General features: G+C 42.2%; 1 long non-coding RNA gene across 1 annotated transcript; it reads right to left on the reverse strand.

Moving 5' to 3' along the window:
• Positions 1 to 16,021: 16,021 nt before the first annotated feature.
• On the reverse strand, positions 16,022 to 69,658 carry LOC133422402 (uncharacterized). Its single transcript, XR_009770740.1, has 4 exons — positions 69,071 to 69,658; positions 35,026 to 35,090; positions 18,530 to 18,594; positions 16,022 to 16,646 (listed from the first exon to the last, which is right to left on the reverse strand). It is a non-coding gene; the product is annotated as an uncharacterized LOC133422402 (long non-coding RNA).
• Between the last annotated feature and the right edge of the window lie 74,521 nt (positions 69,659 to 144,179).

Consider the following 144,179-nt stretch of genomic DNA (forward strand, 5'->3'; position numbering starts at 1 on the left):
GCAGAGGACCACCTGGCAGTCCATCCGGCGGCTGCAGCCGCGGCGGGACCCGCAGCGCGTCCCATCCCTGCGCCGCGTCGGAGGTTCGCCGCGGCAGGGGGTCCCGCGACAACCACAAATAATGCTTCTCCTTTTTCTCCTCCCCAGAGCTCGCACCCGGTTCCACCCGCGCCAGCTGACTCGGCGGGGGCCCCTCAAACGCCTGGGCAGGGCTGCTGGCGGTGCGGCCAGCCCGGACACATCAGGCGGGAGTGCCCGCTGATGGAGGTGGGCCAGGTGATCCGGGTGGCCGGTCCGCCAGCATCCTCCCCAGACTCGGGAGGGACATACCGGGTTCCGGTAAGGATCCGTGGGGGTATACACTCGGCCTTGGTGGATTCTGGCTGCATGCAGTCGGTAATTCACCAAAGCCTGGTGCGACCCGAGGCTTTGATGAATGTGTCGTCCTGGGTTGAGGTGGTGTGTGTTCACGGTGATGTGCATAAGTACCCCGTGGTACCAGTGGAAATTAGACACAAGGGGAAAAAGCATAGAATAAAGGCCGCGGTTAGCTCCCGCCTTTTGCATCCTCTGATTCTAGGACTCGATTGGCCGGGGTTTGGAAATTTGGTGAGTCAGTGTGTGGGGATGCAATCACGGCAGACAGGGACATGCGGTATGTGCGCTGTGCTCAGTGGTGACGCGAGGTTGTCCGACGCTGCAGACGGAGAGGGAGAGGGACCCGCGGAGGCTCCGGCGGAGGCTCCGGTGGAGGCTCGGCGGGACCCGCTGCACTCTATGGAAGATTTTCCACTCGAGCAGTCTCGTGATGATACTCTACGCTCAGCCTTCGACCAAGTGATACAAATTGATGGTCACAAGGTGCGCCCTGATGCAGCGCTCACGTATCCGCACTTTGCATTGAATAGGGACAGGTTATATCGAGTGAGCCGTGACACTAAATCTGGCCGGATTATTACCCAGTTGTTGGTACCAAAGAACCGCCGGGAAATGGTTTTCCAGGCGGCTCATTATAACCCGATGGCTGGTCACATGGGGTGCGACAAAACACTGGCACGCATAATGGACCGATTTTATTGGCCGGGCATTTGGGGGGAGGTGCGCCGCTGGTGCGCCTCCTGTCCCGAATGCCAGCTAGTTAACTCCCCGGCTGTGCCAAAAGCACCTTTGCAGCCGTTGCCATTAATGGAGGTTCCATTTGAGCGGGTCGCCATGGACCTCATCGGTCCATTTCAGCGGAGCGCACGGGGATATCGTTTTGTACTAGTCCTGACGGATTATGCAACACGTTATCCAGAGGCAGTGCCGCTGCGTACCATCTCGGCAACGAGTGTGGCGCGGGCGCTGCTTCAGGTCATCTCCCGCGTCGGGATCCCGAAAGAGATTCTGACGGACCAGGGCACGCAGTTCATGTCACGAACACTGAGGGAACTTTACGGATTACTGGGCATTACGTCGGTTAGGACCTCCGTTTATCATCCCCAGACGGATGGTTTATGTGAGCGTTTTAACCGGACGCTTAAGTCCATGATCCGTAAGTTCATTCACGAGGACGCTCGGAATTGGGATAGGTGGCTTGATCCTCTGCTGTTTGCAGTGCGTGAGGTTCCCCAGGCCTCGACAGGGTTTTCCCCCTTTGAGCTGCTGTTTGGCAGAACACCGCGTGGGGTTTTGGACCTGGTTAAAGAAAACTGGGAGGATGGTCCAAGCCCCAGTAAAAATGAGGTTCAGCACGTCTTGGAGCTGAGAGCAAAACTCCATACACTGGGGAGGTTATCACGGGAGAATTTGCTCTCAGCCCAGGAGCGGCAACAACGGCTGTACAACAGAGGAGCCAGGCTGAGAAATTTCACTCCGGGAGACAAAGTACTTGTATTGCTGCCCACTTCTAGCTCCAAATTACTCGCCAAGTGGCAAGGGCCCTTCGTGGTCACACGGCGAGTGGGGGACGTGGACTATGAGGTGGTGCGTCCTGACAGGGGTGGAGCGACACAGATGTATCACGTCAACCTCCTTAAAGCCTGGAGGGAGGCGGTGCCGGTCGCTCTGGTGACGCAGGTAAGAGAGAGAGATGAGTTGGGGCCTGAGGTGCCAAACTCGGCGAATCCAGCCTCGCTCGCTTGTGGGGACCAGCTCTCCGTGTCCCAGAGGGCCGACCTGGCCTCGTTGCAACAGCGGTTTGCTGATGTGTTCTCTCCCTTACCAGGACGCACAAACCTCATAGAGCACCAGATTGTGACACGCCCGGGGGTGACGGTGCGCTCACGTCCCTACCGGCTGCCGGAACACAAACGCAAAGTGGTGAAGGCCGAATTGGACGCCATGCTGGCAATGGGGGTAATAGAAGAGTCCCACAGTGGCTGGTCTAGTCCCATCGTTCTGGTGCGGAAGAAAGATGGGTCTATACGCTTCTGTGTGGACTATCGCAAGGTGAATGAGGTGTCACGTTTTGACGCGTACCCGATGCCTCGGGTCGACGAGCTCCTGGATCGGCTGGGCACAGCTCGCTTTTTCACGACACTGGATTTGACCAAGGGCTACTGGCAGATTCCCATGTCTCCAGAGTCTAAGGAGATCACGGCTTTCTCCACTCCGTACGGTTTGTACCAATTTCGCACACTTCCGTTCGGCTTGTTCGGAGCCCCTGCCACGTTTCAGCGTCTCATGGACAGAGTACTGCGCCCGCATGCTGCGTATGCTGCCGCCTATCTAGATGACGTCATCATCTATAGTGACAGCTGGGCGGAGCATGTGCGGCAGGTGGGTGCGGTGCTCGGTTCACTGAGACAGGCGGGGCTCACGGCCAACCCGAAGAAGTGTGTGGTTGGACGGAGGGAGGTACGGTATCTGGGGTACCACTTGGGAGGCGGGCAGGTGCGTCCCCAGGTAGACAAGACAGCTGCGATTGCGGCCTGCCCAAGACCCAAGACCAAAAAGGAGGTTAGGCAGTTCTTGGGGCTGGCGGGGTATTACCGGCGGTTCATTCCGGACTTTGCCGATCTGTCCAGCCCCCTGACTGACCTGACCCGAAAGGGTGCCTCAGATCCGGTCCAGTGGACGGAGCAGTGCCAGCAGGTGTTTGAGAGGGTGAAACAGGCCCTCTGCGGGGAGCCGCTCCTTTATACTCCTGACTTTTCTCTCCCTTTTGTTCTGCAGACTGACGCCTCGAACAGAGGGCTGGGGGCCGTTTTGTCCCAGCAGGTGGAGGGGACGGACCGCCCCGTGCTATACATCAGCCGCAAGCTGTCGGAGAGGGAGGGGCGGTATAGCACGGTGGAGAAGGAGTGCCTCGCCATTCGGTGGGCGGTCGGGTCCCTGCGCTACTACCTCCTGGGGCGCCCATTCACCCTCTGGTCGGATCATGCTCCCCTCCAGTGGCTCCATCGCATGAAGGATACCAATGGGCGGATCACACGTTGGTATTTGGCTTTACAGCCCTTTAATTTCAGAGTGGTTCACAGGCCGGGGGCTCGGATGGCGGTCCCTGACTTCCTCTCCCGCTCCGGGGGGGGGGGAGTTGGCTAGGCCGGACGGTCCCCGGCCTGAGTCGGGCGATGGGGGTATGTGGCAGGGTGCAGGATTGGGGCGTGGTCTGCAGGGGAGAGAGGGAGTGCGGGGGAGTGGCGCACAGGTGACGCGGCTGGAACAGCTGACGGTACACAGGTGAATCTAATCATTCTCTGTGTATTTCAGTAGGGTGTGGGCTCTGGAGACGAGAGAAGGACGGAAGCAGACCAGAGGCGAGCAGCTCGGCTGACGAGGCCTCTGAACAGTTTGTGCCCGAAATTGTAAATAAAAGTCATTACAAAGATCCCGGTGTCCGCTGTCTCTGTGACCCCCGTAGCATCCAACCTGCTACATATATATATATATATATATATATATATATATATATATATATATATATATATATATATATATATATATATATATATATATATATATATATATATATACAGAAATGCATACATACATACACACACACACACAGTGTATATACACATACCGGTACTTAACACATTGAAAAAGGTTGCATAACTGCAGCAGTTTTTTTTTACTCATGATAATTATTCTGCTTTCTCACAGGATGGGAAAGCAGAAGAAGAAAAGCATTAAGTACATCTTCATACTCATGGCAGACGGTTTTTGCATTAAAGCCCGTGAGAAACAGGGCATAAGGTTACAAGTGCCAGATTACACTAACCTGCAAAGAACAATGTCATTCAGGGCTTTCTCAGGAGATTGAAGATGGGACTATTTGTTAGTGGTCCTTCTCAGGAGGATTCAACATGGGAATGCACTTAATGCACTAGTGAGAACAACAAAACAAAACAGAACGAGTTGATTAATGCCATGCAAGAAAGTATGTTATAACACACCTGACAGAAGCACACAAACAAAGCCTTGAATGCACATTTAGACGCTTCTGTTTTTCCTCAAGTTGAGCAATACACAGAATGACAGTCACAGTAAGAGGCATTTTGAACCAAAAGTCTTGTTATAGAGGTTCAGAGTGGGGAGTGGAAGACAGCTCCGAACCTTAACTGATGGGAACATTTTTTTTTGTTTTCCAACTAAATAATGCTCCATTGATTTCACAGTTGTACCATAATACGCTGAAAGTAAACACCAGGGAGTAGCCCTGCTCACTCAACATGTTTTGAAAAGTCGACTTGCTGAATAATGTCTTGAAATCTTTAACTCAGCGATTTCTGTATCTTTATATATTTATAGAGAGAGAGGGAGAGAGAGAGAGAGAGAGAGAGAGAGAGAGAGAGAGAGAGAGAGAGAGAGAGAGAGAGAGAGAGAGAGAGAGAAATAATTTTACACTTACTGTTATACTTGTAAATAGTTGTGTTTACTGTTTTTACATGTAGCTGTCCTGCTTCACATGTATGCACCGAAATATGATCTTAACGAACTGTGATGACTTGGAAACATTGTTTTGTTCTGAAAAAAAAAGTAGCAAATTATTGCTAATTGCTAATTATCGGCTGTGCTACTCATTTTGTTCATGGACATGATGATAAAAGCTGAATTAATGGTTCTGCTATCAGTGCTTTCGAAGAAGTAGGAAGCGTTTTAAATTTCTGGCACGGAAAGGGACATTCTGGGGCTTTCTGATAAGATCATGCAACATCAACTTTCTGGGCTTCATTTCAAGCAGGAGGAACGGGAAGACAAAGCTGCCTTTGAAATACAAACGCGAGGGAACAAAAAGCCCGAGTCTGCAGGATTTTGATCATCTTCTGTTTCAAGATAAAAGCAGGCTCAAATCTGTGTCAGTCTTCTGATTTCTATGCACAGGATACGAGATGAATTAACAAGCCATTTTCTTGTATTATTATCCACCATCAGGCAAATGAATCTGACATCTTATTAGAGCCATTATATCACTGTAGATTATTTCATTTTACATGTTGATTAGAAAGAGTGCATAATGGTCCTTCAATGAGAGCAGGAAAGGAATAGTTTGTTGATACATTTTTCTTTAAGTTTTGTTTTGTTTTGTTTTTTATTTTGGATCCCCATTAGCGGACGCAAATTATTATTATATATATTAAACATATATATTAAACATTTTTTATGTCTGTACCCAAAAGGAACCTTTTTTGTTGCTTTTTAAAACTGTCTCTGCTTGTTGCTTTAGTAATGGCACATGGCAACCTGTTCCACTGTGAGACGGCCCTGTACACAGAAGTTCTTTTCATTGCATTTGATCTTGGTAAAGGAATTGAAACATGGCCTTGTCTTGTCCTGTGCACATGTCTGTCTTGGGAAAAGGTTATTTTTGAGTACAGGCAGTTTGGTTGTTTAGACACAGTTATATTCCTGAATAATGTTAGTAAATTATGTGTTAATCTGTCCTCTACTTTCATCCAGGCAAAATCACAATGCATTTGGTCAACACCCTTTCTCATTCTCAAGTCTTACTCTCTGGTATTATCCATACCTGTGCAGATGGTACACATTCATACAAGTTTATCCCCCTATGATCTGAATTCTTCCAACAATGTGGTATATGGATTATACGAATTTCCGGATGTGCATAAATCTGTTAAATCTGAACAGAGATTGAAATTCTTGATTTTGGCCCAAATAGTCAGTGACAGGAAGCTTGCTTGCACCTCATATCACTGTGCATGAAACATAATACTGTAAGGAAGGAAGAAGCTTTGACCTTATTTTACCACAGTATTTAGCGTATTGGGATCATACTACCACTGTCACCAGGACAGTACCCTACCAAATATATACTGTATTGAAGGTTAGAAAACAACCTTGAGAAACGGGTATGTGCATTTACATTACTGTTATGCATTGTTGATGAAACTGTGAAAACAATAGTACAAAAATACAGTCCCTGCACATCTGATCGTTAACTTTCGGTATAGCAATCAGATCGTTACAAGTCTTTAAGTGCAGAACATAATGATCTGCTAGCATTCATTTTTTAACCCCACATGGCAACAGTACATAGTAGCACAGCAGAAACAGCAGTGAGTCAAAACTGGGTAGGAAGGGCTCAACGTTCATAACTAAGTCCGGGATGTTCAACCGGTCTCTAAATTTCAAATCTGATGGGCATCTGTGGGAAGCAAGGCCAAGCCACAGAAAACCAAATCCCACAAACCACAAAGGATTTATTGTCAACGTTCTGGTATGAGACACTTCAGGAAACGCTTAGATGTTGTTTGCACACACCCTGACTGGTCAACGCTGCTTTGGTAGATAAAAGGAGGACCTACTTCAGTATTTTTCAGAAGCTTGTTACATTATGGCTGATTAGAGTCTTTAGACATTGAAACTACATGAAATTAAATGTGGCTTAAAAACAACATTCCTATCAGAATTGTTAATTAAGTGATATCCTTTGCTATATGCATATACAGCTGCCCAGCAGTTACGCCGGTGCAGATGCAGCTACAATGGGATTAAACAGTGGATTCAGAGTGTGTTAGTACTGAGCGCCTGACTGGCTGTGTAAACACAAGCTCACTACCCTCAGAGCTGATGACTATCGACCAGCCCAGATACAGGAATGACAGGTCTTATCTGGCCAAACGACTGGCTATCTGTGATACATGCCGATTCAAGAGAGGGAGTGTGCGTAATATGGACTATGTGTTTGGATCTAATGCAATAAGATGCACGTTGCACATGTGCCGCTACACGAGTGACTCAAAAGACACGTCTCGTTTGTACTCTGATTGTGATAGATGGCCGTGTGAGTTCATGCTGTTCCTCACCCCTCTGCCAGCTTTACACGTCAGGAAACGAAATTCAAGTGCTGCATGTAAAAGTGGACTTTGTGTGTGTATATGTCAAGAGGTCACTGCTTTCCCCAAGGGCGAAACTTTAGTTTCAGAGGTGGGGGGGACACAAGTAGGATGGGTAAATTTGTGCGTGTAGCTGTAGCGTGGATGTGCAGTGTGGCTTTTATTTGTAAGACTATGTGTGGGTGTGTGGGTGTGTGTGTGTGTGAATGCGAATGATCAAACGATTTTAATATGCATTAACTTTTTTTGGCACTTTTTAACTTTTTTTTTGCCCGTTTTGGGAAAATGCTGGATCTGCATTCTTGGCCAGGCTTGATTTTTCATTTTCAAAAGCTTGGGCACAGAAAAAACATAGGATTCCATTGACTCCTCCTTGTTTATAATGGAGCCAAGGAAATTCACAGTACCACTTCTCTTGATCTTAAGGTTTTGTTGCTGAGATGCTGTTCTACAATCACTTTTGGGCTAACATGGTTGGGTTCCTGCCTGCCTGCACCTCTTCACTTGCGCCTGTCTCCACATATTTCTCCTATGAAATATGAAAATAAATCATGTTCATTCCTTCCTTTCCTTATAAACAAACCAAAATCACCTAACCATTTACAACATATTAACCTACCTGCACTACAGTGCTACTGGTTTCCCCTGCCAGTTAGTGAAGTAACAGCAGAGAGAAAATATGCTTTCCATACTCTATACAACACATAACCAGAGGTGGGTAGTACTCAGTTACATTTGCTTGAGTAAGGTTTAAGTTTACACTTCTTCCTACTCCTTTTTTGTCACATGTAAATCAATTTATCAAGTTTTGAAGGATGAAATTCCTTGTTTTGTTTTGTTTTCTTAAACTTCTCATGAAGTGTTGTTTCTTTTTTACATGTACAAAAATAAAATACATCAAATCAAATCAAGGTTTTGGATAAATTGTAAGTAAGCTGCTTTGTTGTCCCGCTGCAAAAATGGATTTTAAACTGAGCTGCCGGCTCCTCTTCATTTCTGCGCCGCGTCCTGGCTGTCTGTCTGTGAAGGCTGATTTATGGTCCCGCGTTAAATCGACGCAGAACCTACGCGCACTGTACGTTGCGCGTCGCCGCGTACCCTATGCCGTATGCCTGCGTCGATTTAACGCGGAACCATAAATCAGCCTTGAGCAGCACTGCTGGGAGAGGGGAGGGGAGGAGGGAGGAAGGAGAGCGGGGCTGCCGTGCCGTCAGTACCTTCGCACATGGTGTCTTGATGATTTGCAATTACAGGCTGAGCCTACCGTTAGTTTTTATACTGTAAAAAGTGGGGGGGACAAAAACCTGATTTTGAAAAGTGGGGGGGACATGTCCCCCCTGTCCCCAGTGGAAATTGCGCCCATGGCTTTCCCTGACCAACGGATTCCTGCAGGGTGGGAGAAAGCATGGTGTCAATCTGGTAAAAGTAAAATAATACTATTATGACAGACTTTGTAATTGCTTCTTAGAAGGGGAAAAAATGAAATACAGTTACTGGATTTTTTTTTTTTTATGATTCATTTCACAAGAAATCCTCCACAAACATGGGAAATAACCCAAATAATTTGAGACTTCAGCTAATAATAATCTGGAGACACTTCTGGCTGTTAACATTGTGGCGAACCAGTACTGCCCCCTTTCTGCAACAATTAATGTCAGTTAGCGTGGTCATTTATAGTCATTTATAGTCAATAACCAACAACTGTCATTAACTAACAACTGACAATGAATAATTAATGATTCAAACAGTTTGTGTTTCTGTAATTGTGTTGGGTACAACATCAATGTTCGTATAGCTGATTCTTTCTGTCTGTGCAAATAGATGAGCGAATCTGTGTTCATATATTTATTTGACTGAGCGGCCTAAGATGCTTGTAAAACAGATTGTGATCTAAGGAATCTTATTTTCTTCATTAAATCACCAAAATAACAATAATAATAACAACAATAAATGTAAATTAAAATGAATAACTCATTTTTTTATTATCACAGTACATATTACACATGTCTAAAAAAAAACAAATCAAAGAAAACACAAAACACAAGATGATTTGACCTGATTTTCAGTCACGGCCAGCGAATGTGTTCAGTGGTTTTGATTTCAAAACGTATTTTCCCTGGTTGGACATCTGGAGATAGTTTATGAACAAAAGGTTTGTAAAGTAATAAACAGTTCTGAACATGCAGGCTGTAAGCATGTTGAGGAAATGTGACTTTATCACATCTGAATCGTGTACTCTGAATGTCTAAAATTCAAACAAAGACGTGGAGCATGTGCGGAGTGCTGTAGTGATCGTGAAATCTCAGGTACTTTTACTTTGTTCAAGCTTCTTCATTTCTTTGATTCAGCTGTACTTTAGAGGCAGCTACAATCCCCTTGTTATTCATTATGGTATTTCTAAGCATTTTTTTTTTGTCAGTTTTACTGACAAATGACTGTTGAGGAATTAAGGAGAAATTAATTAAACGATAAATCCAGAATTAAAAAACAGATTAATTTTCACTTAAATACACAAATGTTCAAGATGGCTTCAGCTTCTTCCAGTTACAGTTTATTTTCATCAAACAGTTTATGAAGCAATTTGTTTTTACCCTTATTAAAGAGATTCCAAAATTAAACGCAGAAGATGATATGATTAGAAATATGTATTTAAGGTTTTTTGTAAACTAACAGTGCACTACAAAAGGGAACTTGTTGCTATCCTTCATTCTGTCAGCTTCACTTTAAGACATCACTCATCCCTGCTGTTGACAAGTTGACACCTTCTTTCTAAATTCACCAAAGACATAATGAGAGTTCCTCATATGTGTTTCCCGAGGAAAAATCCAGAATATCACCAGGCTTTCTAGCGAAGAGGACAAGTGCTGACCTGACCTTTGGCTTGACCTTTTTATGTACATAGAGAAACAAAAAATGAGCATCACTGCCGGAGAAAACACTTGCATAGAAGTTTTACTCCACCATAAAATACAATTGTTCCTCTTTGACAATCATCAAAAGGTCAAACCATAAAAGCTGATGTGGTGAATGTCCCTCTGCTGGAAAGTTTCTGATTTTCAAGTGAAGAAAAGGGGAGTGATTATACATCATTTGTCATAATTTCCCCAGTCGGACAGTTTTGGCTCTCTTACTTGGCCAAAGTTCAAAATTTGGTGCTCAGAGGGATGGAAGTGACGTTCTCACCAAACGTGGACAACACAGAATGTTTAAATTGGTCTTTTAGCCTGAATTTTGAATCCAGGAGTGAAATGGCCTGTCAGGGTGATGTATGATGTAGAAGAGGGAGGGGGCTGGCACTCTGGACTTAAGAACGTCTATCATCCCACTTCATTTCTCACAGGAAGGAAATAAGAAGAAGGAATCCTCTTTACTCTCACACTTTTATGAAAATCTTTTCGGTGTGAGAGCAAATCAATATAATTCATTTAACTACAGTAAGTAGAAGGTTTGACAGTGGAAAAAGTAAACAGCACTGTAAGAAAGTGAAATTCAGTGAAGTGACCTTAACCATACTAACCGTATGACAAATGACGAGATCGAAAGTAAAACGTTCAGCTTTATAGTTAATGTTCAGAGGTCTATAAATATATACTTTCTGGTAATCAGTTCTCCAGAGACCACATACAGAGAAAAGGGAAATGCAGCTCTGAATCCAAAATATGCTTGCTCATAAGGTCAAGCTCACATCACTGTTGACATTAATAATCAGAGGTAAACCCACATAACTCTCTACATCGCCACCTCTTTCACTTTCACTCTCACTACCACCTATTGGTTCCTTTGGTATATCATTATTTCCTTCTTTGGCAGACCCTCCCCCAGCCCCCTTTATTATGCCTAACCCCACCCCCAAAACTCTCCCACACCCCCTTGCCTTGCCACTGCCTCTCTGCATTGATGCTGATAATTGCCACTGAATGGATCTGCAGATTCCCATGGATGTCAGTGGAGCCTTTGGCCTGTTGTGTGGCTCCCCTCCTCCTCATCCTCGCCTGCTTCCCCAGCCTCCCCTTATTCCTCTCAATGAGGATTAAGTGAGAGTAACAGGGGTGAGGGATGGAGAGGGTGAGAGTAAGAGATGCTTTGCCATGTAACTTCATCTATGTCAACTTGCCAATCAAGGCTGTCACCATTAACATATTTGGGAAGTACAAAACCTTAATTTCCCAATCAATTGACAGGTGACACATTGCTTAAGTTCAGTTAAAGTCAAGTTAATGTAAATCCTATGACATATCAGGAAGTGAGGCCGTGTAGATTTATGAACTGTCTTCATAAACAAGTGTGTAAAGTCCACAGAGGAAGCAAAGTAGCAGTTTTTTCATAATTTATTCTGTAGAAGCAGAGCTGAGTGCATTAAAATATGGGAACTCGAGCATCCTCAACATTCCAAAGTCGACCAATATCTGGTTGACCCTGAACAAAGTTAAAAAAGCCACTAAAACTATGCTCCCATCCCTCTAAAGATGGGCCTATACCCACAACACCAGTTAGTGGATCACACAAGATGGAGCAACGATGAAAACTGAAGGGGAGCCCTTTCAATGAGTCTGAGGCTCGCTTTGATGGAGAACGGAGAGACGAAAAAACAATGGCAAGATATCTTACATTATAACAATGCACTTTTTATACCAGCACAAACACTACCATCAATAAAGCGTAACTTTTAAGATGCAATAAACGACAAGTATGGACCTTCCCCCTAACCAAGTGGTAATTCTGTCATTTTTCTCTTTGCTTAAAGTTCCTTTTTGAGGAAATGGTTTGGACCGTGCTCAAAGCTGTCCAAGGCTGCAGGAGTGTTTGGAACCAACAAGGTTTGGCTCTGGTGTGCATGTCAACCTCACTTCAAATTACACTCATTAATGACAATTCCAAGGGGAAGTGGTCATTTGTATGTGTGTGATACTCTGGTGCACGCAGCCTGTAATGGTTCTGGCTGCACACCAGGACAAAAAGTGGCATTTATTAGTCAGGGTCACAGGTTGTGCTGGGGTAGGTGGCCTGTGGCAGCTCTTCTGGCTCGGAGAGTGTGGGAGAACCTGAGATTTGTTGCTTGATGGCGTCATCCCATGAAATAAAGAACACTCCAATTAATTACCATTTTTCAAATTAACACACGCACACACACAAAGGGCAGGGTTATATTGTGATTTATTTTCTTTCTTATATGACATTTGGAAAATCACAATAACGCCTTACTTTCTAAATTGACAGGAAACAGTAATATACGACAAAAATATGAAGTATTAAAATAAAACACCACTTCAACAGGAATGTACCATCATTAAAAGCCCTATCCTCCTGCAAATGCACTCTCAGCCTTGAGCTTCAGGAAAGTGAAACACAATAAAACCTGTTCCAACTCACAAGGAAGCTTCAAAGAAATTGCTCATTGGCTGGCGCAAAAGTAATGGTTGACGTTGGCAGTTTATGACTTGACACTTCTTATTGGAATAATTATTCCCACTTGAAGAAAAATACATCCATCCAGAGCAGATGGAATAAAAAGGATCCTATCTTTATATCTTTATATCCAAGACAGTGGTCCACCTCCCTCCCGTCCCTCCCATCCTTCTGTATTATTTCAACAAGACTGTTTACCACAAACACAAGAGCAACGCTGCCTGAGATCATTATGGACAGCCAAGCTGGGACATGCTGCCAAGTCCTGCCCCACCGTCCGGGTCTAGCTCTGTTGTCTTGACAACCCAGCATCCAAGAACAGAGGAGTGAGGGGGGTGGGGGGTGCTTGTGTCCTGGAGCTGGTGGTGGTGGTGTTAATGTGTTGCGGCGGGGGCTGAATGATGTCATCTTGTGGCATGGAGGGGGCCAATCAAACCCTGAGAAAATTATGTCACCTTTTGTTGAGCCGGTCCATTCAAGGCTATAGAAGTGCAGTGAATTGAGAACTGCGGAGAGGTCATTTTTTTCCCCCAGAGTTGTGTATATGTGTATGTGTGTGAGAAAAAAAAGGGGAGGGTTTTAAAAAAAAATAAAAAAAAATAAGGGGAGGCAGACAAGCAAAGAACTGCATTGTGGACATGCTAATGTTGTTGACCATAAGCAGAACCATAAAGATGTCACAAAACTCAACTTCCAAAACATTAGTACAGGGGCTTTCACTCCCTTATACATCTTTCATTCGGCCCTGACCTTGTCCCCCTCACATCAGATGTGTAATATAATCCCTGTGATGCTTTGTAACATGTCAGGACACCATCAGGCACAAGAATAAAAGCCTGAACAAACTGCAGCGAAGCCCGGCCCACTGTGCTTTGTTTTATCATTGAGAGAAAGACAACAATGTGCAACCCCTCAAGAAATAATTGCACCCTAGCAACTTCACTATTGCACACTTTCGCACCCATGTCCCATCCCCCACAGAGCTCCCACCCAACCCAGACTGAAATTGACAGTGGAAAGGCTTTGAATAGGAAGTCATTGCTGATTTAGTGATTTCATTCAGACTAATTGAGAACAATAATGCCGTTCTAATATCCACTGGAACCGCTCTTTCCAGATTACAAGGGCACTGCGGGGATTTTTATCATCAAAAAGATTGAAAATTCCCTGCAGCTTGACTCATGTTGACCTAGACTGTGACATTCAACACTTCTCTGTCAACATCATACATGCAGACTATATAGAAACCAACTCCAGGGAGTCATTTTCTGGTTTCTTTAAAGCCCCCACAACAAAAATAATAAAAAAAAAATAATAATAATGTCCATGTTGGTCTATTTTGACTTTTAACTTCCCATTATCTGAAAGAAAATGGTCAGAAATGAAAGACAATGAGTGCTTCCAATAAAACAAAGAAAACAACAAAAGATTAAGTAATTTTTATTAGTAGGTTACAATGTCTTCTGATATGGTATTTATGATACCAAAATAATAATTCTGAATTTCAATATAAAATTTGATTTAAAAAAAAAAATAAAATATCCTGGTAATTTTAAGAACTTTTCTTTAATTCCACCCATCAGAATAGGGCCACATCTGGCATCAAAAGTACAAGATGGCAATAAAAAAATAAAGCAGTACTCGAGATTTCAAAACAGATTTCTCATCCCGATCTTTTGTTTCAAGTGTCACCCCAATGTGTTGATGAAATGTCTGGAACGTGCTTCTCTATTCAAAACAGCACAACACTTGACTTCACTCACCTCTTCTAAGGGGGGCGCCTCGGACCTTCCCATCACAGCATGATGTGAAGATTGGTGTACATACAGATGGAGAGACGGGATAATTCCACTCTCATCTAAGGCTGGGATGCTGTAGCACGCCAATAACTTCAGTCACTCACTGAATGAGAGATTTCCAGACCTATAGGCCGCTCCACATAAAGTGACAGCGTTGTGTTAGGCAGAAACTAGTTACCTTAAGCCAGTGTTTCTCAATTCCATTCCCCGGGCCTCCCTGTCCCGCATGTTTTAGGTGCGACCCGCTTCAGCACACCGTGATACAAGTAGCTGTGCGTCATCAACAGAGTTGTGCAGATTGATGACAAGCTAATATGGACCATTAATTAGAATCATGTGTGTTGATGCAAGGCGACATCTACTGTAAAACGTGCAGGACAGGGGGGCCCGAAGACCGGAATTGAGAAACACTGCTTTAAGCCCACAAGACAGTTTTCATAAACTGGCCCATTTAACATTGAGATTTGCACAGAGTCTAAAACCACACAGTACAAAAATGTTGTGTGGGTGTGTTCACAAGAATATATGTTTGTGTTATCAGATCAGCACATTACATTTGTCATAATACTGTCACTTAGAGATATATTATTTTTCTTTTTTTTAATTGACAATTAATGCAGAAAACTAGTAAAGCTGTTCCACTGTAATATACAGTATAATCCATCAATGTGTGAAGTATTCCAACTTCCTCCTATTCAGGATCGAGGTCTGCGGGAGTCCATTCCAGTTGTCTTTGGGCAAAATGCAACTTGGACAGGCCGCCAAACCCTCGCAGGGCCACACACAGACCAACAAACCACACACACATTCCCACTCACTCAGATTGTCAAGTCAGAGTTACCAGTCAGCCTAACATTCATGGTTTTGGACCCTGGGGGGAAAATGCATTCAAGGAACACATAGTTATTGAACCAGTATAAAATTGTTTTTTTAATATTGAATTTAAGTAAAAGATCTTTCAAAATGTTGGCCAGTACAGGGTTTGAACCCAGGACAGCTGCAACCTGAAGAGTAATACCATCAGCTTTGCATTACTACCTCCTTATATGAACTATCCTGTATGTAAGAAGTGGCAAACAAAACGTGTGACACTCAATGACAAACAGGCATATTATGACTTTTGAAGGGAAAGGTGTGCAAGCAACCATTTTCCACTGTGAAATTGCACTGTTTTTCACTGTGAATAAATGTAGTTCACAGTGGAACTGTGTTATTTCTATATTATGTATGGCTGTGAGTCACTTACCTAACTAGTATTGACGCCAGCCTCATAAACAATAGAAACAAATATTAAACATACACGTGTCATCATGACATGATCTTGCTGGTTATACGCATAAATCTGCAACTACAATGACGAGACAAACAACAAATAGACTTTTTCCCCTCAAATTTCCACCAAAATGATTTCACAGACACAAACATTTTTTTGAGTAATAAATTGTAATTAGTGTGCAAAACTTGACAGGGTTATTAACCTACATTAACACAATCGGCCAATGCGTCAAGAAAAAGAAAGTGGCTTGGAATACAGTTTTGATTACAATTATGACTGCATTTTGAAAGTCAAGGCTGTATTTGAACTGCATGAATGATCCTCCTGCAGAATCTAGATTTAAAAACAGTCTTTTTGCAGTTTTCTTCACCCGACAGATTAAACTTATATATTGGTGCGCAGGTGAGGAACTGTGTTCAATTTGCAAAAATAAACCTAGGTGTGAAAACATCATCTGAGGATTTTCCATTAATACTGCTAGCACTTGCAATACTGTATACAACCATAATGCACAAGCATAGGATGAATAAAGACAGGAAATTAAGAGCAGATGTATACGAAGGAAAGTATTAACCCACATTCAACTCAGCAACAAAGTCAAACAATATGTAGATGGTGGTGGAGAATACGATAAACGTGCATTCATCATGTTGACCGAGCACTTCTCCAGACGTTGATGGATGTGTCCCACAATGTCTGAGCAGCAAAATGCGCCCCATTGTTCCGCTGAGTTCATGTCACGACTTTTCCAAGTTCGAGCTCCTGCCTGGATCCTGAGAGCTAGATTGTCAGTGATGGAGCTCATGCTGTCAGCAGACATGCCAGGAGCAAACATCCGCTGAATGAGATGCTGGTCCACAGTCCAAACCAGGATTTAATGTGATCCTAGAAACATAATACACAAACTAATGATTAAATGGAGCCAAAGGAAAGCACTCTAGAGCATCCACACGTTTCCCCTTACATTTACATCATCTCCTCTGGCAACATCTTTTTTTCTTTGGGTGTAGGTAAAAAAAAAAATATATTAAGTGACTATTGAAAAGAAAAAAAAAGATTTTCTTTAAACACCACAGTAAAAAAAAGCAAAAAAAAAAAAAAAACCCCTGTATGCCTCTACTCTAAAAATCTATTTTCTTGAGCAGGATTTAGTTTCCACAAAAAGAAGATTTGAGGCCTTCAAACTGGGATAGGTTGCCTCATCTGGGACTGAAATGATAGGTCTGAATGTTGACAAAATTATGATTGTGTGTGTTGTGCTTTGATTAAAACCTTGAGGGCACAAAAGGTGTGTTGAGGTGTTAAGTTCAATACCAGCAAAAAGATGATTAAAGAAAAAAAAATCAGATTTAAAGTATTCTTATTTTCTAGATTCATACCAAATATATACATCTTTATCCAAACAATGACATTAAAACAGCTGAAGAAGAGGATGGTCTAGGTTTTATTTGTCTCTGACTTCTTCGTTTGATTGTCAGCACGTCCCAAGGTGAGGTAATGCAGGTAGGTGGCCTCTTGACAACACAGACGCCGCTGTACCTGGGCCTGCTCATGCAGCCTTCAACAAAATGACATTACGTTGTCCACCCCCGCACACCAACCACTCAACCCTGCAGATGCCATGGCAGCAAAGTGGTGGGACCGGCCTGTCTCGCCTGTTCCTCGCCCGGGGAAAGAACAAATGTGTCAGAGGATAAGTAGTCATCCATCACTATTTTTTCATCTTCTTTCTGCTTGTCTGCACCTCTGAGTTGGTTTACCTGCGAGGAGTCACGTTCCACTGGTGCACAGGATATGTCTCATACTTCTTTTTTTTTTTCTTCTGGTGCCCCTCCTTCTGTACCTTTTAGTTTCTTCATAAGTTGCTTCCACCAATATAAACTACAACCCTTCTGTGCTTTCCGTTAATACTCTTTGCCATGATCCGCCCACCCTTTCTACCTCGCCTCCGAACAATATTATTTCACCTTATTCCCTGGATCTCTCCTTTTGGCCCGCATTCTGCTTTTTTCTCTTCCCACGTTTCTTTCCTCTGGAGCCCAGCCAGAGGAGCAGCATCAGCGCACAGAACCAGGTCCCAACCTGCCTCGGAGTCTCAGCCTGCCCATGTGAGTCTTTCTCTGCCTGAGGCCAGCCCCTATCGCCCTCCCCCATCAGCACATCCACCGTACCTGTCTGCTGGCATCCTGCCATCCACACAACAGTTCCCCTTCATTTAGTGAGAGAGCCAGGTAGATGAGAGGAGACGAAGATAATGTGAGTCAGAATCCATAGAAAATGACTACTCTTGCTGGGGTCAAGCATGTTTGACCTCCGCTAGGAACACCCACGACCACCCTAAGAGGCACCCATGTACAGTACCTCTCATTCAGACTACTGGCTGCCCTGCACCATGCCATCAACAGCTTCCTTTGAAGGCCACCGACTCTGTGGTGGGCCATCAAAGCATATCTTCATTCGGTTCCACTGAACGGATCTGAGACTCCTGAGAGAAGTTGTTTGAAGTGATATCTCGCTGCCACAGCATTCTTTACCATGCTGTCATGACTTAAGTTACACAATTAAAAGGAAAAACAAGAATATGGGCATACTTCCAACCCCACCTCCTTGATTGTATCTCCTGTACGTGTGAGCTAACACCTATGTTTGATCAGTAAAAGTAACATGCTGTGGTTTGTTTACAGAAACTATCAGCGTTCATCATAAAACGTCAACGTGTGCGATCACACAGTCAAGAGTGATCAAAAAGAGGCCAAAGTCATCCTTACCTGTTAAACCTGTTGAGGTCATCTTTCCATTACTCATTCGCTTCCTGGTGTTCACCTGAGATCATCTGAAAGAAAGATACAAGACAAGGGGGGAAACGATGATTCAGAGAGAAGCTCATTCACAGGTGAACATGAAAGTCAAAAAGAGGAGGAATCAAATATGATCCTGGCTAGCGGTGCCCAAACTTAAAGTGAAATGTAATGTTAGTTGAAAGCAGAAAAGTAAAAAAAAAATCAAGCCAAATTACAAAAATCAGAGCTCTCTCAGACATACTGCTATGGTGCGTTTTACATTCATCCATTCATTTTATTCTTCTCCTACTGTAGCTGCTTAACCTTCCCCAAGGCTGAAGTAGCACAAAAACAAACAGAGGCACCCAGGCGTAAATACGATCAGAAACTTCCCCCAGATTCTCCTGAAAGATCTTCAGCTGCTGTAAGGCCAGCTGAGGATATCTGGGTCAGCCTCAGAGCCTCCGCCAGCCGTCTCCACGTTAAAAACCATCACATCCAGGTATCTGATGACATTGAATGACGCATTAACCATTGAAGGTTTATAGTAAAAGTTCAGAACATCCCATGACAGTACATGGTGTAAACTGATCTAATTTCCAAAACAGGAAGATTCACATCAATGTTCCTTATTTGGGCAAAACATCTCTGCAAGAGTTTTTTCACTTAACTTTATAAGTGAAGAAAACTGGTTTACAAGAAAATCTAAGGAAATTAACTTACGACCCTCCTCTCGTCTATTGGCTCCCATCCTGCAGTTAAAGCATTAAATGGGTACTAATAAGATCCAATAAACAATTGGTACAATTACCTCAAAACGATATGGACAGAAATATATGCTGGTCATTGTAAAACTGATTGTACTATTCGTACTAATTTAATTTAAAATTGGCTCACTCACGGAGTTTCCTAGTTTAATAAACCAAAGATATGTTGATTGAGATGATAGGTTGATTGCATCAATGAAGGGGAGTAAAAGCACATTTCTCCCTCTGCATGTCTTACTTTCTGGACCGTTACTGAAATGTGGAAATGTGCAATATTCACTGCAAGACATCAACTGGAATAACTTTATTCAAGGACATCAGGCTAGAACATATTTTTTTATGTGTAACAAAGAAAATTTGAATGGTTCATAGTTTTGATGTCTGATCTACAACCTCGAAAGCACTTGAACCGATATTTTTAAACTTGAACAGAGTTTGTAAGCGACATCCCGCCTTTGTATGCAAAGAAAACTGTAAAAAATGGCGATGAAAAAGATTTGGTTGAAAAAAAGAAACACAAAGTAATGCGGAGATGAGTTTACTTCTTTCAGACTTGAGAAACAAGAGTCAGAGGTACAGATATTTTGATGCTGATTGCCATAACATTCAAGTAAAGCCTATCTATTATCATTTCTATTATTATTACAAGCCCAGGCTCCTTCCCCACCAGAGGTAATATTCCATGTCCAGGAGGATTGGATCGCCAGGGTAACCACCTTTAGCCACTACCCAGCTTACACTGCACCTGACCCCTATGGCCCCACCCACAGGTGGTGAGCCCATGCAAACGGGGACCGACGTTGCCTATTCAGGCTGTGCCCGGTCGGGCAACATTACTTTAATTTTCATTCTTGCAGATGACTTCTGTTGGCTTCACCAGGTCAAGTCCTTCAACTCTTGCTGGGACAGTTCGCAGCTGAATATGAAGCAGCTGGGATGAGAATAAGCAGCTCTAAATCTGAGACCATGGTCCTCAGTCGGAAAAGGGTGGAGTCCTGATAATTATATGCATGCTTTATGGTTTTGGCTGGAGGTATGTGAAGATTTATCCACATGGCTCAATTGCAGAATTCCCGCGAGCCCCACACTATGCATACTAGGTCACCTGGGTGACATCCACATTAAACCTAACTTAGCTCACTTGATTCACACTGCCTTAAGTATCGCAAAGAAAACCTTGAACTGTAATGAACTGGAAACAAAAGTCTAATCTATGTATTAATCAATTTAGGAATATTTTTTCCGATCATATCAGTAGTGAGATAATGTCTGCTTCCACTAAACATCATTCGGCAGAGCTGCATTCTCTCTGGTCCCAGTTTATGGGGTTCATCACCTAGTGGGGTCGGGTGGGTGGGGATCCTGTAACTCATGGAATTGGGGGTTGACTTGGGGTGCTGGGATACAGGCCGGGTTGAGGGGGCGGGTTGAGGGGGCGGGTCTCCCCCGGCGGGGGGGTACTCGGATGGCCGCGGCAGCTGGGGGACTTATTCTCAGGTTTATATGTTCTCTGTCGTGGGTGTGAATGGTGGACTGTTTGTATCATGTCCCAATCCACACTGGGGACTCTGACAGTGGCAGGGGACCACTCCTGGGGGTGCGGCGTGGCCCTGACCGGGTTTGATGGAACGGGCCCCCCCCACCCTGGAGTGGCCTGTGGGGAAGTTTCGTGCCTATCAGGGCCAGTACTGCTGGCCCTGCCTCCTGGCTTCGGGCTCTTCTCCTCCTCCTGCTCCCCTACATGACTAACGCAACGGGTTTGGGGGTCCGGGGCATGGGGGACGCTGTTTTACATACCCCATGTCTGCCTGCTCCTCAGTTTTTAAATAACATCTTAGACATCTCTATACTCAACAGAGGTACACCTGACAAGGACACTTGCACATAGGGGTCTTTGGAGGATGGGAGACACTGCTTAATGTGGTTACTGGCATAGCCACATGGTGCCATGACCTCCCCCTCCCTGTCTTAACCGCAGTAGTCACACACACTCATCACCAGGGGCCAGGAGTGAGGTCTTCCCCCAACCATGTTTCCCGCATTCGGCATGGGCCGGGGGGACCATTGGGAGGGATGGATAGCCGGACCCGGGGAGTGGGGAGTCACCCACAGTGATGTGGACTCTGCAACTATCTGTCTTGGTGGAGAAGGAACTGAGACAAAAGGCCAACCTCTCGATTTACCAGTCGGTCATTTTCCACCGCCTATCGGTCACTTGGGCAGCAGCCTTAACCTCCCTCACCCCAGACACTTCCTCCAGCTCTTCCTCCAGCTCTTCCGAGGGGAATCCGAGATGTTCCCCAGGCCAACCGAGAGACATAGTCTCTCCAGCGTGTCCTGGGTCTTCCCCGGGGTCTCCTCCCGGTGGGACATGCCTGGAACACCTCCCTAGGGAGGCGTCCAGGAGGCATCCGATAGAGATGCCCAAGCCACCTCAGCTGACTCCTCTTAATGTGAAGGAGCAGCGGCTCGACTCCGAGCTCCTCCCGGGTGACCAAACTCCTCACCCTATCTCTAAGGGAGCCTCCAGCCACCCTGCGGAGGAAACTCATCTCGGCCGCTTGTATCCGCGATTTTGTCCTTTCGGTCACTACCCAGTTCATGACCATAGGTGAGGGTAGGTGTGTAGATTGACTGGTAAATCGAGAACTTCTCCTTTCAACTCAGCTCTTTCTTCACCACGAAGGTCCGGTACACCGACCACATAACTGCGGACGCTGAACCAATCCGCCTGTCAATCTCACGCTCCATCTTTCCCTTGCTTGTGAACAAGAGCCCAAGATACTTGAACTTCTCCACCTGAGTCAGGACTTCTCCACCCACCTGGAGAAGGCACGCCACCCTTTCCCATGGGGGACCATGGCCTCGGTTTTGGAGGTTACCTAAATCATTGAACACTAATTAATTATTTCCAAATACAGCTAATCTCATGACAATTCCTGTAATTCAATTATGCAGCATATTGCGTAGGACAAGGAAATATTGAAATGTTAATTTTCAGGCCGGCACTGTTTTAAAACTTTGCTAAATGAGTTTCCATACAGACATGTTGAGTGTGACATGTTTAGTTCTAAATCACACTCATATAGACTCATATAGAAACGTGCATGCTTACAGGCTTACATCAATGCCATTAGAGACACAATGCCATCGTATTAGATCATAATTAAATGGAGCTCGTCCGATTACAATCTTCTGTCACAAGTCATATGTCTGCTGTCTGCTGTCTGCCCCTGGCATGACGACAGAGATGAGGAAGAACGCTTTCAGGCCTTCAGCTCTTACCACTTTCGGTTTCCTTGAATTAATTGAATAATTTATTTAAATAATTTATAAAACTAAAGAATCCAATGTCCCACACTAAATTAAAGGTCACTATATTTGATGGTTCATTTTGAAAATCCCAATTTTTCACTGGGCATTCATACGTTCCCACTTGGTTAATAACATAGCTATCTCTATGTTTGTAGACTACTACATGTTTTCTTGCAAGGACCTAGTCAAAATACCATACTACTACCGTACTACTGTTCTCTTTATCAGCTTTTCTGTGAGATCTGTCTAGTTTGAGTTTAGTTGAACAGTATTTCAATTTTAACACACATTCAAACTCTGTAACCAGTGAAACGTGCTACACCATATGAAAGAAGTATACAGTAGGCTACCAAGTCTAAGAGCTCACAAAGCTAACTAAATGAGAAAAAAAAAATGTATTCTCTTTTTCATTCTTGAATACTTAAATTACCCCTGTCTGTCATTCAGCCACCGACAGTTGGAAATCATCTCTCTTTTATGCACAATAATGCTGCAAATCCAGACCGAAACGCTTAAGAAATGCAACAGTCATATGCTTTTTGATGCTGCATTCAATGACAAAGCAGAACTCTGATATTTTACCCTCTAAATGAGAAAAAAATGTTGCACACAACAACAAAAAGTAGTATGTTAACTTAGTGAATAACCGATGTAAGGCTTACCAACTACAATTCTCAAATTTTAAGTCCTCCTTCAAAAATACAAAAAATAACGTGAGTAAATGTAAAATATTTCATTTTGGAAGCCTATTCTTGATCTAAAAACAACAATAGAAAAAGTACAGGTGAAACATTAATAGCTTTAAGTGACTTGGTAGAGTGAACATAAATGAAAGGACATAATGAAAATCTGCTGTTAACAGAACAAAACAAAAGCAAGAGTACGGTTTGCCGTTTCCAAGGTACAGTGAATGCAGCATTATGTGAGGCCGTGAGTGGGATACATCTACTTTTAGCTGGAACTGTGTTGTAACATTAACAACAAATACAAGAATCTTTCTAAATGACATATTTTCAGAACTAAACAAGGAGCCACGATGGTGTTCGTGTGCTGGTAATCACCTCAGACATCGAAATATAGCAATTATGGCACTTTTCCCCCCACAATTTGTCCCCTTTAAGGCTCTTGCTCAACCAGAGGTGATTTTATAATGCCTTTACAACTCAAGCCTTCGCCAGTACCTTCATGGAACATTAAAAAAGTCAAATCTGGATTAGCAAATTAACTCAACCGACTCTGTTTTATGTAAATCAGTTTTCAGCAGAGCTGTGCAAAAGCTTGGCAGCTCAGTGGAGCCAAGGCAGAAAAAGGGCCTTTTCCATTATAGCACTTATAATTCATATGGTGTGCTGGCTTATTCTCCGAGTTCAACAGGTTCAGGTAGATACTGGATCACGAAACCTGTTGGTCACTTTACTAGCTGCAAACTCGTTTAGGACTAAAGGTGTTCTCTCCGGACTGGCGGCAGTTCGGGTCCCTCTTCATCCACTCGGAGACAAAGGTGCTCCCTGCCTCTGAGTTTCTCTGTCCCAGACCTGTAACCCTGGCAACAAGTGCACTGTTTCCGAGTGACACAAAGGCTGAACTTTAAAAAAAAAAAAAAATCCTTTCAGGTTGAAGGCTCCAACCAACACTAGAGGGGAAAACAGCAATAACAGGACGGTGGGGAGAGAAACTGAATACTGGGAAATTGCTTCACAGAGTTTCTGGAGGACATGGTAAAATGATTCTTTCTTTCCTCTCCCTTTTAAAATACCTTTCCCTGGCACCAGGCACCATAGGTAGCCGCATGCTGGTCTCACTTCTTTTATATCCTTTCTTATATTTCCATTTTTTTTTTAACCATCATGCTGCGCTAAGTGAGTTATCATGTACAGCAGAAAGCTGGGGTTGCATATGGCTAAGCTAAGCCTCCAGATGAGGTCATGTTTAGAGAGTTGGTGAGCCAGGAGAAGAGTTGGTCAGGTCTTGATTAGCTCAGGGGTAGGGGCTCCCTCCAATATTGGACACCCCTTTGTGTGGCGAGATTACAACCTTATGAAAAACTGCCCCTGCTGACACGCCTGATGGGATCAGAGCTTCCTGCTCGCTGCATCGCCCTGCTTATGAGCCCTCCACAGAAACAAGAGAAAACACACAAACACCAAGTGTACGGACTAGAAAATTCAGACTGGAAAAGCAAGAAAACAGAGAGATCAGGACACGCACACACACACACGCGCGCACGCACGCGCGCGCGCACACACACACACACACACACACACACACACACACACACACACACACACACACACACACACACACACACACACACACACACACACACAGCTTAACTCCTCCTGCTGGGTCACCAATGAAAATCATATGATGCACCACATCCACCTCAGACAGAGGGAAAGAGAAAGGGAATATCTCAATCAGCAAAAACATCACCAAACAATGAGAGGATGCAGAAACAAATATTTAAAGAGATTGGATTGGTAGTGCTCCTACGATGAATTTAAATGATTTGATATCATTTCTGATGGTCCATTAGTTCAAAATAAAGTGGTGATTATAAGCGAAGGGTAATCAGAAAGCTGTAAACAAAACCTGCATTAGAGTCCGAAGCAGATCTTTACTTTTTTCCAGATGTGTAATTGACTGTTAATTAGTGGTGGCTGTACTTCACGTAGATTTCCTCAAACAAATCTTATTTAACCAAGAACAAGAGAATAAACGAGGCACTCTGGTTTTCTCAACCGCACCGCAAACTTCAACACCTCTCCATTTCTACTGTGTGGGAGCCTGTACCAACAAACACTCATATTTCTGCAGAGTGCTTTGCGAAAGCAAATAAATGGTGTATAGACACAAGCATGCGAGCACAAATGCATATAAACACACACACAAGCCAGTCGGGGACACTGGCACAACCTTGCGCCAGCGGTCCTTTAAACCAGTCATGTGAGACGACCCATTCCCTTCTGCAAATCAGATTACATCTCCGAGCTGAGCTGAGGTTTGCAAGTAAACACCCACATTTAAAGCTCGGGTCACACACACGCGTGCACGCGCACACACACGCACACACAGCTTAATCAGATTTTGCCATTTTCTTGTGAGTGCACACAAACTGGATCTGCGAGGAAAGGAAATACTAGCTCCAAAAAAAAGAAAATCCAGAAAATGTCAGAGGATTGAACAAATGTAAAGCATAAAGCGTCCGTCAGCCTAAACAAATGTAGGTAAGGCCTCAGACTCCTTTGAAAAGCAAAACAATTCCTTTGTCAGGGAAAATCATAGAGCTTCCTTTCAGCAGCGTTCGACTGCTGTTTGGCAGCTCGGCCGTGGAATGAGCACATGTGGGAACATGTTTATAGTGCTTTTCGTAGGAATGCAAATGATAGATGATTCACAAATGATTCAAATCCTATTCAGGTTACCCAGCGCTGATATATTAAAAACACGAAAATCGCACTGGTTTATTCTGCTTAAATTAGCGTCAAATTTGCCTCGGTCAGTGATTTAATGTTAAACAGGCCTAATCATTCCACTGAGTGATTGTGTTAGCAGATAAATAAGTGCATGGATGGTTGAGCGATTAAATGTAGTGAGCATGCAAATGCTTCACGTATAAAGCGCTTTTGTGGCGCTCATTTTACCTGAATCTCAGCAGTTTTCTGACTCTGGTCGTTAGTGAACTGGTGAGCTTAATCAAGCCCAGACAGGAAGTAAAATACGCCGCTATAAACCCATCGACTACATCAGCTTGTCCCTGTGGGCCAAGCAGCTAAGAAAATCTCATTTCGTCATTACCTTTTTTCTCAAAGACTTGAAACAAGGCAACGAGACTGGCATCCGTAGTTTCTCAGCCGTCTGGATGGACGGGTAAATGTCTTCAAAAACAAAAGAACAACATATAAAACTAGAAACTTGAATAATTTCTCTATAGACTACTTAAAAAAAATCACCATACTGTCAATTCCATTTCTATTAACTAAAATCTGTATGCCTAAAGTGCTGTGCAACTCATTGTTTGTGCCGCCTTCGCCCTCTGTGCATTAGAGGTCAGAGGGTGGGAATTTGTGGGTGGCTGGAAACTGAGACTGCTGTGCCCACAAAGGGGTGTCAGGACTCTGTCAGTCAGTCCAACTCAAGTTCAGCTCAAGCCGGGTCATTCTCTCTCCACAATGACATCTGAGAAGATCAGGAATGGAGACAGGCAGCATGGAGAATGGAGGCGCAGAGGTACCGCGCCCTGGCTTAGGTTGCACTGGATGCTCAGATAAGGCGACGGGGAAGGGCAGAATTGGGCAGGGCAACATGGGAAGCTACTGTTACCCTCCGGAAGAGTTCACTCAACTCTCAGATCACCTGCCACACCTGGGGAGGGCAGGATCTGATCCAGGCACACAGTACTGCAGTCGGGAGTTGGGAACTGCTCACCGTGCACGTAGGACTTCACATCAGCCGTGTAGCAGATTCTGTACAATGAATTACTGGAGGATATTATACCATATTTAAGCCAAAGAAAAAAAGAAACTCAATAATCAATACGATGTTATAGTCAAAACTTGTATTTAAAAAAGGGACTTCTATAGGATTTATGTCAAAAAAGAACTACAAATCTTGTTTTAGAAGATTATTCAAAACTGATAATACAAAATCATATTCCATTTCTGAGAACTGAGTCCTCTAAATCTAATGCACTAGATATGTAAATATAAATGATAAGTTACAAAATGTCCGATCAAGCTTTGTGGGTGTCGTGAAGAAGCAAAAACCTTTTGAAAAGAAAAAAAAAGAACAATATCATTGGAAAGCAGAGTGAGAAAGTAATTAAATGAAGCACTGGCAGCTAAGAGGAAAAGGAACTGTGTGGAAGGCCAAAGCATGGCTCTGCAGCCAAAGAAAAGCTGAAAGAGTTCAGTTTCTGCATCTTGCATGGGAATAAAGACAAGAAATAATACATGATAGCCATGGCAAAGTGTTAGATTAGCTTTAGCTGCATCTATGTTAGAGAAGGCCTGATGTCAAATACAATGAGAGAATCACTTCAGCCAGGCTTTTTTTTCCTATGTAATGGTTAGAGCATCAGGTCTGTAAATATCTAGCGTTTACAAGAATGTGATTAATACCCACGTGCTTAGTATTCCTTATAATTGGCTGTGTCAAACTATTGTCTTGGATGGTTTATGCCTGATTGCAAACGTTTAAGAGTAACATTTTATTGGCTGAAGCCATCAACAACAGAGCAACATTCAATTATTTCTTTGTTAGAGCCCTGTCTGCACAGAACATGGGACAGAACTACAGTGGCAATAACTGCCACGTCATTTAAAAACAAATATATGCACCCTTTGCAGTTTAACAGAGTTTCCACAAAGGAGTAAAAAGGTACATGATGCAATCTGATATTCTGACCCATTTTTGGACTGAGAATTCAAGAAGGTGCTATTAGCTATTTAATAATACTTAATAATTGGATAACCCCTTCTTCTTCAGTGAAGATCACGTGGAAAAAAAAATTATGCGATTATGATTTGAGAGTTCATTCAGAAGCAACGGTGGTGATGAATCTTGTCTCAGATAAAAATGTCAGCAGAGGATCCTCTATCACCTTTTTAAGCCCAAAAGAAGCAGTGGACAGCACTGGTCAGAGGAGCTGTGAAATGTTAGTTTTAGACCGAAGGTAAACAGCCTCTCCCATGGTGGGCCTGTACCCTACACAGAGTAAGCACATGTTTCCCATTGTGGTTAAAAGGGATGGGGATTAAAGTGTAGCAGAGCCGGAGCCACAGCTATACACCCCATGGTGGGATCAGAGTACTCTCAGGCCTTTGAGCAGCGCTGATGAAGCCTACTTGGAAGTCGCTGGTGTACAGGGAAGAGGCACGGCTAGATCTTTTAGATGGGTCAGTGAGAGTCCTCCAGAGCTCAAACTGGAGGCCTTTCCTTTGGGCCTGATGAGGCAGGCCTGTTACAGTGTTGACAGGACTGCCTGACAAAAGCTGATGGATGCCGTAAAAGAGATGAAGAAGTGTTGAAAAAGGGCGGATTTTGCTTCAAAAGATCCAACAGTGCCAAATAAAAATAGATCAACTTTAAAGCTCATATTAAACCCTGAAAAATGAGTTGGAGGGAAACCAAATGAAGTTTAGACTGAAAGAAGATGACAAATGTCCATTAATTGAGGCCAACGAATATCTGGCTTTCACGCCGGGGCCGCGGGGTCAAATAGGCCACATTCAGGTACCACAGGGGACAGTTAAAGCAGGAGACTGTGACTGCGCAGCCAATTAAAGGCCACTTTAAAAAGGCAAACAATGCCAGGGACACTGAGGAAGCTATGCATAGTGAAGCATATCTTTGCTCACCAAAAACTGCCAATTAACCAACGCCACGTGAAGTTCAGCTGTGAAGGCTGCAGGCGAGAAATGGACATGCACAACGAGTCAAAAGAAGGAGGAAGGGCTGAATATTCTTCTCCTCAATTGCAACGTTACGATCACTGCTGAATAATTTGGGGGATGTAAAGGGATTGAGGGTTTAAGTTAAACTTCAATTGAGCTCATAAAAAAATGACAGATGAAATAATTAATCAAAAATGATTACAAATTAACTAGCTAAATGTAAATAGTATAACAGAAATGGAATCGCTCCAGTTGTTTTTCTTTTGAATCCAATGAGATTTACCTGGGTCTTGAGTCCAAATAGCTTATCTGGACTTAAGCTGTATCTTGCACATCCTGAGAGCTGAGTTATGGCTCCAACGAGTGAAACGGGATTCTCACCCAGACAAGTTTAACTCGAGTATTCCGGAAAATTAAGAACCATCATTCTTAACCTCTTGGCCTCACATAAAATTAGATAATTACATGCTGCACGTCTGTCAGCCTCGCAGCACTGGTGCATCTGCGTGTGTTTGTGGGAGGAACTGGGGAGGCGAGGATCGTGTCAGGGTGTTTGTGCAGATTTGCAGGACTTTCTCAGCCGCAAAAACACCGCTTGGGTAAAAGAGTACGTTAACGAGCATATGCACGGCCGTGTTACGAAACTGGAAACAGATTTACATCGTGATCAGGATCAGCTCGGAAGAAAAAAAAAAAAAAAAAAAAAAAAATGAATGAGTTCACCGGACCCTGTAAACTCTGCTCACACTGTGATCCAGGTGACTCAGAGCTAATGGTGCGTCGGCACAAAGAGCAGGCACAGAAGTACCACTAAAAGGCCACTTTCTTCTCCTCCATGACATCAGTTGTTTCCGATTCCAGTGACAAATCTCTGACCTTCAGCTCGTCTGATTAATTGGTTCCTACAGGGTTCTTTGGAGCGTCTCCATTTGAAATAATAATAATTATTATTATTTAATAACACTACTGGAGCCCTGATTCGCCAGATACAAACATTCAGTCAGTCTCAAGCACGACCACAAGTCAAAGTAGCCTGGCATGTGATGAGAAAAAGTTTTCCTATTGACCCTGATCTCAGCACTCAACCAGGATGGAGTTATTGGGTACGTCTTGCAGCGCGGACTTAAACTAAAGCACAGAAGCACGCTGCATACGTTTGCGTGTCGTCAACACACACGCAAACAAAAACTTCTCATGAAAATGCAACGGACTGAGTGGAGTGGAAAAAGGTAAGATGAGGAACACATCTAATCTGGCTAATTCTGCCAAGGATTAGGAGCAGGCATATATCGGCAATAATAAACAAATGACTAACATTCCCGGCCTGAGCGGTTGTGAGCCCCAGGGCTCCAGCTCCAACCCAGCACAGTCTGGATCCAATCCCTGCTGTTTATCAGTGCAAGCAGAAGTGACCACTTGTGAAACCTCCACGATAAACACTTGAGGGACAAACCCTAAATGAGTAACAGAAGTGTCTAACCAAATCACCCGTCCCAGTTTGATTTATAGACTTCAAACACCACAGCCTGATATCCCGACCGCAGCATTATTCAGATACTGTCCATCTGATGCTGTTTTCTTGTTAGCCCTTTTCTTTGAAGCTACAATTTGATTTTGCTGTAATTGTCTGTACTGACTGACATTTCCAAATATTCAAGTAGCACAAATGATCATAACAGCAAGGAAATGGACAATGGAAGGTACTACAGAAGTTAACCTTTGTCTGGCGTTAGCTTTCTGTTACCATCTCCGATGTTAACGGGTCGGTTTTGACCCGTGTTTTAAATTATCTTTAAAATACACTAAAAGCAATTATCCATCATCCAATTTGTTTCTCATCTCTTGGTTACATTGTTAGGCTTCCTTATCCATGAAAATATTGGTTTTAATATTTTTGGTATGGGACTCTTGGGCCTTTTTTTGTCAGTATAGCCCTTAATTTCAATTTTAAAAACTGGTAAAATGAGCCTCAAGAGAATCATATGAATAAATAAAAGATTGTTGTGTTACCTGGCTATTACGGAGAGGTATTAGAACACATATCTTAAATAAATTTGTTTCAGTTATTTTTTCATTTTAATATTATTAACTATAGTAACATCTATGGTGTTATGGGTAAATTTCGACCCATTTACTTGGGAAATGGGAAAAAAGTAAAAGGTAAAGATTTCAACCAGAGCATTTTATAATTTAGTGAAAAGAAATGTTGGATATTATTTTGTTGAAATAAAGGTTCCTGATAAAGTCAAAAAGCCTTGATGCAATAAACGCATTTTTGTGGTAGTTTTATGAATTTAAAACCTAAGAACGGGTCGGTGGCGACCCTAACAACAGACGAAGGTTAAAGGGTGTTACAACTCAGCTGGTATCTTTTATTTTTGTACTGTGTGACATCACATGAAATGCTTCATCAGTTCTCAACTTGGTCGGATGTTCGGTGGTCTTAATCTCACTCTGCGAGTGTGTTTAAGGGTTTCCTATCCTTGACTTTACTCCACCTATTTTGTTTTGGTCAACAGTCCGGAGTCGAGGTGGAAAAGTGCCGCGATGGCAGCATTTTGCTTTTCAGCAGGTCTCGACAACAGTGCCTTACCTGCTGAGCCCAGGGACTTACCAGGCTTGAAGGAATCTGCCACTTTAACCCTGTCCTTAAGCAAGTCCCCGGCCAGCACAAAAGCCATCTGGGGTGCGGCTCGGAGCTTAAGCAACAAAATAACTCTTTCAAGCAGCACTCTGCATGGTTCTGACTGCAGGGTGTTGAAGTTGCTACTACCACAACTCTGACTGGACCTCTTCCTCTTCCACCCTTCTAATCCTGGCCTACATGACTGACTCCAAACTGAAAGCCCCACACGCCAGAGGTGGGAGCCAAAACCACTGTCAGAGTCAGAAAAAAAAGGACCACCTGCTCATCAAACTGAATTGCACTCACAGAATGCAATGCCGAATAGAAAGAAGGAAAAAAAGGGGAGCGAGAGAAAAAAAATGAAAGGAAAGGCAAGTCACATTCTCCCTCTGTGATCTTGGCAGACAAAAGAACAAATTGCACTTCTGCGTCATGACTCTGAGGGGGAAAAAAATAAATTGGCATTAGGTCCCACTCAGCACTGTTTGTATGTGAACATGTATATATAGGTTCCATCAGTTCCCACATGAGTGCCAGAGAGGTGCACAGACCCACCTTTCAGCCTTTAATCTTGGTTTCTTTTGTATTCCGCTACACTTGTGTCTCTTGTTTATCTCCTCTATTGGACAGAATTGACTGTTATTATTCCAAACAGCATTATCTTTATTAATGCCACAGGTCTCTGTACTGTGCACTCTCTGTGAGTCGAGTCTGGACAGAACTGCAGCCAATCTCCCCAGATAAAAGCTCAGTGGAGAGCCGTATGCAAGCCAGACAGCTCGGACAAACCTTCATCCTCACTCCTTACTCTCAGACAGAGGCAGAGGCCCCACAAAAGATGAAGATATGACTTTAATCTTGGGACTTTCAATCAGGCTGAAACATGTGAACTGAGAGCAGGTCTCTAGGAGGCGATCAAAGTCACTTTGGGTTAGCCTCTAGTCAGAACAAACAAATTGCGAGCCAAATTGGCAAAACATATTCACAGAAAGCTTTGAAAACCTGGAAATTGGTGTCTGAGAACTACAACTTCTGGTTTATAAGAGTGCATCCCACTTCCACTGTTGCCTTATGTCTTTGCAGGTTGGTATGAACTTGGAGCCGGAGCCATTTCCCAAAGTCAGCCGTGCGTGACAAGTTATTTTAAGGGTGGTGTGGAGAGCTGACGTGTGGCCAGGCCAGGGCAGGACAGCAGCTGGGGTCTCGGCTTAGTGCTTCCAAGCCCCTCGCTCCACTGAGGCACACAGCATCAGCTCTCGGCCAGAGCCCGGACACTGATTTATGGGACAGAGGGATTACGATCAAACCAGCCATGAGGACCACCCAAATGGTTGGCAGAGGACAACAGCTGCACGAAAGCGTACAAACACACATGCATGCAAAGGGAAATGTATTTTTACGTGACAGCAATTAATGTGCATATTTTTACCTGAGTACATAATTAATCAATAACACATTGAATGCAAGAGATTATAAAGGACTTATAGTAAATATTTTAGATTAGTAGATGTGTTCGTGCCATGTAGGTGCTATATGAAAAATTTATGAACTGAAGCTTCATCAATACTCAACTTTGAGCATAAGATTTCATCAGATTAAATTAATGCAGTTTTCATCTGCAATAATCGCACACCTATGATTTATAATTTTCCATCTCAGCTGATGGAGGTCCATTACAAGTGTCGATACAGACGAAACCCAGGGGACATTTCTCGAACTTAATCAAGTTCGATAATTCCCTTTCCTTCCCAAACACAGATTTGGCTCTCACTATCAGTCCAAATGCCATCATTAATTCTCCTTTATCAGTTGCCCTTCTTGTCAAGAACACGTGCAAATACATTGAGCCAAAAAGGAAAAGTCTAAGAAAAGTGCACATTTCTCACTTGCTGGGGCAAAACACAACTAAACCTCAAGGCACCAGCTGGATGAGCTGAACAATAACATCCAATGACAAATCAGACGTGGTGCATTCCTTCAGCAAACACTGATCTCATCAAGTGAGACAGGTAGGCAAACACTCACCTGCCCTAAGCTAATAAGACAGGGAGCATGGGCGCGTGCACACACGCACACACACACACACACACGCGAACACACACACGCGCACACGCACACGCGCACACGCACACACGTGAACAAGTTTAAGCTGAAAATATGCATGAAACTAGATTCAAATTCTTCTCATGGGAGAAATAACCAACCAAAGACAAAGACATTTTTTATGACAATTAAGTGACATCTCTGCAAGTTTGACGAACAATACAGCCTCCTCAACGCCCATTTGTTTTTGCACATATCTGATCATGGGGAGTTTAAAAATGATGGTTATTTGATGGCTAGATTCCTTCTTCTACCAAATAAGTGTCAAACATATTTTCCGAAGGCCGCTTCTGCTCTACAAAGCTCCTCAGAGAGCACAACTCCACTCAGTGGGATGCACCGTCAACATTTCCTGACCATGTGACTCTCCTCAGTCACCATTTGATTGGACAACACAGAGGATGGAGAGAAGAGGAAGCGATGGAGCCAAAGAATGGCAGTGGAGCTAGTTGGCAGCGATAACGGGAAAGAAAAAACAAATAAATAAATTAAACCAGTTCCAACTGGATTGCTATGGAGATGAACCAACGGCAGGCTGAGGGATAGAGATGGCTCGGGGGGCAATGGCTGACCTGCTGTAGTTCAACAATTCATCCGCGTTTCCGGATCCCAAGTGATTGGGCAAACACGGAGGCAAAAGGGCCCCCGAGGGGCCGAGAGGGGAGCGTCCCCCTGGAGTGACACTCTGACACACACTGGTTGGGAGAGGGTGGACCAGCCAAGGCAGGAGTATAAGGGACAGGGGGCTACCGGTTGTGAGGGGGGGGCAAGTAAACAGGGCACCGCAGACTGCAAGTACAGCCACAAAACGGAACAGATGCCTGCGGCCTTGGCAAGCAGAGTAATCAAATGATTTGTGAAAAGATGCCATTTCAAGGACAATAATCTTTTTAGTACGCCACAACAAAAAAAATAAGCCAGTAAATTATGTTCCAGTTCCTCATAAGTGAAATAGTTAACAACATTTGGCTACCATTTGTGCCAACAATAAAAGTTGAAGTTGCGTCAATTTTAAAAGCCCAAACCACAGTAACCCTATACGTCTCTGGCACAAAACGCCTTCTTCGCAGAACTTTTTGCACATCTGGGTGAGACACAAAACACTACCAACTGAATACAAAAGATAAGGCGTAACATCATCCCATGACGTGTGAGGCAACTCATTAAGGATACACACTTTATCACACATACACACACGCTAAAAAACATGTACTGGAACCAATTTTAATGCTCAAGCACTACAACCCTCAGAAGATTAGCAGGAACACATAAACTTACCAGAAAATCTCTGGAAGGCAATTAAAGGCTGACATTTCACTCCCCCCAAAAAGTGGATTCCTTCCCTGTGAAAAAATAAGAATGAAAAAGAAGACAAATGTCACTTTCCACATTGATCATAATGTGTTTCAATGCTGTACCTGTTGACATTTTAACCAGCCGGGTTACTTAAGGTGGAAAAATGTGAGATCTTGTAAAAATAAGAATTAGAAATACTTCAGTCTTTGGGGAAATGGGTTAATTTAAGGCACAGATGATAGCATCATACAGACGAAGAACCAAATGGCTTTAGTCGCCCACTTTGCACTGTGCCAGAGTTTATTACATTTCGTTTCAGTCAGCAGAAGTTCTCTTTGTTGCACAGCTCGGTTTGCTCTCACCAGAATGGTGAAAACCAAATCCCATTTGTCAATTAGCAGGAGGACTCTGAAGGGCTGAAATGCCTCCATTACAGCAGACCGTTCACTGGGCAGAGGTGTACAGAGGGTGTGCTAGCAGAGAGGACATTTTACTGGTTCTCCACTTCCACCCACGTCAGAGCAGAGTGCTTTCATAAACACTGCTGAGGCATGCCCTTCCTTTAGAGGGAGTTGGGATCTTCTCAATAATAATCCACCCATCAAATCTTATAAAAGGAAAAAAAGGGACATTTACAGCGTGTCTGTCAGAAAAATAAAGAGGAGAAAGGAACAAAAATAAAGGGGAAAAGTATGATCATGATAAAAATAGCAGATGTTAAGAGTCACTTCTCGAAAGGTGTGTCATTCAGGGAGTTTGGGACAAACTTTTGGCGGCGCCAGAGCTCTAAATTTAGCCTATTTGCAAAAATAAAAAGTGAGCTCAGTCTCTGGCATTGAACGACTCTCCGTCCAATTTATGACCTCAGTGGTGCAGCGAACGTCACTCGTGACGAAACACTAACCATATAACACGACAAAAAAAGACCTATTTAAATACTCAACACATAAGGAAACAGTCACAGTTTAAGGTTTCCTGAAAATGATCCTGTTGTGGATATCCAAGTCCAAAACAGGAGAAAAATATCCTCCTGCTCCCAGAAATGAGAAGAAAATTACATTTTACATAATAAACAAGGAAAACAAGAGCCCTCTTAGACAATTTCTCTGATGCGACTGTGTGAACCGAAAGGGACTTCAAGATTATACAAGTATAAAGTATACTTGAGGAATCTGTATTCATACATGCCCGGGACGAGGCTGTGTGTGGCAGGCCGGGGAGGATGCCCCTGGGCCAAGCTGAGGATCAAGTCAAGCAGAAGTCCCGTCTAAGCTCAAAAGCATGCAGCAGTCGGGCCTGTAACTAAAACACAAGCATAAACACGGCGATGTCAAGGATTACACACTGCAAAAACTGCCGCAGGAAATCACAGACAGCACAGGTGTAACCATCGCCGCGGACGCATTCTTCCCCGTCTCTGCTCTGCCAGCGGAGGGTCCGACTGACAGCTCATCATCTATGCTTGTTGGTTGTGTGAAACCTGTGTAAACATCTGTATGATGCTGGATGTGAGTGTGTGTGTGTGTTCGGGGGGTCCCTGCAGACCCACAGGTGAGCATGACACATGCACACATACCATGGGATTACAGGAGCTAATGTCACGTCAAAGAAGCCTCGCAGCAAAATCTTCATCTTAGTGACTTGTGATGTCTCACATTTCTTTGATTGCTGTGTGGAAAAGTATCTGCAGTAGCTGATGCACTACTGAATAACAAGAAGCTTTTCATTTTTTATTCAGGACATGTTTAAAACTTTGCATTTAGACAGCTAAAAAGAACCGTACTTAGTGAGAGCGAGAGGGAAGATGAGGTGAGGAGAAGACATTTCTTCAGTAAACAGCACCCTCTAGAGCAATCCAGCCTCATTTTGAATAGACGCATGACATAGACAGATTTATGCTCCATTCTAAGATTCATTTGAACTCATTATTTCATGCAAAATGCCAACAATTCTGCTGAGTTATCAAGTCTTGGAAAACAGGAGAATCACACTGGTTCTTTTTTGCTCACTCTCGCTTTAAAATGCAGCAGATAAGCAGGTTGTCTTCTTCCCTGGCTTCTGCACGAACCGCACAGTGCCAGATTCAGGCTGAAGCACTCTTTTTCTCCAACGTGTAGCTGATAATGAGGCAGGCTGTTATTAAGATGTTTGCTTTAATCGTGTGCGGGGTTATTAGGTGCGGTTTACAGTACACAGGAGAGATTAAGGCAGGCCGTGCATGACGGAAAGAGTTGAGGAGGCTGACGATAAGCCAGCTACCCACCACTGTGTAGCGCGGCTGAGAAATATGAGCGCCCTGTTGTAGGACATGGAACCGGGCAAGACAAACCGTTTTCCCTGACCCTCTTCTGTCTCTGCATTGCTCTCTGTCTCAGTTGCTCTCTGTTCGCCCCAAATCATGTTACACAACCGCAAAGGAATGCCTTGTATATCAGAGACAGATTTAAAACAAGAGGGAAAAAAAGAAGAAAAAAAAGAAGCAGAACAGCAAAGAGAGGATGGCAAAGGGATCTCCAGAAGCCGTGGGTGTTGTTTGGGTCCTGGCTGGGAGCTCAGCAGTGTTGTAAAGGCACACTGCAGTGATATATACACGTCCAGACACATACACAATAACTACTTCACACATACTTATATAAACTCAATCAACCTGGGACGCGCAGCAGCGTGCACACAACCTGGGAGCGCTGCATGTTTCCTCGATATTTTTCCATGCTATTAATAAAAATAGACATTGCAAGGTTTCATTACTTTTTGTTGGAATTAGGGGAGCACTTGAAAATCCATCATTTTACGAGCTTTCACATTTTCCCACAGTATTCCCACCATTTTTTTCCGAGCATTTGACCCATACGCATTAAAGTGGCACCGAATTAGGTCGACATATGGAGCCAAAATGGGGCACTCATATGCTACTAAAAAGAAATGACAAATGGCAGCCACCGCACATGTTTATGGAAGCTGGGCTGTATTAAAAACAATATTTCCTCTTAACCAGAAGACAACGGAAAAATCATTGAAAATGAGAATTTATTTTGACGGACTGTTAAAGTTGTTGAGCTAATTAATGCTGTCACATTGATCCGCAGGTCCATTTTATTCACCCATGAAGTACTATAAAGAAGCTAAAGTTACATCAGCATTACTTTTTTCATTGTTTTGACATTTTATTTAACTGAAATGCAAAATCCATTTTAGATTTCTCACACCCTTTTGCATCACGCCGGTAGAAGGTGTGTGTTTATCCATGTGTGTGTATTGAGTTAACAGAAGGTCAGAGTGGTGAAGCATTAGAGCAGTGTTTGCTCTCTTCCATGTACTCTGGGGGACCAGCCTGTTTGAGAGTTTGAACAGTGACGTGAGAAACCCGTAAAAACAGGACATAGTGCCACTCTGTTTGCTTAAGAACACCCAAAGAATGGGCCGCCATTCCAAAACAAATCTCTCAGCCTGCATTCCTCCTGTCCATCAAACCCTACCTGTTGAACAAGATGTGACACAGAACGGAAAAAGCAATTGTGAAAAGAGCTACTTTCACAGAAAGATGACTTGTAGTTTGTGGAGAGGCTGTCAGGTCTTTGACCCGCGTTTTCTGATGCAGAGGAGACGTGCTTTCACTAGTTTCTCTACACTTCTTTCCAGAAGTGTAAATGTAAACAGTTTATTGACAGTTAAAGTTATTAATAAATAAAATGTGGGGAGTTCCAGCTTTTCTAACATTCCTATTCATGAAACCCTGTTTCTAAAAGACTTGGGATAATGTAAAGTGTCAAAAACAGAATGTAAATACTTTAAATTGATTCAAACTTGTAACTAATAAAAGAAATGGTATTTAAAAAAAAACATATCAATGTATTCACATTTGTACAATGATTCACAAATGTGGAAAATGTAAATAGCAGAGGTAATTTACATTATCTCTATACGGTGGTGATATAGATAATATTTGGGGAATTTCAGTAATTACAGTACAAAAAAAATAAATACATAAATAAATAAATGGGAGAATCTGATGAAATCTGTGTACACAAGGAGCAATGGTTTAAACCGGTACAAGAGGAAAATCACTGAAGAAACTAAAAGTCCTTCACTGCATCCACAAACAAAAGTTCAAACTCCGTCATACTAAAAAATACAGAATACAAGAACTGAAAGTGCTGCTTCCTTCTTTGAGAACGAGCTTATTGACAATGACGCGAGGTGATGTGGAAAACTGCCCCATGGTCATATGAATCACCATTTGTAATTCTTTTTGGAAATCATGAAGGCAGTGTCCAGAGAGGAGAAGTACCATTCAGAAGATTACCAGCATTCGGTTCAAAATTCTGCGTCTATGATGGTAAGAGGGTTCATGAGGGAGCAACCCGCCTCCGCCAAAGCTCCATTAATCCTTAATGATGTAGGAACATACGCTGCCATTCGGATGATGCCTCTTTTGGTGAAAACTGCTTCTTAAAGAAGTCTTTAAACACAATGTCAAACCGTAAAACAACGACTGCCTTCAGACCAGTCACTCATTAAAAAACAATTAGAACAATACTGACAGAACAATACTGCGACGGATATGCCAAAGTACCAGCTAAGGTTGGAAAAACATTTCATTTTCATATCTCAAGCAACAACTACAGGGTTTGAATAAGGATGGTAAGTATGCCTCTGACTTATATTTCCTTTAAGTTCATTATTCAGTCCCAGCATTTTACCGTTCACTAAGTTTCTAATTCACCGTCACCTCTTTTCATTTTACCCATCACCCCAACCCCCCTGGTTTCCTTGAAACTGGGCAAAATTGGAAGCAACAATGCCATGCCAAGTTCTGAGAGATTTTCTACCTGTAACCACACCTTTCAGTCTCCTACACCTAAGCAAACATAACATTAAATCGTCAAACTTTTGTTCTATTTCTCATTTCTGAAACCATATATTTTCTGCAGGGTAGCCACACATGATAGATCAAGATCAGATAGTAAAGACGATGCGATGTGGAGCGGAAATGCACCGACTGCTGCCCAAAAAGAGGAGAGAGGCACATAGAGATTCCATCCCCTTTCCCTTCCCTCCCAGCTTCTTCGTATCAGAGGAGCCACTGGGAGAACTGGATGTGATTTGTATGTGTGTTTTTGAAGAGGGGTTCTCATAAATTGCCATGAAAGGGGCCCTTCTATTGAGCCAGCTAACCGAGATGCGCTTCACTGGGCCAGCCTTTTGTTTTCCCCTGTTCACAAAAACTTAAGCACAGAAAAAAAAGGGGTTGATTCTCTGGATGTGTGCAGGCCTAAATGATGCCATTAGATTGGTGCCCGCTTTGGATTATAAAGGCCTCAGTAGCGCTTGAAGTGATTTAAAAGATGCAGGAGAGAGCTGCCCACAAATCCTGTCTGAGAATAACCTCGGAGAAGAATGAGGAGGCAAGATGCCAAGCCAGTGATCATTCTATAGTATGCAAAATTGCTCTCAACTCCATGAGTGCCGTGGATGTTAAAACAAAAGATGAGGGGCATTCCTCTATCACGTGACAGGGGACAATGTGCTGTGGCGGTGCGTGGGGTCAGGAAGTTCACCAAACTTCCCACGCTGCAGGCAGCACTCCATAAGACCACAGTCTGTAACACTTCAGCATCGGTTGGGAAATTTTGGTTTAAAAAAAAAAAAGGGCCAGTATCTCAGCTACCACAGGGTAGAGCTGGCAGAAAGAAGAAAAAAAAAACAACTACTTCCTCCTCATCAGCAGGACAAGGCTAACACATCAATTGTGCAACAAGAAGGACTAACTGAGAAAAACGATTTTTCCCATAAATTCCTGTGAAAATGTGCCACATGGGTGGGAGATAACAGTCACTGCAGTGATAAAAATCACTCAACACTACAAGTATGTCACCCTGATCTTGATGTGTCAACAACTGTTCCAATTAAGCCAACAGCGTATAAAATGAGAGTGAAACTGTATCAACTGATGGCACTGACTAGAACGTTTTCGTTACCGCTCATCAACAGCAACAGGCTGGAAACAAGGAGACGGTGCCAAACTAACCCATCTGATCAGACAGCATCTGGATCCAGAAAACCCTCCTTTGTCTCTGACATCTTACCTATGAGGAAGATGTTGCACATGTGTTTTTCTTGCACAAACACTGAGCTAATTTTGGCATCTGCCCACACCTATGCTCACATGACCATATCCATGTCGGAATTCTCAACACTGTCAACATCTATGGTGTTTCCAAGTAACAGCACTGGGTTTGAGCCAGCTCTGACTTGCACTTTCCCACAAGTCAAATTTATCTCATTTTTGACACTAGCCAATCAAAATGTTTCTAAAATTATGAATAAATAGTACATTTACAATATACCTCAGCAACCTTTTGGGAGCAGTATTTACCATCCTCTGTGGGGTAAATCATGCCATGCCAGCTGATTTATTCAGTTTAACTGTTCATCAAAATTAATAACAAAAAGACAGTTTTGCATAAACGACATTGTTTTAAATTCCTTTTACACATAGCTATGCATTACATTTCTCAATCACGTTTATATAAATTAATTAAAGGCTGATTTGAAGTTCAAAAAATGAATACACAGGCAAGTTTGGTGACAGATATTGGGTGTAGTTAAAAACTACACAATTATAGCATGTAGTAGAATCTAAAGCAGTTTTTTCTTCTGGCTGTTTTAACCCAACATTGCAGGTCACTCATCATTACTTTTTAAAAGCAACATGTGGATAGATAAAGTGTCTGGATAAATTACTTTTATTGCATTCATTGGATGGCAGTTCCTCACAAAATTACTTGAAGTTTTAACATCTGTGCATATTTTGTATAGAAACACCGGTGGAAGTCATTGTTTAAAATTTTTAATTTCTAAAAATGATTTTAAAGCATGCATTAGATAAAACACCAGGTGAGCTGACATGGACTCCTGATGGATATTTCCCCGCTTAGTATATGTATCTGCTGTCTGTCAAATGTGCTAAATATACCACTGACCATCCATATTAGATAAGAAAGGCAGTTTGAAAAAATTCAGAAAACATTGTCTACAAATCAATGTTTGCAAGGGAAGACTGAGAAAGAAACAAAACATATGTCTGTCCTAACAGTGAGAAATGATAAAGTTGGATCCAACTTCATTTCTGACAGCCACAATATACCATCGCCGGGCTTGAAATGCTGGAATTCATTTAAGGCATCACTGATTGCAAGCAGCACACAGGTGGACCTTTTAATATACGTTTTTAGATTTGTAATGATTGCTTGTAAAGCCAGGCTTTATGTTACCAATAATCAAAACCAATGTGGACCCAGAGGGCCATGATGTCAGAGGAAGTCTTTTCCAGGATGCCTGATATAGGTACTAGGGGTTTGGGGTGATAAGATTGAGGAGCAGGCCATCAGGAGACCCCGAGCGAACGACCCGTTAACGAACAATGGCGCCTCAGTCTAAGCTATCAGGCCATCTCAGAGCACCGCATGTGGGCAAAGCACTCACAGGAGGGACTACGATTGGATACAGCTCAACTCCTAACACTGGACAAAACTTTTTTTCAAATGCATTGCGCCACATCCAGAACTGTCAAGTAAACATTTTCATTTTCACTACTCTTAGGTGACCTCCCTTGCATAAGTGCTGCTGGAGACTCTCTGTCGAACCGGTTGGTGGCGAAATCGTTGTTCATTGTAATGCCAGTTGCCATGGAAACAACCAGGTGTTGCTTGTGAGCCAAAGCACTCACAAATCCCTCCCCATACCACACTGTGTCAATAATCAGGAATGCACTGTCTAAACTAAAGCACTGTTTTACTGCCAAAATAAATAAATAAATCGAGTCACAAATAAGAACAGATACTGCCTCCAGGCACTGCCCTCTTAGGAATGGTGAAAAGGGGAAAAAAGAAGTCATGAGAAATAACAAAAGTTAAGAATGGAGAGAGGATGCCTTGGTATCTCTCCAAAAGACTTGATGTTGTTTAGAACATAAAGCCTCCGACTTGAAGGCATGGAGGAGGTGTACTGATGTGCTGTTGGGGATTGACTAAAGCTGGAGCTTCTGTAAGACAAAGTCGGAGCTCCTGAGAAGGCCAGCTGCTGTCAACAGTTGGATTTCTTTGAACTAGCACTAAGCTCTGAGACAGCAGGAGATATCCTCTTGACGTCTTTGATCCTAGCCCATTAGAGACTTATTCAAAGTAGAAAATCTAATAGAAAAATAATCTTGCATGGACCTGTAAATAGCATCTGATCTTTGTGGACAAAAGCTTCAAAACCAAATTTTTGGTTTCCCACAGTTTGTCTGTTACTGAATATGATTTTTATTACTTTCCCAGTGAGTGCGGCATGTGGCCAGCTTCCATTATAAGGATGACCGGGGCCGTCTCAAGAGAAGAATGCATCGTTGTATGTTTCTTTACCTTTATAAGTCTCATTTTTAACGGATAGCCGTCACGTTAAAAGAGTCGTCTTGACGTAAAGCACATGAAGCTCAACTGTCTCGTACCACAAATTGAAATTTGGACATGCAGGCATGAGTACTTCTGAAGACACTATGTGAGGCACAACAATAGCTGGCCTGTTGTCTCTCTTCCTCCCCTGTTTTCCTTCTTCAGACAGATGCAGATCGGGGCAAACGGATGCGGCAAGAGCGGTAAGACCACTGTGGAATTCAGTGGTGCTGAAGAAGGTCCTCCTGAGAGCTTTATTGTGTGGGGTGATGAGCCACAGCCGGATCTACTTCCCTGAGATACAAGGCTTTGCTGCAAACCACAACAATGAGCATCTTTGTCAAGCAGGAATATTACTATTACACATTACTGTAAATGACAGCAGAGTGTACTGTAAACACCGCATTTAATGAGCTCCAGGTATGTGCTTATCAGGAAACCAAAAGCCAATTTAAAAAAATCTGCAGATCAGCGCTTGTGTTTGCTTCAACGTTAAAGAAACTGAATGAACTCCATGAGTTGCTGCAACAGTTAATTGTTTTTTCAAAGAGGTTTTAAAATTTAAAACATTTTTGAAGGTTTATGTAACCTTACGTAGCTCGAAAAATTGCCTTCATTTCACCATGTAATGGGAATTAAGCAATGTCCTTCTCTTGGTTGTGAAAGACTTCGCCGAGTGCAAAACAACTTTAAAGGCATGAAATAAATATATATTATAAAGTTGGTTAACCGGATAAGATGACATTGCTTTACTTTCTTTCCATGCATGTATCTGCATTGTTCCTTTTCACTTTTGGATACAATCCCTGCAGCTTTTAATTGCTTAAAATTTAAATAATTTACGCAGATAACTCAAAACGGTCTTAATGTCAATGCTTTGGGATTATTTTCTTTAACCTGTAAAGCCAATCTGACTGGAAAGCACCTCAAGGTCACAGAGGAATATATAGTCCCTCTTTTCAACCTTATTGCACATGAACATGTACATAAAAAGATACATGAAAACTCCAGAAAACACCTCAATTTGGTGAAAATGTTTACCGAATGACTAAAAATGTGTATAAGTGAACGGGGCAGACAGAGACTAGGCTCTTTTCTCTTTCCACCAAATTACACCTCAACCTGCACTTGACCTCCCTGTCACCTGACTTGAGTGCCTCCATTTGTCACAGAACTGGTTGCTTGAGGATTATCTGACCCCAACTTGTAGACCTGGGTCCTCCTCACTTGGCAAGTACTCACTCGTCCGGATGTCATGTGTCTAATTGCTTGCACTGCGTGGGCTGTGAGTGTCGATACAGTATACATTGTTAACTGTGTGTGTGTGTGTGTGTGAACGTGTGTGTGTGTGTGTGTGTGTGTGTGTGTCTGTGTCTGTGTACGTGTATTGCATCGGGAACCAAGCTAACACTTGCCCCCACCAACACACATGCACTCCGTGTCTTCATGTCTTCACCCGCCACAACCTATCATTACCACTGTCACGTAGCCGCCTCCGCAGCAGGCCTCACATGCCCCGACAACCACCGACACACACACCTGGAGGGCCAAACACTTAGTTCCCAGCGCTGTGCTTCGTAAACACAGCTTTTTAGCAGACACACATATATAAACAGACACATACACCTATTCATATCCTGCAGCCTCAGCTTCTACCTGGCACCTCCCATTCTCTGTAAAAGTATGTCTCGCCTCTCCATCTTCCAGACCGCAGATGCTTTAGTGCCATTTAATTTATCTCCTTTGTTATCATTTCCACACAAGCTATGTGAAGCAGGGCACACGCTGCAGAGCCAGTGTGTCTATGGGCGTCCAGACTGCTCCCATGGCTAGATCAAGAGGCCACAGTACAGACAAATGGGATCTGATCAGTTGAAAGGAACTAAACAAAGAAATGTGGCTTTCTAATACAGGTCCAAGGCTGATTATTATTCTAGGAACTGGGTAATTAACCGTGATTTACTCCCGTTTTCATATTTCTTCATCCATGTTCGCTTCAACCACAGCTGCTTGAGCGTGTGCATAGTCAAAACCACTAAGTAAACGTTGACGATAATTCATACCTTACCCTGCTCACCTGCCTCGCGCACACGGCTTTTGCAACGGGTGTCAGTGTGACAAATCTGACAGGAGGAAGACTTTTGACAGCCTGCTGGTTGAAAGGGGGCTCAGTGCAAACACCCTTCAGTCAGGGTTAATCAAAGGAACAATGGAAGACCTCAGGAACGTGCTACCCCAACAGAGACATGAACCGCAGTGATGTTTGCCCTCATTTGTCCTTTGTCATGTTACAAGGGTTGTCTTCTGCCTATGCTTGCTCTGCAACATGTTCTATTCAGTGATGGCTTAGTGTGTAAAACCTGAAATGCATAAGCTTTAAGGACACAATATTGAAATGTCACTGTTAACACAGGAAAAGATAACATTGACTCCTTTTGCAAAAACAGACTTTTCTTAAAACAGCTGACAGCCTTTAGTAATGATGTATAACAGAGCTGAAATTATTCTTATGTAAATTATTAGCATCAGGGCTTTCTTTAATTCATTTGACTATCTTCTCATTGGTCACTGCTTTAGACCCAGATGATTATTGGTGTCACAAAATGCTTTTATATGGTGCAGCTGTGCCACAGAGAAAAGAAGACACAGCAGGGATGAGCTTGATGAGACAAGCCAAATAAAACACATTAGCGTGTTTGCTGTCAATCCTTAAGTTTGATAAGAGCGTATGTACTGCTTTCTCCTCTGTGCAGTACTTGAGCTTTGATTAAATAAATACCTTTATTTGAATAAATGTATTAAATTAGCACAATAATTGATTGTTGCAGCACAAAAGTGCAATATGTGTTTGCATATAAATTAAAAAGCAGCAAAGCAAAATTTGCAGAGCCCAATAAAAGGTAACACTGTTTTTGCTTGCTATGGGACTTCTCTTTTGAAAAACTATTTCACAGATTTCTTAAAACGGAACATTGATATGATACATCCAAATGTGTTTGTGGCTCTTAGGAAGACAGAATATTAATATAGAAAAATTAACTTCTGTAAAGATAGCCCACATTAGCTCCAATTACCCATGGATATTTTCTCCAGGCTACTGTTTCTCCTAATATTGGTGAATAACAACTCCTCGGCACATAATTAGGGACGATGACCTAATTATTAATTACTAATCCTTAATTACCTTGCTTTCCAAAGCTTTCTTTCTGGATCATATGGAGGCCTATGACTGTGCATCCATGCGCTGCCTATGTCCATGCCTAAAGTGTGTCCTATGAATTACCTCACAAACCCTGAAGCACACAGCAGAAGGGTCTGGGCAACATCAGGTCCGAATTTTGCTGCGGAGCCTCAACAGTGTCTCCTTTCGTCATTTACATACAACAATATACAAGTCCACAGCCCACTCACAAAAACACTTAAACAATTCATGGCATGCTAAACTCAATCTATGTACGACAGCATCAGTGCAGAGATTTAAGTGAAAGCAACAGCTCAATGGTTTTGATGCTTTTAGATTTTGTGCTCACTGGGGTATTCCACTTCGCTGATGGGACAGTCCCACTAGTGACTGCAGAGAGAAGTATGCAGCGCCGTCTCTAGTCAAGAAACGGGAAAGATCCAGCCTCAGGATATGTGTGTGTCTGTGTGTGTGTGTGTGTGTGTGTTGTGTGTACAGAGGGCTCAGGCATGATCAAACAAAGCACACCCAGGTACAGTTTGCCATCTGTACTCCCCCCGTGTGCCCAAAAATGTACTCTCTCCCGCCCTCTCCATCTACATGAGCTTTGCACTATATGGAGTATCAGAATGAAAGAGGCCTTGTCTAAGAGGCTAATCCTTGGGTGATTAGTCAACGCGTCTCGATTAAAAGCCTGCAATGCTGCCACGCCCCCATCCCTCAACCCTCTCTCCAACCTCAATGGAACTGGCAGCCCACAGGTGTCCCCACAATGCATGTCTCATTGGGAAAAAATGGGTTATGGAAGTTGGGTTGGAGCTGATTTTCACAGAGCGAGACAGACAGAGGAGAGGAGTGAGGTTTGAGTAATCTCTCAGCGTAAGCTTGATAGGAGCAGCAGGCATGCCAACACTGCATTATACGTAGCTTTATTTAATTTTTTTTTTCTTTTTTCGTTAATAGTCAGTTCCCCATGCAGGTCTAACTGGGCTTTTTCTTCCTTTAAAATGTAAGAGCAAGAGAACTCTGTAAGAAGGAGAATGAGTGAGCCAAAGAAAGACATACTGTATTCTTATGACAGATTATCCCTTCATCAGTGAGTATCTTCTGTAAACAGCTATTTTGAATTAAAAGGATTGAGAGAAGAGAGGTATTTTACCTAATCAGCTTCATACACCCTCACTTTCCATCGGCATAAATACCTCATCCCGAGGGTATTCCCAAGCCTGAGCATGTCACATCTGACTAAGATATTGTGACTGATGACAAAGCACACAAATTTAATGCTTAGAAGAAGCTCCATGTAGATCCAGTGACCAGAAAAGACTTAATTCAAGGAGATGAGACTTTTAAACTATTTAAAAGGATGACTCGACTGTTGAAGGTTCACTTTCTCAAATGTAGAAAAAAAATGTTGGCATCATTAAAAAAAGTTATATTTTTCCTACCCCAATAATGGCAATGAAAGCGATCAGTTTAAGTAATTACTATTGAGCCATAAGTAATTAACAGTGACATATTCCTCCATTGTCATTATGGGTTTAAGCCATTTTTCTTAATCTGCTCCTAGTTAACCCATGGCAGCAGGAAATGACCTGTGGGCCTGGGGACAGACTACTGTACTTCCCCAATCACATCCATCGTGTGCCTAACCTTGACTGAAAGCTTGAAAAGGGAGGAGGTCTACCTCTGGAGTCCGGACACAGAGAGCAGAGAGAGGAATCACTTACCACTCCCCCCAAGAGACCCCAGTGGAGTTAGAGAGGGGGGATTCAAACAACAATGACAGGAGGGAGGGGCTGAATGTTTCCTGAGATCACATGTTGTTAGGAAGACCACTTCACTTGCCAACCAGGCAGCCAGGCCGGCTGTGTGCTGAGGTCCACGGGGTGAGAACACACATGGTTTCAGTTTGGCTCCATGTAGGACTTGGAGGAAAGAAGGGGCCTAGTAGCAGGAACCCTCCAATTCTCACTTCCTGCTTCTGCTAGAAACGTGATCCATTTGCCTGCCATCACCATCAACACAGGGTGCAGTGTTCAAACCGGCAGCCGAGGGGATGGCATGTCAATGCGCAGGACAACACATCACACGGAATCAGCCTGTCAGCACCCTGAAATCCAGGACGGTGTTTCCCTAATGAGATGGTGGGGACATGGCAGAGACAAACCCATGCAAACAGCCTGCCAATCCTCACGTGCAGTGGCGGCAGGTTACGTGACATTTCTTTATTCCTACAGGAAGCACTTTTCAAACAGAGTGGCTGATAATTAAATGACATCAGGCAAAAGAGACCAGACAAGAGGTAGGGAGTGACTTCCTCACTTTTTCCACTTTGAAATTTGGTACCATTATGCGAGACTGGATATACATTAGTGACACATAGGAGAGTGGCCATAATTATAGGCTTTGTGCAACTCTCTTAATTGCCTATACCTGTTTAAGACAAGATCGTTGTTGCTTAAGTCACTCCTGCAAGAAAGAACTCTTGATGACCTCCCCATCCCTCATTGACAGTGGAAGATTACTCACCTCAAAAAACCACAGGTTACATTTTGACAAAGTAAACACAACACATATATTGAACAACGAGAAAGGGCCTACATCGATGCACCATTGACCCTAGATTGACCTTAGAATGATTTGCAGGTTCTATTTGGGGGAACTGGAACACAACAGCACCAACTGAATACCTTGTAAAATGTTAAAAAAAAAGATGCACCAGTAAGTGTCTGGTGTGTCCCATTATAATAAGGAAACATGTTTGTGATCAGAGGGTCAGTGAAGATGAGAATCTTAAGCATCTCATGACATAAATTGTTTGCTCTACGTAATGGGAACATTCTGATTTTCTTACAGTTATTATCATATTGAATTTCTGAAAAAATGATCCTCTTACTTGTTGCACGCAGACTAAAAGATTGAGTAAATAAGACACACTGCAGGGCACTGCTGCACAGTTTGCAAGATATAAACCTCTTTTTAGTAATGACAATAGATCTGCAGAGCTCTGTGTGCGTTTATGTATGTGTGCGCGAGAGCCATGTGTGTTGCCAAGGCTCCATTGTTTATGCTCTGCTGTGTCTGAGCCAGCAGGACCCTTGACTGAATTCTTGCCCCAGCATGCAGAAGGTTTTAACAGTGTTGTTGCAAGAGGAGGAATGATTACATTATAAAAGTACAGCACACCATATGTCCTAGTGAGAGGCTAAACCACACAATGACACAAAGTAAAATCCAACAGGCCTTCAGCCGGGCTTCTGCTCCCCACAAGCTGACACAGCTTCACTGTGGCTTTGGGCAGTCTGCTCACCTGAAGTCATTTTCCCCTTGCTGGTCAAAAAATAGGTTAAAAAAAAAAAATCACAAGGGAGAATCAGTGTTAGGTCATCCTGTGTGATCTACAATCTACAAGTCCAACCAATGATGCTAGCTGCTAATTTTATGTATGTGCCACTTCTCTTTCGAACCTTCCTTGTTTTAAAGACGTGTCAAACAGTGATGACACCATCCATCAATCGATTATCTATATTTGTTTCTTCCTATTCAGGGTCACAGGGATCCCTGGCGCCATTCCCAGCTCTTTTTTGTGTGTGAAAGGCAGGGGTGAGCCCTGGACAGGTTGCCAGTCCATCGCAGGGCGTGATGACACTATTCAACTACAAAGTGAAGCACTGTGGGAAAGGTGCTGGCAGACAAATCTGGCTCTTGGCACCGCGGGTACATAAAAACACAGAACAACCAACTCACAGATGCCTTCCAAGTTTTAGCACATTCATTTGCCCCATCTGTGTGAACCCTCCCACTAAAGTTCCTTCTGGTGGAGCCAGTCGATTACCTCGATCAGAACCTCAAACCCTTTCCTCCCCATATCCATTTCGCTCTCTCTGTACTCTCCTTGTGTCTTGTAACAAGACGGAGCATGCTCACTGTAAACCTCTTTGGGGGGGAAGCAGGGGTGAAAGGGATTGGGAGATTAAATTTATTTTGAATTCCTTCACCTTAATGTGCCAATTACCCCCGCCCTCCCCTCTCCTTCACCTCTTCTTTCCTCCCTGAGCAGCACAGTGTGGAGTCTGTTCCAAAGCACATCTCGTTTATGTTTTGTACACAGAACGCATTTCTTTTACCCCCAGCTCAATCTTAACCCTCGCAGCAGAAACGGACTACCGCTCATTTGTCTTAAAGTGGATTAGATGAACATGTACAGCTGAAGCATGTGCACAAAGTATGAATTCCCAGATTTAGGTAGGATAAGAAAAATATCAGGCCAATTGCACTGTTGCTAGCTAAGCTAAGGGTTAGTGTTAAACGCCTGCTTGACATAAGGAAGTCATGTGACTTCTCAAAAACTTGTTATAACTGTTGTAGGGCTGAAACGATTCCTTGAATAATTCAAGTAATTCGATTACAAAAAATGATCGAGGAATTTTCTCTGCCTCGAGGAATCGTTTAATTTTGCCAGCTCAAAGCAGGGTGTTTCGCCCGGACTACGTTTAATGCGGCACAAAGCGCTGACGCCACGCACGTAAAGGTAGAAGAAAGAGGCGGTGGATATGTTTGGTTTTTGTAACATGCCATGCTCAGGCAGTCTGCAATGGCCCAGACGGGAGACACATGTAGCTCAGTGCTTAACTTTTATTTTTAATCCACTCTATATACTTCTGGTCCGTTCTCCTATATGTTCCCCCTCTAACCCGGTACATACATAGGTTCCTCTAAACATCTGTTCCCGCTACAGTTTTAACTAAAAGAAAACGTGATCCAATACAGCAGGTCTCATAATTTTATTTTGAACACTGCCAAAACTCAAAATCTTTGACTTTAACTTAAAACTTAACTAGAACTTAAAATTTGCTTGACACAAATGAAAGTTCAATTGAAACACGTGGGAAAAACACCTAATCTTTTAAGTGATGTGTGTTATCAGGTGTAATGGCATTTTTAGGTTAGAAATAAGAACATTTCTTGGTAAGATCCTTAGTTTTTTGAGTGAAGGCAGTGAATTTGGTCAACTGGTGTAAGTTCAGGGTTTTTAAATGCACAACCATGAACCTACTGTATTATATAATTTAGTCGTAGTAATGTCAATTAACAACTAACATCTTATGTATATTTATAATTGCTCTTTAACTAAACAAAAACATGTTTTATCCGATTACTCGATTAATCGATGGAATTTTCAGTACAATACTCAATTACTAAAATATTCGATAGCTGCAGCCCTAAACTGTTGCACTAACTGACAGGGTGTTTGGTGTGGAGCTTGCTCCGCCAACAACTTGACTTAATCACAGGTCAGGTCTGATCTGAGCAGAATGGTGTGGGATGGAGAGATCTGGGTGAGATTTATTGATAACAAGATGAGGAGGTTCCCAAGTGTCTCACCTTCAGAGCCGAGGATGCCAAAAAACGGGCATTTCAGTAACCATAATATGGAACTTCTAAAAGGACCACGGCTTTCCAAGAAACAAAACCCAGGTTGTTAGCAAATTGAAGAGCTCTAAAAATATGTTCTATATGGTCAAAGACCACAACAGCAGGAGTGGCAGAGGAAGACTGGACTTGTCATATTTCAATTTGTGCCACACGATTCAGGGGGTGGAGGGCACTCCACAAATCCTGTTATTTCCTTATTATCCTCGTTATTTCGCATGGATCTAGCACCCACTCCATCGCCTGCTCCCAGCTTTGCAGGGAGGCCAACCAAACAGAAAGCGTAACCGTCATTACGCAGTACCACTCAATAGCACCTCCTGACTCCTCTTCCCTCCCCTCAACTCAGCCTCAGGCACTGAGGAGGCAATAACACGCCTTGCACCGTCACTGCCCAGGACATATTTTACACAAGTTCTTCCTCCAAGGAAAGTAATGGGGTCTAATCTAAAAATGCTATTGGGCTCAATTGCTGCATCCCACAAAATGGCAACAAACAAGAAGGTACACATTTGAAGCTAACTTGGAACATGGATCTTCAGGCTTATGTTGAGGATCATGAATTAGGCTGTGCTTGTTGTCACACTTCAATTACATTATACGTTGAACACAGGTGCTTGAACTCAAAATATTGCAATTTAAGTAGTAGCTAATAAACCACACAGTGTGGTTACATGCACATCTAAATCAAGCTATTGACAACAATCTAACTAAGGATTTAAACTCAAGTTTCAGAGAAATCGGAGTATACATGCGCGAGAGGATTATCGAATTATTGAGTGAGGTGCATTCGACTCCACGATGCCAGGTGGCGCCACACGCACTTTCGCGTTGGCATTCTTCCAGTACAATTAGTAAAGCGTGAATAAGGACAACAACATGCAAAACAATATGGACGCTAACGATGCAGCAGCTCTGTACATTTCGTACATACTAAGCCTGATCCTGTTGGAGGTAAGATGCACACAAAATCTCTGTCTTCTTTTTCTGTTACCGTGTTGTTGTAATGCCGTGACTGTTATTATTCCCACTCCCGCGGCTCGTCACTTCCCGAAGGGCGAGTCTCGGGGCAGTCAGTAGCTCGGCTAAGTGTGGGTTACATATACATGCCGAAATAACCCGGATTAGGATCACAGTATCTGGCACTAATAGCGCGATCTCAAGAGTTTCAGTTCGGTTCGACTACAACCTGGCTAAGGTGTATACATGGGTTTTTCCGGTCGGATTAAGGCAACAATTTGACTTTCTGTAAACGTACTGACAGTTAAGTTAGCCCCATGCTAACTGATGCTATACTGGTACAATAGCACTAGCTTTCAATGTCCTTTTTTAAGCTCTGTATGCTTATAGTGAAACAAAACAGAATAATAAAAACTTTGGACAGACTTACAAATGTAAAAAACTCAATTTTCCTTTGAAAGAGAGGGTGGCTTGTTTGTTGAGGCACACATACATCTCTATTTAGATGTAGAAGCTCACAGTCGATAAATAAATAAAAAAGGTCCTTTAGTTCAATTAGTCTTGTGAAACACACTTCCCGGAATTGGATAAAAGTAAATAGCTTCAAGCATTATAATCATAATGCCAAGGATTATTATACCAGAGCATTTTGCAGAGTCATAATCCTGGTCATTTGTGACTAATCTTAGTAAGCTGATCAGAAACTGTCTGTGTACTTGCAAGTTTGTTGTGTAGGACATTGCAATGCTTTTTTGTTTAGTTTTTTTTTTGTCCCCTGCCCCCTCCAGCATCAACAACAAAGTTCAGAAATAAGGTCAAAGCAATGTTACAGTTACAAAAGTGTGATCATGACGTCAATTATCCTGATCTTAACCACTTGCGTAACAAAGCAAGCAGAGGATGTGAAATTTATCTGCTCAGTTTTCCCTGGGCTATTCAAAGATCTGTATCCAACCCCTCAGAGGTGACAAAGACTGTACTTTAGGAAATGAATCCCTCCGCAAAGCTCAATTCCCCCTCTGCCATTGCTTGAAGGGCCGGTCCCAGCCCCCTTTTCACTTCATTTTCACACATTCCATGCATGTAAAACGGTCTCGTTTTCTATCAGCTAAGCCTCTTAATTGACCGCTCTATGCAAGGAGGGATTAGCTGATAAGAGGGGGTAAAGAAAGCGAGGGAAAGCTAAACACAAAGAGGAAGTAAACGGTCAGTCGGGGGTGGCAAGACACCAAAGGATTACCCCTGTCATCTGTTCTGTGATAAAAATACATCTTCAGATGTGCGGCGAGAAGGAGGAAAGACTTTGTGAGACGTCCAAGAAAAATGTGCCCAATCAGGGACTTCGGAGGCACCCTCTTTCCAGAAGAGGACAGAGGAAGGTCCCTGCAGTGAGCATTCAGTATTTCCACAGCCAGTTGTGAAAAAAACTCTAGAGGAACGAAACCTCTTTCCACTCGTCTTAAATGTTCTCCCACAATTCTTGGCCTACTACATCTCTCGTGCTCACCGTTTCTTTATATTACACAGCTGTCTGGGGCCCATTCAAGTGCTAAATATTTTGTCATGACATTGTGCTGTAATGTACTAATCTGTTCCCTCCATTATTTGCCGAGTTGGTAGTGAGGGTTATGATTTTCAGTAAAACCAAGGAAAGTAAGGTTGTAAAAGGTTTCATGCTGTTGTGGGATCTCCTGAGAGCGAAGCCGAATAGTGACTGAGTACAGCAGGGACTGGTATACTGTAGTCTACAGCCTGTTAGCACACACACACACACACACACACACACACACACACACACACACACACACACACACACACACACACACACACACACACACACACACACACACACACACACACACACACACACACACACACACACACACACACACACACACACACACACACACACACACACACACACACACACACACACACACACACACACAGTCACAGGATGCCAGCTGCACCGCTGATGTAGGTGGAGTCCAGATATCAAGCCAACACAGGCCTTTATAATCATGCTAGGTTTATAGGTGTGGTGCCTTGAGTTCTATATTTAATTACAGATTTTTACAATGATAGGATGTTAAATGAAATGTAATACAAGAGCGTTAGAACCAGTGCTGTGACCCAGACATAGCAGCACATGAAGACCTAGCTTTTAATTTTGCCATATAAGGTTTCAGCAGAGAAGGCAGATCTGCTCCCTGCTCACGGCTGCACAGGTAATGTCGCTGACACGAAAGCAGACAGGAGAGATTCTCTGTCCTCTCACTCAGTCTCAATCTCTCGTCTCACTACCTTGTTCTGAAAAGGTGGGCATCTGTTTAATCTTGTATTTGACAAACAAAGGAGCCCTTTAGTGGCATGTCCTCTTTGCATTATTTAATTAGGTTAAAACAGAATGAAATAGCCGGCTCTCACTCCAGGGAAATTCCACCTGGGGAGGACAGGGCCTGCAGCTCTGTGGAGGGAGTTGGGCGCGGGCCATGTACGCTAGAAGGAGGGGGATGAAAGTCAAGCTCCGTCTCATCTTGGCACAGTGGTATAGACAGGTGAAACTTTACACGCTGTGTTTATTTGACCATGCTTTCTGTATGCACATATCTTACATATATAAAGAAAAGAGAAAGAAATACAAGCGTCAAGAGAGGAGTCAGAAGAAAGGATTCTGTCCTCAAACTAATCGTGCAGCACAACGAGAAGGAAGAAATGCACACTTTCAGGTATTGCAGATCAGCTGTGATTCCTGTGTGAAGGGTAAACATGTAAAAGCACAAGGGCATGTGGAAGCACACCCTCAAGCACATCTGTCAGTTATCGCTGTAATCTTAAATCTGACAGCTGGCAATCAAGAACCAATTATAAAGCCATCAAGCCAGCAAGTATTGATGGTGTTGAAATCGGCAGAAAAATGCCACGAGATGAAACTGATGGCAGATTTGCACAGAGAACAGAAACTGAGCATTTATACTAAAATACGAACTTGCTAAATAAATAATTGCAATGTATAAAACAGACCTGGTGATATACTGGCATTTATCTCACATTTGCAAAGTGGAAGTCGTGATCAGAGCATCAGGAAGTCAATGATTCCTCTCAAGAGAAGGAGGAGAGAAGGAGTAAAATGTTTTCCCCAACAATGAAAGCATGTGGCCTCTTGAATGAATTGCGATGCGATGAATTATGCAAAAAATGATGCAAGGACACGGGACTAGACGCAGTAAAAAAGCTGGGTTCTGTCCAAGATGGTTAGTGAAGAAAAGTGAAGCCCACCCGCGTTTGGGCACATAAAAACTCTGCCGGTCCAATCACATATCACGGATCAGGCTATTTATGGGACTACCTGTAAAGACCAGAGGCAAACGCTCAGCCACATGTTTTACTGCTCTGTTTGAATAATCAGGTACAAGTAAAACAAACAGCTACAGAAGGAATGTTTAGCGAAAGAGCTCAGGATCCAACTCGGGGTAATAAGTGTTCATTAGTTTTAATAGCCTGGCTCCTGGACCAAATGAAATGAAGACCAAGAGGACTACATCTAGCTAATGTAAATAAACCAAAAATCTCCTCTTCTGTCCATCCTGACAAATCTCTCTCACGTTCTTAAACAGCATGCACCGAGCAAAGCAGGAACTGGAGGATTAAGCCAACCTGACTGAGAAGTACAGTTTGTGCTGTGGTGTAATAATTAATGAAAATATGTTTAGAGACGACGTGCATCTTAAAGAAAAAAGGAAGGAAAACATGACACAACTAAGAAAATCTATTCATGCACTCTGGGATACAGATATAAAACATCAAACACTCTAGAAGAACAACATCTGGATCATTTTCCCTTTGTTTTACCACACTGCAGTGTCTTAAAACAATGTGTCTCAAGCTTACATTAGTCTGTAAGGGAGTTGTTAGTAGCACATCTTGATTCCACCTGAGCTCAAGGGGAAGGTGGCTCGGCAGTTCCAGTGGTCCACATACACCCCTTCCCCCCCTCCTGAAACACTGGCCTGAATATAAACATGGCTTTGGTTTGGTTGAGGAAGGAGAGCCCCTGTTTATTTATGGACATGTCTGGGTCTGGGACACAATTATAAAAAGATAGATAGAGGAGATGAAGGACAAAGGAACAGGGGGGCAGAGTAGCTGTGTGTCAAACTTGTGGATGGCTCCCAGTACGGCCCACCTACAAAGGGATTGAACACCAGTGGGAGTCCGCATGCAAGCGTGTGCGAGGTTAAAAGTGCATATTCCCACAGACCGCTCTTCCTTATCTGCAGATTCGGTCCAATGTACAAAACTATAAAGCAAAATGTCTTTTTGTAAACTGGAATAGGAAAAGTAACAACTTACTCATTTGAAGAGAACTAATTGAACCCCGTGACGTCAAACGTGCTGCAAAACAAGCCCGTGTAGCCAGAAGGATTGGCTGCCAGGCAGCAAAAGTGGAGTGAGGGTGTGAGGCCGGGGAATTCAAAGAATTTTCCTGTGTGCTTACCGGTAAAAACCAAGCCCACTGTAGGATTATGAAAGTATGGCTGAGCGAGGAGGTTCTTTTCATCTTCGCTGCACTCTCCTCCACTATATCGGTTCAATCGCAGTTTTTACAATAGGTTTATGGCTTAATGACTTGGCTACAGAAACCCAGACATTGTGAGGTGTTTTTATTGCTCCTGTAGCTTCTTTATAACCTGGCCGAATGTCATTGCTTCACTGTACAGCCGAGGGGTGGGCAGTTCTTGAGAAAATCAGCGGGGCAGTTATGTTAGTGTCATAATCAGAGCAGGATGCTCAACATGCAGGACTGAGGACAGGATGGCAAAACCTTAGGAACGTCATTGCATGAACACAGCACACACTCACTCACTGTATGAGAAATATTACACAATCACGGCAAACATCTGAGCATGTTCGGCTAATTAAAACCACACTGCTTTTTAATGCCTGTTTATACATGACTCCTTAATGGATGCTGACCCTTGAGCTCTGTACAAACAAACCGTGTTAAAAGCAAGAGGGCAGATGAGGTGAATTTTGCCCCGCAGTGCTCCATGCTAATAGTTTTATGTATTAAAAACAAGCTTGAAGCGAATCACTGTGGTTATTACTGTCCCCAAACTGTATATGATTAACAGACATTTTAGACATGAAGCTAATCAAACCCTCTGGCCTGGTCCAGTTGCTTTGATCCTCCTGATTTGGTGAATGAGTGAAAGGGATGTTTAATAGCTCTCAATCAGAACCATGTGGAGCTTTATTGGTGTGCCGCTGCTGTGCCTGTTGCATGAAGGACACAGAGACCCAGGGGGCAGAGGCACTGGCCATCGCTCTCACATCATTAAAGTTGATAAGCTGGCAGGAGGAAGGCTTGCCATCTGCAGCCACCAGGTCCCAGACCACCTCGCTCACTTTTTCCAAAATGCTTTCGCAATCTGCTCCCCGCCTCTCCTCCCTGGCTCATGCAGACTCCGGAGCTCAGGCCAGTCGGTCTGTCGCACGGCGCCACAGTAGCAGGAGGCCTGGAAAAGTCCAGACTCATGCGAGTGTCTTGTCAACAAGGCCACCTGGGCCTCTGTCAGCCTCACGGTAACAGTTAGCATTAACATCAACTTCGAAACTCGATGCCCACATCTCCCCCGGCTTCAGTGGACATGCAGAGCACATTTCATGGAATTCATGCAAAAAAAATACTGTATATATACCGGTATATCAAACCTTGGACTACTAACTCATGCAAACCTGGGCATAAACTAAGAATGGGCATGTGTTCCACGGAGGGAATGAGGCATATCTGAAAGATGGCCTATCAGAGTTTACAGCAGAGCGGGGCTGGATGTGAAAACAAGTAGAGGAACACACAGAAACACGTGTGACCACATTTGACACAAACACCTCTCCTTGCACCGCAACGAAAACCAATCCATTCTTTGCGGTTGTAGGTTGGTGGGCTGTGTATATGTGCACAAATATCTACTGAAAGCACGTTGAGATTCATGCACCAGACTCCCTCTCCACAGCTGTTCGTGCACCGACACATATGCACCACATTTAGGCTGCTGATTGAGAGCCGCCACACCAGTTAAGGCCAGCAGCAGATGTGCAAGATGTATTTCCATTGCACTATGGGTTTCTCCTGGTTTTTAATTGGAGCATTGCCTACGTTAGCCAGTTGCTGTGAAGGTGACCTGGTGGAAAGATGAAAAAGTGAACTGCATACACCAAGAACGGCCTGTAAAAGAGCTGCTGCCGCTTACAACACCCTGTTAATATCAACTGCAGGGAACAAAGACGCAGAGCAATAATAAATAGTTTTTAGAGAAAAGGCTTCACCATGAAATGCTTTATTGAACAGCTGCAGAATGCGGTTAATGAAAGAGCCAGAATTCAGAGGTTTAAAATGTTAAAAATGCAGCTAATGACTAAATACATTGCTGAAGTGTTGCCTACCTGAAAAGTACAGAAAGGGCAGTGAAGTCTAGCATTAATGATTAACCTTAGCAGACAGAGGGTTACTCAGACCATGACGAGACAGATATGCACTTAAAATATATGGCAGACTTCCTCCTCTGTATCTCTATCAAAAACTCCACCAGAACTAGCCTCCACATATTGTTTGCAATAAACAGCTCGAGGGAAAACGTGGCTCTCTTTTGTGAGCTGTTACAGTGCCCGCCCGTCTGCTCCGAACACGCCTGGTCAGGTTTGCTGCTCAACGAAACCTGCAGTAGCTGTTATCAAAAGCTGCTGAAGGATTTCAATGATCGATTGTTATGAAAAGATGAGTAATTCTGAAAAGCTTGAGAGAGATGGAAAAAAAGATAAAGCAGCTTGGGAGGAGTGTGGCAATCACTCACTTGTGTTGTATATTAGTAACTGTTTGGGTTTTTTTTGTTTTATTTTCTGAAACTGATGGAATCTGGATGCGGTTAATGGAGACCTCTGCAGAGACCCAGAAGTAAACCCTGGGCTGTGCTGCCTTCTTTCAACCGAGTGCACATAAGAAGTAAAAGAATAATGGAAAAGGAGCAGATAATAGCAACCAACAGGTCTGATGAGCCTGCATGTTGGAATTCCATCATGGTTTTGTTAAGAAGATACCAAAGAAGATAGGAGTAACGTGGAGGAGCTGGTGTTTCGGTGTGCACAACTTTGTAGCACTTGTAGCTCACGTCCCATGGTAGACAATGCCAGATTAGGAAATTGGCACACATTTATGCATTCAAATCTCTCTGCACAGGTGCACATTTTAACTGAACGCTCCGAGACTGCATGTGCCAAAAGTTACAGACTGACTCAGCCATGATTGCAATACTTCTCATGAAGCTTTTTCTTTTCCCATAATCTCCACTAGACACAAACCCGAACAACAACATACTCTCAAATTTGATTTGCTGAAAGCAAAACATTTCAGCAACGTCATTTCCACAGTGATAATGACAAACGTTCCCAAGAGCTAAATCGGGGGGGGGGGGGAATTAAACTGTCATATTTCAACATTGATTGTGCTGAGATACATTTGCGATGATCCAACGCGGTTCTGACACAAATACGACGTGTTATACCTCCTGAACTGGCAATGCGAGATGGACATGTGACTGAAGCGGTACTGGCACAAATATACAGGACACCTGTGGGAATTGAAATTCGTTGAGAGGCCTGACATTGTGCTCAGAAGCTGCCACACCCATTCCCCAACCAAGTCACCTGAAGTTGTTTCAGAGATTTAGAAGCTCACCGAAGCAGAACAAATTAAACTCAACAACCGCTACCTCAAATGCATTAAGATTTCTTACCAGTTGCCTTATCAGTGTTAAAGTTCAGAAAGCCAACCACTAAACACTTTTGACTGCTGTTCGACAATCTATTCTATGTAACTGAGCCCAACTATCCAGACATTAAAAGTCATATCCTCAATTTTCCTGCAATTATTCAGTTCTTTTGATTTATACGGATCAGTGGCTTAAACATGCAGAGCACTTGACTTTGCTGCTTCTTCGTGTTCCCACATATTCGTCTAGAAAAGGGTAGAGACAGACAGATGTACAAATTCAGCAGTTGGCTTTATTGACGTCCACAGGGATGTTATCGGTGTCGGTACACATAGAGGCACACGGCTACTTTGATCTTCAAAGGGAGATGAGCTAGAATGAGGGGCAATAAGAAGATAATAAGGCCAATCTACACCCATTAGTCCACAGATCACAGGGATACTGTAAGAATCAAAGTCGCTCTCAAATTCAAGACGGGACCCCATCTTTCATGTCACCACATTGCCATCTAGTGGCCAAATTAAAGACTAATCTTGGTGTGTAGTAATTATGTGCAACAAACTTCATGGCAGACATTCTGGTCACATTAGGGCTGGGCGATATGGACCAAAAGTCATATCTCAATATTTTCTAGCTAAATGGCGATACTCGATATATATCAATATTTTTTCCGTGCCATAATTGGGGTTTCCCCCAAAGCATTATAGCATAGCATCTCTGTTAGCTTCATTTTTTTCTGAGGCAAACCCTTAAAAAAACAGTCCGTTTTAATACAAAGCCTCGTGCCAAATGTCACACAGGTACCTTTGTTAACAGAGGTCTGCACAATATCAAAATGTATAAAACAAATGAAATAAAAATTAACTGCCTGCATATATAGAATAAAAATGCTTCTTGAATAAAATAAAACAAATATCCCTTTCCTGCATAACAATTCAATTAAAATACACTGTGCAATTAATACAATGTAGACAGTAACAGGCAGACTTTTCCACTGAGGTTGACAGTTGTGCAAATAACAAAACATTTGTGCAAATCTCAAATAAAACATTCAAGTCAATTTGTCACAAAATAAGCTATATCAAAATCATAAAAAAAAAAAAATTATTATTATTATTTTTTTTTAAATCGATATAAACGATATTGTCTCGTACCATATCGCGTTTGAAAATATATCGATATATATTAAAATCTCTATATATCGCCCAGCCCTAGGTCACATGTAAATCACCAACCCCTGTGTCCCTCCAGTGTTATTTTAAGTATTAGGTATTTTAGCTGGCCAGCCTGTGGCCAGCTGTGAAACTGTGTGGGGACTAAATCAATGGGTGGGATTTCAGTGTTGGATGAGTGAAAGTAAAAGCCACCTCCTCGGTTTGATTGTTGGTTTTTCCTGTTTGATACGGATTAAATGTCTTTTCGATCCTGAACATTATTGTCCTCAAAATAATCTATGGAGGTTATCTGCTGAGTTTTTGAGCTGAGTGATGCATCTGAAGAGGAAACATGGCTAGAATAGAATGAATCCCAGCATAATAAAATGGATTCATGCATTTTTCCTCAAAAATACCCATGATTTACCAACTATCCACTATCCATCATCTATACCTGCATATTGCTATTCAGGGGTATTGGGGCCAACTCTTATATGCACACTAAAATTCCCTAAAGACAAATATTACAACAGTAATTGGCAGTAGGAGCACTTTTGTTTTGTACGCTGTAAAACATAAGCGGTGTCTGCAGCAAAAACATGTGCAGTGGCCAATACTGCAGCCTCATATCATGGTTTAGATCTCAGAGTGTGTTTGTCTAGACTGCTAATCTGAGTGTGCCACACACTAAAGACAAATCTGGGAAAGGTTCAAGCGTCATGTGTCCCTGAACAGATGCAATGTTTTACATGGATTAAAAGTAACTTGGGACTTTAAGTTTGTCTGTAGAGGGGCGCTGGCTGGCACTGTGGTTAAAGGTACTGAGGCTACAGTCTTCCAGCAGCGGTCGCAGGTTCGAGTCCCGGCCTGCGGCCCCTTGCTGCATGTCGTCCCCATTCTCTCTTTGTACCCCCTTCCTGTCTACACTTTGAATAAAGGCCACTAGAGCCAAAAAAATCTTTAAAAAAAAAGAAGAAATGTGTCTGTAGAAAAAAATACAATACTGACCTCTAGTGGATAATTAAAGAAATTGCAACTACAACAGACTGCTGCTACTACTACCAGTGTCATTTAGCAGACACTTTATCCAGAATGACTTACTGTACATCTGAGAGAACACAAGCAAGAAACATCATAGAGTATATAATATACTATATAGTAGAATAGAGTATATAATATACTTTATAATAGGATATATACAAGGAGTACATATTTTTTCTCACCGGCCCGAAGAGGCTTTACCCTCGTCTCCAAAAATATAATACACTGACATAAAACTCCAGCATTTTTGAAAAAACAAATGACATATAAATTTCCTCAAATTTTTTCTGTACTGTTTTCAGTACAAAACAAAGACCTCTGTCTTTCTAACGATCAATGTGTTGCCTCACAGCATGCTAATATTTTTCAACAATATGATGTTGATTCAGTTAATTTGACAAAATCAAAATAAGAAACATTTTCCCCTCATGACTTGTCCTGGAGTTGATGAGACGCAGATGCCTGAAGCATTTTGACACTTTATTAACAGATACAAGAAACATGAAAAAGGTGGTTTAAGAAAAGGGGGAGAATAAAATCGGCCATTCATGTTATATGGCGAGGTTTATAAACTATGAATAAACATTTAAGTGTAAAGTTAGCTGGTTTCTAGATTTAAAATGTATGTATTGTAGATACATTTACAAGGCAGGGATAATTGGGGAAATGTGGGTACTGTAGTCCCAATTACGCTTTGATAGGTCAGTAAGTTAAGTCTTGCAATATATGTATGTTTTATTATCATAATTATCATAACTGATCCTCAGTCTTGAAGCCTACAGGGGAATGTGGGGCTGGTGAGATAACTGATATGTTGCTTGATTAACACCACATTTAACAAAAATGTGAAGTGATTCTCATAACAATGCAAATACTGTAACGTTGTAAAAATCTGGATAAAATAAAACTGACATTACGTTGTTTTGTTTGCTTTTTCCTTAAACCAATGCAGATTTTTTTATGTTTACATGTCTGACATACCTTAGAAAACTACTTCACTGAAATACACACACACACACACACACACACACACACACACACACACAAGCACGCACACGCACGCGCGCGCGCACACGCACACACACGCGCGCGCTTCAGTGGTCAAAGGGGGAATTGCAGATGAATGGGCACTGGAGGCGTTGCATATAATTTCCACAAGGGCGCAGCAGAGATTAACAAATGCATAGTAGTTTAACAAATACAACAAGGAAAAACAAAATACATAAATCTTAGAAAGTAGCAATATCTTACTGTAATTACTTTAAAGCAGACTAAGGAGTTGGATATTTTCAGCAGTAAGAGGGGTGAAAGACTCTCTCTCCTTCCAACAGCATGTTAAGTGAATAAAGGATTTTCTGATCTCTTCCAGTAATTTAACTTGACACTGCAGTGCTGTATTCTAACTTCCTGCCTTCTCCTTACTGGTGGACAGTAACATTAACAGTCATGTTTAGACTCAGCATTTCTGTAACAGCTTGTCATACACAGAGCTGCTTGGACAGACATAAACATGTAAGCATCTGGTTCCCAGTCACTTACTTCAAAAGTTTAATGTGACATGTTTATTTAGTTGCACCCTCTAAATGTCAGGACAAGCAATGGCCATCAACAATAAACCTCAGCTGTACTCTTTATGTTGGAATAGACTGTGATTTGGCCTCATTAAGTCTCTTTTAAGTAAACCACACAAAAACAGACGGGCAGTAAAAGTAGCATTCAGAAAGGCACGGATTTCCCTCACAAGCAAAGGATTTAACACACACTAACAGTCGTCTGAGGAGCCTGGTGGTCCGCCGTGTCCCAGGGAGGTCGCACAGGCAAATTTCATGCTCCTCTTCACACCGAAAATGTCTCCTTTATCCTCCCTACTGAGAACTAAATAAAAGGGAGGATGAATTAAAGAGGGAGCTGAATGAGGATGGCTTACTCATAGGTGTGACTGGCTGAAATGGAGCGATGCTGCCATGGTGACCCACGCCCGGCGAAGTATTGGTCAAGCGTGGTCACAGGTTTGCTGGAATGTGGCATTTGTGAGAGGAGAACACAAAGGGGAGGAATTTTCCCTCCAAAACAAGAGAGAGGAGAGAACAGGGGAGGTCTAGCTGAGAGAATACCGGAGAAATGTCTGGACTACAAAGCAGTAAGAAATTCTCCATCGCTTTGACTGCATTTCTAATTAAAAGCAGGTCTGCAGCACCTGGTTACGTAAGATGAACATGCTTCAAAACAATGAGGAGGAGTTGCAACAAATGAACCCAAGCATGCACACGCCTCCTGTACTTCCACATACACATCATCATGGTGCATGGTGTTCCCGTTGGGAGGTCGGGGGGTGTGGGTGCAGCCTTCCTCGGGCAGATTCTGAATGGAGTGCTGTCTGCTGGTGTCTGGGCTCACAGAGATGCTCCTGTCCTGCATTGTATGTTTTTCACTGTTTGCAGTCTGAAGACTTGCACCATGTGGGAGTCAAGTGCATGTAAGGGGGAAGGGTCTGACCCACACCCAGTCTTTCCTCATCCTTCTATAGTCTTATGTGGTGGAAAAGGTATGAACCTCAGGTGCACAGCGAAGCTTTATTGAAAAGGGCTTGTTTTAAATGACAAATTCAGAGGAATTTCTCTTAAAAACCCTCACTCATGTTCACAACTTCCTCCGAAAGCTCTCCATTTCACTTCCTTATAACTCCCAAAGCAGGATAACGCCCCTCCTGATCCAAATCTACACACACTCACCCTTCTTAAGTAGTGGTTTCTGAGTAGGAAATCAGCAATCTGCAGCCATTACTCTCCAGCATTTACCCCTCCTCCCTCATTTCCTTCAAAGTCTTCACGCCGAAATTCAAACAAAGCATCTGTCCCTCACAAGCATCACAAGAAAGAGGGCGATTGTTTGTAGAACCAACAGGGAAAAAAGCTTCTCGCTGCTGCAACTGTGGCAACAGGCCAGAGAAATACACAAAATGGCTAATTAGTCTAAAGCAGCGGCCTGCGTGGTGTCATAGCATCAGAGAAGACTGACGCTTTGTGTGGCATCACTGGCATGAGAATCAGCTCATTGATAAAACACTTGGACACCTTTTTCTTTTTAATAACATTTAGACTATGAAAGATGAAACAACTGTGCCAAAATGGCACATATGTTCATATCTTTTCCATGAAATGAGTGCTTAATTCACCGTTAAGCAAAAATAAACTTGTAAACGAAGGGCCGAATGAACAAAGCAGTGAGGGGGAAAAAAGAAACACTTAACACAGCGCTCATGACTTTTCAAAACCTCTCTCCTTCCCCCTTTCACACGCACATAAACATAGGCACAAACACATACACCTCGAAACAAAGGTGCCATTTTACTCAGGAAGGGTCAGCAGTTCTCTCCATCAGACAGGGTCTTGTTCTTGGTCAGAGACTGCTGCCCAATCTCAGGCCACCCTCCCCTGGCTCCACCGGCCCCCTCCGGCCCCCACCACCCCAGAGACAAACTCCCCATTGTTCCTGCACTACTAATAAATGACAGTTCTCCTGTTTAGACAAACTTTAGAGCCCATTCTAAACACAGTAAGGCTGAGTGGAAACCGTCCTCTGGATGCAAGCGCACACACTGGACATGGTTATTTTCAGTCCGATATTTCTCATGGAGGTCATTTACTATCTGACACCAATGATGGAGAGATATTTCCTTGTAACTTGAACTCTCTACCTGAAGATGGGATGAGGTAAAGCCGTGGGCGAAGTTGAAGAGAAAAATAATTACTGCACGTAATTAACGAGGCAAACTTTTTCCCTGCAGTGGTCAAAAATGATCATGACACAGAGCTTTGGTTCACCCCGAGGTCACGCCGCTCGGGCCCCGTTGTCACCCCGAGAGCTCCATCAAAGTCGGAGACCCAAGTTAGGCCTCGGGTTTCGACAAGACAAATCACCACTCAACCTAAGCTCATAAACACACCATTAACACCGCGACCACTGCAATTCTATCCATCTACCCTCAGCACTGTGCTGGGGGACCATTGCTCTCTGGCAAGGTCTGTATTAGCATGTCTGAAAGGGGGGCTGATGCACATGTTTATCACTGGGACCAGCAAGATTGTCTTGGGATTGCTTGTTTTCATTTAAAAAGGTACACTCACCTGCCACTTTCCTGGTAAACCCAATAAAGTGGCTTAATGAGTGCAAATGCAAAGATGATTACAATTAACTGTTCAGTAACAGTCATAAGTCATGTGCAGCTTTGTGCAGCAAAAGTGCGCAAAATAAGATGATTCTATTCTTGACAACAGTAAAATAGATAAGAATAAAAGGCTAAACTCGATTTGAATTGCTAATACTAAAGTCTTAACCACCAGGCGTATATCCATTTCTCTGCTGTGGTTAAGGAAAAGCAAATCAAATGACAACACAGCCAGCATTTCCAGTAAGAAAACAAAACTTCCTCTTATTAAATTTTCAGCCGTGGTTTCAAGCATTAATGCAAATGTAGATATAAAATGAACATTTATGCTGGTGTCCTGGCTGCTTTGACGACCATCAGTGGGTGTGCGAGCATCTCAGTGTTGTTTTTGAGGATCTCACACAATGCAGGAGTGATGCAGGTACCTGCTCCCGCTCCGGCGTTCAAACGACACGAGGAGGAGGAAGAAGAGGAAGCAGAAGTTGTGAGGAGAAGAGTTTTTCCTTTTCTTTTCTTTTTTAAAAAAAACCCTGTGTTTAGTCAAGGCCCGCTTACTGACACAAAGTCTGTCTTTGTCTGCCTCCCAGGGTGCCAGATAAAGGAATTCTTGTGTGTCGGGTGCTCTGACCGAGTTTATTTGACACTTCAGCTCCTTTTGTGAAGCAAGTGTCCCACCGTCAATGCTGGCCATGAGAGTCACTTGGCATTAGACAGAGGGTCCCTCTTCAGCAGAGAAAGGGGGTCTTGTTTGGAGAAGATTTTTTTGATAGAATGGGGGTGGGCATGGGGGGGGGTGATGTGTTTTAACGGGTGCTCGCCCTGTGCTCTTCACTGTATACATTCATATAGTATCTATGCCCTGCCCCAACAATAGATGAAGTTGTTCATTGCTGATGAAGTGTGTGGGATGGAGGAACAACAGCTGAACCACATGAACCAACACACACACTTACACACTCCTCCCTGCACTGCAAAGCTGTGTCACCCAACATCCCCCAAAGAAGATGCCAACTTTCCGAGGTCCAGACACTTATCTCATCCTGACCATTTAAAATGCACCACTTGTGTTACAGCGGGCACCTGCAGGTTCTACTCAAATGAAGCGTCTCAAACACAACGTATCTGAGTGTTAACAGATTGGACTCGTTACACACACCAAGCTGTAGGTTAAAGGCAGCCAGCTGGAATGACAGGCGCCTCACAGGACAGGCCATCCCGAGGGCACAGGAGTTCAAACTGATTTACTGTCAACTGAATGGAACCACTGTATGAGAGGTGGCAGGCCAACATGTTGCTTTTTATGGACACTGTATCCACACTGTGCATTCATTTCTGCCACACATGATCTTTCACAGCCTGTGGCAGGTCTGTGAGTGGGTTGTGTACACCTGGCACTGCAGGTGCACTACTGGCCCTTTATAAGAAAGGTGTGGATTTTAAAATGAAAGAATTGGATTTTGAGGTGGAAGAAGCACTTCTCAACAGACTGTAAAATTACCCCTTGTTCAATAGTTGACCAAATTACTACAATGCATGATTTTTGAGAGTAACAGAGCTGGGTTCTTTCGCACTGAACAGGTGAACCTAGGCTGTTCAGGCCAAATATATAACTCTCCACTAGTATTGAACCGTATTACCCCATGAGTGTCAAACAATTTGATAATAAAGAGCAGTTTGATTGACCAGATGGGTGTGTTGGGGAGATAACAGCAGAACCTTTGGCCAAAACAAACACTCTGACAGCAGGGGATTTCACATTATTCCAGAAAGTCAGAAAGATGCTTCATTCATTTTCAAACACAAACTGCGTTTATAAGTAACATTTCTTGTTATTTAAAAAAAAAAAGAGAAAAAGAAAATAGGAATGCATCTTTACCACATACCTGCTGGTTTAAGAGAGTCTTGCTGACGTTATCCAAAATCCACTGGACATCCACTTGAGCGCAGCGCTCAAATTATATTCCATCATATTCTTGGGGTTTCTTTGTCAAACCTAAACTCCACAACACAGGCTCTGGATTTCCAGAAGTGTAACATAAGTGATCATCCCTGACAATGGCCAGTCTGGATCACGCGTGTATCCCAAGTATCCCAAGAGACTCCGCTGTCCGATAGCGGACTTGTCCAACAAGCAGGATCCATGCAGTCCTGGACATGATAATCCCCTTTTGTACCGTAAAACATCCACAGCTTGAGTCCTGAATCCATCGGTTGATGCCATCAGAGGATCAGGTTTGAGTAAAAAGTTATCCACATGTGCCATCGCTAGAAGCAATTTAATCCCTTCAATTAGAAGAAAATTTTAAAAAAATCCTTTAAAAGATCCTGGCGAACCAAGGCTTTTGCAATATGTGATGGAAGGCTTTTTGTTGTTGTTGTTGTCCTTGAAGTCCAGTGCGATGCCGTCTCCGCAGTAGCTCCAAGCAGCGTCTGCACAGCTGCGGTGTCGCTTCGAGAAGAGCTGCAGCCTCACTGAGCCATAGTTGGAGCCGCGCATTGCTGCCCATGCTGCTCAGGAGACGTAGCCGCGCAAGGCATGACGGGAATTGTAGTCAAATTTTTTTACTGCCAGAATATGTGGAAACGAGTGAGTAAAAATAATTTTACTTATTTAAAAAAAAACGGTTTAAAGTATAAACCCTGTTATAAAAAACATTAAAAAAACAACGTATTTATTTATCAATATATAACTGATTGTTGTTGTTGTTGTTGTCATGTGACAGTGAACAATTTAATATATATATATATATTAATATAACATATTACTTTATAAATATATGAAAATCTATTAAATCTACGTATATCCATCAGCTGTTGGATTGATTTCAGGTTGCGTGTGAGCAGTGTGTGTGAGTAATAATGATCATCTGTCACTGTGCAGAGATACAGAGATGTCGGTGTCTTGAATCACCTTCCCATGAATGCATCTCTTGTCTGTCTTAGTTCACTTTCATGTTCTAACCACCTCCAGGCTTCCTTGTATATCTGAGATCAAAAAAAAGAAAAGAAAAAAAAGGACTGGATTCCCTGAAAGTGGAGGAGATTCATAGAGCCAAAAGTCAGATGCTGCATATAATATGCATTTTATATGCAACTTATCTGCTACTTTAAAGCCTTAAAGATGGCCAAATTGAGTTCAACATTTGCTTATTCAGTGTGAGCCTGAGTAAAAATGCCTATTAATATCTGAATTTCAATGTATGAAAATATATACAAAACATACTGACTGTATAGAACATGTATCATTATGATACAATTATTGATAGTATTCTATATCCTAAGTGAATTCCAAGCTTCCAATTATACATGGCAAAAGAGTGAACCTTGAGCTAAGCAAATAATGTTCATTAGATAAAACATACTGTACATGTTTTCTAAAACCAATTAAATAATAAAGTTTAAACAACATTGTAATATATCCCAGCTGTTACACTACGTCTATACATGAGCAGCTGAAGCTCCGCTCCACCTTTTCCCTCACTCTTGGATTAACTCCAGCACAGTCCAAGAGTACCTGAATCACACTGATTCTGTCAATTGCAGGTACTTGACGGCTTGCTCTTGTGCAGGGGTTTAAAAGTTGCTGGAGGTTTGTGCACAGCATTGCGTGACAAGAGCTAGAAATGAAAACACAAAGACATTGTTTTCGGTGATCAAACCCCCTTTATAGTAACTCGACAGCATTCCTGTCTCACATTCCTCAGCCACCGCTGCTGTGTGAAGGGTTTTCTTTTCCTTTTGGGAAAAAAAAGAAGAAGAAAAAGAAGAAGAAAAGGAGGGTTATACATTTTTGTCTGGTTCAGTGTGCTGACCTCGTTTCTTCCACGAAAGTTCTGACTTTGCTCATTAATCACGAATTAAGACTGAGTTACGGCATTAGAAGAAGCAGTTATCTTATAAGGGTGTTAAGAGGTGGTTATGTTTTATCCAAAAGTATGTGATGAATGCTTTCATGCTTGATAATCAGGCGACATCACAAGAGACCTTAATGGTTATGCAACATTTCTCAAAGTATAGCATGTCTGCAAGTGCGTGTGTGTGCCCACATGCACCCTTAACTCTAAGTAGGTATGTGCTAATGTGCACACAAATGTTTTCCAGATTGGTGTTACCAGGGTAATCATATCCAGAGACCACAAAAGCCTTTCTGAAGGCTGCTAAAACAGATGGGACGTAAAAGAGGAATGCATCGGAGGATCCAGGCGAAACGAGGCAGAAAGACAGCAGAGATGTTCCTGATCATTATAAGCAGCTCTAACAACATTTTTAGAGCAGTCAGCTCTGAAATGTATGCTACATGGAAATGGCAACGAAGCAAATAAAATATTTGCTGAAAGTAAAATACATCTATCTCCACTGTGGCTTTAAACACACAAAATAGGGGACAATTGAATCAGTCATATCTCCAGTGCGCACTCTGAGAGTGATTAAGACTAGAGCGCATTCATTACTGGCCCAACTCAGACAGAGAGGGGCTTCAGAGCAGAGCTCTTGTGTTGGACTGTTTGGATGTCCTATCCCCTTGTATCTCTTTGACTACCTCCAACACAAGGCTCCATTCAACCAGACTGGGAACAAATGTTTCCTTATGTGGCTCTGAGTGCCCAAGCTTCAGTGACAGGATAGAGAACAAGAGCCCATAAGCCCAAAAGACAGAGAGGGTTCTTATTAATGCAGGCCTAGCTGCCACTCTAACTAGCTTATAGTATGATGACGTGAGGGGCAATATGGGCTAGAAATAGAGGGAAGGATGTCAAAAACAGCAACAACAAAAAAGGGTATAATAAGTGTTTCCTATAAACACATGGTGTTTTGCTGGCAAGGCATTCCGTCCAATCTTGCCATCCTACCACACTTTTTTATCCCTCCTATTTTCACACATCTCCCACTTTTCATTAGCGTTATAAGTGCTACATCCGCCCAGGAATTTATTCAGTAAATATCATCCAGGAAGCCTGAGGATAGAGCTCACGTTGGCTGCCGATATCATTTCATGTTCGGCCAAACATGCACAGTTCCGTCTGTTTTTTTGGCCTCGCTGTGGGAACGTGCAAGTAAAGCTAAAAAGGGGTCAAGGAGAGGTTTCAGAGTGGTGTGGGTGAAGATTTCTCATGTGAGAACTGCTCAAAAATAGCCTGTGCCCATTTTACATAGTACAACGTAATTTGCCGTGCACCTCTTTTCTGTAGGGGGCACCCGGGATAAAGAGCTAATCCTCTTGTGCTATGAGACTGATAGGGCTGGACTCCTTCCAGAAACTCAGGGAGTCAGATCTGGGGAAGAGAGATCCTTTTCAAAGAAAACCATGTAATCAATGACACAACCCCCCTGCAACCACTTATTCAAATCATGCTAACCGTAAAGATTTTGGTAAATTAACTTCCTTTCTTCCCAGTCATCTCCCTTTATCTCTCGCTTCCTTCAGGCCTTCCCCAATCATGCTGCATTAAGATGTCAAACTGTAACTGGGTTTTTAATGTTCACTCAAACATGTTTTACCACTTAAGAAGAAATTGCATTAACTTTTGGCTTGGGAGAGCTGCACAGTACCACTGATGTGTAGCCTATGACTCATTCCTTGTTCAATTTATCTGGTCAAACTCACTCTTCCTAGGGTGCTACAAGGGCGTTACCATGACTTTGTTTGTTTCTATGTTTGGCAATGCCTTGTGTATTGAGGTATCCGTGTCAAGGAGCATCAGAATCAACATAAACATCAACAGTTGAACCCCTAGTTATGAACAGAGTGAGTGTTCAGCCCTGAATGTGCTGTTTTATAAAACAATCTACAAGCTGACAATGTTCTTTGTCTCTTCACTCCACCTATATCAATGGTGCTTTCAGGTTTAAACATTCACTTTGGGAAAAGTTGAAATGTAATGAATGTACATATTCAGCAAGTAAGAGTAAGTTGAAAGTCTTCAGACTCTTCAAATTTTCCACTTTGGGTTCTGTTTCGGACACATCAAGCAAAATTAAAACTTCCTTGAAAGCGCAGCAGCCACCATGGAAGAAGTTTGAAGCCACAAAAAGATTTCTCAATCAGGATCATGATCGGAACAGGTACTGAGAAGGCAGTGGTCACAATGAATGACATCCACAGTTCCTTGTGGGCATGTGGACATGGGAAAATCTTACTTAAGACAACCATCATTGCAGAAGAGAAGCAATAAACAGGCATTGATCACCTGCACAGTACCTGTAGTCGAGCTTGGTGACGGGAGCATCATTCCATGGGGATGTTGTTCTGGAAAAGGCCAGAGAAACAAGTCACAATAGACAGAAAGAGGTGTGTAATAAATGTGGACCGTGGGACCTAAGGGTGGGAGTAGACCCGCATTTGGCAAAACTCTAAATATATCACTAAGAAAGTGCAGGAGTTACTGCAGGAAAACTCTCATCCTGCACCGACAGAGCATCTTTGGATAAAATCTACATATGGCAACGTTTGAACAACTGAGGCGGGGAAAACTGGATGTAAGTTTCTTTAAAAATGTGTGCATAGCTAAAAAGGCTTGATGCCACTTTTATCAATGATACTTTTACAAAATATCAATCCAAGGTCTAAACGAAACATTTTTTGCTTTGTAGACGTAGAGTATTTTGTGCAGACTGATGAGGAAAAGGAGGAATCATTTTTCAGTGCACCTTTGTCGAGATAAAGCGTGGAGAATGTGAAACAGAGGGAAAAATGAGTGGGTTAAGCTGTGTGTGTGTGTATGTGAGTGTGTGTATATGTGTGTGATATCTTAGTGGCAAGCAGTGTGTCAGGAGCAGGGAGTGTGGCAGGGCTATGCGTGACTAGGAGAAATACACCTGTCTCTGTGCTCAGGTATGGAGGGGGAGCCGGCACGCAGGGGCCTGCCAGCTGAACAATGCTGCCTATTGTACCTGCGCTCTGACTGCAGACACTCACAGGAGAGGAAGCCCTGATCTCAGTGTGTGTGTGAGTGTGTAGCTCTCTCTCTCTCCCGCTCTGCTCTGCTCACACAATAACACAACTTTAAACAGCCAAATTATTTATAGTACACCTATTGTACTGACCGCAGGCGCCCTGAGATAAATCCCACTAACCCTGCCTTTGACACGCTAGCTGCCAATCAGAGCTGTGACTGACAGACTGAAATCTGCAGGAGCAGAAATATTGTGTTTATTGTAATGCATAATTGTCCTGGGGAAATGTTGCATGATTGCTATTATAAGGTAGTATAAAAATATAAAAACTCTGAATTGTTTAATTAGTAACGTCTTATTTTGGACCGTGTGAAACTGCACCTAAATAGAGGCTCCTTATGAGGGTCATTAACAGAAGGTGCACAACTTGGCTCCTAGTAATATATTATCACTCCCACACAAGGCCAGGTTTTTCCAGGCTCTTTAGTCTCAGTGCAGATTAGGAAACCAAGAGATGGAGAGCCGTGATAGTATAGATGGAAGATTGAGACCCACAAAGAAAGCAAAAGTGCCTGCAGGTAAACTACCCAGACCCTCTGTGATCTCCACAACAAAAGCTGCCTCTCGTTTTCTTTATTCGTAGGCCATTTATGATGAAAAACGAACAGGACAGCCACAGGGAGGGTCTGCGACAAGAGGGAATGCTCAACATCTGCTTTTAAAACGTTTAGTTCTCGGCTGAGCTCGGATGGAGACAAGCACTCCTTCTGTCGAACAGAAATTCCAGCTGTTGTGCAGATGGTGTACATATAGCCACCAAGTAACTGGACTGTCTTTGATCTCATTATGAAGAAGGCACAAAATCTTTTTTTTTACTTCTCTTTTTTACCACAAAAGGAGTCCTATCATTTAGTCATTTATTCCTGGTAAATTCCATGGCGTGTGTATATGCGTGCCCACATGCGATATCTTATGTGAGTGTGCATGTGTGTGTGTGCTCACTGACTAATGCAATACAGTCTTCATAAAGGTAGTATTGTTAAGTTGCGTGCGAAGCTCATGCTTCAGGCTTTGGGTCCCCGCCCACCCCTGTAAACCACTGCCTTTTTTTTCCCTCTCCTTTTCTGCCTTCTACACCTTCCCCTTTCTTTTGGTTACAGGTAAATATTTGATGTCCGCACGCAATCCCCAGAGAGTCTCCTCCCCTTGTTCTCTCCTCACCTCCTTGGCTTCCACTCAGTATTACTCACACTCTCTCACACACTTCACCTCACACACTCTCTCTCTCACGCACAACCTCAAACAGGCAACCCTTCCCTCCCCATTCCTCTGGCATTCCTCCTCTCACTGACTCAGCACCTGCTTGGAAGTTTCTCTGGAGTGACTGCTTGACTGAATGACTGGAAGCAGGAATTCGTCCCTTGTTAGGTTTTACGGGCAGTTTAAACACTTCGATCTTTTTTCCCTGTTACTTTCCTTAATATTATCATTATTATTCATATGATTAGTGATCTTATTTTTGGTCTCTCAGCAGCCAAACTCAAAGAGCCCATTAAGTCTGAAACAGAAGTACGTTTGGAGTAGGCCGGACTATAATTTCACAGGACACGGATAGAAACAGATTATTTATGAGGTAGCTTCTGATAAGACTATTAGACTTCTGTTTGACTGTCATAGTGGAAAGTCAATGATATAGTCAATACATTTATAATAATATGGGAGCTGTTCAAAGAAGTAGGCGCCATAAAGGATCCAGGAAGTTGTGCAACTGGAAACAGCCTCTCTGTACATTTGATTCAATTCAGTTCAATAATACTTTATTAATTCCCAAAGGGCATTAGCATAATGCAGTAACTGTCAGTTATTTAGCCTCTTTACAGAGTCTTTATAGAGCAGCGTTCCTCATTTTCAGTCCTCGAGGGCCACTGCCGTGCATGCTTTAAAATGTTTCCCTGCTAGTGCAGCAGGTTAACTCATTTTTTCAAGACAATACTTCACTTTGGTAAATAAGCATAACATTTGGCACAGATACTCTCCAAGGTCTACTCTTCAGGAAAAAGGCGCGTGCCACTCAAAATTCCAAGATGGCGGCCCCAAAATCTAGGATGTCTGCCCAAAAACGTGCTTTTTCCTTTATAACTTGGAATGCCTTGATTTGATATATATTATATATATATATATATATATATATATATATATATATATATATATATATATATATATATATATATATATATATATATATATATATATATATTTATATATATATTTTATCTTTTTATCTTTTTATCTTTAAACTTTTTAAGAATGTCTGTCCATCTGCTGTGCCTGCGCACTTTTTATGTTTATATGTTTATATGTTTATATGTCTATATGTCTATATGTCTATACGTTTATATGTTTATATGTTTACATTTTCACCGTGGGAGGTGGGAAACGTCCCTCTCGATCTCTGTATGTCTTGACATACAGTATTGACAATAAAGCTACTTTGAAACTTTGAAACTTTGAAACTTGAAACTAAAGTTGAATATAAAGTTGGGTATTGTGGACATTTTGGTACCAAGTACATGTCTGTATCCAATGCATTTCTTGAGATACAGCATATAGAAACTTGTCTATACCCGGAAAAGTGAGATTTTTGAAGATTGATTGTTGTTATAGTACTAGTACAGCAGGTTAGTGAAACGATAATTCACTTTAGTAAAGAAGCAGGAAATTTGGCACAGATACTCTCTAAGGGCTATTCTTTTGAAAAAAGGTGCATGGCACTCAAAATTTCAAGATGGTGGCCTTTTTTTCAACCCTCAACCTGGAGGCCCAGAGCGCTGCTTTGTCTGTCTCCTCCCCTTTGACCTATCCAGCTTAGTTAAACCTGCCAGGGATATAAAGTAAAATCTCCACGGGCACAGCTCTCAGGATCACTGGAGTACTCAAGCCTCTCCACCACGGCAAGGTGTAGCTAACAGAGAGGAAGGGCCACTCGTTTGAAAAATGGCCAGTAAATATTCAAGATGGCGACCATTTTTGAACATGTCTTCCACTCCTGTCCTATATTCATTGTCACAATGCTTAAATAGTGATGCAAGCATATGTGCTACAAATATTCTGTAGGCCACTCTTGAAAAAGTGTATGGCCAGTAAAAAATTCAAGATGCTATCTTTTATAACATTGCAGCCATACGAAGGGCCATTGTTTTCGCAAAATTCAATGACCAGCAAAAATTAAAGATGTTAATGTCCACACTGAATTTGAAAGGTTGTGCATTCGATCCTCTGCCGAGTCATATGAAAGACCATCTAAAATACTACAGTTTTTCCTGCTTGGCACTCAGTATTATGGGTTGCATCAGGGGCATCAAATCAAGGAAGTGGCACTTGTCATCACGGTACTCCATAGGCTCCAGGCCCACCACAAGGTTTTCAGTGTACTTGCTCTATTCACATTTGCAACCGCACAGTGCTGTGCAGTTTGAACCCAACTTGAAACATTTGCACCTTCCACAACACTATGATTTGCAGTTACACTTGGCCAGCTGTTGACAACTTTGAGCAACAGACGCATTTGCTGTCCAGTAGACCTGCCACTGTGCAACGACCTTTGTCCATCCCCAGTCAGCAGGACTCTCTTCTTGTGGCTTACGCTGGGTTGTCTGACTCCATATGCAGCCTGCCTGATAGGCAGCGCATTTAGTGTGTTGAAGCAGAGCTGCTCTTGTGGGAAGAATGGCTTCATATGGCCTCTGTTTTCGGGCAAACATATCAAGCCTAGCCTCATCTACACTAATGGCTGTACTCGATCTATCGTACATGAGGACCACAAACTTCTCCAAGATATCCAGCTCACCATCAATCAGTACAGGAGGGTATTGACTTAGTTTGCTGAAGATGGGAGAGGTCTCAGGGCAAATGTCCCAGGTTTGCCAGGCAGTCTTTTTGCCTTTGTTCCGAAAGGTTGATACAGTATCGCAACCTGTGAAGGTGTGAAAGAAGAGTATGCCTTTGGTCTTAACAGGCCCAATAGCATGGCACAGGTCATGAACACCAATCCACCTTAGGCTCACACCATGCCCAAATGCAACCCACAGTTGCTGCAGACCAAGTTCTTGGAAGGATGGAAAGATGTTTAGTGCAATAACAAGAACATCGGTGTCATTGGCTTTGATCATTATGGTTTTGCTACCCTCCTCAGTGGCATGTTTTGAATGTACAAAGAAACGCCTATCAGCTTCCCCATGGAAACATTTATCCAGACTGTCTAGACAGGTTTCAGAGTTACTCAAGACATCGGTCACACTTGGTTACAACAACTAGGTTTGGCACAGTTATGTCAGCAATTTTGTCAGCCAGAAAGTTGAAGAGGTCTGTTTTGTTATCACTATGTCTGAGGAAATTGCGCCAATTTGATGGAAGTTGTTCTTGTTTGTCACTTGGCGTCGACCTCCCTGACCACGTTTAGATCTTGCTTCCATTTTGAGGCTTGATGGATTGTACACATCAAACACAATATGTGTACTCTTGTACTTAAGGGCAAAAGCATGTATACTGGGTAGAAAATCCAGTGCTGCATAGTCCTCAAATGTCTTCGAGCGTTTTGGTGGTAGTGTATGGACCAAAGCTGAACCATCTATGATGATGACTTCAGTGTCTGGTTCTTTTTCTTGAGGTGTGATGTAGGTCTCAAGGATGGAGGCCAGCTGTGATTTCTGGCAAGCATAACGTTTTCCACTGTCACTCAGTGCAGCGGGGTAGGGTTGATTCTCATGTTGGAAGAACTCCCTCAGGTCACATTCTCTGCTCTGACAGGAGATGAAGAATTTGGAGAAAAGCTGGCAATCCTCCTTCACCAACTTCTGCTTTGATGGCTCTACACTAGCAGCATCTTGGTGTAAAAAGTCAACTCTGTTTTTCTTGATTGGTTCATAAAAAGTGTTTGGATTATTTTGGAGTCCTTGTGCAAAGTCCTGGGATTTTGTCTGGCCCTTCTTAAGGTGTGTCTGTAACAGTTCTGCTGTTAGCAATATATCTTGTGTCTATAGAGTACAGATCACGACTCTCTTCTTCAAAAGGATTGCCCAGGTCCTCTTTATCTTTAACTATTAAGACAACCCTCAGGTTGTCTTAATAGTAAGTAAGCCTACTGAAAATATCAGGTTATGAGAGTAACATTTTCATGAATCCATATTCTCGTAACAACAATCAATCTTACAAAATTCTCCCTTTTCCGGGTATATACAAGTTTCTATATGCTGTATCTCAAGAACTGTAATGGATGCAGACATGCACTTGGTACCAGAATGTCCACAATACCCAACGTTATATTCAATTTTAATATATTTATGGAGCTTAAAATCAACACATTTCGAGTTATAAAGGAAAAAGCACGTTTTCGGGCGGACATCTTAAATTTTAGGGGCCGCCCTCTTGGAATTTTGAGTGTCACACACTTATTTCCTAAAGAGTAGACCTTGGAGAGCATCTGTGCCAAATTTTATGCTTCTTTACCAAAGTGAAGTAGTGTTTCACTAATCTGCTGTACTATGCTCCAACACACCTGATTCACATAAATGGGGCATCAACAGCCTTGTGTAGACCTTGAAGGCAGGTTGATTGTGATGCACTCATTTGAATGGGATTTATTGGAGAATAAAGCATAACATGTACGGCAGTGGGCCCTGAAGACCGGCCTTGAGGATCACTGTTACAGAGGGTAATAGCTGTGGACAAGAAGGACCACCTATGGAGGTCTCTAGCAGCGGATCTGAAGAAGTCTCTGACAGCCGATACTCTATTGTTGAATAAGTGTATTGCAAAGAGTAGCTATAGAGTCTCTAGAACAATCACACAGAGCAGAGGAAGCTTTTGTTACCAGTTATTACATTTATTCATTTATTGTTTAACACTTACATACTATTGTTAGCTACAGTCTGAATCACTGACGTCTTCTTGGATCTGCCCAGGTCTAAGTTAACTGTCCTTCGGTGAGGTTGGGCCTTATTATATTAGGCAGCTAATTCAGGATCCAGAGGCAAAAGCTCTGAAAAGCTATTTTCTTTAGGAAGATCTGGTAGTGTAGCTCGGTTTTTTGTTGTTGTTTTTTTCTACCTGAGGATAACAGAGCTCCCTTTTCATATATCATTACCAACCTGGGAAACACTGAGTTAAGTGAAGTCTTACATGAAGGATTTAAACATACAGTATCAGACAGTCCACATCTTGCAGACTCCACTCACATGTAGTCGTGGAAGTAGCATATTACGCCCACTGTCATTAAAAAACAACAACCAAATGATGTGAAAGAACGAGGCAAAGACACCAACAAACACAATGATATCAGGCCAAAAATATCAGTGATTGGAAAAGACTGAAAACACAAACTTAATGACAGCAATCATGGCACATGTACATGGAGAGTAAAGAAAGCAGAATGAGGAAAGTGCCCATTGCATCATGTAAGGTTCTCCAGCAATCACGTTCTGGCTTAGGGTCAACTAAGCCAGCCCTAACTTTAATCGTTACTGAAGAGGAAAGTTTTAAGCCTTATTGAGGAGATATATGATTTTTGAACCCAAACTGGGAGCTTGAACCTCATAGCTTAAGGCTGTGCCTTCAGTTTTACTTTTGGAAAACTTTGGTACCACAAACGACCACCCATGGACCTTTATGGGCATTTTTAATTGCTGCTTGAACATTAAGCAGATAACTTCTCAAATAAATTTGGGAGCTGACTGCTATTAAGGAAATGCAGAAGTTCAGTCTTAAAGTCGTAAACACACAAACTAGATTTTCCACCATAACCATGCTGCAACTCAGAGTTAATAATAGGGTCTATTCTCCAATTAAGTGTTAAAGTTTTAATGGCTTTAACACTTTTGTTACACGACATGTACATTAAACAATATTAAACAACATTTTTACCGACAAATGTCCAACAGAATGAAAATGAATAAGTCAGACAAGAACAAGGCAAAGGAGTCTATCTTTCCTGTGTTACAAAATAACTTAATGACTCATGATTTGCTCATCTTTTATTAACTATATCTATTTGAAAGTAGCTAACCGAAGCCACATGAAGAGAATTGTCTTGCTTGGCATGGCATTTACTAGGAATGTATCTAACCGTGGGGCATAAATACACACGTTTATTAGGGTTTTCCTTAAATGCCATCATGTGCTTTTATGGGAATAAAAAAAAACTAAGAATATGCAACAAACTGAATTGAATCACATTAAATCACAGTGAATGGAACCATCTAACCCTGTTTATTGATAGGTCATACCTGAATTGTATCTACAGTATAAAAATCTCAGATCATCTTAAAGGGTAGACGTACGCTCAGTGAAACGTAACGTTCTCTCTATAAAAGACCCAGAAACTCTAAAAAAATATGTGTTGGAAGGCCCTAGGAAATGTATAGTAATGTTGTAAAAGGAGAACAATTACTCTTTTGTTTGATAAGTGAATGATTAAAAAAGGAAAATCAATCCTTGTAGCAGTGATTTGAAGTTACCAGCTTCTTTCAGCCTTTTTACTTCTTCCAATCATCCAACCACAGACTTTTCCAATCAGTTTAAACTCATGTTTCACATGTTGGTCCTTCATAGTTTACAGCTCATGCGGAGATACAAAAATCTGTGTGAATAACATGCAAAGTATTTATTGCTGCGTGTGAATGATTGTGATCTAACAGATGTTGAACTTTCGGGGAAGGTAATAAAACAAGTCCAAATCTGGTTTGTGGATGCCAGCTCTGTTCCGACTGCCAACCTCAGTCACGCACTTCCTTCGAACTGCACTCCAGCGAAAGCTCAGAAATCCGGGGAGATGTCTGACATGTTCTTACACAGCTTGAGTATCCATCATCTCTGAGCAAAGAAAGACGAACAAAAAAAGCTTCATGCCAGTTTATCCAGCTTCACATGACTTCAGTTGCTGATTTTGAACATATAAGTTTGTTTGTTCAATCAGACAACACCTTCCTTTACATGCACACGCACACACACACACACACACACACACACACACACACACACACACACACACACACAGATGCATGTAAGTATAGATACTGTATGTTCAGAAATGTGGCTGTCCTCTTGTTTATGTTTAAGATTTGTTAAGTAACAGCTACATTCTGTGTTTCAGTTTCTAGTGAGTCCTTTGTGTTCTGGGAAGTCAGCATGTCAGAGAGGAAAGGACAGTCCCACTCAACAACAAAAGAAATTATTTCAATCCCTACATTATTTTCTCCTGTGATAATTGTGCACGCTGCTCTCTTTCAGCAGAGCCTTTTGTCTCCCTCCAACCGGCCCAATTAGCAGCTCTGCTGAGGTGAAGTGTATTATGCAAATACAAACAGTTACTGTACCAGCATGAGCAGCCCCCACGGGGAGCCTACAGCAAGGCTATGTTAAATGAATATTAGATTGTTGTGGCTACAACAAGTTACCTATTGTTGTGCTGGCCTCTCTGCTGCTCTGGAAAAGCCATTCAAACAAGATAATCTGTCTGCGTCTCGTCAATGCGGCGCACTGTTCGGCTGTGCTTGGACGAAACCCTGAGACATAGGGGCCGTTTGATTGGGAATATGAAGCAACCAGTGTGAACGAATAAAGAAAGGCTTCTTATAGTCTTCAGGTTCTGTTGGCACAAACTGTCAGATCCAAACGAAGACAACAAAAATGATTGGTTAATGCAAACTTTTACAATCCTCCAGCGATGCTGTAACACAACCTTTGCTATTTGCCTGTGTCCATTGTTTCCTGCTCAGTTCATCTCGGTCCCTCTGTGCTCCCGTTGGGAACAATTGCCTTTTTCTCTGAAGCCAGTGGATTCCCTGGATTTAAGGTGTGACTGTTGGGTCAGAGCTGTGAAAGAGCAGATTGTCCTTCCTCACACCCCAAGGTGCGCCTGGCGAGGCTTTTTTTTTTTTTAAGTCAGAAAGCATGTCATAATCTTGCCTTATTTGATTTTGTTTTATCATACCACTGGTTTTGCAAATAATTACGTCTATAAATATATGATTTATTATAGTTTTAATGAATTCATGTGGTATTTTCATTTCTTGATTGTGCAGTTCTCCTCATTAACTTAATTTTGAAATGTTTTAAAGTGATTTGACATCAAATTTAGAAAGGTTGAAATGTGACGTAGTGCATAACAGTCATATCACTTTCTCTCCGGTCATGTCAGGCAGCAGTTTGTAAACTGCACTTTCCACAATCCTGTCAGCTAATGACAGGGTTGAGCTGCTGCTGTCTGGCACGCACTAGCAGAAAAAAAGAACACTGTGGACAAAGCAGCTTTGAATTGGCTCAATTCATCAACAAGGACATATATATTTATATATAAATATAAATGCTACTTGCATGCAGCTTTCTTACAATTAAATTCCATGTATTTGCATTATGAAAGAAAGGTGTGGTTCTAAAACACACCTGCAGCCCAGGCCAGCATTTACTTACTTTATTGGGACAAATTATTTTCATAATCAGTTTTGCGTTTGCGATTGCTCAAAACCTTCCCATGCCCATCTGATTTGATATTTGTGTCATATAATTGATATATAAGCATATAAAAGCATAGCATTTTTTAAGCATATAAAAAAACAACCGAAGCTATTATTTTTGACTACCACTACTACTGTCATTTAGCAGACGCTTTTATCCAAAGCAACTTACATCTAAGAGAACAACACAAGCAAGAAATCACATAGGAGGGTCCAGCATGGATACGTGCTGGTCAGACTGCTGTTAGTCCAGTTGGACACAGGTACGTCCATGCTAGTGCTAGGGTTTTTTCCAACACAACAGTCCGTTTATTCAGCACAACTAGGTCTTGAAATTCACCATTATACGATCATCTTGTCATAAGTGCATGCAACTTTAGAAGTGAATTAAATGCAGAAATGCTCTTTGAAGAGCTGAGTCTTTAGCTTGCTTAAAAATCGGTACGGACCCTGCAGATCAGACAGACTTTGGTAGGTCATCCACCATTGGGGAAGAATGGAAGAGAAGAGTCTGGCTGCTGATTTCACGCGACGTTGTGGTAGAAGCACCAGGCGTCTTTCACTGGCTGAGCAGAGCTGTCAATAGGGAGTGGAGCTCTGGATTAAGGAGTGAAGGTAGGCAGGAGCTGTAATTCTTTGGTAAACCAAAAGGCAGTTTACAGGTCAAGCACTATGAGGACTGGGGATAGACCGGCAGATCTGGCAGCCCGTCACTCAGTGACCGACAGAAGAGCAGTTTCAGCTGAGTGGCCCTGCCTAAAGCCGGACTGATGTGGGTCAAACAGGCACCAAAAGTAATGATAAAAAACAAATATATGTCCAACCAAGACGTCTGTTTGTGGTTTTTCTTTATGTAATATCAATACAACAGAGTAGCAATCTGTTAGTGTTTGTATCTACTAAATTCAAACCTTAGTTCTCATGGTAGAGTTGTGTAAAATGTCAAAGGAGCAGCAATGTTTTTTTTTTAACTCCGGGCCATGAGGGAACATTCTTGTGTAACATATCTAACAGTCACTTCAAAGAGCTTTAAACAATCAACAGATTTTCGACTAGTTAATCCAACATAATAACCTTAACTCATTATCTTTTTTTTTCAAGATACCAGGCAACAGAATTACACTTAAAAACATTTTGTCTGCATTTCATCCTCTAAACGGTTCTTTGGAGTCAGCGCATGCCATATTACAGAAGGCACACAAACTTTTGATGTTTCAGAATGGCATTCTGCCGCTGACGCTGACTCACTAAACAACAAGCTTGCGTGACAGCTGAGGCAGGTTAATTCCCCCTCCGGGCAAACGCAGTGAAATATGACCAAATTATTGTTGCTGTTAGCAAAAGGGCAGATAGTTCTGTTTAAACTGTTTAAAGGCTTTCATTTTCAAGTGTTTCAATCTTTAAAAAAAATGATTATGTCTTCTTTTTATAAAAAATATATATACTGATATACTGTGCGTGTGCTGTACTGTGCGTGTGCTCCTCAGTGGACACGTCTTTTCAACGGATAATGACAATAATTCATACAATCTGCTTCGAGCTGCATCATTTAAGTTGCAATTAATTCAATGTGAAATAAGTATTTATACTTCTACTCATATTTCATAAACTATATTTGTGCCAGATGAAACTGCAACTAGCATGATGATTTTGTCTTTCATGCAAGAACACATTGCAACAGATTTGAAAACAGATTTTTTTCTAAATAATACTGAAGGGTACAAGTGATTATTGTTGTACATTTGTAAAAAATAATAACAGAACATTGTTGGACAAATATCTCTCACTGGTTAAATACCCACCTGTGTTATACAATATGTGTGATGTTGCAATGTATCATTAATGAATGATCACTATATCACATCGATAATATGCACACACGTGCTATTATCATTTCGTACAATTTAGACAATTTTTGTACTGTTATAAACAGTTTGTATAAACACTCTCCACCTCCCAGCTCTTTTACAGTAAACATTTCCCAGTGTACAGTGTGTGTGTGCGTGCGTGCGTGCGTGCGTGCGTGCGTGCGTGCGTGCGTGCGTGCGTGCGTGCGTGCGTGCGTGCGTGCGTGCGTGCGTGCGTGCGTGCGTGCGTGCGTGCGTGCGTGCGTGCGTGCGTGCGTGCGTGCGTGCGTGCGTGCGTGCATGCGTTCTGTTCTACTGTAGTCTACACAGATATCAGTGCTGTTCCTCAGATGGTTTTAAAATTAAAAGGGAAAAAAACAACACATTTCCAAAGAAATACTGTCTGAACCCCATAGTACAGTATTTTTACAAGCTAATAATATTGCACTAAATGTAACTTGAATTTTCAAATGAACACCAGAAAGCCATTTCCAGACATTTTTGTCATATACTGCATGTGGTACGTTTACATTACTTTTGCATCCATTATACTCTGTGATGAAGGAAACCCAGGACTGCCCCTTAACCAAGTCAGACGGTACATAAGTAGAGGTTCAATAACAAAAAGTAAATACAAATGACAGCACACCTTCCATAAAAATAAGGAAATGCTCATTTTTCTCATTAGTAAAATATTTGCAGGCTATTAAATGTCTTTGGTTGGTTGAATTCTGACAAGTTTAAAGTATAAAGAAACTATTCATCTTTGAAACAGTTTAAATTAAATAAAAACACATTGAAAAAGCATGTCATGTCCACTTCAAAGATAACTACAGGGCTATAATGTATCTGCAGCTGCTACTTTGCAATGTTTTTCACACAAAGACCAATAGAGTGCATCCATATGCAGAGACTATGTGGGTTTGAGCAAAAAAAAGAAAGAAAAAGAAACCACAAAGCAAGGAATTTTCTGCACTGTGTTTGTTCAAAGCGAGTGTAAAGTTTCTGTTTTTGGATCGCTGAAGATGGGGGATGGGGTGCTTGAAGCGAAGGCTGGTGGTCTGGCTAGACTGAAGTGAAGAAAGTATAAAGGATCTGTGGGTAAGTTAAGTGGTTTCTGGTGGTGGTTTGTCAAGGTTGGACGGTGTGTTGTAAGGGAGTAAAGCATGTGTGTGTTTTGATGTGGTTGATGAGGGTTGAATGGAGCGCTTGTTAGGATGAGATACTGCAATACACCCACTGCTGGTGGCCCCTCATGCCTTTTTATATTGCAGATGACAGTATCTCCTTTAACAGGAGGTAGATGTTTATAACAGGTCGCAATTAAATAACAAAGACAGACCAAGCCCATTTATAACCAAAGGTAACTTCCTGAGTCACACACTTTCACCCACATGAAGACAAACTCAGAGGACTCCAAACAAAAGCTGTTATTTCACGGCTAATTTCCACTCACCTGTCTCTAATGTCCTCTGACATTTATAGCACAACAATGGACTGTAAACCTCTCAGTAAGTCTTTATGATGGTGAAGGCTTTGTGTTTTTATTAGGGGCCAATGTTGAAATGACTAATCATTCCTCTGCTCTGACCTGCTGTGTGCATCACAAAGTCCAGAGTCTGTTTCCAGCACGCAGAAGATGACGTGCTGTAGGGGCTCGGTTCACCTGCTGAACTCTGGGCGGGCAGGTGAAGTCTGATTCACCTGCCTAACTGGTCATCCAGGCCACTAGCAAGACCGAAAAATACCATTTAAAACACACTAAAGTATGTGTTTGTTGAGAAAGACATGCCGGTATTCTACTTCTTCAGTGTTGCTTCCTGTAAACACTGTTATGTTACAAGGTTTATAGTTTGATCATATCACATGCTAGTGTCAACAGTGGTTAACTGACTCATCTACTATTTATTCTCAGAAACTACTGTTGGGTAATGTCTCAGTTGAATGAAACGATGAGTGAAATAAAACACAGCCAATTACAGTAAATCAGTGACAAAATTAGCTGAAATATTGACACAAACCCCTAGATGCGATCATTTCGGAAAAAAAGAATGTCAAAATCACCTTGATAATATGGGGCATGTGTCCAACATGGATATTATGAGGGCAAAAGTGTACTCATTGTGAGATATTTGACCCCATATGTGTAAGTTTGCCCGTATGCATGCGCATGAAAAGGTTTTTACGTGAGAGTATGCATGAACATTAGGTATGATGTGCAGGGGGCGTGGAGAGTTATTCCTTTGTTGTGTGCAGTAGCGTTGCCCTGAGGGTAAGCAACTCTGTGCTCTGGAACTTAAAAAAAAAATCGGCTCTGTTTTTTTGGATTGCTGTCTTGGCTTTGTATGAGAGCTTTCTGGCACGCAGTCAAAATCCTGCCCCTAGAGAGGGAAGATTAATGACAGCTAGTCACGGAAAGGCTGTACAGCTTCAGAGAGCAAAGGAGATGAGGAGAGTGGGAGAGGAAAGAGGGAAGGAGTCAAACAAAAGTAAAGAGCAGCAGTGTTGGAGTTGTAGGTGCGAGTAAAAGGTGTGTGACTCTGTGAGTGTTTGTGTCTGGGTGTGCATCAAACAAGAGTGCAATTCAAGAAGGGATTAAGCAGATTAGTATAATCCACATAAATCTCCATAATAGTTGTAAAAACATAGTGAATGTAGAGACTGGACAAAAGCCCATCTACTCTAATCCAGCTCATGTCAGCTCTGACTCCTGACTGCTGAAACCTCACCCTTATACATCCTTGCCAAATCGTGTGGATGGGGTGGGGGTGGAGGAAGGGGGTAACAAATTTCACAAGTTTTGTTTAGTTAATGTCTAGACATTGCATCTGTTCCCTGCCCTGTAATGCCACTTGAACACAGTGTGGTATGTCCACATTAGCACATTGTTTGGTCATAAAAAAATAATTAAACCATATTTGCTCTCCTGCTGTGCACAATGTTCTTAAACAATTCATGGTGCCTAGGCACAAGCCTAATCTGGACACTCATGAGGTTAGATCCCTCAAGCGGCACTGCATTAAAAGCCAACAGTAATGAAAAGCTCATACAATATTTGTCCAACTATCATGAGATGGTGCGTAGGGACAATCCAAATGTTTCAATTCAATTTTATTTATTGAAACATCTATTACGACAGAAGTTGTCGCGCTTTCCAGAGACCCAGAAGATGATCACCGAGCTATTATTACATAAACATAACATAAACAATGTAGGATAAATACGCCCAAAAAAATCATTAGGGCCAAAAACCAGTCCGAAACAAAAGACTGAATCAAAAAACAGATTGAGCAGGAAAATATCACATGGGGAAACATGGAGATTATCCCCAGTTGCAAGACAAACCAGAATAGCAGGAAAACAATAGACCTGTTTCCATTAGCTTGGTCTAGGCTCTTATGGCATCTAAATCATCTACATTTCTAAATTACCAGGAACTGCTAGGGAATCAACATTTCGAGAACTTCTCCAGGGTCCAAATGCCTCGCTACCATGGGTAAGGTCGTCAGAGTGCAATGTTCTCGTTCATCACCACTGTTGTTTTATGTAAACAACAAACAGAAGAGCAGCAGTCATTTCTAACAAGGACTAAAGTGCTGTGTGACCCCCTGGAAACAGGGATGACCTCATTGGTCCTAACGGGTCTCAATTACAGTGGTGGAGCTGGCAGCACCTACAGTACTTACTTAGGAAACAGCCAATCCATACCACCTGGTGGTGGTGCCAAACCACTTACTGTATGCTGTTTGCCAACTGACAAGACATAGAAAAAATGAAAGGAAAAAAAGAGTAAAAACAAACTAAAGTGACAAGATTTATGTTGACATTACTTTTGTACCCATTGTACTGTTTTCAGTTATCTTCAAACAATAAAGAAAGAAATCTAAACAAACACTTTCCATAAAGATGAGATGGTGCTGTTTTTCACGTTTCTCTTATTAGCCGAATGTTGCAGACTAATATCACAGTATACACCCTATATACAACCGAAAAAGGTTTTTTTCTTAACCCTTACTGTCTTCCTCTTCTGTAAACAGTATAGGTGGTGCAGTATTTCTACAAGGTGGTATGGACTGGCAGTTTGCTAAATCAGTGGGTCCTGCTAGCCCCATCACTGTAAATGCAGACGTGATAGGACTAATGACATCAGGCCTTTGTTCTAGGAGCTCACACAGAAGAACTGTAGCAACATTCAATCGTGGTTATTTCTGAAACACCTTCGTTATAGGAAAGACCTCCAATCTAACTTAGTAATGTGAGCCAAACAAGTAAGCCGCTTCCTTATAAAGAGTTCCACCCCAATTTACAATTTCACTGGCTTGCTCTAGCTGTGTAACTGCATTTTGACTGCCCAATTCTTATGGAAGCAATGATACCACTAATGGAACTGAAACCCAGTATCCAAATCTGTCTTCTGCTAACAGGATACAATAGTCTTCCAGTTTTTATTAAAAATGATCAATGGTGACGTAAACCAGGTAAACAAGTAACGTTTGCTGTATGTGCTGCACTCTGAAGCAACAGAGCTGACATAGCCCCTTTTTATGAACATGTTTACCAATGGTTTCACACGAACTAGGCCACTCTCATGCCTGCCTTACAGGCCTGACTCAGGTGGTCCAAATGTTAGAGCCACAAAAAAAAAATCCTTTATGAAACTGGTTCACATCCTCATGTAGGATACATCTCTTCTTATTGTAGCAGCTGGCAAGATTATTCCCTTGATATAAATACTAATCCATGGACGTAGCCGCCGTTCTCTGAGTATGCATGTAGCTTTTATTAATGTGGAAAGGTCACAAGTGTTTTATCTTGTAAAAAGAAAGTGTTTTTAATGAGAATGTACATGCTGGGAAATGAGAAAACATGGAGCAATGCCACCCTGGCTGATCCTTCTCCCATGTCTCCCAGGCCCAACTCAAAACCCTGAACCAAAGTTCTCAGCTGTGGGGCAGTGACGGGTCATGGTGAACTCACTCTCCTCATTCCCTTTTCATTCCCTGACCACAAAGCTAATGACCTCACTCTTTTTGGAGTCCCCAACAAACTCAGCCTGTGTATCAGATGAAAAGTAGTTGTGAGCAAACTTTTCTGTACGAGACAAAGGTTCCTCAAACTCAGAGAAAACTCATACATTTTCCAATCTCAGGCAACTGTAACCACAAGAAGGAAAGATAATTTCTCCAAATGATTTGTTGAAAGGGTTTTTTTGTTTGTTGGTTGGTTTTTCAGGATTTTAAATATTAAAGCTTGCTTTAGTGTTTGCAGAATTTGGGTATGCTGTTAGACGGAACTCAGAAACCAAGAAATCAATGACACATGACTCACTGAATTCCACTTCTGCACCTGGAGGAAATAAATTTAGCCAAGCAAAACAGTCAACCCCAATGGCACCTTTCAGCACCATTTTATCTGACAGCCTACACACCATCCCCAGCTGTAAAACCTATGAATTAGGCCTCGGAGAGCTCAGGTTATCCTCAGAGGACAAAAGTGTTCTTGTCTGCGACAACCCCCAGAAATGTATCCAATAGTCCTTTAAGCCCAGTCCTGTATATACTCCACAGCTCAGTGTCGTAGTGTTTTAACCCAAACACCTGCCACCCATTCTGCTGACATTACCAGGGAGGGAGCAGAGTAGGCGTTTGGGAAAAAAGGCAAAAAGGGAGGGGTGCTGTTGTTGGCATGCTTCTACAGTTCTGTAGGTTGGAGAATGTGTAGAGGTGGAGAGGGGGATTAAAGGGGGTAAATATAACTCTTTCAGTGCATTACTTTGAATTTGAACTGAACACCAAACTTATACATGTTAAGTTTGGATGAGATCATTTAGGGGGCGATGATGCTATGAAATAAATCCAGAGGTACCAGGAAAGTATAGAAAAATGATCAACAACAATGGAGACCACAAGAATGCGAATTGGGAATTCATTATAATGTCAGGCAGAGTATAATTCTAGTGGAGCAGCGGAGATTTATGATGCTATCAATTATTTCTTATCTTTTTGATGATTTCATCATTTACGATGTACGCAACAGCATCCCAAAGAAATACATATCTCTTACAGTATGTGTTAAAATGTGACATGAAATCTAGTTTACCAGAAATTGTACCCACTCCCATAAGATGGAAAGGACACAACATGCATATTTAATAGAATAATTCGGCTGGTCAACCACTGTCTTTCATTGTTGCTGGTACTCTCTTGTCACACATCACTCCTGACACTTTTCTCCACCCATTCCAACCTGCTAGCACATATTTCTTGATCTCTTTTCCACACTTTCTGTTGCTCTGGACTGTTGACCATAAGCACTTAAAATTCTATACCTTCTTTATTGCTGCTCCCTGTAACCTCACTGTTCCTCTCATGTCCCTCTCATTCACACATATACATATCCTATCTATCTTGCTGCAGCTAACCTTCATCCCTCTTCTTTCCAGTGCATACCTTCACCTCTCTAGATGTTCCTCCACCTGCTCCCTGCTCTCACTACAGATCATAATGTCATCTGCAAACATCATAGTCCATGGAGAATCTTGTCTGACTTAATTTGTCAGTCTGTTCATCACCATAGCGAAGAAGAAAGTGCCCATGTATCATTATGATTATGATTATTTATTTTGTCACGATACACTAGTAACTTTACCAAACCTCATCAATAAAGCAATGACAATCATAGTTACTCAAATGTGTGCATTATATCCCATCCCAACTTGATTACTCATAAAAAAAATTTAATCTTTCTTATCAGTCAGCAATATTACATCAATTTAGGATATGTGCTGCAGGTTTCTAAAGTCACAGTAATTAAACCTTTACTAAAAAAACCTCTCTTGACCCAGACATTTAAGTTAATTATACCAATACCCAAACTCCCATATATCTAACATTTTGGAAAAGGTGGTTGCAAGTCAGTAATGTGACCACTTGCATAGAAATGATTTATTTGACATTTATCAGTCAGGTCCCAGAATACATCATAGTACAGAAAAGTAGTAGTACTACGTCTACAGTAGTAGTACTATTTCTACTGGAACTCAATGCTGCTTTTGATACTGCAGATCAAACCATATTACTGCACAGGTTAGAGCAGGGGTCCCCAAACTACGGCCTGCGGGCCACATCCGGCCCGCCAAAGCAATTGGGGTGGCCCACTTATTATCCCAGGAAAAAAAAAAAAAAAAGTTTTTTTTTTTTGTTTTTTTTTTTATTTTCCTATCATAAGATATCCGTACTTAAATGTTGGCATTCTAATTAAAATTGACCATAGTTATGAGCTATTTATAACTAATAGTGGCTCATCTTCACCCCCTCACACAATGGTATATTCTGACGTGACCGAGTGGTGAGCTGACAGAAAAAGACGACAAAGGGGCACGGTGGCGCAGCTGGTAGTGCAGCCGTCTCACAGCAAGAAGGTCCTGGGTTCGATTCCCGCCGGGGACGCTGTGGGCGGTGAAGTGCGTGTTAGTTCCCCGCAGCACTCCTGGGCTCTACTGCCCCCTCTGGCCAACCGGGGAACAGATGGGGTGGGGAGGATCCGGCCGGAATAACGTGATCCTTCCACGCGCTACGTCCGGCCAGAGAAGCCCCACCCTGTCTGGTGAAAAAATGCGGCCTGCTCACTCCTCAGGTTAAGGAGGAGACCTAAGTTCAGTGCAGGGCCCTCCAGGGGTCGGTAGAGGATGGCAATGCCCAGGACTGTTACTTAGGTAGGAGCATTGGGTGATAAAATGGGGGAAAAAACCGGGATAAAAATATTTAAAAAAGAAGAAGACGACAAAATGCCGAAAGGTTTGGGGAAACGAAAAATAGATTCAGAGTGCAGAGTTTTCAAACAGCAGTGGACATGACTATTTTTTTTTTCAGTGCAAGAAAAAGGCAGTTTGTCTGATCTGCAAAGAAACGGTTGCAGTGTTCAAAGAATTTAACATTCGTCGACATTATGAAACCCGCCATGGAGAGCAGTGTGCTAGCCTGCAGGGCCAAGTGAGGAGAGACAAGGCGACTCAGCTAAAATGTGGACCAACAGAGCACACAACGTGGTGTCCGTCTGGGCCAGCTTCAAGGTAGCTAAACTGATAGCACGCTGTGGAAAGCCGTTCAGTGATGGGGAGTTTATTGAAAAGTGTTGGAGCACTGCTGCGGAGGAGGTGTGTCCGGACAAGAAATATGTCCTAAACGCGGTGAGTCTGTCCGCATCTACAGTCACCAGGCGGGATGAAGAAATGGGGGATAATGTACATTACCACCCAGCTGAAAGCTAAAGATTTTGTGTATTTTTCGTTGTCATTGGATGAGAGCAAAGACATGCAGGACACAGCACAACTGTTCATTTTTATTCGGTGAGTAAATTCCAACTTTGAAGTTACCGAGGAGCTGGCAGCATTACAAAGTCTCACAGATACAACAACAGGGGAGGATATTTTTGGTAAAGTTTGCCAAACAATGGAAGAGTTGGATGTGGACTGGTCTAAGCTGGCCAGCATCACAACGGACGGTGCTCCAAATATGACCGGCGCATCGCTGCCGCTACAAGTCCACTGCTTGATTCACCAGCAAGTACTGTGCTGCAAAGAAAGAAGAATCAGCCCACAGAGATGTGCTTTACACTGAAGTCCGCTGGTTAAGCCGGGGCAGATCATATATATATATATATATATATATATATATATATATATATATATATATATATATATATATTACAAAGTATATATATATATATGTATACATCTTTGAGTTGTTTTGTTTTCTTTCAACCAAGATTTGTTGTTTATACAGCATACATGTTTGTGAGACAACATTTTTTCACTTCTTTAATTTCAAGATCAGGAGCATCCTCTCCCATAGTGAAGCTGAAAATGAATCTACATTTGTCATTTTTTCTAGATTAGTTTACTGTAATGTATTTTTTTGCAGGATGCCCAGGTAATTCTCTGAATAGCCTCTAGCTGATCCAAAATGCTGCAGCTCGAGTGCTGACAAGAATCAGCAAGATCCTATGGAGACACGTTGGGTTTAGTTAATTGCCATGACCACAGTCTCACTCTAACTCCTCTGCTCTTCATTTTCATTTTACTTGTTTACAGGTAGTGGATGGTGAGTTCTAACGTGAGACAAGCTGCACTTCAATAACATTTGCCTTTAAACTCTCTAATTTGGCTCAAGCATTTTTGGTACAGCTTGCTGATATCTTGACATATAGCTTTACTACAAACCGGATTCGGTTGAAGTTGGGAAATTGTGTAAAATGTAAATAAAAACAAAATACAATGATTTTACAATCATTTTCAACCCATATTCAATTGAACACACTACAAAGACAACATATTTAATGCTCAAACTCAAACTTTATTTTATTTTTCAAATAATAATTAACTTAGAATTTCATGGCTGCAACACGTGCAGTAGAAGTTGGGAAAGGTCATGTTTACCACTTCGTTACATCCCCTTTCCTTTTAGTAACACTTTGGAAGAGAGGAGACTAATTATCTTAGCTTCTCATGTGGAATTCTTTCCCATTCTTGCTTGATGAACCATTTCAGTTGTTCAACAGTCCGGGGTCTTCTCTGTCGTATTTTACACTTCATAATGCTTCCTCTTTGTACCGGAGGACACGACGTCCAGTGTTTCCAAAAACAATTTGAAAAGTGGACTCAGACCACAAAACACTTTTCCATTGTGCATCAGTCCATTTTACATGAGCTCGGGCCCAGATAACCCGCCGGCGTTTCTGGATTTTGAGTTTTCCTGAGCCCATATGGTGATATCCTTTACACACTCATGTCGGTTTTTAAGGCAGTGCCGTCTGAGGGATCGAAGGTCACGGTCATTCAGTCTTGGTTTCCGGCCGTGGCGCTTACGTGCAGTGATTTCACCAGATTCTCTGAACCTTTTGATGATATTATGGACCGTAGATGTTGAAATCCCTAAATTCCTTGCAATTTTGCTTTGAGAAATGTTGTTATTAAACTGTTCAACTATTTTCTCACGCAGTTGTGGACAAAGTGGTGACCCTCGCCCCATCCTTGCTTGTGAATGACTGAGCATGTTTGGGGAGGCTCCTTTTATACCCAATCATGGTACCCACCTGTTCCCAATTAGCCTGATCACATGTGTTCCAATTAGTGTGTTTGATGAGCTTTTCTCAGCTTTCTCAATATTTTTGCCACCTTTCCCAACTTCTACTGGACGTGTTGCAGCCATGAAATTCTAAGTTAATTATTATTTGGCAAAAAACAATAAAGTTTATCAGTTTGAACATTAAATATGTTGTCTTTGTAGTGTATTCAATTGAATATAGGTTGAAAAGGATTTTCAAATCGTTGTATTTTGTTTTTATTTACATTTTACGCAATTTCCCAACTTCAACCGAATCCGGTTTGTATATCACATGGTTTCCTTCCTCTATGTTGAGAAGTTGATCAGTCTCTCAGCAAAGCAGCCCTGAAACATGATGCTGCCACCCCTATACTTCACTGTTGGGATAGTTGCCTGAAGCCTATAAGGTTCTCCCTTTTTCCTCCAAATAGAACAATGAACATTATGACAAAACAGTTTTCCAAATCTTTTTTAGTCTCATCAAACCACAGGACAAAAATGCATATCTTTGTCCTTTGTCTGCAAAGTGTAATCTGGCAGAAAGCAGTACCTAATACTGCTGAATATTTCATCCAGTATCTTAAAGCCTTTTGTACTGGTGTTCATTCGCACATCTTACACCAAAGGACGTTTGTCTGTGGTACACGGAAGCTGTGTCCTTCCTGAGCAATATGATGTCTGTGAGCTCCCGTGGTATTTATACTTGCACATTATTGTTTGAACAGATAAATATGGAACCTTCAGGGATCTGAAAATTAAACTTAAGGATTTCCTCATGTCTTAGTTTATATCTTTTAATTTTCCCATGATGTCATGCAATTGCTTTGAGGTCCTGGTCTTTGAAGGTGTACATTAAAATACATCAACATGTGCTTCAGAAGCCTCTTATGCCAAAACATCATCACGTGGAATTCCACTAGCTGTTTCAGTTCACATTCAACTTAGAGAAATAAAGCTTCAGGCTTTTTTTTTTCACCTCATTTTACCTGTCTTTGTTGCAAATACATTTATGAAAGATGGCACAATTGTAGGAAAGTAGGATTCAAATATGTCACATTGAGATTTTTTCAGCTTTAAAGGGGACATATTACGGCATTTAATGTATATTTTAAACAGGCCTTGAATGTCTTAAAAACAATCTAAAGCTTGTTTTTTCTACATAAATCAGAAATCCAGCCTGTGGGCCCTGTCACTAGTTTTACCGCTTGTAACCCCTTTTTCTGTGCCTCATTCTAAGGGAAGGGGGGGGGGGGGGGGGTATGATAATGAGGCTCTGTGCTGATTGGCTCCCTGAATGACGTGTAGCAGGGGAGGAGAATAAACCTCGCTCCGCCAGAGCAGCCCGAGCCTGTAAATAAATCACAACACTGAATTTTCACAAATGGCAACTTTATTGTTAAAAAAAATAAAATATGAGTTGTATATAAATAACATTTATGCACTATTTCAGCCGGATCTGCCCGGCGGATGCTGAACGCTGGCCCCGCAACCCCACGGCGGGCGCCCGGCTCATGGCTCCGGGGCGCATCGCCCGTTACCGGGGATCAAACCGACATATTTCGCTGAAAATCTCGGAGGGTGAAGCTGATCCAGCCTGGGACGTACCCCAGAAATCCCTGCTCCCAAAGCGGCTGGGAACCTGGACAATTTAGTCGGACGGACCGCGCTTTGGGAACCAGGAAGTAGGCTGGAGCAGCGCGCATCACCGCGGCTTTAACCGGGGAATCTGACCAGTTCCGACTGGCCGGGACCGCAGGAACCCGCCTGGACTGGTACCAGGGACTCCCGGGGACCGACCAGCGGAATTTCAGCCGGATCTGCCCGGCGGATGCTGCGCGCTGGCGCCGCAACCCCACGGCGGGCGGCGGGCGCACAGATCGGCTCCGGGGCGCATCCGCGGCGCATCGCCCGTTACCGGGGATCAAACCGACAGATTTGGCTGAAAATCTCGGAGGGTGAAGCTGGTCCGACCTGGGACGGACCCCCGAGGACCCAGCTCCCAAACCACCCGGGAACCTGGATGATTTAACCCGGATCCGCTCCGCCACGGCGCTGCGTCCAACTGGCTGAAGGAAGCACCGCTCCAGCCTGCATAGAGAGCTGGTTGTGGGCGTGGTTTCAGCAGCGGAGGCTGAACCTATGGAAATCTGCTCCCGTCGTGACGTAACGACGGGAGCAGATTGTAATCGGCTAAAAAAAAACCACGTGACACTGGGGGACTCTGTCCGGCGGGGGTCAGAGAGCTTGCAGAAATTCATGGTATTTTGTCTCCCCTGTGCTGGCAGGGTGAGGGGAGACCACTTTATATATGTTAAAACAAGAAAAAACGTGTTTTTCATAATAGGTCCCCTTTAAACAGTATGTTCACCATCAATCATGGCATTATTTACCATCATAACATGAGCATGTCTTGTATTTTGCCCTTGATGGAGGTGAGATTACTGGTATATGGAGGAGTCACAAATATCATGAAACAAGTGGAAAGCGAGAGTGTGTGTAGGAACAGATTTTACCGTTATCTGAATTCACTTGTAAACCTTAAAGATGTTTTCAGAACATATTAACGAACAAACCAGGTTTTTTCATAAATTACTGGAGGAAACATAAGGCAGCCTGGAATTTGTAACTTGAAAGAGTCATGCAACCTCTTGGGAAAATAAACATATAGAAGATCTTCCTATATTTTATTTTATTTTATTTTAATATTATGTTATCTATGGTTGTTTTCACATTGATGCTGGTCTTGCGTCTATGTGCAGTAGAATTTAATGTTTATCAAATGGCAAGACCATGGTGACGCATTGGCAGCTTTGTATTTGCATGTATAGATTAATTTTCGGAAATGATAGTGGTTCATAGATATGCCTGAAGTGGACAATACAAGATGCTATCATAAATGGCTGGGAGGAGAGTGCAAAAACCTTTCTATTTCAAGGCTCTTTGGCTGCATTTTAATCCCAAACGACTGTGCCTCACTAATGCTTGCTCTCAGATCCTAAAATAGCTAATTTGGAAGTATTATGTTACACTTGTGAAGGTTTGAGTTTATGTATCTTGTTTAATCCTTTTTATCTGTTCTTTTTTTGTATATCAGAGGAATTTTAAGATGTCACATTTCGGCATAACAGGATACACACTTGATGTTTCACAATTTGCAACCACACACTAATTTACTCTGCTTAGTAAACCTGACCTTACATTTCCTTACAAGCTTCCTCATTCGTCTCTTCTTCCACTTCTCCTGTCTCTCAGGGAGACATGTGGATGGCCCTTACACACTGTTTTGATTGTAATCAGATGTCATCAAAAGCCTCTCTGTTTCGCTGGCATTGCAGCGTTGCTGCTTTCCACTTTATGCACTGTACTAGCACCTGTGGCACCTGGGCTGAGGAACCGCAGAGACCGCAGGGCCCTGAGGGAGCTACTCCAAACACAGCTAATGCTTAATATCCTCAAACCCCCACCTCTGGGCATACAGCTATTCTACTTCTTAAACCCTCAAGAGGAACGTCTAAAAGCCATAATCACCAAGTTCCTGCCTTGTAAACGGTTGTTTTGACTCAAATGTACACTGATGATGACCTCAGCCTCATGTCACTCTTCCATCGCTCACCACTTGAAGCAAATATTACCTCTTGCACTCACTTCATCCCCTGCAGAGTCTGCGTCCGCTCTTCACTGTTCTAAAGCCATCATGACCTGCCGAACTCTTTCCTGCCTTCTGCTCTCTGTGATTCCCCACCCTCCTGTGCCCTCTCTGGCACCTTTGCCCCACGGCCTGGCCTCATTCATCCAGCCACCCTTCTCCAGCCAGGGAAGCTGAAGGCCCTCTTTGTATGTGCTCCCTGGGAGATATTAACCCCCGTCTCCATGCTCCCACCAAACAAAGGAAGCACTTACTAACCGCTAAAGCCTTAACAAATAGTGCCTTTCAAATGAACCCTGCTCCATGCAGTGCAGAGGGAGGAGAGCACCATGGAGAGAAAAGCTAAAAACTTTCACTTGTTTTTGTAGATTACAGAAAAAAAAACCTGTGGAGTGCTGGATGTGTATCTTTTAAGTTGCTACACCGTGAGGTTCCTGATCCATCCAAACAGTTACCACTGAAATAATTATGGAGCAGGGCAGAAGTCAATGCAAAAGGAGACAGACACTCTTTAGCCCCCTTTGCCACATGGTTTTAAGTTGTTAAATTGCAATACCCACTTGTCTAAATGTATAGTATGCTGTCTGAACAAACACCTCAAATTGCCAATCTTACTACAACTGCATCTTCATTCAGAAAACATTAATAATAAAAGATATGCCAGATACTGTAACAAGTTCAAACTGCATGGCTGTCACTGATACCCCCGGCTATTTCTTTTGGGCAAGCTTCAACATTTACCCAAGTTTGTATTTGAACTGTAATATTTTTAGTGTCAGTTGTCCTCCCAGGGTGTAAAAAACAAACATTTTATCTTGACAGAACCTATGTATCTCACAAGGATATGCACAACCTGCCCTCTGGCATTGGCGTCCTGACAGTGTTGACTATATTAAAAACTGACTGGATTTAGCCACTAGCATCTAGGGGTTTCCTTACATAATTCCTAGGAATAGATCTGAATGAGAGCCCAAAGACAGGTAACACATCCAATAGTTGACTCACCTGCTACTCAAAGCAGCTCTATAATGCACAACTTACAACTTGATCTTAAAACACTAAATGGAAGTATACAAGTACGGTACACAGTTATTCTGTTCACAAAACAGGTTTTCTTTTTCACATGAAAAGTAACACATGAAAACTGTGGATCTACCAAATTAAAGCAATCCACAGACATCAAAAATCACTAGAATAAATTGCAAAGTTCAGTGGGCCTATATTAACCTAAGAATAAGGCAATTCAGGATATGTCTATACATACAGTAGATAGTATGTATATGTGTTTTTTAATGTAATCAATATGTACACAATATGTACATATATCCCCTCCACACCCTCTCCAGCCTAGACACAGCCATTTAAATATACTTACAGGCTTAGATGGATCCCACACACACTCCACACACAAATTATATGAACAGGGAATACTTCTCCCCTTATCTACCTGTCCTTTTCTGTTTGTATATGTCTGTCTGTCCTGTGTTAAAATGTTTATCTTTTTATACTCACACAATTCAATACATATTAATTCCCATACATTACAACACCACATAGTCACCAAGCTGCACCCATTACTGCCCAGTCTTCTCCGTCCTGCTCTTTCATGTCCAGTGTTGGGTGTAACGCATTACTGTAACGAGATTACATTCGCCAGTAACGCAGTAATGTATAGCGTTACAGTTGTAATTTGGGTAATCCTGTTATAGTTACTCTAAGACAAAAAAATACTTTACTTTAGGTACTTTAAGCTTTTCAGCTACATGTAGAACGGGAGAAAAGAAAATCAAACTTGCCTTTCATGCGTCTTCACGCGTTGCGCAACACTTGTCTGACTTAAGGCCGATTTATGGTTCCGCGTTAAATCGACGCAGAGCCTTCGGCGTAGGGTACGCGGCGACGCACAACGTATTTGCGCGTTGCCGCGTACCCTACGCCGTAAGTTCTGCGTTGGTGTAACGCTGAACCATAAATCAGCCTTTAACGTGATCTTACGTGATTTTACGTGATTTTACGGGACTTTACGGGACTTCTGGTGCTGATCTGGGCACTGCAGTAATAAGGTTCCAACTACAGGACTGTCTCAGAAAATTAGAAAATTGTGATAAAGTTCTTTATTTTCTGTAATGCAATTAATATCAGCATTTTGTTGAACTGCAGGTCAACAACCTCTGAACCTGATGAACACATTTGCCAAGTCATGATTTCATACTTTATACATGTAATATTTTGCTAGTGTATCAACGCCATCGATCTGGGGCAGGTCCAGGAAAAAGCTTCATAGCCATTGTTCTCATGTTTAAATGGCAGAATATGACCTTAAATGGACACGAATACGTGCCACGGTGCTACTTTGCATTGCATGAGTCATGCACTCATGAAAGATATGGCTTTGTTTACAACCTGTAAGGAAAAAAAAGGAGAAAAAATATTTTTTGTCTAAATCTTTTGTCTTTCTTTACATCTGTGTTTGAAATATTAGTCATGCTTGTCAAAAGTTTAATCCAAATGCTGTGGCTCACACTGTTAGAACTACAAACAGGTTAAGCTGTCTTCAGTGGGTTGCCTGTCTAAAGGAGTGCCATCATCTTTCCATCCGACAAGGATATGTTTGCATGCCACCAACGTGTGTGGGAAGGATAACCTGAGTTGCCAAGCACAACGTTAGCAAACAAGAGGATGAATAAAGGTTATTGATATCCTGCAAGTGGTGCAAAGCACACACATCTGTTTGGCATGCTAATAGAAGTGAACTCGTGTAAGTACATCAGATAAAATGGACCACTTGTTCCTTGTAAAATGTGTTGTTCATTTTGAATAGCAAATTGTGTTCAGAAAACATTCTAAAAACCAGAGCACATGATTTACATCAGCATGTTCTGATTTTTATGTTTTCACAGAGCACTGTGTAAATGTCCATCTTCTGTCCGAGTCAACATCCTTCAATCCATTGAAATGCGCATGTTACAAGCACCCCTCCTCCACCCCCGACCCCTCCCTCATAGGACAACATGAAACCCAGAAGGAGTGGACAGGCTCAAGTCCAAGTTACAGAAATCATCTTCCCACATCTGAGCTTTTTTGCCAATGAATGAGGCTTTGTCTGCTGAGGAATGAGATCCATATCTCTCATTTGGCATTGCTCATGTCGTCACTAATCAGAAGCAGATGAGCAGACAAGTTACGCTTTGCAGTGACTGTGTGTGAGACGGGCTCTGTGCATGCATGAGTGTGTTGAGCTTAGGTGGACATGACTGAGGTTAAAAACACAGCTCATGTAAAATCAGAGCGTGCAGATGTAAATCAAGCACTGAGGTCTGTATCAGGTTTTGTTAGCACAGTTAACAGTTTAAACATGGGCGATATGATGTTTTCATTATTTCTATTTTGAAGAGCCAAAATGTGACCTTTTATATTTGGAGGAGTGCCCCTCCGCACCTCCCCAAAAAAAATAAAAAATCACTTACGTTCGCTTTAACTCAATTACTACTACTATCTGTGGCGTGGCAGATGCTTTGTGGGTAAAATGGGAATTATGGCACTGTACGTGTGAGTGAGGAAAACCTTTGGAAGCACTTGAGAGAAGTTGGAACCGTTTGCCTTCATGAGCAAATGTTCTCTTGGAGATGTTGGACTCAGCCAGTTCATCCTTAATCAAGGTTAGGAAATCTATAAGTTCTGGCTTCACAAAATTAGAAACAAATGATGGTTTCTCATGCCATCTAGTTAATATAGCCATAAATGAGTTGCTCTGACACATAGTCATCTGCCCCCCATGGGTTTTAGGAGGAATGTTCACATTTTGCCCTGGGATACTGTAGCGTGAGAGTACCAGCTGCAAAATGAATCACCTTTCAGTGTACTGTACAAGCAACACAGTGACAACACAGTAATCCTGTTCATCTTTTTTTAGCTACACCCTAATGTCAATCTAAGCTGAATTCAAAACGAAGACTCATGACATACAGTAAAGGTTATGAAAAGGTATGAGGTATGACATATACAGCTATTAACATGATCAAGTCAAGTAATGTCCATGGAAAGTGTTCCGAGTTGAAGAGGAACTGTTTCTCTTATTGGTCCAATGGTGCACAATCAAAAATATGCATGTGGCTGTGACCCACACTGACCAGAAAGTAACATGCTCAAAATAAAAATCCACTGCTTATCTTAGTGTGCAATGTTTTGTGTTTCTTTCGACACTACAAGAGAGATGCTTGTAAAAACATAGTTTAAACAAAGGCTGTGCTGTTGAGAGAACCATTTCTCTCTCTCTCTCTCTCTCTCTCTCTCTCTCTCTCTCTCTCTCTCTCTCTCTCTCTCTCTCTCTCTCTGATTGCTTAATGGGAGAATTGACAGTAAATGTTGACTTACAAGCATTATTTAAATCACATGTTTTGGTTAAGTTGTCACGCTACCACTATGTAATTGTAGCATGGGTGGACTGTCTTTGTCAGAGGCAATGAATCAGACATAGGGTCGAACTTGAGCTCCAGTGTTGGAATAAGATGGAATGCTGCTCTTGAAGTTGCATGGTTTGTGATGTTTCACAAACCATGCTGCTCCCAAACTTCTCATGGCCACATTCATTCTGTACAAAGGATCTCTGTTCGCTCTGGCCTCTCTCAGTATCCCTTTGTGAACTTAGTCAGCAAGCCCTCAGCATTGGAATGCCTGTTCTCAGGGTTAGGAGGTAAAACGCACACAGAGGGATGCACAAAGATGCATGCATACACTTTCCCACGTAATTCTTAAAGACAGCCATGTTTACGTGTGGCAATAAGCCAAAGTCAGGTGTGCTTGCAAAAACCAAGAATGCGACTTGTCTCATTGAGACCTGCGGCTGTCATAACTTATGATATTGAATTAGTACGTGAACTGAATAGACCTGGATAAAGCGATATTCATTTCAGTGAAGAGACGGCGTGTTTAAGAGGAGAGAAAATACCTTAGAGAGTGATAAGAGATATAGAAGGAATGAGAGGAGGCAGAAAAAACTGAGAGCTTGGGAACTTCAGACACCCTCTTCGCCAGTAGAGACTGTATGAGTGGGATGAATGTAGCCCTTTGTGCTGGGCAGACTGTGGGCTCCAATGTATGTGTGTGCGAAAAAGAAAGAGACCTAGGCGGCCCAGGCTCAGGGCCTACAGATGTCTGGAGCTGCGCCGCTCACCCCCGGCCTCCACAGGCAGCAAGCAGCTGTTGTCAGAGAGAGACAGGCCGCCCTGGAGAGACTGGGAGGGGGCCAATGGGCAGAAAACAAGAAAGAGCCTCTTTCACAGCCTGGTATGTCCTTCTGGATCCCCACACAATGTATCCTTTGAGGACCCAGAAGAATAACATTTAGATTTAAAGTTTTCTCATCCTGGGAAGTTTGGGTCAGCTCGCTCTGTCATCCTGCTCGCTAAATTGTTGAGGGGTTGATGCTGAGGTTAGACTGGGTGCTCGGGCAGCAGATGATCCAGGAACTCTTACAGATAAATTGATGCAGAACTTCAGCCTTTCAAGCATCTTATAAACATTACAAAGAAGAAAATATTAAGCACCATCGAAGAAAATGAAAGAATTGAAACATTAACTGTGTTTTCAAATATTCTATCAGTGTCTTCATCTTGATGTGACCAAAATGGTTTCCAGCCGTCTGCCCGGTCTGTCCTTAGCTCCAACAGTGATGAACGCGTTCCTGTGTTATTCACCCACAGAGTTCAACATACTCTACACTCCCAGCAGGTGTTTATGAAACGAACTCGCAGCACCTGCAGAGTCGAGGGAACTGAACCACTCTGTGTTTCCACTGCTCTGAAGTCAAAGAAGCGCTACACATGACTTACTGTAGTACAGAATGTGCCTTGGCAGATTTAAAAGTGTGTAGAAATGTTTCCCTTGAAGGATTAAGGAGCCAGGAGCTATCCAGTGGGGAAAGGCGTATTTATAGTCCATGTACTGTAAACACATTTTCTGATGAGAACAAATTTACTCCCATGAGGAAAAGAAAAAAAACTACATATATTCTGTGGCTCACATAAGCACGATATATACAAGCAAAAATCACTTTTTTTTAAATCACTGCTTTTCACATATTTCCACATATTTATGTTGCAGTCCTTATAGTGTAGCTAGACCAAATGGAATTTAAACTGGGTGGACGGACAGATGGTCCTGTTTTCAAGTGCTAATTTCACTCACGGGAAACAAGATTCACGCATTTGCATGAATGCACATAAACTGCACATTGCAGTTGTAGCCACTAGGTGGAGGCACAAACTATGATTTGGAACAGACTCACGTGTTTACATGAGAACTATTTTTTACTATTTTATTTTTGCTGCATCTGACGTCATCACCCTCCACCACCGATTGGTCAGGGGGTTGGGAGTCAGACGGACATCAGCGAAAGAGCAACTTGCGGCAGCGCAAAAGTCTGTTTGGTGATCCAAGTCTGAGGCGCAGATGTTCCTAAACCTGGTGGCTGAGGAGAAAATTAAAAAGGGATGTAGACGGGCCGATAAGGAACGACAAGATCTACCAGGAGAGCTGTAACTTCATAGCTGCTGGCTATATATATATATATATATATATATATATATATATATATATATATATATATATATATATATATATATATATATACATCATTTATTCAAGTAGCCTCATAGTTGTATCAACATCTGCATCTGAGTGTTAAATTAAACAAAGTACAATTCAAAAATTCAGTAACATAACATGCGCATTTAATAATGGACGCCAATTATTTGAGAAAATGGAGGGAACGAAAGGCTAAAATTGATGCATTAGCCACAGCTGACACAACAGATGATGGACAGGAGGGATCATTTGGACATGAGGGAACTGATGCATCTGTAAACTTGGGTATTGACACATCTCTAGATGCAGGATCTGCATCGCCTGCACTCGAGGGGTGTTCTACACACTCTTTCTGTCAGACAAATGAGGATTTTGCTACTTGTGTGGGAGATGATGATGATGACTTTGGATATGCTGAGTATCCTGATTCCAGTGACTGAACCAGAGCTTGTTCCTGATGATTCTGATTCGGGAAAAGTTCCCAATTTAGCCAAAGACTTAGCAAGTTGGAGACAAAACAATCACACAGAAATGTTAATGCACTTCTCAGTGTTCTCAGAAAACATGGGTCTCACCTCCCCAAAGATGTCCGGACACTACTTTCCACCCCACACTCAGCAACTTCAATAGAGGAGACATTGAAGTAGTCCTAAATGTTGATGTGTTCCTCTTTTCAAATCGAAAATTGCAATTTTGGCCTATATTGGCAGCTATTCAGAATTCGGAACCGTTCCTGGTTACACTGTTTTATGGAACAGAAAAGCCCAACTCTGCTGAGTACAATGTGCAGGACTTGGTTGAGGAAATAAACACACTCAAGCAAAATGGTTTCCTTCATCAAGGCACTGCGCACAAGGTAAAAATTAAGGCCTTTGACTGTGAAGCACCTGCTAGAGCATTCCTGAAATGCATAGTTGGACACGATGGGCTTCAAGGCTGTGAGCGATGTGTGGCACCTGCTGTTAGTGTTCAGAGAAGGGTCACTTACCCCTCAAAGGAAACTTTTCAGTCCAGGTCAGATGTAGATTTTGAACAGGTCCGTTATGCAGCTCATCATATAAAATAAATCACCCCTCTGCAGTGCTGGAATCCTATGCATTCAACAATTTCTATTCTTAATGACTGCCAGTTTACATTTTGTTGTGCATTTTACATAAGTATTCAGTCTCCTAAATAACTGGAAATAGGACTAGATTTTTTTTTTTTAAGAGCATAACGGCCCGACCGGTGACGTCATAGATAATGAGGGTGGGAGGAGCTTCACTTCATGTCCGTTTGTTTTCTTAAACTCAGCAAGCAGTCACGTGACTGGGTGATTCAGCAAGAGGGCAAAACATTACAGCTTCCGTACTCGAATCTTTTTGTGTAATATTTAAATACTACTAACAAATGGTACATTTGATTACATTTCCTATTCTGGACTTGAAATGTAATGTGTGATGGCGATGCAAATACCACATGTAAGATGCACAATTCTTGGATCGAATTTGTTGTCATGACAGTTAAAATAAACATTTAAAAATGTCTTCAGTTTTTGAGTCTCCATTTATCCCGATATCATCAACAAAAGACATGAAATATGATAGAAAACCATCTGATATAACTGTGATTGGTTGGTAGTTAGAGAAAGAGTGGGATATAGCTGGACATGCATGGCTGACGGTGCGAGATAGGAGAGGGTAGGGTGGCAAAACAGATCTTTTCCAAGATAAACACAAAAGGTGAGCCAGGAAGTAACAAACTTCCATCCATCCATCCATCCATCCATCCATTTTATGCCGCTTATCCGGAATCGGGTTGCGGGGGCAGCAGTCTCAACAGGGATGCCCAGACTTCCTTGACCCCAGACACTTCCTCCAGCTCTTCCGAGGGGCGTCCGAGACGTTCCCAGGCCAGTCGAGAGAAATAGTCTCTCCAGCGTGTCCTGGGTCTTCCCTGGGGTCTCCTCCCAGTGGGACATGCCTGGAACACCTCCCTAGAGAGGCATCCAGGAGGCATCTGGTACAGATGCCCAAGCCACCTCAGCTGACTCCTCTCAATGTGAAGGAGCAGCAGCTCGACTCCGAGCTCCTCCCGGGTGACCGAACTCCTCACCCTATCTCTAAGGGAGCGTCCAGCCACCCTGCGGAGGAAACTCATCTTGGCCGCTTGTGTCCGCGATCTTATCCTTTCGGCTTTCACTACCCAAAGTTCATGACCATAGGTGAGGGTAGGTGCGTAGATTGATCGGTAAATCGAGAGCTTCGCCTTTCGACTCACCTCCTTCTTCACCACACTGACAGACACTGCACCGATCCGTTTGTCAATCTCACGCTCCATTGTTCCCTAACTTGTGAACAAGACCCCGAGATACTTGAACTCCTCCACCTGAGGCAGGACTTCTCCACCCACCCGGAGAAGGCACGCCACCCTTTCCCGGTGGAGAACCATGGCCTCGGTTATGGAGGTGCGGATTCTCATCCCTGCCACGTCGCACTCGGCCTCAAACTGCCCCAGCACATGCTGAAGGTCCCGGTCCGATGAAGCCAACAGGACAACATCATCCGCAAAAAGCAGAGATGAAATGATGTGGTTCCCAAACCGGATCCCCTCCGGCCCCTGGCTACGCCTAGAAATCCTGTCCATAAAAATGATGAACAGGCCCGGTGACAAAGGGCAGCCCTGCCGGAGTCCAACAAGTCTGACCTACTGCAAACCAGTGCTAACCAGACTCCTGCGCCGATCATATAGAGACCGGACAGCCCTTAATAGAGGGCCCCGGACTCCATACTCACCCCACAGAATGGCACGAGGGACACAGTCAAATGCCTTTTCCAGATCCACAAAACACATCCGAGGTCCGAGGTCTCCTGGCGTAGACTTTCCCGGGGAGGCTGAGAAGTGTGATCCAATATAGATGGAACACACTCTCCGGCCCCCCGGTTTGCCACTCCAGCAGTACTATCCCCTTCCTCCATGCAATGTCGCAGAAGCGTGTCAACCAAGACAGCCAGCCCTACGACATCCAGAGACTTGAGGTATTCAGGGCGAATCTCATCCACCTCCGGTGCCCTGCCACTGAGGAGCTTACGGACCACCTCAGTGACCTCGGCTTGGGTGATGGATGAGCACATCCCCGAGTCCACACTCTCTGCTTCCTCAATGGAAGGCATGTCAGTCGGGTTGAGGAGATCCTCGAAGTATTCCTTCCACCATCCGACGATGTCCCCAGTCGAGGTCAACAGGTCCCCACCCGCACCGTAAACAGTGCCGGCAGAGTACTGCTTCCCCCTTCTGAGGCGCCGAACGGTCTGCCAGAATTTCCTCGAGGCCGACCGAAAGTCTTCTTCCATGGCCTCACCGAACTCCTCCCAGAGTTTTTGCCTCCAGGACCGCCCGAGCTGCGGCTCGCTTGGCCTGCCAGTACCCATCTACTGCGTCAGGAGACCCACAGGCCAACATAGCCCGGTAGGTCTCTTTCTTCAGTCTGACAGCATCCTTTACTTCCGGTGTCCACCACTGGGTTCTAGGATTGCCGCCACGACAGGCACCGGAGACCTTGCGTCCACAACTTCGAGCCGCCGCGTCGACATTGGAGGCAGAGAACATGGTCCACTCGGACTCAATGTCCCCCGCCTCCCCCGGGATCTGAGAGAAGTTCTCTCGGAGGTGAGAGTTGAAGACGTCCCTGACAGAGGGCTCAGCCAGACCTTCCCAACAGACCCTCACAATCCGTTTGGGTCTGCCCGGTCTGTCCATCTTCCTCCTCCGCCAGCGAATCCAACTCACCACCAGGTGGTGATCAGTTGACAGCTCAGCCCATCTCTTCACCCGAGTGTCCAAGACATACGTCCGAAGGTCAGATGAAACGACAACAAAGTCGATCATTGACCTCCGGCCTAGGGTGTCCTGTTGCCACGTGCACTGATGGACACCCTTATGCTTGAACATGGTGTTCGTTATGGACTAGCACAGAAGTCCAACAACAAAGCACCGCTCGGGTTCAGATCGGGGAGGCCGTTCCTCCCAATCACGCCTCTCCAGGTATCACTGTCATTGCCCACGTGAGCGTTGAAGTCCCCCAGTAGAACAATGGAGTCCCCAGTTGGAGCACTACCCAGTACTCCTCCCAGGGACCTCAAGAAGGCCGGGTACTCCGCACTGCCGTTTGGCCTGTAGGCGCAAACAACAGTGAGAGACCTTTTCCCGACCCGAAGGTGCAAGGAAGTGACCCTCTTGTTTACCGGGGTAAACTCCAACACATTGCGACTGAGCTGGGGGGCTATAAACAAGCCCACACCAGCTCGCCGCCTCTCACCCTGGGCAACTCCAGAGTAGTGGAGGGTCCAGCCCCTTTCGAGGAGCCGGGTTCCACAGCCCAAGCTATGCGTGGAGGTGAGCCTGACTATCTCTAGCCGGTTTCTCTCAACCTCCCGCACAAGCTCCGGCTCCTTCCCCCCCAGTGAGGTGACATTCCATGTCCCTATTGCGACGGTTTTGGTCCAGGGATTGGGTGGTCGAGGCACCCCATCCACAGGGCACCAGCCTCTCATGGAACCCTGCGGGTGGTGGGCCTACGGGAAGGCGGGCCCACGTCGCCATTTCGGGCTGAGCCCGGCCGGGTCCCATGGGCAAAGACCCGGCCACCAGGCGCTCGCCCTCGAGCCCCAACCCCAGGCCTGGCTCCGGGGAGGGGCCCCGGTGATGCCGATCCGGGCGACGCGACGGTCCTCAATTTCCTCCTACTCATGATTGGCTTTGTGAACCGCTCTTAGTCTGGCCCATCACCTAGGACCTGTTTGCCATGGGAGACCCAACCAGGGGCATAATGCCCCAGACAACATAGCTCCTAGGATCACTAGGGCAAGACAAACCCCTCCACCACAGTAAGGTGGCGGTTCAAGGAGGGGAGTAACAAACTTGTATGCCATATATGTCAAAGCCTAAGGGCTGGTTTACATGGCTGGTACTGGCATGCTGAGACAGGATTAAAGTCCCATAGATTAAGTTAAAAATACAAAAAATATTCTTATAAACCAAAGGGGGCTTAACAGAAAATAATTCAGAACCACTTCTCTATCCTATGGGAGGTACTTCAGGAAGATGGGGTGCAGCAACAGTTTGATGTCAAACCTCAGTCTTCGAGGACCTTGAGCCTCTGTACAATATAGCTACCTCCTTCCTCTTGCCATGGGTTTTTTGTCATTTCAGATCATGTGGTTTTGTGTCACTGAGAACAGAGCTCAGCGCACATATGGGGCAGCCTGCAGCCATGTATGAAGCACCCAAGAAAAAACACTGACCTGTATGGGTAGTGAGAGAGTCTTGTTATCAGGGAGATTGAAATTTGGGATTGACAGGCAAATTGAAGCTGTAAGTAGAGAATCAAAAAACCTAAGCTGAAAAGGTAGTCATCAATTTACTCTATGTATGCTGAAACCCTGTCCGATGAACCTCGGCCATGGGCGGTGACCAAAAGAATTTTATTGAGAATATAAAACCTACCAGGATGTGGTGCTTTGGGCATGTGGATACCAGCATTACAGCTTCATATCTCTGGGTAAAAGTGTTTCTGAAGAGTCCAACCAGGAGGAAGCTCCTAACAGATCTAGGACTCACTTTACACATTATATACCTTTATATACCTTTTCTTGAAGTTTAGATTCTATGAACATTTAATCCTACACAATGACAGAGGTTTGGGGGGGATCACACAAGGAAAGAAAGAATAGGAGGATAAAAAACTGGAAAATATTTGAGACGGACAACAGCTGAATATAAAAAAAATGGGGAAAAGGAAGAAGACAACCACAAACAGGGTCTTTTCATTAACGTATAAACATATGGGGGAGTTTCCTAGTACGTCTGGCTATCCTATGGATGCACTGTTTGTAAATGACTGACTAAAACAATCTGGGGAGTCAACCATAGAACAGTTAATGAGACTAAAAAATTAAATAAATGAAAGTTTCTAAATTAATGTGGATGAAAAGGGAGCAACTGATTAAAGTATCAGGATAAGTAGTTGAACTCCTCTCCTTGACCTTTGACTCTTTAGAAAAGACACATTCTGAGGATGAGATCAGTATGAGTCCCTTGATGTACCGCGGTGTGTCTGTTCTATTGAAACAAAGAGACAGCTGAGAGGAATGAAGAGGGGCTGTTGTAACTATTAATAATGGAAACTATTCATCATCATCACATCATGGACTAACTGAGGTAATCAGGAAAGCCTGGAAGGGCACTGCTACACAAATCTGAAGAGTGTTGTTTTTGGAACATTCTAGTCTAGATTTCTCAGTCTTTCAGGTCATGAGCAGGTTAAGAGTTTTAACTTGCTAAGTATCAATATTACAGATCATCATCACTTGATCTTCTTGAATCTCCACTTTGATTAAAGCTCCTGAGCAAAGTTCAGGAAAACATGGTGTTGAATAAAACATCCTGCATGACGTCTAAAGTAACGGCTGGCAGGATGTCTTGCTCATCTTAAAGCCAAACAGTCATTAAGAACTACTTCAGACATAACTCAGATAAGCGTTTTTACATTAAAGGAAGCATGACTTTAGAGAGTTCCCTTTCACAAACGAAAGATTCCTCTTTAGGATACCAGCGGATATGTGGGGGAGGTGCCACTATGCTTTTGGCAGTGGAACTCAAGTTCAAGACGAAGTCACAACATCCTTTTTTTTTCCTCTACTTGAAATGGGTCTGGAAACCCTTCCATTCACAGCCATTTCCACCTGTACAGAACATACTGAATCAATTGCTGGGCCAGTGACTCAGACAGCAGTGTCCAAATAGTTCTAAAAACAACGAAGATGGCTGCAGAATTGCTAACACCACTATGGATCAACACATTTTTAAGGCAAAACCAACAATCTATTGGCATTACTGGTTCACTGTGCACCATTTGAGGTGTCTTTTGTGTGCTATTAAGAGGTGTCCAGAGGCAGTTTCTTCTGCACTGAATCTAGGATCTAAAGGACTTATTATTTGTAGAGGAAAATAAAATAAATGTCTGGAAAGGATAGTTATTGTTCTCGTCATCACCAGAGGTGACATATAGTGAAACGCAGTTTTTGGTCCTTTTTACTGGAAGAACAAGCCATGTGGTAGTTTTTGAAAGAAGGACAATCTCAAACTTTTACCGACATGCATTTAACGGGATATGTGCATGGCACAAATGGCACGGGACAAAGCAGTTCTCAGGCGAGTGATTAAAACTGCCTAAAGCATCATCAGTTCTCATTTACTAAGCATACAAGTGAGGAGAGATATCCAAAAATCTGAGCCTAAAGCATGCTTGTAAAGCATTCTGACAGGCAAACACCACCCCCAGCCACAGCCTTTTCACCCTGCAGACAGCTGGTAAGCAATACGCAAGTATCAGCAGCTGAACCACCAGATTCTTTGCACTCTCTCTTCAGTGTGTGATTACTGAATCCATCATAAACTATCCACCAAAAACACTTGAACTTTATTTTAATATATTTAGTGGTCTCACGTCTCAGCGAAATGGTTTAAGGAAATGCAATACCTTCTAAAATGATGTAACCATGTTTGAGTATAAAAGTAATGCTCCTATTAGAATCCAACTGAAGATGGAATGAGGAATCCAGACATGAGGAGGTGGATGGAGGGAAGTGGTGAGGAGGAAAAGGGAAAAGGACCCCTATGGGCTTACCAAACAGGCCGGGAATGCAGTAGTAAAAATGAGTTTGGCTCTCTGGCACAAGATGGACCATGTGACCTGGTTACAATGATGGCTTTGACAAAGACTTCTTTCTTACTGAATTTAATAACAATAATGCACCATGGAGCCACACACAAGCAACTGCTTGTTATACAACATAGAAATACACCCTGACATACCAATTCACCAATACATTCACATACAAAAAAGTAGTTGTTCATGTGATGTTTAATGGAAATATATTTTCATATTGAAGGTGGATAACTGCACGCTGCCTTTACCATGCACAATGATTTGTGTATATGAAGCCTTGCCACTTGAGAACATTGCTACTGTACGCTGAACAGCAGGAAAATTGTTTTTCTTTTTTTTCTTTTTTTAAATGTTTTCCAAATGACTTCAAGTTGCACTGGTTCAAACAACCTCCCATGTAAATGAGCAAAGCCATGAGCATGTAGACATATGGGACTAGTGCTGGACAACAGGACAAAGTCCCCTCGTAATCAAAAGCACACAGTTTGGTGAGATGGCAAGATTGTCAACTGGACAGTGGAACCACCTGACTGTCTGATCCTGTTAAGTTATTGGAAGAAAATAGTCTGTAAATAAACTCAAAACTGAAGTTGATGGTGCTACAGGAGTTCATTGATCCAAAAGAGCACCAGGTAAATATGTCTAAACGAGGGATTACTGGAGATTATCAAGGTTGAGCAACAGGTCCACATTTTTTTTCCTCCTTTTTTTCAAATTAATAATATATACTTTGGATGAAAGTAAGTGGTAAGTGGTTCAGATGTAATACGTACATTTTTGACATTGTTTAGGTTCCAAGGATTTCTTATGAAATACATGCTCTCCACACACAGTATGCAGCGCTTTTGTCTTGTGGGGATGAGAATAACTGAATCAATGTGGGGGTTCAATTTCTTGTATGGTGTTTTGACATGCGGTACGGCTGCGAAACAAAGCATTGATGTTTCAGTTAAAGGGTGACCTACCCTACAAACAAATCTACACCTGCTCCAAATTAATACAGCTGAGGAGGAGATGTGACGCACGACTGGCAAACTATCGGTTTTGCATGTTGAATAAAGGGGTTCAAGTACATTTTTATGTACTGTCATATCCTTTGTATAATAGTTTTCACTAATATAAAGTGGGTAGGTTTAGGCACCAAAACTTCTCTACAACAAAACTACTTGAGCAAATCCTCTATTAACATACTGTAAAGGCTGGTTAGATCTTTTCAGACTGTGGGATGAATTGAGTACCTGGAGAAAACCCATGCAAGCGCAGGGACAACATTCAAAATCCACACAGAGAGAACCCTGAAGGGAATTGAACCAGGAACCCTTGTGGGACAACAGCAAGTGACTATTCTGCACAGAGCCTAAACAATTCTTTGTCAGGATGTAGAACATAAGACAAAGTACTCATACATTATTAGCTCATTTCTTTCTTGTGTTAATTATATGAGCATCTGCTGCTGATAGCAAATCTAAGAAAGAAAGACTTGATGGGAAGTGAAAGCATCATGATCTGAAGCGGCGGCTGGAGACCACAAATGAAGATGAGGACCAGAAAGCTGGGTAACCTCTCTGAATTGGGGCCACAGAACCCTGCAAACGTCAGCTGACAACATGCTTTCATGCTCAAAAGAGTTGCATCTTTCTTTTTTTCTCCAATAAATGTCCCATTTAAAAAAAAAAGAGAGTTGCATTAATGTAGAATAGCGCAAATATGAGAGTTACACTTTAACACACAAAAAAAAAGTACTTTATGCTGCCGGTTGATGCTTTAACTGCTTTGTTTTGACCATTGTTTTGATTAAGTATTGCCCTTTTTATAACACTGGTCTGTGTGTTAACATCCACACCGCTGCAATCATTCCAAATCTGACACTTTTGTTTTTGTCCTTTCCTCAGGTATCTATAATATCCAGTTATTTGAGTCATAGCCCCTCACTATGCTCCATTACATGCACCTTACACATGTGTGGGGAGGAAAAGAATTCCCACCAATCCACTGAATGTTATTCCACGATTTTGTCTGTTTTGGGGGATATCTGAACTCCCAGCTGCCATTCACTTAATGCATAGAGCACAAATCTGAAACAAGGAGGTGACACACTAATGCATCCCATCTGGACATGGAATAAAGTAGTCCTATTCACTCTCGTCAAGGTTCCTGCCCAGATCTCTTACAGCTGATTCTGGTGGAACAGCTGTGAAAGCGCAGGTTTTAAAGTTTGTAGTGTAAAATGTATGACCCTTCAGTGATCTTTACAAGAGTTCTCTGTTCCCAAAAAGCTCACACATCTGAGCTTGTTGTAACGTATGGATGTCAAAACGAGAGCTTGTCACGCTGTCATATTTTGATTTACTGCTGCGCTATTTCAGCAGTGGTTTTTGAGTCTTTTAGAAAATGTCTTCAGGCAAAAAAAAAAAAGTTTGAGATCAATTCTGTTTAGTTCAGATTTCTTTGTGTTTCACATGTGCTTTATTTCATTTTAACTTCATTTATTTTAATGAACTGCCACACCTGTGTTGTGCTAAACATCATACGATACCTTGTTTTCTTCATTGGTTTCTCATTCTCACAATCTTGTCCATGTTCCTTCCCTTCATTTATGTTGCTTTCCTTTCCTGAGTCTTATATTTCAGATCATTAGTGGATTAAGTTTGGGACTATTAAATTCCTGCCAAGATGCACTGTTCATTTATTTATTGTTTTGATCTTTTTCTGTAACCTTCTTTGAAAAATTACATCCTGTGAACTGCATTGTAAACATGACAGTTTGGAGGACATTTTGGGGGCTTTAAAATACCCTAAAAATCAGTTTAATCCACATTATCATTCAAGAACGTGCCATCAGATACTTATTCTGGCTCTGCTTGGAGATTTGTCACTTGACCAAAGATTAACCATTTCTCATCTCGTCCTGATCAGTTTACAGCTCTACCACCAGTTCTGGTGTTACCCTTAACAATAGCCATCTTGTCCAGGCTGCCACCCTTCACATTCCTAAACCCATGTAATCCCAGCTCCACTACATCATAGTGTTACCACAGGTGACGAATATCTTCAGTAGACACAGTGCACCCTTTGTTCCCCCACTGTTTGGTTTTCCACCTTAAAAACACAGCTTGGCCAAGAACGAACGCAGATGCTGGTGAACTTCATGGCATGAGGTTCATTGGGAATTTGAGACAAATGCAGGTGTAAAGCTTCAACACTGACACCCAGCACCTGTCGGGCGTCTCGCACTCATCCTTCTGTCAGTTTTAGTCACACGTCTTCAGCCAGTGCATGGAATCCAGCTTGCATATACATTAGCTCCTCTTCCAGTCAGTGTTTTGGAAGAAAACTCTTTGACGAAAGAATGTGTAATCAGGAACATACAAGGGCTTTATTCTCAGAGTTTACATTGCTGATGATGGGTGCTTTCTGCTCAGGAAAGTATGTAGAATCTCAACTCCTCCAGTAGGTGGCGTCCCCACACAGCAGAGGGAAGCCAGGCCATGAGCAGAGTTTGCCTGTACAGTATATATTTCACGTGTTTATAGAGGTGCTGTGAGTTTCCCATGCCTGAAAGCAGATGGAAAACCACTTTTAAATAAAATAAATGAATAGCAAAGGAAGATAAAACATATGGACTTTGTCTGCGGTGAATCTCTTGTGTGTTGCGCCCCTGTAGTCCAACCTCCATCTCTTTTTAGAGTTGTCTGCCTCTTTCCTGATATGGAGCTCCAGTCATTTCTTTAGTTCTGGGTAATTGTAGTCAACTTGGCTCTCATAAATCACACATGGTGGAGCAAGAAAAATCTGCATCCCCGTTGTGTAAGGTTTTGGAATACGATACGAGGACCAGGGAGGGAAAGGGTCCAGATTATGCAATAATTCATTTGAGACATTTCTGGATGACCAATAGGAAACAGCTTTCTCTCACTGGGATCAGTTTATAAATTGTAGTTGGAATGAGAATTAAAATCACCCCTGCAGACGTGATCAGTTCTGTCTCTTATCGCATCTTCAGCACTGACACTCTCCACCTCTGCACAAGCACCACAGACGTCGGGTAAAACAGCTCCGCCACCTCCAGCAGCCATCTGTGACTTTTGGAAGCACACATGCCGAGCGCAGACTCATCAAACAGCTCGTTACTTTGTTACTGTAGTTTTGTCACATCTTTCAACGCCATCGAGATCAGGATTTAACTTCAGTAAAAAGTAAAAGGATTAAATTACATATACTGACAGAAACAGAAAGGGGGTTGAGTTTGCCTAAAACCTCATAAATCTCTCTTGTAAGGTAGATGGAACAAATCTCTCAAAATAGCCTGCCTGAAATAAATAACGAAGATGAAAGGGAGTGAAAAAGTGCAACTTGTATGGCTACATCTACACCTGCCAGGGGAATAGTACCGTATCATGATGACACTTGAGCACTGGAAGAAGATGCAGATATAATCATTTTGATGGAAGTGATGCTGTGTGGGTACCAGTCACACATCTCTCCATGTGCAACTAAACCACACAGATGGCACATCATTTCTGGTACTGCTTAAGTGCACAATATAACGCAAGTGTGAAATATTGGGGGGGTGCTCTTTTTACACAAGTCCAACTCTGCCAGAGTTCAGGTGATGCACCAAACTTGGAATCGTGATCATCGGAAGTCACATAAACACATTGCCACACTGACAACAGATCTTAACTTAAAGCTCATAATTATCCCTGATCTGCACTGACTTAGTATAATTGGAAGCAAGGGGTATAGACTTCAGAGGAAGCTTTCCTTCAAACAGCTGAAAACGAGGATCGCCTGAGCCATTAGTCTTTGCTAACCTCTGAGGATTGATCCAACACATTATCTTTCAGCCAAAACCACCATCTGCATTTTTCCCCTTCCAATTTATTTATTTTGTTCTTTTTGTTTCATCGATTTTACAAGTTTAGCCTGCGGCACCAATTGAGCCGTTTTGATTTTTTCTGGCTGCTACTTCCATCAAATTACTCCATGTTCTTTTCTCATTCTGTAGTTATTATTGATACAACTCTGCAGTTTATTCAGTAAAATGCAGAACTGCACTCAGCCAGAGGTCGCACATAAATTATATCACATATTTGTATTTTAATCCAGTTTTGGAGAAGACTGTTAACATTGTTAAGCAAGCAGCCCTTCAAAATTGGAAGTTGCAGCTTTTTATCATTGATGACCATCATAGCAGCATGGTACTAATGAAGTTGATCAGCTCACCAATTTGGCCCACGATGGATGAGATGTCATTACATTTTATATATTCATCGACAAAAAAACTTGCCCCACCAAGTTACTGTAAATGATGCAATATTGCTTCATCTAACTTGCAATATCACCAAAGGGTGAAATATGATTCCTTCCAAATAAGATTCCTTCCAAAGCACAGGATGGGACTTAATTGCAGAAATAAAAATCTTCAGAATTAATTAATCCCAAATATCCCATTCAAACTGTGGTCACCAAGTTTTTGTAACCACACATATGTATGGCAACAGTGTTTCCTCAAATGTTTCTATAACAAACATCAAGGGTGCAGTTTGCAAAATCACTGTCTGACATGTTTCACTGTATGTTTTGCTTCTAGAAAGATGCATTTGATCCTTTTTTTTCTTTAAATACCATGTTTAAATTATTTTAGATGTGTGTAAGGTTTATGGCAAGTATCAGTATCTCGATCTTTGTGTTAGGTGGTAATTAAAACATGTCAAATTATAAGTGATAAGTGATGTAAATAGTCCCCTTGTTTGATGTGAATCCTTGAATGATTCCTGGCATTATTTACTTCAAAGAACTGCTTTTCTTATGGACAGTTTCCTAGATTCGCTCAAGCTCTGCTCTTAATTCATCAACAAGAAGAATATGCATTAGCAGCTCACCCCTGTGGTATTAAACAGAAACTGATGAGGACAGATTCATTTTAATGGCGATCCTTTGTATAGCATTTGTTCTCGCTTGGCATTTGAGTTTCAAACACACACGCACACTATATACAATGTCTTGGACACAGCTGCTTTGCCTTAGTCTTCCTATTGAAATATTCACACCCAATTAAGAACCATCTGGACGAACGTAAAGGTTACATCCCAAAGAACTGTGTCTGGAGAAAATTAATTCTCTCACATCAATACTGAAAGATGAACTAACTAAAGGAGGATCCTGAAAAAAAGAAGACAAAAAACCTCTTTCAATTCAAATAATCAATTTAGAGGCCGATAGCCAGATGGTCCTTTGGTCTTGCACAAAAACTCAAAATCTTAACAAGAATATTTGTCTTATTTCTAGTTAAAATGTCTCATTTTTAGTCACTGATGAGGTTTTCTAAAGGAAGATGTTGTCTAGATGGTGTACACTGGCATTGACAGGGCCCTCCCAAAGGTATTTCTGTACACAAGAGGTTTTCACATTTACTGAGTCAGAGGTAAATACAGTAATTACTTTATCTGAAGTGCATCACAGCTTTTAAATATGATGAATTCATAAGGTTATCAGGTTTTCAGATTCCTGCAATGTTTCCCATTTCAATATCACCACTCTGTGGATCATTTTATGGCACTTGATGCAATGACTTTAGAAACAAATATAAAGTATTACTATGGTTTTATTAATAATAAATGGGTTTGATTACCTGATGCAGTGGTTCTGGCAGAAAGAGACTGGCAGAATGAAGGCTTCTAGTTCAAAGCTCAATTCGGGTCTTTCTTTGAGGAGTCCATCTCTCTGCAGGTTTTTCTCCAGTTACTTTACCAAAAAGACAAAGAAAAAAAGTTGTTTATCAGTAAAAATATTTACTTTAGAATTAGATGCAACGAAAATTCAGAAAATTCAGAACAAAAATATGAATTCTGAGCAGGGCTCCTAAAACAGCTTCTTTCACCACCAACATGTCATAGTATGGACGATGAGACTGTTGCTTTGTTCCAGTGTACAGTGTGGATGATAGTGAGGTTAATATAGTTGTGGTAAACCGGTTTTTGCTTTTTCGTTTTTTTCTTTCGTCCAACTGTGTATGTTGTGTGAGTCCAGGTTGAAAAAACAGTCGACAGTTTTCCTGATATAACTGCTCCAACGTTCCTGCCTGGACTTCCTTTGTGCAGGTGGAAAGACTGATGCGTCACTGATGCTTTTCAACATCAAACTTAATTTTATGTGACCTGGTATGAGAGAGATGAGAACTGCCCACTGCGTTTTTTTCTTTTCTCAATCTAATGATTTGTCTTTGATTTTTGTATCGATTTCCCCTTTCTCTCCCTTCCTGACATTCCTGGTACCCTAATGTACTATTGCATTGTTATACACTGTTAGAAATGACTAACGGCCCCCCAGGTTACTTTTGGGCAGTACAACCACCACAGATCAGTGTGCTGTTGATCCAGAACAGCAAATGTTGAATCCCCAACACTTCCAGATGTTGACAGGTCTTTGGGCAAGGCATAAAAATCCTCATTGCACCCACTACGCTCATAGTTGTCTGATTGTAGGGAAGAAACACTGCACACACACTTAAACATAACATTTCGCACTAAACAAGGAATAGACAAAAGCATGTCAAAGCCTGCTTGGAAAAAGAAGAAGGTGGTAATTATGCTCCTCATGTGTGAGTCTGTGAAACCTTGTCAGTCTATGTCTGATTTGAGTACAGCATGTCTACTGAGAGGCAGCTGGCTCGACAATGATAGAGGGAGGTGAGAAGTTCCTGTCGCTTGTAAAAAACTCAGAAGGACTGAGTTTTTCTATGGTATTTAGTAACCATGGCGATGACCCTGCAGAGCCAGCATACGGGCTCAAGGATTTTAGTGTACTTCATTAACAGCAGAGAATTCTACTGAAAACATGTTTGGAGGTCAGCAGGTCTGATGGTCATGATATAATATTAGTTTAATGTAGGGACCAGAAATGCCATATTATTTGCCATATCAGGATCTTAATTTGACTGAGATAAACTCCTGCTGGCTTTTGGAGGAAATTTGATGATCAAAAACAAAAAGTAGCCCAACACTGAATTTGCTCTATTATGAAATGGATTTCTGTGAAGAGTCATGACTCACTTGCTGGTAATATTGATTGTTCTCTGCTCTCCGACGTGGTGCCTTTTTTTTTTGGTGTCAAACTGCCTTTCAGTCAGGATGACCGCCATGTCATGCCGTGTGAGATCCGTGGCAGAGAATTTTAGTGCCCATACAGATTGACAGATGAAAAGCTCAGTTTTGTACTTTTTTTTGTATTACAAGTAAAAACTGTTACCAGTCTGAGTGTCTTAACACATGAAAAACTTAGCAAATGTGGAACCATTAAAAGCAAAGTGTGTCAGTGCTGCACATCATGCATTTTAAACTTATTTATTTAGAATATAATGTAATATAATGAGTAAAGACAAGCTGATCTGTCAGGGGGGAAAAAAAGTAGCTCAAATACTATTTTTTTTTATTGTATCATACAGTAATTAAATATCGCCATGGGGAAAGCAGCTATCCCAGGAAATTAGCAGGAAATTGCAAATCACTATCAAGCATACTCTCCACAAATGTACCATTTGTAATCTGCCAGCTCTCGATCTGAAAACGTTTTACTCTCACTGATATCTGCTATTAACACAACTGGGGTGAACCTGCTGTACCCCCGTCTCTATAAGGGGTAACTGATGGTAGAATTGTTAAAAATGGATTTGTAGGTGACAATCTTATTCCGCTAAAGTACGATGTGGGGACACTGAAGAAGAGATGCTGTCAACTATGACTTTGTAAGCCATGTGAAGCATGTAGCATTTGCTGAGAGGACACGGATAATCAGAGCAATGTATAGAAATGAGATAAATGCAGATATGTTGCTCAAGAGTTAAAGCTTTTAATATCCATCTATCTATCCATTTTCTTCTGCTCATCCGTTACCGGGATGTGGGGGCAGCAGTCTTAGCAGAGATGCCCAGATTTCCCCTGCCTTCACGCAGACACTTCCTCCAGCTGAAGCTCCAGTGAAAAAATATTACATTAGCAATGGCTATTGATTAATTTTTTTTTAAATAAATAAAGTAATTAAAAAAAAGTTAAAACTTAAACTGTTTCAGTCTACAGCCTATTAGTTATCAGATATACATTACATAGCACATAGAGCTGCATCACTCCATTTCTTTTAACTCACCATTCGACTCCATTTTTGTTTCATACATTTTATTTTCGTGACTCTCCATCCCCTTTCTTCCTATTGCACTTCATCAAACCATGTAATGTATGCTGAGGGTCCGCAGAAGAGTGTACATAGTGGTCAACTTCAGCTTTATAATTGCATGTTTTCTGAGAGCTCAACCAGAAGGAGAGGTAAAGGATCTCTCAAGTGCTTTCTAGGAGGATGTTCTCAAGTGTCTTTTTTGTTGTCATTGTTTTCCGTTGAATGGTTCATAATTTATTTATTTATTTTCCCCCTGAAATGTTATATGCGTATGATGAAAATAATTAAAGGATAAAGTATGATGTCATTCAATATTTTAGCTGGTGCACTTAAAGCCTACTGTATAAAGATACAAACTGATTTATTCAAATATTCAGGATGGGGAAATTCAGTTAATGTGTTACACTTTAGGAGGAACAAAAAACAACACAGTATTTAAAGCTGAAATGAAAAATGAATAAATAAGAGAATGATTTGGAACAAAGGAGAAAGTGATGAGTAAAAAATTAAATGCTGCTAATATTTATCTTATGAAACCACCAAATCCCAGCCTGTCATGCTGCTGGCAGAGTGCATGTTTTCCATCTCTGAGATTGGCTTCTGTATATTCCTCTATGTTAATTACTTGGGACACAGCTGACTGGAAGCTCTAATGAAAGTAATTCTCATCAACCCTTCCACCCGCTTCCATAATGGGTGTTGCGAAACACATTGTTAGCTCCTAGCCTTTCACAGAGAACAAAAAAGACAAAATATCACAATTTTGCATGCAACTCTCCTGGTCAGGATAAAAAGATATATTTATTTTTTCAAATCGAAACTCTAGGGGTCTATCAAAGCTGAAATAGATTTGTTTTTTTTCTGTCTGACTGATGAGAAACAGAAAAAAAAATAAAGAGGCACCAATTGCCAGCTTGAAGCATACACCTATGAAGTAGTTACATTTTTTATGTGAAAACATTACTCCTAGTCCCCCAGAGGTTCACAGATCAGGAAGCAGCAGAAGGCCAGGAAGAGAAAAGAAGAAAACTCATTCCATTGTCCCCAACTAATCTGAGATGCATCAAATACCATCATTACCTTCTCGGGGGCGGAAAGAAGCAATTTAACTGTTAAAGCTGCATTGAAATGTCCTAAATTCGATGATAAAAATGTAATTATGATGGATTACTGGCATGGAGACATAATGTCAGATAAAAGTAAGTTATTTGGGTGAAACAAATAATAATGAAATGCCTCCAGTGAAAGGACTTAAAGATTTTTGACTGAATGATCACTGCTTCCGAGTGCGTCACCGATGATCCACAGCGCAGAGAGCGGTGAGATGATACCTGACCCCAATACACGATTATCTTTCTCAACAGGTATGCCTTGAATAAGCCTTCTGACTGTCATTTTCACCTCAATTGTGCACAGGTTCCTCAAACGGTGCCCAGCATGAAAACAAAATTTAAAAAAATGAAGAATCTGCTTAGAAGTTTTCATTTGTCAGACCATTAGAGTAATGAAAATAATAAGGGGCTCTGGCGAAGAAATTTTGGACTCTGCAAATTAATTTTCACTCCACTGGTGTTCTTTCCTTTTTGCCGCAGAGCTGTGCTACATTTCACACACAAACAAATGCAAATTCAAGCTGTACAACTGTTCATAGTAGACTGGAAGAGCTTTTATTTCCAACCTTTAATGCAGTCAAAACAGGACAACTCAGGAGGTGAACCAAAAAGTCCTGAAGTAACAAAAGCTGAACAACTGACAAAAAAGAAAAGAAAAAACAGGCAGAAAGAGAATTTGAAGTACAGACTGCAAGCAACACAGTATACAGTGTATATAGACACACACACACACACACACACACACACACACACACACACACACACACACACACACACACACACACACACACACACACACACACACACACACACACACACACTAAACTATAAACAGGCATACTTGTTATAAAAGGAACCCTGGAAGAACATTTAACAGGATTTCGGAAAAGACAGTCCTGTTAACAGAAAAGACACATTTTTTCCATGTTTCTTTACTAATTTTGAGAAAAAACATCCCAAAGATGTCCCATCCTACCTTTACATTTTTCCCAACAAGCACTTGCAGCAATCTTCATGAAAGCAGCATTTCAAAAGAACCACATATCAGCTGATCAAGCAGAGTGGTGAAGGGGGATTTGAGCTCACTTTGTAACCATGGGACCATGAACGCCTCATTATCTTTGATATGACCACAAAATCCTCTGTATACCGAAGTATTGTAGAGTCAGATACCGCATGAGGCCATCTGTCCAATAGCTGAAGCTTGGCTAAAAGTGGATTAATGGTCTGGTGGTTTAAGGGCGGAACAATGATCAAATTCGAAATCAAAATACCATTTTGAAATAATAAAATTAGCAAATGATAAAGGCTGTAATTATAACACACACATCATGCCTGTCCAAGGCTGAAAACAGTTCTCACTGGTTTTATAGACTCACAATCTCCTTCTTATGCCAAAATGTTTCTTTTTTCAAACTATTATCACCAAACAATAGTGGCCCCAGTATTCATGGGTGTCATGTGACGTCACACAGCAGACATAGATGTCAATTTTCAGGCCAAATGACAGTCAGAGAGTTTACTGTGGACTTTTAGGACCCCAAGAATATATATATATATATATATATATATATATATATATATATATATATATATATATATATATATATATATATATATTCCCCTCCTTGAACTGCCACCTTACCGTGGTGGAGGGTTTGTGTTGCCCGAGTGATCCTAGGAGGTATGTTGTCGGGGGCATCACGCCCCTGTTAGGGTCTCCCATGGCAAACAGGTCCTAGGTGACGGGCCAGACTGAAGAGACAGACAGAAGAGCGGTTCATAGGCTAATCATGGTAAACAGAAGATCAAGGACCGTTACGTCACCCGGATCGGCGTCACCAGGGCCCCGCCCTGGAGCCAGGCCTGGGGTTGGGGCTCGTAGGCGAGCGCCTGGTTGCCGGGTCTTTGCCCGTGGGACCCGGCTGGGCTCAGCCCGAAACGGCGACGTAGGCCCGCCTTCCTGTAGGCCCGCCTTCCTGTAGGCCCGCCTTCCTGTAGGCCCACCTTCCTGTAGGCCCACCACCCGCAGGAAGGTCCATGAGAGTCCGGTGCAATGTGGATTGGGTAGCAGTCATGATGGCGGGGTGCCTCAATGACCCAATCCCTGGAACAAAACCCTCTCAGTAGGGACATGGAATGTCACCTCGCTGGGGGGGAAAGAGCCGGAGCTTGTGCGTGAGGTTGAGAGATACCGGCTAGAGATAGTCGGGCTCACCTCCACACATAGCTTGGGCTCTGGAACCCAGCTCCTTGAAAGGGGCTGGACCCTCCACTACTCTGGAGTTGCCCAGGGTGAGAGGCGGCGGGCTGGTGTGGGCTTGTTTATAGCCCCCCAGCTCAGTCGCCATGTGTTAGAGTTCACCCTGGTGAACGAGAGGGTCGCTTCCCTGCGCCTTCAGGTCGGGAAAAGGTCTCTCACTGTTGTTTGTGCCTACGGGCCGAACAGCAGTGTGGAGTACCCGGCCTTCTTGGGGTCCCTGGGAGGATAACTGGATAGTGCTCCAACTGGGGACTCCATTGTTCTACTGGGGGACTTCAACGCTCACTTGGGCAGTGACAGTGATACCTGGAGAGGCGTGATTGGGAGGAACGCCCTCCCCGATCTGAACCCGAATGGTGTTTTGTTGTTGGACTTCTGTGCTAGTCACAGTTTGTCCATAACGAACTCAATGATTGACTTTGTTGTTGTTTCATCTGGCCTTCGGCCGTATGTCTTGGACACTCGGGTGAAGAGAGGGGCTGAGCTGTCAACTGATCACCATTTGGTGGTGAGTTGGATGTGCTGGCGGAGGAGGAGGTTGGACAGACCGGGCAGACCCAAACGGATTGTGAGGGTCTGTTGGGAACGTCTGGCTGAGCCCTCTGTCAGGGACATCTTCAACTCTCACCTCCGAGAGAACTTCTCTCAGATCCTGGGGGAGGCGGGGGACATTGAGTCCGAGTGGACCATGTTCTCTGCCTCCATTGTCGACGCGGCGGCTTGAAGTTGTGGACGCAAGGTCTCCGGTGCCTGTTGTGGCGGCAATCCTAGAACCCGGTGGTGGACACCGGAAGTAAAGGATGCCGTCAGACTGAATAAGGAGTCCTACCGGGTTATTTTAGCCTGTGGGACTCCTGACGCAGTAGATAGGTACCGGCAGGCCAAGCGAGCCGCGGCTCGGGCGGTTCTGAAGGCAAAAACTCGGGTCTGGGAGGAGTTCGAGGAGGCCATGGAGGAAGACTTTCGGTCGGCCTCGAGGAAATTCTGGCGGACCGTTCGGCGCCTCAGAAGGGGGAAGCAGTACTCTGCTGGCACCGTTTACGGTGCGGGTGGGGAGCTGTTGACCTCGACTGGGGACATCGTCGGACGGTGGAAGGAATACTTCGAGGATCTCCTCAACCCGACTGACATGCCTTCCATTGAGGAAGCAGAGAGTGTGGACTCGGGGACGTGCTCATCCATCACCCAAGCTGAGGTCAATGAGGTAGTTCGTAAGCTCCTCAGTGGCAGGGCACCGTGGGTGGATGAGATTCGCCCTGAATACCTCAAGTCTCTGGATGTCGTAGGGCTGTCTTGGTTGACACGCCTCTGCGACATTGCATGGAGGAAGGGGACAGTACCACTGGAGTGGCAAACCGGGGTGGTGGTCCCTCTCTTTAAAAAGGGGGACCGGAGAGTGTGTTCCAACTATAGGGGGATCACACTTCTCAGCCTCCCCGGGAAAGTCTCTGGAGAGGAGAATACGGCCGATAGTTGAACCTCTGATTCAGGAGGAACAATACGGTTTCCGTCCCGGTCGTGGAACACTGGACCAGCTCTATACCCTCCGCAGGGTGCTCAAGGGTTCATGGGAATTTGCCCAACCAGTCTACATGTGTTTTGTGGATCTGGAGAAGGCATTTGACCTTGTCCCTCGTGCCATTCTGTGGGGGGCGCTCAGTAAATATGGATTCCGGGGCCCTCTGTTAAGGGCTGTCCGGTCTCTATATGATCGGAGCAGGAGTCTGGTTCGCATTGCCGGCAGTAGATCAGACTTGTTCCCGGTGCATGTTGGACTCCGGAATGGTTGCCCTTTGTCACCGGTTCTGTTCATAATTTTTATGGACAGGATTTCTAGGCGTAGCCAGGGGCCGGAGGGGATCCAGTTTGGGAACCTCAGGATTTCATCTCTGCGTTTTGTGGATGATGTTGTCCTGTTGGCTTCATCGGACCGGGACCTTCAGCATGTGCTGGGGCGGTTTGAGGCCGAGTGCGACGCGGCAGGGATGAGAATCAGCACTTCCAAGACCTAGGCCATGGTTCTCTATCAGGAAAGGGTGGCATGCCTTCTCCGAGTGGGTGGAGAAGTCCTGCCTCAGGTGGAGGAGTTTAAGTATCTCAGGGTGTTGTTCACGAGTGAGGGAACGATGGAGCGTGAGATTGAGAGACGGATCTGTGCAGCGTCCGCAGTTATGCGGTTGATGTACCGGACTGTCGTGGTGAACAAGGAGCTGAGTCGAAAGACGAAGCTCTCGATTTACCGGTCAATCTACGCACCTACCCTCACCTATGGTCATGAACTTTGGGTAGTGACCGAAAGGACAAGATCGCGGATACAAGCGGCCGGGGAAGACCCAGGACACGCTGGAGAGACTATGTCTCTCGGCTGGCCTGGGAACGCCTCGGACACCCCTCGGAAGAGCTGGAGGAAGTGTTTGGGGTGGAGGAAGTCTGGGCATCTCTGTTGAGGCTGCTGCCCCCGCGAGCCGGGAACGGATAAGCGGAAGAAGATGGATGGATGGATGGACAGCTAGTTATAGTCTGTGACTATATTTGATTACACTTGAGGAGCTTTCTGTGGGTATTTTACCCTCAAAGTCATTGCAGATGAACTCTCAAAAGAAACTCTGGAGACAACAAGATTGTATTTTAACAAATTGGGGAGAGTAAGAGGAAAATAAATGAACATTAAGTAACACCCTTGTATTCAAGATTATTGTTTCATCAAAAACTGACAGCAGAGGGGCTGCACGTCCATCCATGGCATTGGTGTTACAGGTATCCGCTAAAACCCTCTACACTGCTCAAATGCAATGCAGGAGACTTTAATTATTAATCAGTGCCACATCAAATGACGCTGCAGTAGCTGCAAGTATGTATTGCCTCTGGCTACAGTCGTAATTACTGATGGGAAAGCAACACCTGAGTCCACATGTTCATTTTTTTCGCAGCAGTGCTCTTAAAAGAGGACACAGCTCACTTTCTTCTTTAAACCACGTTACTGACCAAAACACAAGGAGGCACAAGAGGCACAACAAAACAAACAAACAAACAAAAAAATGTATAAAATGCGGATTATTAGAAATTGTGCAGACTGTGCTCGACCACATCTTTGTGATATCTTGGATTATTGGCTCGTAACTCCAGTTTTGTGTACATTGTAGCCCTCGGAGCCTTGAGGGTAAGGACACTCCTTACGACAATAAGAGAGGACCTAATTAGTTTGCTTTGTGCTCAGATTTAGAAACACGGAGAATGTACTATCAAGAGCAATTAGAGTAGTTACCACTCACTTAACTGTCTCCACACACTCTGGTTTCATCTGACTTGCAGAAAGATATGTTCTCATATCCTGTTGAAGTGTATCCCTGTGTCCTAATCAGTTCATGCAATTACACCTCTAACAGTAACTGCAACTGATAAGTATTTGTTTAAAAAAAAAAGTCTGAGTCTGACTTCAAATACACATAACTATTGATAAAGAAGGAAGGCTGAAAATGCTGCAGCTTCTGCTCTCTGCTTTCCATTCTTTATCTCTTCCTCTTCCTTCTAACCTCCTTACTAAAGTTATACTTTTTTCACAAAACCTCTCTTTATCCCAGACGATAAAACCATTACAATTCCCTCTCCAGACCAGCAGGGGTGAAGCAGTGCTTGAGCTGCCATCTAAAATCCTTAAAAATACCAGTACTTGGAGCATGTTTTCTCATTTGCAGGTTTTGGTTTTATTTACATTACTGTGAACTATTGTCCTGCAAATTATCTACACTTTTTTCGAGTTTGTCATTGTACTTTATTGTTGCAGAGTAATTTGGCTTCAAGATAGCAGCAGCGACAAATGTGTCACACTTTAACAATGAGACTAATTTACTGAAGATTGACCCTCCTGCTGAGCGTTTCGATCGATGTGTCTTTTTGTATGTAGCTGGGAAATTCTCCTGACTGCAAAGTGCCAGAATTTAGGTATTGATTTTTCTTTTTTAATGGATAGTCATTTCAGATGCTAATATATGAGTGCTCAAGCACATCTTACTTTTTGCCTATTTTTCTTTACATCCTCTGGAGATGCGCTAGTATTAGCCAGCCATGTCCTAAAGGTTTTTTGTCAGCGTTGATGCAGTAAAATGTTTTCTTTTTGGGCATTGAGTGATGTTTCAACACATTATGTCCTTTCCTACTGCCAAATAGCTCTTCAACTATTCATCTGAGGATTATATGAAGTATTGGTGAGCAGCTATAACTTTGGAAAGGATCAAATGGTAAAAAAGGAAATGTAACTTGTACGCAAAATAAATAAAATAGATGGCTTTTGTTGCTCAGTTTCATGTAATCCATAAATAATCACTGAGAAGCAATCATACAAAAGATTAAACACAGAAGATGGAGGTCGCACAGACACAAGTTGCAGTGAACCTGGACCGTTGTAACCCAGAGGAATAAGTCAGGCTGGAATACAGAAGAAGTTTGCTTTGCCGACTCTTTGGATCATCTTGACTTATAAAAGCTAATAATCACAAGCTTCCATTTCAGCCATTTGGCAAAATGTCATCATTTTCCTTTGAAATACCTACAATTTGCGTTAACACTAAGTTAACAATAAGAACTCTCGACAGACAGCAGTGGTCATTGCCTATTCTGGAGCCGCTAAGAGCTTTAGCTGGAAGGCAGATCTGATGCATATTACACAGCAACATCTGTTGTTTTATTCTGCTCTTCTCTGAGTGCATACACCTCGAGGCTGATCCATCCAGATCAGCTCGCCTCGCCTCAGGCGTACAGAATCATTGTGTAAAATTGTGTGAACATAGACAACAAACTTTGGTCATGTCCTCAGGTAATGTGACACCGATTTGAAACGATTCTCACTGGGTAACATTTGGCTTGGAGAGAGTGGAAAGGAGTTTCTGTTGGATGGAAACCGTTTTCTATTTAAACATTCATCTCATTTTCCTGTGATGTATTTTCATTATTTGCTCCCACAAAGTTGTTAGACACACATAGTTATGACACGAGACAGACATTATAATGCAAGTCAATGAGCCACCACCATACAGTAGATGTAATAGTACTAAAACACTGACCAGCTCAGGTTTCAGTATTAGTAATGTTCCTGCTTTGCTCAATATTAAACCTCCATAAAGAGGTCTGCAAGGCTGCATGGAGACAGAGTTTGCTGTTATAGCCGGAGGCAGCTGAGCTGGCCATTTCTGTCCCTGCGTCTGGAGTGTGTTGTGGGGTTAGTGGTGCTGCTGCTGTCACGGCAAAGCAGTTCCCTCAGTTTGCCACTTATAGTGTTTGTCCTTCCGCAGCCATCTGTCCCTTGCTTGTATGTTTTGCGTTCTGTGTTGTTGAGCAAATCTTAAGCAAGTGTCACAGACAGAGTCTTCAAAGATGTAACCAAAAGCTGAAAGCCCTGGGATTTTAACTCAGTGGGAGCTTTGCACATTTAAATTTGCTTGTTCTACTGGGGACGACCAATGAATAAACAATGTAAGTAAATAACAGTGTGCGATCAATGTGTTTGGGGCTGATTAACATCCTGATTGACTGAGGTGACTTTGACTTGCAACAGTGTTCCAGTTAATAATACAATTACACTCCCACCAGTGAAGTCAATACGAAGCAACAAGTCCACTTCGGTGCTAGTGAGGAAAAATAAACAGTCAGACAACACCACATTATTATAAGAAGACTGTTAATTTGTCCTTTTAACTTCAGCGGACTGCAAGAAGACAAACATAAAAAATATGAACCCCTTTTCAACACTTTTTAAACCTAATGTTAGTGTGAAAGGAAAAGAGGAACAAGGACATAAAAGAGGAAAAAGCAACTTTTACCTCATTTCATAAAGTCCTTCACAGTCTCTTTTTAGAGTCTGAAAGTATGTCCATAAAACAGTCCATAGAAACATCAGCAATGCATGGCAAAAATTCCATTCACGAAGGCAAAAAAAAAAAAAAATCTTATCCAAACTGTAATCGACTCGTGTAATCGGTGGTGAATGAGGAGACTTTGACTGGTCACTGTTACCTTCCAGGTCTAAATAAAAAGCAGAAAAAGATACAGCGTCCTCAACTTCAGTATTGAAAAATCTCTTTTTTTAAATTGTGGTGCGCCTCCTGAAAATAAAATACTACTCCATGGGTTTTTGGCATTCTTCCAGCACTCCATCTCTCAGGTTTGGATCTCCATCCCTGGTTTCTCCTCTCCAACAAACATGTACCTGATTTCCTATGTGTTTTTAGCTCGACCCCTTCATCTGTGGGAAAATCCCAGGTGACAAGAGGAACAGAAAGTACCCCTTCAAAATAAAATGAATGAGTCACATGTGGCTATTTGGTGGCGTAACCTTGCAAGGATTGCAAGGATACCTATTTTGATAACCGGCCCTGGACCCCTCCTCAGACCAGGGGCCTCATGTACAAAGAGTGCTTGGTTTTCATTGTGAATCCTTGTGCAGAAATCTACTTCAGATGTTCAAAGCTGTATACGCCCAAATCAAAGCACGTTTCATTTGAACATCACAACCAACGTGAAATTGAACGAGGATAAATATCTGTAGCACACTCATGCTACTGGGTTGGACCGACAGGAAAGAGGACACGGAGTTTAGTGCAGAAATTGTGACTTTATTTCACCAAGACACACGTGAACCAGCACACAGCAGCTCTGTCCTTCCTCCCAGCAGAGACCCCTTGGTGGTGTGCAGCCACTCTTTATGTAGCCAGGCAGGGTGGAGAGGTTGATTGGGCACAGGTGTGCCCAACTGCCCAATCAGCTGAGTGGCTGCTTCCCCGCAGCCCACACCCAATCCTCCACCCTGCCACAATATCCATAAGAGATATCCATAAAAAAAACGTTCATCCAAACAAGGAACTTGAGTTGTGGTTTTATCGTGTTCATACCGGTTTGTGAATGTTTATGTTCAGCATTGTTACACTCTATTTTTTCTTGTTTGTATTTTAAGAATTGACCCCATAACTTTGTTGGAGGGACTTTGTTGTTTCTTTAAAACAAAAGAGAAGAATATATATATATATATATATATATATATATATATATATATATATATATATATATATATATATATATATATATATATATATATATATATATATATATATATAGCTGCTATAAATTGTGCTTGAACTAAGTGTCGTTTCTTTGTCTGCGATCAGACTTCCTGCAGGCCTCAGATTTAGTAAACGCTGACCTTTTCTCATCCCTCCACTAATTCCTTTATTTCTTTCACACAGCCACATGCCTCCGGTATCAAAGATGATTATTTGACGGAGCAGCCAAGTGTGATAGATTTTTTCATCTTCCTTATGTATAAGAATGACAAAAAAAATGGTGTGTGAGTGTGTGTTTGTGTGTGTGTGTATATATATATATATATATATATATATATATATATATATATATATATATATGTATATATATATATATATATGTATATATATATATATATATATGTATATATGTGTGTGTTTATATATATATGATGCAACCAAAAATATATCAGTAGTGTCATCCGTGTGCTGTGAGCTTTGTTTGTAGAGCTCCAGCAGAGTACATTTGCCCATCCGTGCTCTTTCATGCGCTTGATAGGATCCCTGCAGGGCCACGGGCTGCACATTGCAGACATACATCAAGTCGGAGCTAAAAACAAGTTAGCTCAATCAGTCAGTGTTAAGATAGGAGACCTCATATACCAGAGCGATATTCTCCCACCTTCTTATTAGACTTCTTCTTCTTGTGTGGTGAATATGTTTGTGCTCTAGATAAGATATGGATTGTACTTTATCACAGGTGACACAACAAATTATTACCACTTGTATTTATTTATTTATTTATTTAAAGAATATCATTAAACATGGAGAGATGGGGTGTTGGAAGATGCACGGTAGTAAAATTTCCCACTGCCAACATTTAATTAAATTGAACAAAAGCTAATGGATAACCATGCCTCTTGACTTCACATCGGACAAAAGACTTCAACAAAATGGACTGAATCTGATCAGTTCAAAGGATGAAAGTCTCTACATTTGCGTCATAGAACAAGGGGATGCTTGAAAGAGAGGGTTTCTGATGAGTTTACAGTGGAACACAAAAACACTTTTGGAAAAAAAATTAAGCACTGAAAACACAGCCCGTGGTATAAGAAAAGTTATGGTTTGGTCAGTTCAGTGTTGTCTGTAAATCAACAGTGGATGATTTGTGGTCCCTTCTGTACAAATGAATCCCTGAGCCTGTTACAGCACTGATGATGCAGCCACCACCATTTGTCTGCCAGCTATGTAATGCAGTGTTAGGAGGTTTGTCTTCTTGTCAACCTTTTTCTGTGAGACCAACCTGCTCACTTCTTAAACAGCACTTCATTTAAACATATTGTGACTTTTTTATGATATAAATTTTTGTAATAAATAGGATAAGAATAAGAGCCATAACATTGGTTTGATAGTACCTATTAGGTTGTAATATAGAGAGTTCTCTCGTTGAACACTTTCTGCGACACAGTGTAACTTGAGTAAGGTACAATAATCCGTTAAAGTTATAAAAGGTTTTGCAGCGGCACCACCCTCAGGCTCCTCAGTTACCTGTAAAAATGAGGCTAGATCAGTTTTCTCTGTAAAAAAAATCCCAGCTGTGGTGAAGGTGCTAAGAACTATGAGAGAAGAAAATAATTAGAAAGAAAACAGTGACTGATGAGGGAAATTTAGACATTTAAAAAAATAAAAGGCAGAATAGTAGATGCCATCTGGTTTTGATTGTATTGGATTAAACATGTAATATTAACTGGGTTATTATGGTAAATACGTGCTTTCAAATTTAAAGGCATTTGCCTTTAAAATTATTTTCTATGTTCATGACTTTTCAGTTCAGTTCAATTCAAATTCAAACACACTATCAATCCCCAAAGGGAAATTAATTTCTGGAGTAGTTTTCATGATTTTGGTTTTTTCAGAGTCCGTGTTTATTGCTGTGGGCATGAAGGGTCTCCTGTAGCGGGCCATGTTACTGCAGAACTGAAGAAGCCTCTGGATGAAGACACTCTGTGGCTGAAGAATAACTGTATTGTGACGAATATGCTCAGGGTTGTCCATGATCTTCTTCATTTTATGAAGTATCTTCCTTTGCACAATCAGCTCCAGAACAGTCCCCAGAACAGCGCCAGCTTTCTTTATCAGTTTGTTCAGTTGCTTCAAATCGCTGGCTGTGATGCTGCTCCCCCAACAGATGACAACAGACTTATACAACAACTGGCTGCAAATGCTGAAGGACCTAAGCTTCCTAATGAAGTGAGGTCAGTTCTGCCCATTCTTATAAACAGCATCAGCGTCGTATCTCCAGTCCAGTCTGCAGTATTTATACTCTTCCACTACCTCCGACTCTTCTGCCATGATGGGAAACACCATTTAACTCAACCTGGCTCTCTTACAATCCACAGTTATCTCCTTTGTCTTGTTCACATTCAAGATGAGATGATTGTTCCCACACCATGTCCATTACCACCATAAACACCCCACAACTGCAGAGTCATCTGAGTATTTCTGTAGGTGATATGACTTGTACTGGAAGACCGAGGTGTACAGCATGAAGTGGACTGGTGAGAGTACAGTTCCATGTGGTACTCCTATGCTCCACCTGTGTCTTCTGGAGTTTCTTACGTAGTAATACAGACTGGATGGTGTTAATACACACACACACTGGAGAAATCAAAGAACATGATCGTCACAGTGCTATCTGTTTTGTCCAGATGATTTGGGGTTTATTGAAGCAGCTGTATGTTGTGTCTTCAACGCCAACTCCAACTCAACAACAATAAGCATGCATGTCAGGGCGGCACAGCTGTGTACAGAACTGCCATAGCAGGTCATAAAGGTTGTTGAAACAAAATCAAGCATAGGATACAATGTTTCACTCTTCAAAGGCATGAAAAAAAAACAAAAAAAAACAATGCCATTAAAGCAGCCATTGACTGCTATATTATGTTGAAGAGGCTCCGAGGCGTGAGCAATATTTTTGTTTTCCTCGTGAGATTATTTTTATAAATAAGAGTTAATATTTGTTCCTCAACAAACTAGTTTTATCTGAAGATTGGGGTTAATTGCACCGCAGAGAGCTGGCCAGCAACTGCGTTTAGCTGGCGAAGTGGGGAATAAAACCCGTGTTTTGATCCGACCCGGTCTGTGTGAGTGTTTGTGGTTTACTGTGTGGAAGGTTTGGTCGTTACAGCCGCGATCCAACCGAGCCGACCACTCTTTCACTCTTTTACTTTGTTATATCAGATACTCGGCCTCCGTGGTTCTGCCTCCAAGCAGGAAAGCGGTGCAAAGTTAAACCATTAGCGATCTTTTCCCCACGTCTGTTATGTGTGGAGCTGCTGCAGCCACAACGCAGCAACGCGTGCTGGATAGTAAACCATTCACATTGTTGTTTTAAACAAAACCGATTTAGATTATGTTAATGTTATAGTTTGTTTGTGTTTCTCTGTTAGAGGGGACTTTTTCAGATTATTTAGAAAATAGAAGCATTTGTTATATCTTTATTTTTTTTCATTCCTATGCTGTATTTCAATGTAAGTATGCTTACAGAGTACATAAGGATTCAGTGGTATACACTCTAAACATGAAAATGGTGTGGTATTGTCATCGCCTGATAAAACTAAATGGGTTACTTTGCTCCCCGAGGCTGTTGGTTGACTTTAAAAATACCACTAAAAATATATTTGACTCAGATTGCCCTTTGGCAGACAGTATTATTTAATTATTACTCTGACCAAGGCAGGAATGCGTAAGCTCAGAGAAGACCAAATCATTTGGCAAGCAGAAGTATTGAAGCAATTTGTATTTTGCCAACATCATATTTCAAATAAAGACAACAGAGTGGGAGTGAAGTTTATATTTACTGAACTTTTTAGTGTGTAGTTTATTTCAGATGAAAATGCATTTCTCCTAAAGGATTGTATGTGAACTGAAATCAATTGCTCAAAGATGAGATATAATGAGAGATCAGACTATTTTGGGGCATAATTTACTTTAATAAGCAATCAGAATGCTGGCTTGGACTGTGATGGCAGCCGGTAGATTAAAGGCCTGTCTCATACAGATGGCCGCACTTTCTGTTTACGATCCACCTCAAGAAGAGGAGAGCTGCGGGCAGATCTGCTTCTCTTGCCTCTACCTTTCGGCAAATATAAAGTAATTTAATTTCATCCTATTTAAATGTATCATATTTTTCTCAGATTTTCTCAGAAAAAAATATTTGATAAAGCTGTTTTTGTTTTGTTTTTTTTTTAAATATGACTCCATTCTTAGAAGGTTGATGGTATTAGGTTCTCTCTCTCACTCTCACTCTCTCTCTCTCTCACTCACACACACACACACACACACACACACACACACACACACACACACACACTCATAATAAAATCACCACTATGAGGAAAATAAATGACAAAGTTCTAGTTCAATCTTCCGCTGTCTATGTAAATCTATGTAAGCTCTGTACAGCAGTTTTTAATTAAGTTGTCTGTTATTGTGATTTAATGTTCTTAAGGCGGAGTTTACTATCACGGCATGTTCAGGTCACACCTTCAAAGCACGTACAGTATTTTTGAAAAGGATGACAACAAATTAAATGAAATCCAAAGCTTTATTTGAGGTGTGAAGGGTAATTTCATAGCAGGGTACTCGTCACTTTGAGTATTTACTGCATCATCACTAATTCTCTTGGATTTTGTCACAAAAGTGCACACTAACATTTAGATTAATGGAAAAAGGCATAACAGTGAGGAAGGAAGAGTAGAGTTAAAGAGTGCAGGAGTTTGAATACTCAACTGTGCAGAGCAACAGGGAGTAAAAAGAGGTGAAGAAATGAGAGCAGGCAGGGTGAAATGAGTGGGAAAGAATGTCTGGAATAATCTGCGTTAGGAACAAGTGAGAAGGTTTACAAGAAGGTAGTGGCACCAGTCCTTCTCTGTGGCTTGGAAACAGCAGCACTGGCCAAGAGACAGGAAGGACAGCTGGAGGTGAGACAGTTGAAGATGTTAAGAGTTTATCTGAGAGTGACAAGGACAGATAGGATTAAAAACAAGCCCTTTAAAGTAACAGCCAGGGTTAGACAACTTGGAGATAAAGTGAGGGAGGATAGATAGAGATGACTTGGGCACGTACAGAAGAGGGAGGGTAAATACATTAGTTGAAGGATGCTGGAGATGGAGCTATAAGGAGGGAAAAAAGGGAAAAAGATCAAATGGGAGATTCCTGGATGTGGTAAAAGAGTTACCAGGTGTGACAGAGGAAGCTGCAGAGAACAGTGTAAGATGGAAACCAAGGATTCCCTGCAACGCCCCCCAGACTATAATTGTTTTTTTTTTTTAAAAAGGGTGATTTCTAGTAACCCTTCCTCCACCATGTAAGCCCTGAGTGATGTATGGAATAATGTGCAAATATTCTCTTAAGCATTAATTGTACATTGAAATTAAAAATGCTCTTATTTTTTCTTCAACAATTTCTTCTTGAAGTTTTTTTTTATCATTTTGAATATATTGGATAGTTATCATTTTATTTTTATATTTCAATTATGTAAAATTATTGCAATTATTTTTTGACCAAGTGGGTGGTACAGAGCTCTCATTATTGGGCTAAATAGAAGGACATTATAGACCTATAACTGAAGTATACTCGTAAAGTACATTTAATGTATCACATTCCATTCCATTCCACCTTCGGTGATCTTAGTCATCTTTGGCAGAGTGTTGTTATTCTTTTTCAATTTTTTTTATTTTTTTGTAGGAACTAATAAAATATGGTAGTCTGTCAAGAGGCCTGGTGAAGGAGACACACTCACACACACCCATGCACACACAAAAAATTGATTAGATTAGAATAGATTAAAATGCATATATATGTGGCTTTTGAGTTTTACCAAACTTGGTATTAACCATAAATATATATGCAGACAAAGGTGGAAAAAAATACTTTTCCAATTACCTGCAGGTTTGACGTCACTGCTGCAAATGTCCACCCAATTAGAGGTAACGTTTTGCATCACATAAAATAAGAGTCATAGGACAGTCAATGAAACAAAGCAACAGCAGCCAAGAGGGATTGTTTATCTGCAATGAATGCTGATGCTGAGACTCTAATGTTGAAGGGTGAGTGTTTCCAGACATTGCACGATGAGTCAGAGACAGACGAACAAAGTGGTCAGTGCCAGTGACAGCTCATTCACGAGACCCACTGAAACATCTCAGCCTATGGCTATTCTCCACCACTTTCATTATCTACCACCTCTGAGCTCAGAAAAGTCGAGGGCAAACCAATTGGATTTATAAGATTAGAAAGCTGGACTCAGTGACCAGGAGCTACACTTCCCTGTGTGATGGCATGCAGTTTTAGGCGGAATTTGTCAGTGCTCGCTAAAAAAGAAAAGAAAATCAATCAGCCATTCCATCTGTGCAAAACAATACTGATTCAAAAATTAAAACAGGAAAAAAATGTGAGATTACCATTCACATGTTTAAGCCTCATTTTTTCTTGTGAAAAAAATAATTAAAATCTGATCAAACAAAACATACCACAAAATCATATTTGATGATATAATAGCTGATTGTCCAGTAGGTAGCATTTATTGGGAAAGATCAGATATACTGTATTTCATCACCTTACAACAACCAGCTAGGTTTATAGGTACAGGACAGGCTGTAAATATGACAGATAGTGATCTTCCTCCGCATCTGCCCTCTTCAGTGCAACAGTGGTCCAGAGGAACAAAAGAAGCTCTAAAGGGTCTCTGCTACGTGGGCTGGGGGGATGGGGAAGTCATTTTAGTCAGACGGTTGGCCAGTTGTAATTACAAAGCTGCTATAGCTCCTCTTAAGTCGAAATTCCAAGAATCTAATCATCATTAACACGAAAAAGAAAGAAAAAAACAACAGAATAAGTATTCCAATAAATACTTTGTGATGCAAATCCAGATACATAGGAGACATGCCCTGGCAACCAACTTTAGAAATGGTAGATTGTGGAGCATTTCAAGGTTTCATCCACATTTGACATATTTTTTAAGAAAAAGATGTATCTGCATAATAACATAGAAATTAAATTAAGACTGCACTACTTGTCTGCAAATGAAAAACAGTGTTGCCTGAAAACAAAGAAGAAAACGACAAATTACCAAACAGCACCACACAAACGCATACAGTATAAAAGAGGTGCAAATAATGTCTTCAGATGTTCCCTTCTCAAAAGCGCTCCATTTCATCTCCAATGTTGAGAAAAGGAATATGTTGGAAGCGATATTCTTCGTGCCAAGAAACATATTTAAAGAGAATTTTGAACTACACTTTGAGAAGATTAAGAAATCTGCAGCAAGCACAATCAATCAGTCGGAACATCCCTGAGGCGGACAGCTCTCTGGTTTCCTTACAGCGGCTTAAAAGAGAGCAGTAGCTTGTTTAAAAGCACAGTGACAGGTTTGGGCGAGCCGCTGTGGCTCTCACAGCACGACTCCAGCCACAACTGGACCTGAGCAGCTGTCAGCTGTTATGTGACAACAGTTTAGTAGATGTGCTACAAAAGCTGAAATCTCATTGCAGATTATTGTTAGTCTTGCTGAAATGTATGGATATTGTGGGCTATCAAACAGCGCAAATAATGTTCAAAGCAAAAAATGATCTGTTACCAACAAATATACAGAAATTATTTAGTATTCATGAGGGAAGATATGGTTTAAGGGGCAAAAGTAATTTTTAATGTCACATTAATACGCACAAACAGGAAAGGTTTTTGTGTTTCAGTCAGCGGGGTGAGGCTATGGAACAAGTTTTCAATGGAATTAAAGCAATGTCCAAATATTAAACCGTTTAAAATAAAATACAAATATATTATTTTTCAGAGGTACAGGGATGAGCAAAATGCTTGGGTGCAATAATACAGTGTTTATTTTTTATTTATTTATTTTTATCCTTATTTTCCTACACTAGTCAGTAGCTTATGTTGCTACAATGTTTTTATTGTCTTGTTTTGATTGTTTTTGTTTTTTTATTATGTTTGCATAATATTATGTTCACATATGTTAGCTAGTCATATTTAAGGAGAGGGGGTGAGAGTTTATAAGTTTTACTTCTTCTCACTCCCTTTTGAATATGTACTTTGTTATGTCTCATGTTAAGACGATTGTCTTATTTCTTTCTTTTTTTTATATGATTCATATTCGAAATAAACACTACTACTATATTCAGCCACAGAAACACATGCAATTAAATTTCAATAGGTTAATGTGTAATTAATTTGGATTTTACATGCAGCTGCATGCTTTCAAATATAACTGGTGGAATTCTATAAAAGACATTTGAAATTGACTTGTAATTATAATTATGTATATCCATGATTAGCCTTAAATATTAAATGAATATTCTTCCTCCAGACATTTTTGGAGAGAGCATGAAGCTGCATGTTGCGAAGATTAAAGTGATGTCATAATTGTGTTTTTTTTTTTAATGAAAGATTAAGGTCAAGCCTGCCACTCTTAATACAATAACCTTTAACACTACTCACAGTCTTCATCCATGAATGAAATGTGCTCTGTTGCCGTTGAGATAACTCAGTAAACACATGACCCAATTAAACCACTGGTTACACATCCTAAGTCCTGAATGGATTCGTTTGGGGGCGGGAGGACACAAAAACAAAACAGTACACATATAGCCTTTGAAATCATCCAGAATCACCTGGTCATGACAGCTAAGCCCCCTGGGAGTCCGAGTCAGCCTCAACAGGCTTTATCACACCAGCCAGACTCCTTTCATGTAAACAAACAGCCGTGTGTACAGAATACAGATAAACCAGACAACACAAATTTGCTCAGGTTTATGGCAGAGACTGTTGTTGCTGATAAGAGTCACAATGAAGTAAAAAGATTTGGTTTCTCTGGTCAGAAAAAAGGCTCGACTCTGATTGGCTGAACATTCAAATTTGAATGTGAGAGCAGTGTTAACCCATAAGGACCATTGCGTTTAAATGTCATGGAAAGTTCCTGACACATATAGAGTCCACTTTGTCTGGGTTACGCACCCCACATTTGTTCCTCCAGCAGAAATGGGTCTGGGTTCTTATGAGTTAACACAGTCTTGTGCCAATTATGTTAAACATCATGCAAATATAGCAACAGTCATGCTTCAGTAAATTTGGACAGATGAAAGCTAGGTTTGAGTCCAGACAGGAATTAAATTCCTTTGTTCTTCCCCAATGCATTACACGGACCCTTTCTGAACCACCTGGTTTATTTGTTTTCTTCAAAGCAGCGTAAATACCAAACAAAAACTCTCAGCCATGTTCATTAAATATTTTACACCTGCCTTGGGCAACTAATTGTTTGTCACTTTACCCTAGCAGGATGTATAATCAATGCTTTCAATTTAGGGGCCTGAATCAGAGAGGTGCTTGATCATTCCTTAGTAATTAGAAAGTATAGAAAGCTTCCCAGAGAGTCAGGACTGAACCCCACATCATTCTGTGGCATTACTATGTACCAGCACGCTTCTTTCCCTCTGAGAAAATACTTAATAAACACCGGTTTAACTGGAAGTCCAGTTTGGTTTTTGTTATTAAAATACTTTTTTTTTCAAATTCAGTTTCCATTACGTAGCAAGAACAATTCTACTTAAAATCCCAATAGTATTACCGTAGTAAAGTTATCAGTTCACTCCAACAGCGTTTAGCATAAAGTCAATTGTTCATTGATCGTTTCACATGGAAAGGTCATTTTTTAAATTCCCTCACTTTTCAACGGCTCCAGTCACATCCTCCACACAGGGACAAACTATCAATAACTTCTAATGTTTCTGCCTGACAGGTTCAGGCGCGCATTTTCTGCTTGCGTTGATTTAATTCTGTTTGGCTGAGGAGTTATGCGGAATCAGTCACGTTTAGTGTGCTCAAGTGATTTCTAAAGGCAAGACGAGCATCAAGAGGTGCATCTCATTTCCCCTCAGCTGCAGCTGACTTTAAATTGCACCCAGCCTCATTAGAAAAAAGATTTTTAGGACAAATTAAAGCCAAATACAAGCCATCAATGACAAGTAATGAAATCCACAGCACTAAGAGATAGTTATATAACTGTAAAAAGTTTTGTTGAGGATTTGTCTATTTATCCATCTATTTATCCCCAATGCTGACATTTTTATATATTTGAAAAACATATGAACTTTGCTAGTTCCACATAAACTAGTCATAATTCTGTGAAACTCCTCTCTTCATGCACTTTTGTGACCACAAGTGACCACAAGGTTCATGTTTAGGATTTATAACATGTAATACACTGTGTGCACTCACAGTAGATTTTGAGTCTAACTTGACTATCCGTTTGATGACACATCCCAATTGAATCCAAAAGTTCTTTACTGTTTGTGAAATATTGTGGTGCCTTACTAAAACAAAAAATAAATGACCACTTGAGAAGCCTTGGACTGTTGTTTTCTCTTATACGTTGGCCAGACCTACAGAATTATGACATTTTCTTCACTGCTTCTTAGATTATCCCGCAGGTGCACAAATAGGAGTATACTGTTTATGAAGAATATATTAAATATAAATATAAAAATATAAAGAAATATAAACCTTACTGCTTATTGTTATGGGTATCAGCCACGCAGAAGGAGTTCATTTTTAGTGATCGGTTTTGGCTTAAGTTTTCAATATTGTGCATCTCTAAACAATAAAAAAACAACATTGGCAAATGGAAAGGATCAGAGTAGATCTGGTGCTCCTTTGCATCAAAAGAATCAAGGTAATGGGGTCTGATAAGGTTTCTAGAAATATTCCACCAGGAGAAGATCCTGGGTCAGGTCCAGGACTCTCTGGAGAGAAGATGTATCTCAGCTGACTTGAGAACACAATAGTACATCTGTGGAGGAGAGGATCGGGAGTAGAGAGGTTTGGCCTATTGTGGACTATTCTCTCAGAGTGGATAGATGGATGGATGGTAGAGAATGAAGGAGCAAAGATCTAGCTTCATAAACTGGTTTTGGCTAACCAACCAGACGTGATGGATGGAGCAATATCAAGTGGCATGAAGAAGAAGGAACAGTCAAAATAGGAAATAGAAAATGGAAGGCAACAAGTGGTGCCAGTGGCAACTGGAGCAATAATCCTCAACAGCAGATGCT

This window comes from Cololabis saira, chromosome 21, assembly GCF_033807715.1.
Source record: "Cololabis saira isolate AMF1-May2022 chromosome 21, fColSai1.1, whole genome shotgun sequence".
Taxonomy (NCBI): domain Eukaryota; kingdom Metazoa; phylum Chordata; class Actinopteri; order Beloniformes; family Belonidae; genus Cololabis; species Cololabis saira.